This window comes from Durio zibethinus, chromosome 17 (assembly GCF_047325235.1).
Source record: "Durio zibethinus cultivar Kanyao isolate XHJ-2024 chromosome 17, ASM4732523v1, whole genome shotgun sequence".
NCBI lineage: Eukaryota > Viridiplantae > Streptophyta > Magnoliopsida > Malvales > Malvaceae > Durio > Durio zibethinus.
The window spans coordinates 401,070-545,248 of NC_143178.1; the positions used below are offsets into that span (position 1 = coordinate 401,070).

The window sequence follows — 144,179 nt, forward strand, 5'->3', positions numbered from 1 at the left end:
TCCTCTCTCATCCTCTCCAAACCCTAAACACTTCTCACCAAAAATTACTCCTTCCTAGCTCCATCTTTTACCAATTCTTCCACTCTAACTTGACCTCTTACCAAAATTCCTTCTTGAAACCCATCAATTTCACATTAAAATGGCTCCAAAAACCAAAGTTACTGTCGGACGAAGGAACCCCTCAAAGGAGGTTTCAAGCTCCATAATGAAACCCTCTTTCAATTAGAACTTCAACAATCCAAAGGCAAAAGACCTATACGATATGAACTTTGCCTATTGGGAAGTCAAGCACAAAAGGGTAATTTCTTTAGATTTTTTTCGATCCATAGACTTTCCTTACTTGCATATCTTTGGGGCATTTGGTTGGCTATATTCCTTATGTATGGAAGGCCTGTTATTTGAGAACTTAGTAAGAGTTTTCTATAGTAATTATATTCAAATTGAAGGAACAAATAGGCATTATCTTGATAGGTTTAGAACTTATGTGATGGGAAAGGAAATTTTAGTCACTAAACAAGTGCTAACTGAAGCCTTTAGGTTGGATAATGAGGGGAAAACAAACACTAGATGTGATGCAGTGCAACTTGCTCAAGACATCTTTAGCGATCATAATCTACAAGTAGCTCCCACTCAAGCCTCTAGGTTATTCATGCATGATTGGTTGTTGCACCTAATTGTTACTCATGTTCTAGCACCTTTTGGGACATAGTACTCCACCATTAGAAAGCAAGATTATTGGTGGATGTATAAGATCAAGAATGGATAGAAACCAAATTTGGTGCACTTCATTTTTCATGACATGATGAGGGTAGTGCAGAACAAAGATTACACTTTGGTATATGGGTATGCAATCAGTAATTTGTTAAGGCATTTGGAGGTAAATACTAGAGGAGACAAGCAAATGACCTTTAATAAACCCTTTAGTATTCTTGGAGCTCCTACACTGCATAGCTTAGGGTATATTCAAAATGTAGTTGGATTGTAGGTCAAAAAGGGTGACATTAGAGCTGCATAAAAAAAAATGGAAGAGTAAAAACCTATGGCTATGCCTGAACAAAAAGATGAACCCCCTACCCAACCATCCCACACTAAAAGAACCTTAGAAATGGTTTTGCTTCAGATAAATAGCTTGCATTCAATGGTTAGCAACATAAACACTAGATTAGAGACTATAGAGGAAACTCAACATGAGCTGGTAACACAAGTTCACCATCTTCGAGCTGATGTTAAGCACATGAGGTCTACAAATTCTCACATGAGGCAGCCATCTTCTCACTCTCCTTATCTTCATCAGTCTTCTCATTCTCCACCTCTACCACAATGAACTTCGCTAGTATCATCCCTTATGTTTTTCCCACATTATTATATTTTGTAAATCTAACTTTGCATTTTGGTTTGTAAATATTGGCACTTGATCTTCATATCAATAAAATTCATCTTTCATTCTATTATTGTGTGCTATTGTTGTATTGTTTAATGATTGATGATTAAGTGGCCTTCAATTGATTTCTCTCCTTTGGTTTCATTTTGCTTTATTTCATCCTTTTTGCTATGACAAAAAAAGGGAGAAATATTGTATGAAAAATTGTTTTGATGACTCTAATGATATTGGTTTGGTGATATTAAGTTTGCTTAGTTGGCTTATAACTAATGCCTAAATTCAGGGGGAGTTATATTCTTTAGGGGGAGTTAGTTTTTAAACAAATTTTTAAACAAATTTTTTCACTTGGTTTTGTCATATCAAAAGAGGGAGATTATTGGCCTTGAATTGATTAAGAGTTTTGATTTGATAAAATAAAATTTTGCCAAACTTGTTACAATCTTGTCTAAGCTTAAATTGAACATTTTTCCACCCTTCTATCTTGTTAAAATTCATTTGAGAACCAAAACAACTCAAATTCTTGAAACAAAACATGATTTATGCAAGTTTTGATAGAAGGGATTGATCCCCTACCAAAAGGGATCGATCCTGTTTTCAACTAGAATCGAAAGTTCTCAAGATTTGGCAAAAATTGATCGATCCCCTCCTTGTAAAGATCGATTGGTTGGGGTTTTAAAGCTGAACGGATTGATCCCCCCATTCAAGGGATCAATCACTTTTTCATACAGAATGTTTGTATCATGCAATTTTCCAAAAAATGGATCGATCCCATCACATAGAGGATCGATCACCTAAGGTAAGGGATCGATCGGTTGCTTAGACAGAATGTTTCCCAAGTTCAAAAACCTAGAAAAAGGATCGATCCCCTCTTCAAAAGGATCGATCAGTTGCTCAGACAAAATGTTCCCTAGTTTGAAAACCTAGAAAAGGGATCGATCCCCTCTTAAAGGGATTGATCGGGTAAGGCAAATCAGGCAAAAAATTGAGCCTTCTCCAATATGAACCAATCGATTCCCTATGACAAGGGATTGATCCCCTGAAGGCTAACAACTCCCGACGGCTATTTTTTGTCTGAATTTTGCATGTTTGAAGCATTAAATGCAATCCAACGGCTTTCAACTACTTCTTAACTATAAATCAAACATTCCACTGCAAAACCAAGAGTAACAAGAGCCAAGAAAACTTATTACCATTCACATACCAATTTGCTTAAGGATTCAAAGCTATTCCAAGTTAGAAAAGCACATAATTCATATCGGTTTTTCTCTATTTTGTTATCTATACCACTGTGTACTTTAAATTAGCAAACACTCAACCTTTGAGAGGTTCTTAGAGTTTGCAAAACACTTCATATCTCTGTATTGTGAGTTTGTGAGCTTAAGGGGGAGGATAACCCTTAAGAGTATATTGTGTTGAGTTTGTAAAGCTTAGAAAAGCTTGGTTGTAATCTTCAAAACTTATAGTGGATTGAACTCCTTGGCAATAGAGGCTAAGGGAGAGGACGTAGGTACCTAAGAAAGGACCGAATCTCTATAAATCTCGGTGTTATATTCCTTATCCATATCTCTCATTACTTTCAATTATTGTGTTTAATTGTTTAGCAAAATTTGTGCTTATTGAATATTGTTTTTCAAAAATTTATTAAAACCAATTCACCCCCTCTTGGTTTATTCCAAATCTTTAAGCTAACAATAAGTAAAACATTTAAAAATAAATTTGTTTACCGAGTGAGTTTAAATTGTTATGACTATTTTAAACAATTATTTATTTCAAATCATTATGCTGTTTTGTTTTGTCATAAAACAATTGTTTCTATTCATACAAGTTTATTCAGAATATAATAATACTAATTTATTAATGTTCTAAAAATTAGTAAGTTGAAGATTTAAAAAATTAATCTATTTACTAAACAAGTTCAAATAGTCATGTTTATTTGAACTATTATCTATTTGAAATTGTTATGATATTTTATTTTGTCATAAAACAATTATTTTTATTCATACAAAATTATTCATAAAAAAATAATACTAATTTATTACTATTTCAAAAGTTAATAAGAGATTTAAAAAATAAATCTCTTTACCGAATCAATCAAATAGTTATAACTATTTGAACAATTATTTATCTGAAATTGGTACGATCTTTGTTTTATTCTAAAACATTTATTTCTATTCATAGAAGCTTGTTCAAAGTAAAATACTACTAAATTAATAGTATTCTAAAAATTAATAAGGATTTAAAAAATAGATGTGTCTGCTAAACAGTTCAAATAGTTAAGACTATTAGAATAGTTATCTGTTTCAAATCGTTCTGAACTTTTGTTTAGTTATAAAATAATTATTTCAGTTCATATATGCTTATTCAAAATAAAATAATACCATCTAATTAATATTCAAAAAATTAATAAGCAAGAAATTAAAAAAATAAATCTATTTATCAAACAAGTTCAAATAGTTATGACTATATGAACAATTATCTATTTAAAACTGTTATGACCTTTTATTTTATCATAAAATAATTGTTTTAGCTTATAAAAGCTTATCCAAAATAAAATAATATTACTTTATTAATATTTTAAAAATTGATAAGTTGGAGATTTAAAAAATAAATCAATTTATCGAATCAATTCAAATAATTATGACTATTTGAATAATTATCTATTTTAAATGTTATGAACTTTTATTTTGTCATAAAACAATTGTTTTCCATCATACAAACCTATTCCAAATAAAATAATAGTAATTTATTAATATTTCAAAAATTAATAAGTAAGAGATTTTAAAATAAATTTGTTTACCAAATCAGTTCAAAAGATTATGACTATTTGAGCAATTATATATTTCAAATTGTTATAACCTTGTGTTCTGTCATAAAACAATTATTTCTGTTCGTACAAGCTTATTCAGAATAAAATAATACTAATGTAATAATATTATGAAAATTAATAACTAAGAGATTTCAATAAATTTATTTGAACCAGTTCAAATAGTTAAGGTTATATGAATAATTCTTTATTTCAAATCGTTATGACCTTTTGTTTTATCGTAAAATAATTTTTTCAATTCTTAGTAACTTATTCAAAATAAAATAAAACAAATCTATTAATATTTCAAAAATAATCAGCAAGAGATTTAAAAAATAATTTTGTTTGTCGAATTAGTTCAAAAAATTATGACTATTTAAATAATTATCGATTTCATATCATTATGACCTTTTGTTTTGTCATAAAACAAATATATTTTTTTCAAATAACTTTGTTCAAAATAAAATAATATTAATTTATTAATATTTTGACAATTAATAAGTATAAGAGTTAAAAAAATAAATTTGTTTATTAAACCAGTTCAATTAGTTTAACTATTTGAACAATTATTTATTTCAAATTATTATGACCATTTGTTTTATCATAAAACAATTGTTTCTAGTCATACAATCTTATTCAAAATAAAATAATGCTAATTTATTAATATTCTAAAAATTAATAACTAATGAATTTCAAAAATGAATTTGTTAGCTTGCCCAGTGCAAATATTTATGATTGTTTGAATAATTATCTATTTCAAATCATTATAATCTTTTGTGTTATCACAAATCAATTATTTCTACTCATACAAGTTTATTTGAAATAACATAATTCTAGCTTATTAATATTCCAAAAATTAATAAGTAAGAGATTTAAAAAATGAATCTATTTGTTGAACAAGTTAAAATAGTTATGACTATTTATCAATTATCTATTTCAAATCACTATAATCTTTTGTTTTGTCATAAAAAAATTTTTGCTATTCATAAAAGCTTATTTCAAATAAAATAACACAAATTAATTAATATTTAACAATTAAAAAAAATAAAAGATTTAAAAAATAAATCTATTTATTGAATAAGTTTAAATAGTTATAATTATTTGAATAATTATTTATTTTAAATCATTACGGCTTTTTTTTATAAAAAATTAATTTTATTCATACAAGCTTATTCATATTAAAATAATATTAATTTATTAATATTTCCTCAAATAATAAGTAAAAGATTTTGAAAATAAATATGTTTACCCAAAAAGTCCAAATAGCCATAACTATTTGACTAATTATCTATTTCAAATTGTTATGACCTTTTTTTTATTTTAAAATAATTGCATCAGTTCATATAGGCTTATTCGAAATAAAATAATACTAATTTATTAATATTCCTAAAATTAATGAGTAAGAGATTTAAAAAATGAATTAGTTTACCAAACAAGTTTAAATAGTTCTTAGTATTTGAACAATTATCTATTTCAAATTGTTTTGACCTTTTGTTTTGTCATAAAACAATTGTTTCTATTCATACACGGTTATTCCAAATAAAATAATATAAATTTATTAATATTTCAAAATTAATAAGTAGAAATTTAAAAAATAAATCTATTTTCTAAACACGTTCAAATAGTTATGACTATTTGAACAATTATTTATTTCAAATAGTTATGACCTTTTGTTTTGTCATAAACCAATTGTTTCTGTTCATACAAGCTTATTCAAAACAAAATAATACTAATTTATTAGTATTCCAAAAATTAATAAGTAAAAGATTTAAAAAATAAATCTGTTTATTGAGCAAACTCAAATAGTTATAACTGTTTGAATAATTATTTATTTCAAATAGTTATGATATTTTGTTTTGTCATAAAATAATTGTTTCTATTCATACAATTTTATTTGCAATAAAATAATACTAATTTATTAATATTCTAAAAATTAATAGGTTGGAGATTTAAAAAATAAATCTATTTACCAAACAAGTTCAAATAGTTATGTCCTTTTTAATAATTATCTATTTCAAATCATTATGAGATTTTGTTTTGTCATAAAACAATTGTTTCTCTTCATACAAAATTATTTAGAATAAAATAATACTAATTTATTAATGTTTTAAAAATTAATTAGAGATTTAAAAACTAAATTTGTTTACTGAATCAGGTCAAAAAGTTATGACTACTTGAACAATTATCTATCTCAAATCGTTATGATCTTTATTTTGTCATAAAACAATTGTTTCTTTTCATATAAGCTTATTCTGATTAAGATAATACTAATTTAATAATAAAAAATAAATATGCTTTGCCGATCTAGTTCAAATAGTTAAGACTATTAGAACAATTATATATTTCAAATCATTATGATATTTTGTTTAGTCATAAAACAATTATTTCAGTTCATACAAGCTTATTTGAAATAAAAGAATACTAATTTATTAATATTCAAAAAATTAATAAGCAAGAGATTTAAAAAAAATTAATATGTTTACCTAACAAGTTCAAATAGATATAACCATTTGAACAATTATCTATTTAAAATTGTTATGTCCTTTTGTTTTGTCATAAAATAATTGTTTCATTTCATAAAAATTTATCCGAAATAAAATAATACTACTTCATTAATATTTCAAAAATTATTAAGCAAGAGATTTAAAAACTAAAGCTATTTTCCAAACCAGTTCAAATAGTTATGATCATTTGAACAAATATCAATCTCAAATCGCTATGATGTTTGTTTTGTCATAAAAAACTATTTCTTATCATATAAGCTTATTCGGATTAAAATAATACTAATTTAATAATATTTCAAAAATTAATAAGTAAAAGATTTAAAAAATAAATGTGTTTGCTAAATCATTTCAAGTGGTTAAGACTATTAGAATAATTATCTATTTCAAATCATTCTAACCTTTTATTTAGTCATAAAATAATTGTTTTAGTTCATACAAGCTTATTTAGAATAAAATAATACTAATTTATTAACATTCAAAAAATTAATAAGCAAGAGATTTGAAAAAATAAATATGTTTACCAAACAAGCTCAAATAGTTATTATTATTTGAACAATTATCTACTTAAAATTATTATCAACTTTTGTTTTGTCATAAAATAATTATTTCAGTTCATAAAAGCTTATCCAAAATAAAATAATTCTACTTTATTAATATTTCAAAAATTAATAAGTAAGAGGTTTAAAAAATAAATTAGTTTATCGAATCAGTTCAAATAATTATGGCCATTTGAACAATTATAAATTATAAATTGTTATTACCTTTTGTTTTATCATAAAACAATTATTTTTCAACTTACAAGCTTATTTGAAATAAAATAATACTAATTTATTAATATTTCAAGAATTACTAAGAGATCTAAAAATAAATAGTTATGACTATTTGAACAACTATGTATTTCAAATTGTTATAACCATTTGTTTTGTCATAAAACAATTATTTTTGTTCATACAAGTTTATTTAGAATAAAATAATACTAATTTAATAATATTCTAAAAATTCATAACTAAGAGATTTAAAAAATAAATCCATTTGTGAAACCAATTCAAACAGTTAAGACTATATAAACAATTATCTATTTCAAATCATTATGACATTTTGTTTTGTTATAAAATAATTATTTCAGCTCATACAAGTTTATTTAGAATAAAATAAAACTAATTTGTTAATATTTCAAAATTTTATAAGTAAGAGATTTAAAAAATAAAACTATTTACCGACTCAGTTAAAATAATTATAACTATTTGAACAATTATTTATTTCAAATCGTTATTACTTTTTGTTTTGTCATAAAACAATTGTTTTTGTTCATATAAGTTTGTTCAAAATAAAATAATACTAATTTATTAATATTTAGAAAATTAATCAATAAGAGATTTAAAAAATAAATTTGTTTACTAAACCATTTCAAATAGTTTTGACTATATGAATAATTATCTATTTCAAATCATTATAACTTTTTGTTTTGTCATCAAACAATTGGTTCTATTCATACTATTTTATTTGGAATAAAATAATACTAATTTAATAATATTTTGAAACTTAATAACCAAGAAAATTAAAAGATAAATCTAATTGTCGAACGAGTTCAAATAGTTAAGACTATATGAATGATTATCTATTTCAAATAGTTATCACCATTTGTTTTGTCATAAAACAATTTTTTGTTCGTACAAGCTTATTCAAATTAAAATAATACAAATTTAATAATATTTCAAAATTAATAAGTAAGAGATAAAAAAAAATTGTTTATCGAACCAATTTATATGATTAATACTATTAGAACAATTATCTATTTCAATTTGTTTTGATCTTTTGTTTTGTCATAAAAGCAATTGTTTCAGTTTATACAAGCTTACTCGAAATAAATTAATACTAATTTATTAACATTCAAAAAATTAAGAAGAAAGAGATTTAAGAAAATAAATCTATTTACCGAAAAAGTTCAAATAGTTATAACTATTTCAACAATTGTCTATTTAAAATTGCTATGACCTTTTGTTTTTTCATAAAACAATTGTTTCAGTTAATACAAGTTTACACGAAATAAAATAATACAAATTTATTAATAAGTAAGAGATTTAAAAAATAAATTTGTTTATCGAATTAGTTAAATAATTATGGCAATTTGAACAATTATCTATTTCAAATTGCTATAGCCATTTATTTTGTTATAAAACAATTGTTTTTTTATCATACAAGCTTATTCAAAACAAAATAATACTAATTTATTAATATTTCAAAAATTAAAAAGTAAGAGATTTAAAAAATAAATGTGTTTGTCAAACCAGTTCAAATAGTTAAAATTATAAGAATAATTATCTATTTTACATTGTTCTAACCTATTTTTAGTCATAAAATATTTGTTTCATATCATACAAGCTTATTATTTAGAACAAAATAATCCTAATATATTAACATTTGAAAAATTAATAAGCAAGAGATTTGAAAAATAAATTTGTTTACCGAATAAGCTCAAGTAGTTATGACTATTTGAAAGATTAATATTTAAAATCATTATAATCTTTTGTTTTGTCATAAAGCAATTGTTTCAGTTCATAAAAGGATATCCAAAGTAAAATAATATCAATTTTTTAATATTTCAAAAATTAATAAGCAAGAGATTTAAAAAAATAAATGTGTTTTCTGAATAAATTCAAATAGTTGTGACTATTTGAACAATTATATATTTAAAATCATTATGATATTTTGTTTTATCATAAAAAAATTGTTTCAATTCATTAAAGCTTATTCGAAATAAAATAATAATAATTTATTAATATTTCAAAAATTAATAAGTAAGTGATTTAAAAAGTGAATCTGTTTACTAAATCAATTTAAATAATTATGGCTATTTCAACAATTATCTATTTTAAATCATTATGAACATTGTTTTGTTATAAAACAATTGTTTTTCATCATACAAGCCTGTTTGGAATAAAATAATACTAATTTATTAATATTTCAAAAATTAATAAGTAAAAGATTTAAAAAATAAATCTATTTTTTGAAGCAGTTCTTATTTGAATAATTACCTATTTCAAATCATTATAACTTTTTATTCTATTCTAAATAATTGTTTAAGTTCATAAAATAATACTAATTTAATAATATTATGAAAATTAATAACTAAGGGATTTAAAAAATAAATTTGTTTGTCGAAACAGTTTAAATAGTTAAGACAATATGAATAATTATCTATTTCAAATTGTTATGAAATTTTGTTTTGTCATAAAACAATTGTTTTACTTCATACAAGGTTATTTGAAATAAAATAATATAAATTTATTAACATTCCAAAAATTAATCAGTATTTAAAAAGGGAATCTATTTACTGAATCATTTCAAATAATTATGGCCATTGCAACATTTATCTATTTCAAACCATTATTACCTTTTGTTTGGTCATATAACAAGTGTTTTTGATCATTCAAGCGTATTTAGAATACAATAATACTAATTTATTAATCTTTCAAAAATTAATAAGTAAATGATTTAAAATATAAATCTGTTCATCAAACTAGTTTAATAATTATGACTATTTGAACAATTGTATATTCAAATCGTTATAACCTTTTGTTTTGTCACAAAAAAATTATTTCTGTTCATACAAGCTTATTTGGAATAAAATAATACAAATATAATAATAGTCTAAAAATTAATAACTAAGAGAATTAAAAATAAATTTGTTTGACAAACCAGTTCAAATATTTAAGACTATATGAACAATTATCTATTTCAAAATGTTATGACCTTTTTCTTTGTCATAAAACAAATTTTCAGTTCATATTAGCTGATTTGAAATAAAATAAATTGAATTTATTAATATTGCAAAAATAAATAAGTAAGATATTTAAAAAAAAATTTTGTTTGCATAACCAATTCAAATAATTATGACTATTTGAACAATTATCTATTTCAAATCATTATAACATTTTGTTTTGTCATAAAACAAATGTTTTTGTTCATATAACTTTGTTCATAATAAAGTAATACTAATCTACTAATATTTCAAAAATTAATAAGAGATTTAAAAAATAAATCTATTTATCAAACCAGTTTAAATAGTTATGACTATTTGATAAATTATTTATTTCAAATCATTATGACTTTTTGTCCTGTTATAAAACATTTGTTTCTATTCATACATGCTTATTCAGATTAAAATAATATTAATTTATTAATATTTCAACAAGTAATAAGTAAAAATTTTAAAAAATAAATATGTTTATCGAACTAGATCAAATGGTCATGATTATTTGAATAATTATCTATTTCAAATCGTTATGACCCTTTCTTTTGTCATAAAAGATTTGTTTCGGTTCATATAAGTTTATTCGAAATAAAATAATACTAGTTTATTAATATTCCAAAAATTAATAATTAAGAGATTTTTTAAAAAATCTGTTTATCGAATAACTTTAAATTATTATAACTATTTGAACAATTATTTATTTGAAATCGCTATAACATTTTGTTTTGACATAAAATAATTTTTTCTATTCATACAAGCTTATTTCGAATAATATAAATCAAAATTATTAATATTAAGACAATTAACAAGTAAAAGATTTAAAAAATAAATCTGTTTATCAAACAAGTTCAAATGTTATGACTATTTGAACAATTATTTATTTCAAATTGTTATGACTCTTTGTTTTGTCATAAAACAATTGTTTATGTTCATACAAGGTTATTCATATTAAAATAATACTAATTATTAATATTTTGATAATTAATAAGTAAAAGATTTTAAAAAATAAATATGTTTACCGAACAAATTGAAATAATCATGATTTTTTGAATAATTAACTATTTCAAATCATTATGATCTTTTGTTTTGTAATAAAACAACAGTTTCAATTCAAATAAGCTTATTTGAAATAAAATAATACTAATTTATTAATATTACTTAAATTAATGAGTAAGAGACTTAAAAAATAAATTTGTTTACCGAATAAGCTCAAATAGCTATGACTATCTAAATAGTTATCTATTTTAAAATATTATGAACTTTTGTTTTGTCATAAAACAATTGGTTCTGTTCATGCAAGCTTATTTCAAATAAAATAATATAAATTGATTAATATTACAAAAATTAATAAGTAAAAATTTAAAAAATAAATTTGTTTTCTACACACGTTCAAATAATTATATCTATTTGAATAATTATCCATTTTAAATTGTTATGATTTTTTGTTCTGTCATAAACCAATTGTTTTTGTCCATAAAAGCTTATTTGCTATAAAATAATACTAATTTAATAAAATTTCAAAAATTAATAAGTAAAAGATTTTAAAAAATAAAATATGTTTACTGAGTGGGTTTAAATAGTTAAGACTATTTGAACAATTATTTATTTCAAATCGTTATGATCTTTTGTCTTCTTATAAAACAATTGTTTCTACTTATACAAATTTATTCAAAATAGAATAATACTAATTTATTAATATTCTAAAAATTAATACGTTGGAGATTTAAAAAATAAATCTGTTTACTAAACAAGTTCAAATAGTCAAGTTTATTCGAACTATTAGCTATTTCAAATCATTATTTTATTTTATTTTGTTGTAAAACAATTGTTTCTATTCATACAAAATTATTCAAAATAAAGTAGTACCAATTTATTAATATTTCAAAAATTAAGAAAAGATTTAAAAAACTAAATTTATTTATCAAACCAGTTCAAATAGTTATGACTATTTGAACAATTATCTATCTAAAATTGTTATGATCTTTTTTTTCTCATAAAGTAATTGTTTCTATTCATACAAGCTTATTCAGAGTAACATATTGCTAAATTAATAATATTCTAAAAATTAATAAGTAAGAGACTTAAAAAATAAATATGTTTACTGAACCAGTTCAAATAGTTAAGACTATTAGAATAATTAGTTATTTCAAATCATTTTGACCATTTGTTTAGTCATAAAATAATTGTTTCAACTATACAATTATCTATTTAAAATTGTTATGACATTTTATTTTAACATAAAATAATTGTTTCAATTCATAAAATCTTATCCAAAATAAAATAATGTTACTTTATTAATATTTCAAAAATTGAGAAGTTGGAGATTTAAAAAAATAAATTAGTTTATCGAATCAGTTATGACTATTTAAACAATTACTTATTCCAAATCATTATGACTTTTTATTTTGTCATAAAACAATTGATTTTGTTCACACAAGTTTATTTGGATTAAAATAATATTAATTTATTAATATTTTGACAATTAAAAAGTAAAAGGTTTTCAAAATTAATATGTTTACTGAACATGTTCAAATAGTCATAACTATTTGAATAATTATCTATTTCAAATCTCATAACTATTTGAATAATTATCTATTTAAAATTGCTATGACCTTTTGTTTCATTATAAAACAACTGTATTAGTTCACATAAGCTTATTTGAAATAAAAAAATACTAATTTATTAATATTCCAAAAATTAATGAGTAAGAGATTTAAAATATGAATATGTTTATCGGACAAGTTCAAATGGTTATGACTATTTGAACAATTATCTATTTCGAATGTTATGACCTTTTGTTGTATCATAAAATAATTGTTTATGTTCATATAAGCTTATTTCAAATAAAATAATATAAATTTATTAATATTCCAAAAATTAATAAGCAAAAATTTTAAAAATAAATTTGTTTTCTAAACATATTCAAATAGTTATGACTATTTGAACAATTGAAATAGTTATGACCTTTGTCATAAACCAATTATTTCTATTCATACAAGTGTATTTGAAATAAAATAATAATATTTTATTAATATTCCAAAAATTAATAAGTAAAAATTTAAAAAAATAAATCTGTTTACTAAGCAAGTTCATATCATTATGACTATTTGAACAATTATTTATTTCAAATAGTTATGATTTTTTTTTGTCATAAAACAATTCTTTCTATTCATACAAGTTTATTCGAATTAAAATAATACTATTTTATTAATATTTTGAAAATTAATAGGTAGGAGATTTAAAAAAATAAATCTATTTACGAAACAAGTTTAAATAGATTTGACTATTTGAATAATTATCTATTTAAAGTTGTTATGACCTTTGGTTTTGTCACAAATCAATTGTTTCAGTTCATAAAAATTTATCTGAAATAAAATAATAATACTTTTTTAATATTTCAAAAATTAATAAGTAAGAGATTTAAAAACTAAAGTTGTTTTTCAAACCAGTTCAAATAGTTATGACTATTTGAAGAAATATCAATCTCAAATCATTATGATCTTTGTTTTCTCATAAAACAACTATTTTTGATCATATAAGCTTATTCGGATAAAAATAATACTAATTTAATAATATTTCAAAAATTAATAATAGATTTAAAAAATTAATGTGTTTACTGAACTAGTTCAAATAGTTAAAACTATTAGAATAATTATCTATTTCAAATTGCTTTGGCCTTTCGTTTAGTTATACAATAATTGTTTCAATTCATACAAGCTTATTTGGAATAAAATAATACTAATTTATTAACATTCAAAAAATTAATAAACATGAGATTTGAAACTATAAATCTATTTACCGAACAAGTTCAAATAGTTATGACTATTTAAACAGTTATTTATTTAAAATCATTTGACCATTTGTTTTATCATAAAATAGTTGTTTTAGTTCATAAAATCATATCCAAATAAAATAATACTACTTTATTAATATTTCAAAACTTAATAAGTAAAAGATTTTAAAAATAAATTAGTTTACCGAATTAATTCAAATAATTATGACCATTTGAACAAATATCTATTTCAAATCATTATTACCTTTTGTTTTGTCATAAAACAATTGTTTCCAACATACAAGTTTATTTGAAATAAAATAACACTAATTCATTAATATTTCAAGAATTAATAAGAGATTTAAAAAATATATTTGTTTACCAAACCAATTCAAACAGTTATGACTATATGAATAATTACCCATTTTAAATTGTTATAACCTTTTGTTCTATCATAAAACAATTGTTTCTATCCATACAAGCTTATTCAGAATAAAATAATACTAATTTAACAATATTTTGAAAATTAATAACTAAGGTATTTAAAAAATAAATCAGTTTGCTGAACTAGTTTAAATAGTTAAGACTATATGAATAATTATTTATTTCAAATTGTTATGACCATTTGTTTTGTCATAAAATAATTATTTTAGCTCATACAAGCTTATTCGAAATAGAATAAAACTAATTTTTAATATTTCAAAAATTTATAAGTAAGGGATTTAGAAAATAATTTTGTTTACCAAATTAGTTTGAATACTTATAATTATTTGAATAATTATTTATTTCAAATCGTTATTACTTTATGTTTTGTCATAAAATAATTGTTTTTGTTAATATAAGTTTATTTGAAAGAAAATAACACTAATTTATTAATATTTAGAAAATTAATCAGTAAGAGAATTAAAAAGTAAATTTGCTTATCAAACCATTTCAAATAGTTTTGACTATTTGAATAATTATCTATTTCTAATCGTTATAACATTTTAGTTTGTCATCAAACAATTGGTTCTATTCATACTATTTTACTTAGAATAAAATAATATTAATTTAATAATATCTCGAAACTTAATAACCAACAAAATTAAAAAATAAATCTAATTGCCAAACTAGCTCAAATAGTTAAGACTACATGAATGATTATCTATGTCAAATTGTTATAACCTTTTGTTTTGTAGTAAAACAATTGTTTTATTCATACAAGCTTATTAGGATTTAAATAATACTAATTCAATAATGTTTTACAAATTAATAAGTAAGATTTAAAAAATAAATTTGTTTATCAAATAAGTTCAAATGGTTAAGAGTATTAGAATAATTATCTATTTCAAATCGTTCTAACCTTTTGTTTAGTTATAAAACAATTGTTTCAGCTCATACAAGCTTATTCAAAATAAATTAATACTAATTTATTAACATTCAAAAAATTAATTACAAAAAGAGATTCAAAAAAATAAATCTATTTACCAAACAAGTTCAAATAGTAATTACTATTTGAGTAATTGTCTATTTAAAATCGTTATAACCACTTGATTTGTCATAAAACAATTGTTTCAGTTAGTACAAATTTAAATAGAATAAAATAATATTAATTTAATAATATTTTTGAAATTAATAAGTAAGAAATTTAAAAAATAAATTTGTTTACTAAATCAGTAAAAATAATTAAGGCCATTTGAATGATTATCTATTTGAAATCGTTATGAGCTTTTGTTTTGTCATAAAACAATTGTTTTAATCATACAAGCTTATTTGAAATAAAATAACAATAATTTATTAATATTTGAAAAATTAATAAGTAAGAGATTTAAAAAGTAAATTTGTTTACCGAACCAATTCAAATAGTTACGACTATTTGAATAATTTTCAATCTCAAATTGTTAAGATCTTTGTTTTGTCATTAAACAATTGTTTTTGATCATAGAAGCTTATTCAATTAAAAATAATAGAAATTTAATAATATTCCAAAAATTAATAAGAGATTTAAAATTAAATGTGCTTGTGGCACCAGTTCAAATAATTAAAACCATTAGAATAATTATCTATTACAGATTGTTTTGATATTTTGTTAAGTCAAAAAATATTTATTTCATATCTTACAAGCTTAATCGAAATAACATAATCCAAATTTATTAACATTTGAAAAATTAAAAAGTAAAAGATTTGAAAAAATAAATCTGTTTACTGAATAAGTTCAAATAATTATAATTATTTAAACAATTATTTATTTAAAATTGTTATGACCTTTCGTTTTGACATATAACAATTGTTTCAATTCATAAAAGCATATCCAAAATAAAATAATAATATTTTCTTAATATTTTAAAAATTAATAAGTAAGAGTTTAAAAAAATAAATTTGTTTACCGAACAAATTCAAATAGTTATGACTATTTAAACAATTATCTATTTAAAATCGTTACGACCTTTTGTTTTGTCATAAAACAATTGCTTCAGTTCTTATAAGCTTATTCGAAATAAAATAATACTAATTTATTAATATTCCAAACATTAATAAGTGAATTTGTTTACCAAATTAGTTCAAATAATTATCATCATTTCAATAATTTCTATTTCAAATCGTTGTTACCTTTTGTTTGGTCATATAACAATTGTTTTATATCATACAACCTTATTTAGAATAAGATAATACTAATTTGTTAATCTTTCAAAAATTAATAAGTAAGAGATTTAAAAAAAATTTATTTACTGAATCAGTTCAAATAGTTATGACTATTGGAAGAATTGTATACTTCAAATCAATTATTTACAAAATAAACCTTTTGTTCTATTATAAAATAATTATTTATGTTCATACATGCTTATTCAAAATAAAATAATACTAGTCTAATAATATTTCAAAAATTAATAACTAAGAGATTTAAAAATTAAATTTGTTTGTCAAACTAGTTCAATTTGTTAAGACTATATAAATAATTATCTATTTCAAATTGTTACAACTTTTTGTTTTGTTATAAAAAAAATTTTCAATTCATACTAGCTTATTTGAAATAAAATAAAATGAATTTACTAATATTGCAAAAATTAATAAGAGATTTAAAAAAAAATTATGTTTACCTAACCAGTTCTAATAATTATGACTATTTGAATAATTATCTATTTCAAAATGTTATAACCTTTTGTTTTGTCATAAAATATGTTTTTGTTCATAAAAGTTTGTTTAGAATAAAATAATACAAATCTATTAATATTACAAAAATTCATAAGAGATTTTAAAAATTAATCTTTTTATCAAACTAGTTCAAATAGTTATAACTATTTGAGCAATTAATTATTTCAAATCATTTTAACTTTTTGTTCCGTTATAAAACAATAGTTTATATTCATACAAGCTTATTTAGATTAAAATAATACTAATTTATTATTATTTTGACAATTAATAATTAAAAAATTTAAAACATAAATATGTTTACCAAACTAGATCAAATAGTCATGACTATTTGAATAATTATCTATTTCAAATTATTATGACTTTTGTTTTGTCATAAGAAAATAATTTCAGCTCATATAAGGTTATTTGAAATAAAATAATACTAAGTTGTTAATATTCAAAAAATTAATAATTAAGAGATTTAAAAAATAAAACTTTTTACCGAACAAGTTTAAATAATTATGACTATTTAAACAATTATCTATTTGAAATTGCTATAACCTTTTGTTTTGTCATAAAAAGATTTCATCTGTTTATACAAGCCTATTTCAGATAAAATAATTCAAATTTATAACTAACAAGATAATTAATAAGTAAAAGATTTAAAAAATAAATCTGTTCACCACACAAGTTCAAATCGTTATGACTATTTGAACAACAAATTATTATAACTTTTTGTTTTGTAATAAAATAATTATTTCTCTTCATAAAAGCTTATTCAAATTAAAATAATATTAATTTATTAATATTTTGAAAATTAATAAAAAAAAGATTTAAAACATAAATATGTTTACCAAACAATTTCAAATAGTCATGACTATTTGAATAATTATTCATTTCAAATCATTGTGACCTTTTGTTTTGTAACAAAATAATCGTTTCAGTTAACATAAGCTTATTTGAAGTAAAATAATACTAATTTATTAATATTGCAAAAATTAATGAGTAAGAGAACTAGAAAAATGAATCTGTTTACTAAACAAGTTCAAAGAGTTATGACTATTTGAACAGTTATCTATTTAAAAATATTATGACCTTTTGTTTTGTCAGAAAAAATTTGGTTTTGTTCATCCAAGCTTATTTCGAATAAAATAATATAAATTAATTAATATTTCAAAAGTTAATAAGCAAAAATTTGAAAAATGAATTTTTTTACTAAACACTTTCAAATAGTTATGACTATTTGAACAATTATTTATTTCAAATTATTATGACCATTTGTTTTGTCATAAACCAATTGTTTCTATTCATGCAAGCTTATTTGGAATAAAATAATATAATTTATTAAAATTCTAAAAATTAATAAGCAAAAGATTTAAAAAATAAATCTTTTTACCAAGTAAGTTCAAATAGTTATGACTATTTGAATAATTATTTATTTCAAATCATTATGATCTTTTGTTTTATCATAAAACAATTGTTTCTATTCATAAAATTATATTTGGAATAAAATAATATTAATTTATTAATATTGTAAAAATTAATAAGTTAGAGATTTAAAGAATAAATTTGTTTACCAAACAAGTTCAAATAGTCATGTCTATTTGAACTATCATCTATTTCTAACTGCTATGACATTTTGTTTTATCGTAAAATAATACCAATTATTCAAAATAATTGGTAGTCATACAAAATTATTTAGAATAAATAATACCAATTTATTACTATTTCAAAAATTAATAAAGATTTAAAAAATAAATGTGTTTACTGAACTAGTTCAAATAATTAAGCCTATGAGAATAATTATCTATTTCAAATCGTTCTGACCTTTTGTTTAGTCATAAAATAATTATTTCCATGTATACATGCTTATTCAAAATCAAATAATACTAATTTATTAACATTTAGAAAATTAATAAGCAAGAAATTAAAAAAATAAATCTGTTTACCAAAAAGTTGAAATAGTTATGACTACTTGAACAATTATCTATTTAAAATTGTTATGACCTTTTTATTTTTATTGTAAAACAATTGTTTCAGTACATAAAAGCTTATCTAAAATAAAATAATATTACTTATTTATATTTCAAAATTTGATAAGTTAGAAATTTAAAAAATAAATCAGTTTATCGAATCAATTCAAATAATTTTGGCCAATTGAATAATTATCTATTTTAAATCATTATGAATTTTTGTTTTATCATAAAATAATTATTTTTTACCATACAAGCCTATTCGGTATAAAATAATACTAATTTACTAATATGTTTAAAATTAATAAGTAGGAGATGTAAAAGATTGATCTGTTTACTGAACCAGTTCAAATAGTTATGACTATTTGAACAATTATATATTTCAAATTGTTATATGCTTTTGTTATATCATAAAACAATTATTTTTGTTCATAAAAGTTTATTCAAAATAAAATAATACTAATGTAACAATATTCTACAAATTAATAACTAAGAGATTTAAAAAATAAATGTATTTAACAAACCAGTTCAAATAGTTAAGACTATATGGACAATTCTGTATTTTAAATCATTAGGACTTTTTGTTTTATCGTAAAACAATTTTTTTATTTTTTAGTAACTTATTCAAAGTAAAAAAAAATAAATTTATTAATATTTCAAAAATTAGTAAGAGATTTAAAAAATAATTATGTTTGCCAAATCAATTCAAATAATTATGACTATTTGAACAATTATCTATTTCAAATCATTATTACCTTTTGTTTTGCCATAAAACAAATGCTTTTGTTCATATAAGTTTATTTGGAATAAAATAATATTAATTTATTAATATTTTAAAAATTAAGAAGTAAGAAGTAAGAGATTTAAAAAATAAATTTGTTTACTAAACCAGTTCAATTAGTTATAACTATTTGAACCATTATTTACTTCAAATCATGATGACTATTTGTTTTGTCATAAAAGAATTGTTTCTATTCATACAGTCTTATTCAGAATTAAGTAATGCTAATTTATTAACATTCTAAAAATTAATAAGTAATGGATTTAAAAAATGAATTTGTTAGCCTGACAGTGCAAATAGTTGTGACTGTTTGAACAATTATCTATTTCAAATTGTTATGACCATTTGTTTTATTGCAAAACAATTGTTCTATTCGTACAAGCTTATCTAAAATAAGATAATTCTAATTTATTAATATTCTAAAAATTAATAAGCAAGAGATTTAAAAAATGAATTTGTTTACTGAACATGTTTAAATAGTTATCATTGTTTGAACAATTATCTATATCAAATTGCTATAACTTTTTGTTCTATTATAAAACAATTTTTTTATTCACACATGCTTATTTTAAATAAAATAATATAAATTTTTTAATATTCCAAAATTAATGAGTAAAAATAAAAAAAAAGGTTTTTTGAACACATTCAAATAGATATGACTATTTGATCAATTATCTATTTCAAATAGTTATGACCATTTATTTTGTCAGAAACCAATTGTTTCTGTTCATACAAGCCTATTTGAAATAAAATAATACTAGTTTATTAATATTCCAAAATTTGATAAGTAAAAGATTTAAAAAATAAATTTGTTTATCGAGCAACTTTAAATAGTTATGACTGTTTGAACAATTGTTTATTTAAAATAGTTATAATCTTTTGTTTTATCATAAAACAATTGCTTCTATTTATACAAGTTTATTGGCAATAAAAAAATACTAATTTATTAATATTCTAAAAATTAATAGGTAGGAGATTTAAAAAATAAATCTGTTTACTACACAAGTTCAAATAGTTATGTCCATTTGAACAATTATCTGTTTGAAATCGTTATGGTCTTTTGTTTTGTCATAAAACAATTGTTTCTATTTGTGCAAAATTATTTAGAATAACATAATACTAATCTATTAATATTTTGAAAATTAATAAGAGATTTAAAAACTAAATTTGTTTATGGAAACAGTTCAAACAATTATGATTATTTAAACAATTAATTATCTCAAATAATTATGATCTTTATTTTGTCATAAAATAATTGTTTCTTTTTATACAAGCTTATTCGGATTAAAATAATATTAATTTAATAATATTCCAAAAATTAATAAAAGATTTAAAAAATAAATTTGTTAGACGAACCAATTTAAATAGTTAAGACTATTAGAGCAATTATTTATTTCAAATTGTTCTGACCTTTTGTTTAGTCATAAAATAATTATTTCAGTTCTTACAAGCTTATTCAAAATAAAATAATAGCAATTTATTAACATTTGAAAAATTAATGAGTAAGAGATTAAAAAAATGTTTATCAAACAAGTTGAAATAGATTTGACTATTTAAACAATTATCTATTTAAAGTCATTATGACCTTTTGTTTTGTCATAAAACATTTGTTTCAGTTCAAAAAAACTTATTCGAAATCAAATAATTCTACTTCACTAATATTTTGAAAATTAGTAAGCAAGAGATTTAAAAACTAAAGCTATTTTTTGCACCAATTCAAATAGTTATGACTATTTGAAGAAATATCAATCTTAAATAGTTATGATCCTTATTTTCTCATAAAACAATTGTTTCTAATCATACAAAGTTTTTAGATAAAAATAATATTAATTTAATAATATTCCAAAAATTAATAAGAGATTTAAAAAAAAATATGTTTGTCAAACCAGTTCAAATAGTTAAGACTACTAGAATAATTGTCTATTTCAAATCATTTTGGCCTTTGGTTTAGTCATATAATAATTGCTTCAATTTATACAAGCCTAATCGAAATAAAATAATACTAATTTATTAATATTAAAAAAAATAAGCAAAAGATTTGAAAAATTAAATTTGTTTACTAAACAAGTTTAAATAGTTATGACTATTTAAATAATTATCTATTTAAAATTGTTATGACCTTTTATTTTGTCATAAAACCATTGTTTTAGTTCATAAAAGCATATCCAAAATAAAATAACACTATTTTATTAATATTTAAAAAGTTAGTAAGAGATTTAAAAAATAAATCAATTTACCAAAATAGTTCAAATAATTATGGCCATTTGAACATCTACCTATTTCAAATCGTTATTGCTTTTTGTTTTGTCTTAAAACAATTGTTTTTTAATATACAATCTTATTTGAAATAAAATAATACTAATTTATTAATATTTCATTAATTAATAAGAGATTTAAAAAATAAATATATTTACTGAACTAGTTTAAATAGTTATGACTATTTGAACAATTATTTATTTCAAATTGTTATAACCTATTATTCTATCATAAAATAATTATTTCTGTTTATTAAGACTTATTTAGAATAAAATAATACTAATTTAGTAATATTCATAAAATTAATAAGTAAGAGATTTAAAAATAAATCTGTTTACCCAATTAGTTCAAACAGTTAAGACTATATAAACAATTATTTATTTCAAATTGTTATGACCTTTTGCTTTGTTAGAAAATAATTATTTCAGCTCATATAAGCTTATCCCAAAAAACTAAATATTACTTTATTAATATTTCAAAAGTTAATAAGGGATTTAAAAAATAAATTAGTTTACCGAAATAGTTCAAATAAGTATGGCCATTTGAACAATTACCTATTTCAAATCGTTATTACTTTTTGTTTTATCTTAAAACAATTGTTTTTCAACATTCAAGCTTATTCGGAATAAAATAAAACTAATTTATTAATATTTCAAAAGTTAATAAGAGATTTAAAAAGTAAATCTATTTATCAAACAAGTTCAAATAGTTTTGACTATTTGAATAATTATCTATTTCAAATTGTTATAACCTTTTGTTCTATCATAAAACAATTATTTCTATTCCTACAGGCTTCTTTGAAATAAAATAATACTAATTTAGTAGTATTCTAAAAATTAATAACTAAGATTTAAAAAAAAAAATTTATTTGCCAAACTAGTTCAAACAGTTAAGACTATATATACAATTATTTATTTCAAATTTTTATGACCTTTTGTTTTGTCATAAAGCAATTATTTTAGCTCATACAAGCTTATTTGAAATAGAATAAAACTAATTTATTAATTGTTCAAAAAGTTGTAAGAGATTTAGAAAATAATTTTATTTACTGAACTAGTTCAAATGATTATGACTATTTGAACAATTATCAATTTCAAATCATTATTACTAATTTATTAATATTTAGAAAATTAATCAATAAGAGATTTAAAAAGTAAATCTATTTACCAAACCATTATAAATAGGTTTAACTATTTGAATAATTATCTATTCCAAATCATTATAACCTTTTATTTTGTCATTAAACAATTGCTTTTGTTGATACTATTTTATTTGAAATAAAATAATACTAATTTAATAGTATTTTGAAACTTAATAACCAAGAAAATTAAAAAATAAATCTAATAGCCAAACAAGTTCAAATAGTTAAGACTAAATGAGTGATTATTTATTTCAAATCATTATGACCTTTGGGTTTCTCGTAAAATAATTATTTTGTTTGTACAAGCTTATTTGGATTAAAATAATACTAATTTAATAATAGTTCAAAAATAAATAAGAGATTTAAAAAATAAATTTGTTTACCAAATCAGCTTAAATGGTTAAGACTATTAGAATAATTATCTATTTCAAATTGTTTTGACCTTTTGTTTAGTCATAAAACAATTGTTACAGTGAATATAAGCTTATTGAGAATAAATTAATACTAATTTATTAACGTTCAAAAAATTAATAAGAAAGAGATTTAAAAAAATAAATCTGTTTATCAAACAAGTTTAAATAGTTATTACAATTTGAACAATTGCCTATTTAGAAGCTTTAAAACTTTTTGACTTGCCACAAAACAATTTTTTAGTTAATACAAGCTTATTTCGAATAAAATAATATAAATTTATTAATATTAAGATAATTAATTAGTAAAAGATTTAAAAAATAAATATGTTTACCGAAGAAGTTCAAATTGTTATGACTATTTAAGCAATTATTTATTTCAACTTATTATGACTTTTTGCTTTATCATAAAATAATTGTTTCTATTCATTCAAACTTATTTAGATTAAAATAATTTTAATTTATTAATATTTTGACAATTAATAAGTAAAAGATTTAAAAAATAAATATGTTTATCGAACAAGTTTAAATAGTCTTGACTATTTGAATAATTATCTATTTCAAATCATTATGACCTTTTCTTTTGTAATAAAATAATTGTTTTAGTTCATATGACCTTATTTGAAGTAAAATAATACTAATATATTAATATTTTAAAAATTAATGAGTAAGAAAATTGTAAAAGGAATTTGTTTATCAAATAAGTTCAAATAGTTATGACTATCTAAACAATTACCTATTTCAAAACATTATGGGCTTTTATTTTATCTTAAAACAATTGGTTCTGTTCATGTAAGCTTATTTCGAATAAAACAATATAAATTTATTAATATTTTAGAAATTAATAAGTTAAAATTAAAAAAATAAATCTGTTTTCTTAACTTGTTTAAAAATTTATGACTATTTGAACAATTATTTATTTCAAATTGTTATGACCCTTTGTTTTGTCATAAACCAATTGTTTCTATTCATACAAGCTTATTCATAATAAAATAATATTAATTTATTAAAATTTCAAAAGTTAATAAGTAAAAAATTTAAAAAATAAATTTGTTTACCATACGAGTTTAAATAGTTATAACTATTTGAACAGTTATTTAGTTCAAATCATTATAAACTTTTTTTATCATAAAATAATTGTTTCTATTCATACAAGTTTATTCGGAATAAAATAATACTATTTTATTAATATAATAAAATTAATGAGTTGGAGACTTAAAAAATTAATCTGTTTACCAAATAAGTTCAAATAGTCCTATCCATTTGAACTATTATCTATTTCAAATCATTATGACACTTTGTTTGGTCGTAAAACAATTGTTTTTATTCATACAATATTATTCAGAATAAAATAATACTAATTTATTAATATTTCAAAAATTAATAAGAGATTTAAAAACTAAATCTGCTGACCAAAGTAGTTTAAATTATTATGACTATTTGAACAATTATTTATCTCAAATCATTATGATCTTTGTTTTGTTATAAAAGAATTGTTTCTATCCATACAAGTTTGTTCGAAGTAAAATATTGTTAAACTAATAATATTCTAAAATTTATAAGCAATAGATTTAAAAAGTAAATGTGTTTACCAAACCAGGTCAAATAGTTTAGAATATTAGAACAATTATCTATTTCAAATCGTTCTGACCTTTTGTTTAGTCATAAAATAATTGTTTTAGTTCATACATGCTTATTTGAAATAAAATAATATTATTTTATTAACATTCAAAAAATTAATAAGCAAGAAATTTAAAAAAATAAATATGTTTATCGAACAAATTCAAATAGTTATGACTATTTGAACAATTACCAATTTAAAATCATTATGACCTTTTGTTTTATAATAAAATAATTGTTTCAATTCATAAAAGCTTATCCAAAATAAAATAATATTACTTTATTAATATTTTAAAAATTGAGAAGTTGGAGATTTAAAAAATGAATCAATTTATCGAATTAATTCAAATAATTGTGGCCATTTGAACAATTATCTATTTCAAATTGTTATGAACTTTTGTTTTGTCATAAAACAATTTTTTTTCATCACATAAGCCTATTCGGAATGAAATAATACTAATTTATTAATATTTCAAAAATTAATGAGCAGGAGATTTAAAAAATAAATCTATTTAGTGAACTAGTTCAAATAGTTATAACTATTTGAACAATTATATATTTCAAATCATGATAACCTTTTCTTTTGTTATATAACAATTATTTATGTTCATACAAGCTTATTCAAAATAAAATAATACTAATCTAATAATATTATGAAAATTAATAACTAAGAGATTTAAAAAAAAAATTGTTTGCCAAACTAGTTCAAATAGTAAAGGCTATATGAATAATTATCTATTTCGAATCATTATGACCTTTTGTTTTGTCATAAAACAAATGCTTTTGTTCATATAAGTTTGTTTGTAATATTTTGAAAATATAATTTATTAATATTTTAAAAATTATTATGAGATTTAAAATATAAATCTGTTTACCAAACTAGTTCAATTAGTTACAACAATTTGAATAATTATTTATTTTAAATCATTATGACCATTTTGTTTTGTCATAAAACAATTATTTCTATTGATACAATTTTATTTGGAATAAAATAATGCTAATTTATTAATATTCTAAAAATTAATAAGTAACGGATTTAAAAAATGAATCTGTTGGCTTGACCAATGCAAATAGTTATATCTGTTTGAACAATTATCTATTTCAAATCGTTATGACCTTCTATTTTGTCACAAAACAAATGTTTCTATTCATACAAGCTTATTCGGAATAGCATAATTCTAATTTATTAATATTTCAAAAATTAATAAGTAAAAGATTTAAAAACTAAATCTGTTTATCGAACAAGTTCAAACAGTTACGATTATTTGAACAATTACCTATTTCAAATCACTATAACCTTTTCTTTTGTCATAAAATAATTTTTTCTATTCATTCAACCTTATTTCAATTAAAATAATACAAATTTATTAATATTTAGGTAATTAATAAATAAAAGATTTAAAAAATACCTATGTTTACCGAATAAATTCAAATAGTTATGACTATTTGAACAATTATTTCTTTCAAATCATTATGACTTTTTGTTTTGTCATAAAATAATTTTTTTTGTTTATACAAGCTTATTTGAATTAAAATAATATTAATTTATTAATATTTTGACAATTAATAAGTAACAGATTTTAAAAACAAATATGTTTATTGAACAAGTCTCGATAGTCATAACTATTTGAATAATTATCTATTTCAAATTGTTATGACCTTTTATTTCATCATAAAACAATTATATCAATTCATATAGGCTAATTCGAAATAAAATAATACTAATTTATTAATATTTCAAAAATTAATGAGTAAGAGATTTAAAAAATAAATTTATTTACCAAACAAGTTCCCATAGTTATGGCTATACAAATAATTTTCTATTTCAAATCATTATGATATTTTGTTTTATCATAAAATAATTATTTCTGCTCATATAAGCTTATTTCAAATAAAATAATATAAATTTAGTAATATTCCAAAAATTAATAAGTAAAATTTTAAAAAATAAATATGTTTTTTGAATACGTTCAAATAGTTATGATTATCTGAATAATTAATTATTTTAAATATTATAACCTTTTGTTTTGTCATAAACCAATTGTTTCTATTCATACAAGCGTATTCAAAATAAGTAATGCTAGTTTATTAATATTCCAAAAATTAATAAGTAAAAGATTTAAAAATAAATCTATTTACCAAGCAAGTTCAAAAAGTTATGCTTGTTTGAACAATTATTTATTTCAAATAGTTATGATCTTTTGTTTTATCATAAGACAATTGTTTCTATTCATGCAAGTTTATTCAAAATAAAATAATACTAATTTATTAATATTTTGAAAATTAATAGGTAAGAGATTTAAAAAATAAATCTGTTTACCGAATAAGTTTAAATAGTCATATCTATATTAATAATTATCTATTTCAAAACGTTATGACCTTTTGTTTTGTCATAAAATAATTATTTCTATTCATGAAAAATTACTCAAAACAAAATAATACTAATTTATTAATATTTTGAAAATTAATAAGAGATTTAAATACTAAATCTATTTACCGAAACAGTTTACATAGTTATTACTATTTGAATGATTGTCTATCTCAAATCGTTATGATGTTTATTTTGTCATAAAATAATTGTTTCTTTTCATACAAGCTTATTCAGATTAAAATAATACTAATTTAATAATATTTGAAAAATTAATAAGAGCTTTGAAAAATAAATGTGTTTGTTGAACCAGTTTAAATAGTTAAGACTATTATAACAATTATCTATTTCAAATCGTTATGACCTTTTGTTTATTTATAAAACACTTATTTCAGTTCATACAAACTTATTCAGAATAAAATAATTGTAATTTATTAACATTTGAAAAATTAATGAGCAAGAGATTTAAAAAATATAAATTTATTTATCAAACAAGTTCAAATAGATTTGACTATTTGAACAATTATCTATTTAAAGTCGTTATGACCTTTTGTTTTGTCATAAAACAATTGTTTCATTTCATAAAACTTATTCGAAATAAAATAATACTACTTTATTAATATTTAAAAAATTAATAAACAAAAGATTTAAAACTAAAGTTGTTTTTTTGAACTAGTTCAAATAGTTATGACTATTTGAACAAATATCAATCTCAAATCATTATGATCTTTGTTTACTCATAAAACAATCTTTTTTTTATCATACAAGCTTATTTGGACAAAATAATACTAATTTAATAATATTCCAAAAATTAGTGAGAGATTTAAAAAATAAATATATTTGCTGAACTAGTTTAAATAATTAAGACTTTTAGAATAATTATCTATTTCAAATCATTCTAACCTTTTATTTAGTCCTATAATAATTGTTTCAGTTTATACAGGCTTATTTGAAATAAAATAATACTAATTTATTAACATTCCAAAAATTAATAAGCAAGAGATTCAAAAAGATAAATGTGTTTATCGAATAAGTTCAAAGAGTTATGACTATTTGAACAATTATCAATTTAAAATCATTATGACCTTTTGTTTTATCATAAACAATTGTTTTAGTTCATAAAAGCTTATCCAAAAGAAAATAATACTACTTTATTATTATTTCAAAAGTTAATAACTAAGAGATTTAAAAAATAAATTAGTTGACTAAATAAGTTCAAATAATTATGGCCATTTAAACAACTATTTATTTCAAATTATTATTACCTTTTGTCTGTCATAAAATAATTGTTTTTAAAAAATAAATCTTTTTACTAAACCAGTTCAAATAGTTATAACTATTTGAACAATTATCTATTTCATATTGTTATAACATTTTATTCTATAATAAAACAATTGTTTCTATTCATACAAGCTTATTCGAAATAAAATAATACTAATTTAGTAATATTATGAAAATTAATAGCTAAGAAATTTAAAAAATAAATATGTTTGCTAAACCAATTCAAACAGTTAAGACTATATGAACAATTATTTAACTCAAATTGCTATGATTTTTTGTTTTGTCATAAAATAATTATTTTAGCTTGTAGAAATTTATTTAGAATAGAGTAAAACTAATTTATTAATATTTCAAAAATTTATAAGAGATTTAGAAAATAATTCTATTTACAGAACCAGTTCAAATAATTATAACTATTTAAACAATTATCTATTTCAATTCATTATTACTTTTTATTTTGTAATAAAACAATATTTTTTTGTTAATATAAGTTTGTTCAAAATAAAATAATACTAATTTATTAATATTTATCAAACTAGTTCAAATAGTTATGACTAGTTAAGCATTTATTTATTTCAAATTGTTATGACTTTTTGTTGTATTATAAAACAATAGTTTCTGTTCATACAAGCTTATTTGGATTAAAATAATACCAATTTATTAATATTTCAACAATTAATAACTAAAAAATTTAAAACATAAATATTCTTACCGAACTAGATCAAATAGTCATGACTATTTGAATAATTATCTATTTCAAATCATTATGACATTTTCTTTTGTCATAAAAAAATCATTTCGGTTCATATAAGCTTATTCAAAATAAAATAATATTAATTTATCAATATTCTGAAATTTAATAATTAAGAGATTTAAAAAATGATTTTGTTTAACGAACAAGTTTAAATAATTATGACTGTTTGAACAATTATCTATTTGAAATCGTTATAACCTTTTGTTTTGTCATAAAATGATTTTTTTCTATTCATACAAACTTATTTTGAATAAAATAATACAAATTTGTTAATATTAAGACAATTAATAAGTAAAAAATCTAATAAATCTACCTGACCAAGTTCAAATCTTTATGACTATTTGAACAATTATTTATTTCAAATTGTTATGATCTTTTGTTTTGTCATAAAACAATTGTTTCTGTTCATACAAGCTTATTCGTAATAAAAAATATTAATTTATTAATATTTTGACAAGTAATAAGTAAAAGATTTAAAAAATAAATATGTTTATCGATCAAGTTCAAATGGTCATGAGTATTCAAATAATTAATTATTTCAAATCATTGTGACCTTTTGTTTTGTAATAAAATAATTGTTTCAGTTTATATAAGCTTATTTGAAATAAAATAATACTAGTTTATTAATATTCTAAAAATTAATGAGTAAGAGAATTAAAAAATTAATCTATTTACCAATCTTATTCAAATAGTTATAACTATCTAAACAATTATCTATTTCAAAACATTTTGACCTTTTGTTTTGTCATAAAACAATTGGTTCTGTTCATGAAAGCTTATTTGAATAAAATAATATAAATTTCTTAATATTCTAAAAATTAATAAGTAAAAATTTAAAAAATAAATATGTTTTTTGAACACGTTCAAATAGTTATGATTGTTTGAACAATTATCTATTTCAAATTGTTATGACCTTTAGTTTTGTCATAAGCCAATTGTTTCATTCATAAAAGCTTATTCAGAATAAAATAATACTAATTTATTAAAATTCTAAAAATTAATAAGTAAAAGATTTAAAAAATAAATTTGTTTACTGAGCGAGTTCGAATAGTTATGACCATTCAAATAATTATTTATTTCAAATAATTTTGATCTTTAGTTTTGTCATAAAACAATTGTTTCTATTCATACAATTTTATTTAAAATAAAATAATACTAATTTATTAATATTCTAAAATTAATAAGTTGGAGATTTAAAAAATAAATATGCTTACTGAACAAGTTCAAATAGTCATGTCTATTTGAATTATTATCTATTTCAAATCTTTATGACATTTTGTTTTGTCATAAAATGAATGTTTCTATTCATACAAAATTATTCAAAATAAAATAATATTAGTTTATTAATAAAAGATTTAAGAATTAAATCTATTTATTGAACCAATTCAAATACTTATGGCTGTTTGAACAAGTATCTATCTCAAATTATTATGATATTTGTTTTCGAATAAAACAAATGCTTCTGTTCATACAAACTTATTATGAGTAAAATATTGCTAAATTAATAATATTCCAAAAATTAATAAGAGCTTTGAAAAATAAATGTGTTAATTGCACTAATTCAAATAGTTAAGACTATTAGAACAATTATCTATTTCAAATCATTCTTACCTTTTGTTTATTCATAAAATAATTATTTCAGTTCATACAAGCTTATTCAGAATAAAATAATTGTAATTTATTAATATTCGAAAAATTAATGAGCAAGAGATTTAATTAAAATAAATCTATTTATCAAACAAGTTCAAACAGATTTGACTATTTAAACAATTATCTATTTAAAGTTGTTATAACCTTTTGTTTTGTCATAAAACAATTGTTTCATTTCATAAAAACTTATTCGAAATAAAATAATACTACTTTATTAATATTTCAAAAATTAATAAGCAAGAGATTTAAAACTAAAGTTATTTTTTGAACTAGTTCAAATAGTTATAACTATTTGAACAAATATCATTCTCAAATCTTTATGATTTTTGTTTTCTCATAAAACAATTGTGTCTTATCATACAAGCTTATTTGAATAAAAATAATATTAATTTAATAATATTTCAAAAATTAGTGAAAGATTTAAAAAATAAATGTATTTGCCGAACGAGTTCAAATAGTTAAGACCATTAAAATAATTATCTATTTGAAATCATTCTAACCTTTTATTAATATTTAGAAAATTAATTAGTAAGAGATTTTAAAAGTAAAATTGTTTACCAAACCCTTTCAAATAGTTTTGACTATTTGAATAATTATCTATTCCAATTCATTATAACCTTTTATTTTGTCATCAAACAATTGGTTCTATTCATACTATTTTATTCAAAATAAAATAATACTAATTTAAAAATATTTTGACACTTAATAACCAAGAAAATTAAAAAATAAATCAAATTGCTAAACCATTTCAAATAGTAAGACTATATGAACAATTATTTATTTCAAATCGTTATGACCTTTTGTTTTGTCATAAAACAATTGTTTTTTATCATACAAGCTTATTCGAAATAAAATAATACTAATTTATTAATATTTCAAAAATTAATAAGTAAGAGATTTAAAAAATAAATCTATTTACCGAATTAGTTCAAATAATTATGACTATTTGAGCAATTATCAATCCAAATCATTAAGATCTTTGTTTTGTCATAAAACAATTGTTTCTGATCATAAAGCTTATTTAGTTAAAAATGATACTAATTTAATAATATTTCAGAAATTAATAAGTAAGAGATTTAAAAAATAAATGTGTTTGCCCAACCAATTCAAATAGTTAAAACTATTAGAATAATTATATATTTTAAATCATTCTAACCTTTTGTTTAGTTAGAAAATATTTGTTTCATATCTTACAATCTTATTTGAAATAAAATAATCGAAATTTATTAACATTTGAAAAATTAATAAGGAAAAGTTTGAAAAAATAAATCTATTTATCGAACAAGTTCAAATAGTGATTACTATTTGAACAGTTATTTATTTAAAATCATTATGACCTTTTGTTTTGATATAAAACAATTGTTTTAGTTTATAAAAGCTTATCCAAAATAAAAGAATACTAATTTCTTAGTATTTCAAAAATTAATAAGCAATAGTTTAAAAAAATAAATTAGTTTACCAAACAAATTCAAATAGTTATGCTTATTTGAACAGTTGTCTATTTAAAATCATTATGAGCTTTTGTTTTGTCATAAAACAATTGTTTCAATTCATAAAAGCTTATTCAAAATAAAATAATACTAATTTACTAATATTTCAAAAATTAATAAGTAAGCGATTTAAAAAGTAAATTGGTTTACCAAATCAATTCAAATAATTGTGGCCATTTCAACAATTATCTATTTTAAATCATTATAACCTTTTGTTTGGTTATATAACAATTCTTTTTTATTATACAAAGTTTATTCAAAATAAAATAATAGTAATTTATTAATCTCTCAAAAATTAATAAGAGATTTAAAAAAAAAAATTTACTTATCAAACCAATTTAAATAGTTATGACTATTTGAATAATTGTATACTTCAAATAGTTATAACCTTTTGTTTTGCCATAAAACAATTATTTCTATTTATACAAGCTTATTCAAAATAAAATAATACTAATATAAAAATATTCCAAAAATTAATAACTGAGAGATTTAAAAAATAAATTTGTTTGCTAAACTAGTTCAAATAATTAAGACTATATGAACCTTTATCTATTTTAAATCATTTTTATTTTGTCATAAAACAATTTTTTCAATTCACACTAACTTATTTGGAACAAAATAAAATGAATTTATTCATACTAAAAAATTAATATGTAAGAGATTTAAAAAGTAATTCTATTTACCTAATCAGTTTAAATAATTATGACTATTTAAACAATTATCTTTTCAAATAGCTATGACCTTTTTTTCTATCATATAACAAATGTTTTTGTTCATGTAAGTTTGCTCGAAATAAAAGAATATTAATCTATTAATATTTCAAAAATTAATAAGGGTTTTAAAAAATAAATATGTTTATCAAACTAATTCAAATAGTTATGATTATTTAAGCAATTATTTATTTCAAATTGTTATGACTTTTTGTTCTATTATAAAACAATAGTTTTTGTTCATACAAGCTTATTTGGATTAAAATAATACCATTTATTAATATTTCAACAATTAATAAGTAAAAAATTTTAAAAATAAATATGCTTATTGAACTAGATCAAATAGTCATGACTATTTGAATAATTATCTATTTTAAATCGTTATGGCCTTTTGTTTTGTCATAAAAAAATCATTTCGGTTCATATAAGCTTATTTGAAATAAAATAATACTAAGCTATTAATATTCTAAAAATTAATAATTAAGAGATTTAAAAAATGAATCTATTTAAGAAATAATTTTAAATAATTATGACTATTTGAACAATTATCTATTTGAAATTCCTATAACCTTTTGTTTTGTCATAAAATGATTTTTTTCTATTTGTACAAACTTATTTCGAATAAAATAATACAAATTTATTAATATTAAGACAATTAAGAAGTAAAAAATTTAAAAAATAAATTTGTTTACCAACCAAGTTCAAATCGTTATGACTATTTGTGCAATTATTTATTTTAATCTGTTATGACCTTTTTTTTTTGTTATAAGAAATAGTTTTTGTTCATATAAGCTTATTCGGACTAAAATAATACCAATTTATTAATATTTCAACAATTAATAAGTAAAAAATTTTAACAATAAATATGCTTACCGAACTAGATCAAATAGTCATGACCATTTGACTAATTATCTATTTCAAATGGTTATGACATTTTCTTTTGTAATAAAAAAATTATTTCAATTCATACAAGCTTATTTGAAATAAAATAATACTAAGTTATTAATATTATGAAAATTAATAATTAAGAGATTAAAAAAATGAATCTGTTTGTCGAACAAGTTTAAATAATTTTGACTATTTTGACAATTATCTATTTGAAATTTGTTTTGTCATAAAATGATTTTTTCTGTTCATACAAGCTTATTTTGAATAAAATAATATAAATCTATTTATTGAACAATATCAAATCTTTATGACTATTTGAAAAATTATTTATTTCAAATTGGTATGACTTTTGTTTTATCATAAAATAATTGTTTCTGTCATACATGTTTATTTCGATTAACAAAATATTAATTTATTAATATTTTGACAATTAACAAGTAGAATATTTAAAAAATAAATATGTTTTTCGACAAGTTCAACTAGTCATAATTATTTGAATAATTATCTATTTCAAATCATTGTGACCTTTTGTTTTGTAATAAAACAATTATTTTAGTTCATATAAGCTTATTTGAAATAAAATAATACTAATTTTTTAATATTCCAAAAATTAATGAGAAAGAGAATTAAAAAAGGAATCTTGTTACCTAACATGTTCAAATAGTTATGACTATCTAAATTATTATCTATTTCAAATAATTGTGACCTTTTGTTTTGTAATAAAACAATTGTTTTAGTTCATATACGCTTATTTGAAATAAAATGTACTAATTTATTAATATTCTAGAAATTAATGAGAAAGAGAATTAAAAAATAAAGCTTGTTACCAAACATGTTTAAATAGTTATGACTATCTGAACAATTATCTATTTTAAAATATTATGACATTTTGTTTTGTCATAAAACATTTGGTTCTATTCATGCAAGCATATTTTGAATAAAATAATAAAAATTTATTAATATTTCAAAAATTAATAAGTAAAAATTTAAAAATAAATATATTTTCTAAACATTTTCAAATAGTTCTGACTATTTAAATAATTATCTATTTCAAATTGTTATGACATTTTGTTTTGTCATAAACCAATTGTTTCTGTTCATAAAAGCTTATTCAAAATGAAATAATACTAACTTATTAAAATTCCAAAAATTAATAAGTAAAAGATTTAAAAATAAATTTATTTATCAAGCAAGTTCAAATAGTTATGACTATTTGAATAATTATTTATTTCAAATCATTATGATCTTTTGTTTTATCATAAAACAATTGTTTCTTTTCATACAAGTTTATTCAAAATAAAATATTACTAATTTATTAATATTTTAAAAATTAATAAGTTGAGAATTTTAAAAATAAATTTGTTCACCAAACAAGCTTAAATAGTCATGTCCATTTGAACTATTATCTATGTCAAATTGTTATTATATTTTGTTTTGTCATAAAATAATTGTTTCTATTCATACAAAATTATTCAAAATAAAATGATACTAATTTATTAATATTTCAAAAATTAATAAAAGATTTAAAAACTAAATCTTTGTATTGAACCAATTCAAATAATTATGATTTTTTGAACAATTATCTATCTCAAATCATTATGATATTTTTTTGTCATAAGGCAATGGTTTTTGTTCATACAAGCTTATTTGGAGTAAAATATTGATAAATTAATAATATTCTAAAAATAGATAAAAGATTTAAAAAATAAATGTGTTTGCCAAACTAATTCAAATAGATAAGAAAATTAGAACAATTATCTATTTCAAATCGTTTTGACCTTTTGCTTGTCATAAAATAGTATTTTAAATTCATACATGCTTATTTAAAATAAAATAATACTAATTTATTAGCATTCAAAAAATTAATAAATAAAAAATTTTAAAAAATAAATTTATTTATCAAACAAGTTCAAATAGTTATGACTATTTGAATAATTATCTATTTAAAATAAATATGACCTTTTGTTTTATCATAAAAAATTTTTTCAATTTATAAAAGCTTATCTGAAATAAAATAATATTACTTTATTAACACTTCAAAAATTGATATATTAGAGATTTAAAAAATACATCGAACTAGTTCAAATAATTATGGCCATTTGAACAATTATATATTTCAAGTCATTACAAACTTTTGTTTTTTTATAAAATAATTGTTTTTCATCATACAAGCCTATTTGGAACAAAATAATATTAATTTATTAAAATTTCAAAACTTAATAGGAAGAAGATTTAAAAAATATATCTATTTACTGAATTAGTTCCTATTTAAGCAATTATCTATTTTAAATTGTTGTAACCTTTTGTTCTATCATAAATAATTGTTTCAATTCATATAAGCTTATTTGGAATAAAATAATACTAATTTAATAATATTCCCAAAATTAATAACTAAGAGATTTAAAAATAAATCTATTTGCTGAAGTAGCTCAAACAGTTAAGACTATATGAACAATTATCTATTTGAAATCATTATGACCATTTGTTTTATCATAAAACAATTGTTTCAGGTCATAGAAGCTTATTCAAAATAAAATAATACTAATTTATTAATATTCCAAAAATTAATAAGTAAGTTATTAAAAAAGTGAATCTATTTATCGAATCAATTCAAATAATTATGATTATGTTATTAATTATCTATTTCAAGTTGTTATTACCTTTTGTTTTGTAACATAACAATTGTATTTGAGCATTCAATTTTATTCGGAATACAATAATACTATTTATTAATCTTTTAAAAATTAATAAGTAAAAGATTTAAAAAATAAATCTATTTACCGAACTAGTTCAAACAGCAATGACTATTTGAACAATTGTAAACTTCAAATTGTTATAACCTTTTGTTTTGTCATAAAACAATTATTTTTCTTCATACAATCTTATTCGAAATAAAATAATACTAATATAATAATATTATGAAAATTAAAAGCTAAGAGAATTAAAAAATAAATTTATTTGTCGAATAAGTTCCAATATTTAAGACTACATGAACAGTTATCTATTTCAAATCATTATGACCTTTTGTTTTGTCATAAAATAAGTTTTTTTAAATTCATAATAGCTTACTTCGAATAAAATAAAATGAATTTATTAATATTTCAAAAATAAATAAGTAAGAGATTTTAAAAATAATTCTATTTACCTATCCAGTTTAAATAATTATGATTATTTGAATAATTATCTATTTTAAATCATTATGACCTTTTGTTTTGTCAAAAAACAAATACTTTTGTTCATATAAGTTTGTGCGGAATAAAATAATACTAATCTATTAATATTTCAAATATTAATAAGAGATTTAAAAAATAAATCTATTTATCAAACTAGTTCAAATAGTTTTGACTATTTGAACAATTATTTATTTTAAATCTTATGACTTTTTGTTCTGTTATAAAATAATTGTTTTTGTTCATACATGCTTATTTGGACTAAAATAATACTAATTTATTAATATTTTAGCAATTTATATGTAAAATTTAAAAAATAAATATGTTTACTGAACTAGATCAAATAATCATGATTTTTTGAATAATTATCTATTTCAAATTGTTATGACCTTTTGTTTTGCCATAAAAGAAATGTTTTAGTTCATATAAGCTTATTTGAAATAAAATAATACTAATTTATTAGTAATTCAAAAATTAATAATAAAGAAATTTAAAAAGATGAATCTATTTACTGAAAAAATTTAAATAATTATGACTGTTTGAACAATTATCTATTTGAAATCGCTATAACCTTTTATTTTGTCACAAAAGAATTTTATCTATTCATACAATCTTATTTCAAATAATATAAATCAAATTTATTAATATTAAGACAATTAAAAATGTAAAAGATTTAAAAAATAAATTTGTTTACCAAACAAGTTTAAATCGTTATGACTATTTGTGGAATTATTTATTTCAACTTGTTATGGCTTTTTGTTGTATCATAAAACAATTGTTTCTGTTCATACAAGTTTATTTAAATTAAAATAATATTAATTTATTAATATTTCGATAATTAATAAGTAAAAGATTTTAAAAAATAAATATGTTTGCCAAATAAGTTCAAATAGTCATGATTATTTAAATAATTATCTATTTCAAATCATTATAACTTTTTCTTTTGTAATAAAACAATTGTTTCAGTTCATATAAGTTTATTTGAAGTAAAATAATACTAATTTATTAATATTCCCAAAATTAATAAGTAAGAGAACAAAAAAAAGAATCTATTTACCAAATAAGTTCAAATAGTTATGACTATATGAACAATTATCTATTTTTAAAACATTATGATCTTTCGTTTTGCCACAAAATATTTGGCTTTATTCATGCAAGCTTATTTTGAATAAAATAATTTAAATTTATTAATATTCCAAAAATTAATAAGAAAAAAAGGTTTTCTAAACACATTCGAATAGTTATGACTATTTGAACAATTATCTATTTCAAATCTTATGATCTTTTGTTTCATCATAAACTAATTATTTTTGCTCATAAAAACTTATTAGGAATAGAAATAATACTAATATATTAAAATTCTAAAAATTAATAATTAAAAGATTTAAAAAATAAATCTGTTTAACGAGTGAGTTCAAATAGTTATGACTATTTGAACAATTATTTATTTCAAATAATTATGATATTTTATTTTGTCATAAAACAATTGTTTATATTCATACAAGTTTATTTGAAATAAAATAATACTAATTTATTAATATTCTAAAAATTAATAAGTTAGAGATTTAAAAAATAAATATGTTTGCTAAACAAATTGAAATAGTCATATCCATTTGAACTATTATTTATTTCAAATCCTTATGGCATTTTGTTTTGTTGTAAAACAATTGTTTTGTTCATACAAAATTATTTAGAATCAAGTAATACTAATTTGTTAATATTTCAAAAATTAATAAGACATTTAAAAGCTAAATCTGTTTACCAAATCAATTTAAATAGTTATGACTATTTCAACAATTACCTATCTCAAATAGTATGATCTTTGTTTTGTCATAAAACAAATTGTTTCTGTTCATGCAAGCTTGTTTTGAATAAAATAATGCTAAACTAATAATGCTCTAAAAATTAATAAGTAAGAGATTTAAAAAATATATGTGCTTGCTGAACTAGTTATAATAGTTAAGACTATTAGAATAATTGTCTATTTCAAATCATTCTGATCTTTTGTTTTGTCAGAAATTTTTTCTTTTTAGTTCATACAAGCTAATTTGAAATAAAATAATATAATTTTATTGACATTTATAAAACTAATAAGCAAGAAATTTAAAAAAATAAATCTGTTTACTGAATAAGTTTAAATAGTTATGACTTTTTGAACAATTAACTATTTAAAATTGTTATAAACTTTTGTTTTATCATAAAACTATTACTTTATTAATATTTCAAACATTGAGAAGTTGGAGATTTAAAAAATAAATCAGTTTATTAAATTAGTTCAAATAATTATGGCCATTTGAACAATTAACTATTTCAAATCGTTATGAACTTTTTATTTTGTTATAAAACAATTGTTTTTCATCATGCAAGTTTATTTGAAATAAAATAATATTAATTTATTAATATTTCAAAAACTAATAAGTAGGAGAATTAAAAAATAAATATACTTACTGGACCAGTTTAAATAGTTATTACTATTTAAATAATTATATATTTCAAATCATAAAATAATTATTTATGTTCACAAAAGCTTATTTAGAATAAAATAATACTTATCTAATAATATTATGAAAACCAATAACTAAGAGATTTAAAAAATAAATTTATTTGTCGAACTAATTCAAATAATTAAGGCTATATGAATAATTATCTATTTCAAATCGTTATGACCTTTTGTTTTATTGTAAAACAAATATTTTTGTTCATATAAGTTTGTTTTGAATAAAATAACATTTATTTTTTAATATTTTGAAAATTAATAAGAGATTTAAAATAATAAATCTATTTGCCAAACCAATTCAAGTAGTTATAACAATTTGAACGATTATTTATTTCAAATCATTATAACCATTTGTTTTATCATTAAACAATTGTTTCTATTGATATAGTCTTATTTAGAATAAAGTATGCTAGTTTATTGATATTCTAAAAATTAATAAATAACGGATTTAAAAAATGAATCTATTGGCTTGACCGGTACAAATAGTTAAACAAATTTATTTTTTAAATCTCTTAGTTATTAATTGTCAAAATATTATTAGATTAGTATTATTTTATTTTGAATAAGCTTGTATGAATAGAAATAATTATTTTATGAGAAAACAAAAGGTTATAACAAATTAAAATATATAATTGTTCAAATAGGTATAATTATTTTGAAGTGGTTCCATAAATAACATTATTTTTTAAATCTCTTATAAAATTTTAAAATATTAATAAATTAGTTTTATTTTATTATGAATAAACTTGGATGAGTTGAAATAATTGTTTTATAACAAAACAAAGGTTATAACAATTTAAAATAATAGATAATTATTCATATAGTCATAACTATTTGAACTTGTTTGACAAACAAATTTATTTTTTAAATCTCTTAGTTATGAATTTTTAGAATATTATTAATTTAGTATTATTTTATTCTAAATAAATTTATATGACAGAAATAATTATTTTATGACAGAACAAAAGGTTGTAATAATTTGAAATAGATAATTGTTTAAATAGTCATAACTATTTGAATTTATTCAGTAAATAGATTTATTTTTTTGAATCTCATACTAATTCTTGAAATATTAATAAATTAGTATTATTTTATTTCAAATAAACTTGTATGTTCAAAAATTATTGTTTTATGACAAAACGAAAAGTACTAACAATTTTATTTCAAACAAGCTTGTATGTTCAAAAACAATTGTTTTATGACAAAATGAAAGATAATAATGATTTGAAATAAATAATTATTTAAATATTCGTAATTATTTAAACTGATTCAGTAAACTGATTTATTTTTTAAATCTCTTATTAATTTTTAAAATATTAATAAACTAGTATTATTTTATTTTGAATAAACTTTTATGAACTAAAACAATTGTTTTATTATAAAACAAAAGTTCATATCAATTTTAAATATATAATTATTTAAATAGTTATAGCTATTTGAACTTGTTCAGTAAACAGATTTATTTTTCAAATCTCTTGCTTATTAATTTTTTGAAAGTTAATAACTTAGTATTATTTTCTTTCGAATAAGCTTGTTTGAACTAAAACAATTATTTTATGACTAAACAAAAAGGTCAGAATGATTTGAAATACATAATTATTCTAATAATCTTAACTATTTGAATTGATTCAATAAACACATTTATTTTTTAAATTATTTATTAATTTTGAAAATATTATTAAATTAGTATTATTTTTATCTGAATTAACTTGTATGATCAGAAACAATTGTTTTATGACAAAATAAAGATCATAATGATTTGAGATTGATATTTGTCCAAATAGTCATAACTATTAGAATTGCTTTAAAAAATAGCTTTAGTTTTTAAATCTCTTGCTTAATAATTTTTAAAATATTAATAAAGTAGTATTATTTTATTTCGGATACGTTTATTAATTGAAACAATTGTTTTATGACAAGACAAAATGTTAAAACAATTTTAAATAGATAATTGTTCAAATAGTCATATCTAATTAAAATTATTCAGTAAATAGATTTATTTTTTTAAATCTCTTGCTTATTAATTTTTTGAATATTAATACATTAGTATTATTTTATTCCGAATAAGTTTGTATGAACTAAAATAATAGTTTTATGACTAAACAAAAGGTTAGAACGATTTGAAATAGATAATTGTTCAAATAGTCTTAACTATTTAAACTGGTTCAACAAACATATTTATTTTTTAAATCTCTTACTTATTAATTTTCAGAATATTATTAAATTAGTATCATTTTAATCGAATAAGCTTATGTGAAAAGAAACAATTGTTGTATGACAAAATAAAGATCATTATGATTTGAGATAGATAATTGTTCAAATAGTTATAACTATTTAAACTGGTTTAGTAAATAGATTTAGTTTTTAAATCTTTTATTAATTTTCAAAATATTAATAAATTTGTATTATTTTATTTTTAATAATTCTGTATGAGTAGAAACAATTGTTTTACCACAAAACAAAATGTCATAATAATTTAAAATAGCTAATTGTTCAAATGGACATAACTATTTGAATTTGTTCAATAAACAGATATATTTTTTAAATCTACTACCTATTAACTTGCAAAATATTAATAAAGTAGTATTATTTTATTCTGAATAAACTTGTATGAATGGAAACAACTGTTTTATGACAAAACAAAATATCCTAACTATTTGAAATAAAAAATTGCTCAAACAGTCATAACAATTTGAGCTTACTCAGTAAACAGATTCATTTTATAAATCTTTTACTTATTAAGTTTTGAAATATTAATAAACTAGTATTATTTTATTTCAAATAAGCTTGTATGGACATAAACAATTTGTTTATCACAAAACAAAAGGTCATAACTATTTGAAATAAATAGCAAATATTCAAATGAGAACTTTGAAGGCTGAAGGGGGGAAAGGTTCCATGTGAACAGCACTTGAACATGGATTAGTCGATCCTAAGATATGGGGGGAGTTAGCCCAACAGCGCATCGAGTGCAAGCTTTGAAAGGGAATCGGGTTAAAATTCATAAGCCAGAACGTGGAGGCTAATGGCAAAGTTAGGGAGTTTGGAGTCATCAGCAGGGGCTTCAAGAAGAGTTATCTTTTCTGTTTAACTGCCTACCCACCCTAGAAATGACTCAGCTAGAGATAGGGTCTAGTGGTCGAAAGAGCACCACACATCACATGGTGTTTGGTGCACCCTCAATAACCCTTAAAAATCTAAAGGATCATGTTATCCTTGCCTAGTTATACTCATAACCACATCAGGTTTCCAAGGTGAATAGCTTCTAGTTGATGGAACAATGTAGGCAAGGGAAATTGACAAAATGGATATATAACCTCGAGAAAAAGATTGGTTCTAAGGGCTAGGCACTGGGCTCCTAGTGTCAAACCTATCAGCTACTGGAGCATTATTCGAGTTGCTTCCATGGAGAGAGTAGGTCATCGCATGCCGACTAAGGGATGGATGGGAAAGGCTCCCTCAAGGGCTTTTCTCGGGTGATGAACAGTTGACTTAGAACTGATATAGACAAGGGGAATCTGATTGTTTAATTAAAACAAAAGGATTATGATGGTTATTAAGGATGTTCACATAATGCGATTTCTATCCAGTGCTTTGAGTGTCAATGTGAAGAAATTCAACCAAGCATGGGTAAATGGCGAAAATAACTATAACTCTCTTAAGGCAGCCAAATGCCTTGTCATCTAATTAGTGATGCATATTAATGGATTAATGAGATTCCCATTGTCCCTATCTATAATCTAGCGAAACCATAACCAAGGGAATGGGCTTGGTAGAATCAACAGAAAGAGAAGACCTTATTAAGTTGACTTTAGTCTAACTTTGTGAAATGACTTGAGAGGTGTAGGATAAGTGGGAGACCTCAGATGAAATTGAAATACCACTACTTTTAACATTATTTTACTTATTCTGTGAATCAAAAGCGAGGCACAACCCTTTTTTTTAAACCCAAGGTGGACCTCAATTAGTCAATCTAGGCAAAAAACATTCCTAGTTGAGAGTTTGGCTGGGAAGGCAAATTTGATAAAAGATAATGCAGGTGTCCTAAGATGAGCTCTATGAGAACAGAAAACATATGTGGAACAAAAAGGTAAAAGTTCATTTGATTTTGATTTCCAGTACGAATATGAATTATGAAAGCATGGCCTATCAATTCTTTATACCTTTGGAATTTGAAGCTAGGGGTGTCAGAAAAGTTACCACAGGGATAACTGGCTAGTGGTAGCTAAGCATGCATAGCAACATTGCTTTTTGATCCTTCGATGCCAACTTTTCCTATTATTGTGAAGTCGAATTCACCAAGTGTTGGATTGTTCACCCATTAATAGAGAACATGAGCTGGGTTTAGACCATTATGACATAGGTTAGTTTTACCTTATTAATGGCAGTGTCGCAATAGTAATTCAACCTAGTAGAGAAAAACTGTTGATTCACACAATTGGTCATCGTGCTTGGTTCAAAAGTCAATGGTGCAAAGCTACCATGCGCTAGATTATGATGAACACCTCTAAGTTAGAATCTGGGCTAGAAGCGCACATGCGCTCGTCACTCGACAGTAGAAGCCTATGGCCCTCAAAGGTGCATGTTGTAGGTGCAACCTCTGAAGTGAACAAATTATGCGAGCCTTCTTAGAGCTTAATTCTCACAAAGTGACAGGTAGAATCCTTTGCAGATGACTTAATTATGTGATGGAGTACTGTAAGTGGTAGAGTGCCCTTGCTGCCACTCAACCATGATCCACTAAGATTTAGCCCTTTGTTGCTTCGATTCATCCCTTCCCCTCACACCCATTGAAGTTTATTCACTTTATTTTTTTAAACTATACCTTTTTGGGGTAAGGGATGAATGGTGTTCTCCATTACAATTGATTGGGCTGGTGGATGACATCTCTACCTCAAGCATCCAAGTAAATGACAACCAAATGCCTTTGGTATTTGTTATAGGAACAGACTCACCCTTGGTGCGACTGGCCCTTGGATCAGTTATGCCTGCACACCATTGACAGCACTTGGCCTTTGGTTTGTGTGGGCAATCACATCCAACACCATTGGCAGATGTTGGCCTATTATTTTCTCGAATACCATCAGCAAATGCTGGCCCCTTAGTTCAGGATGCTACCTCAAACACCATTGCTAGATGCTAGCATTTGTAAAAAATTATCAACCTACGAAACTCAAGGGCTTAGCATAATTCTAGCTTGTCAAAGATTGTGCTATAGTATTAGACGTTCTAGAAACCCATAGATCTGATCTTCCCAGGACTATGTTTAGGCAATCTTACACATGGGTTTGATCGTGTGCTCGCACCCACTTTGATCATCAGTACCTGCACTTGGGTCTGACTGTGTGACTGCACATTGCTCACAAATGCATGCACCCGGACCTAGCTTAATTTTACCAAACCTGAAAATCTTGCTTGTGTCTTTGAAGTTTTGATTACTGCCCATACCACTGTTTTGGGTAGTTCCTTATGACCTAGGACTCTAGTAAGCCTTATGGCTTGGTTTGCTTAGTAGTCGAACCTTACCATACTAAAATTGAGACTATTCCTCAACTTAGAGAGAACCCTTAGGCTTGGACCAGCTTGCGAACCATGACACATACACATGCCTCAATTTATCTAAGTGTTCACCAGTGTCTAGACCTGAGCCTGACTCAATTTTATAAAACTTAAACACTGTGCCTAAGCCTCTAAAGTCTTGATCACTATCCATACCACTATTCTAGGCTAGTACCTCGTAACCTGGGCCTTCAGTAGGCCTTAAGGCTTGGTCCCCTTAGCAATCAAACCCTTTCCTATTAGAACTAGAACTGTTCCTCGACTCGGAGAGAACATTTGGGCCTGGACTAGTGTTTAGACCATGACATATGCACTTGCCTCGACCACCATTGAGACATGTTGGCCCTTAGTCTTTGCACATGCTTTGACCTCTATCGGCACATGCTAGCCTTTTGTATAAGTAGTTCCCTTAAACACTACTAGCATATGATGGGCCACACATCGAGCGTGGTATCCTGGGCCTAGACCACATCCCATGCACACTACCATCGACCAATTGGTGGGTTCAGGCACATCTTTACATTTTTGCCATGGGAATGCCATTTTAATGGCTTGTCAATTCATCTAAGCGCTCATTAGCGCCTGCACCTAGGGCTGGTTCAATTTCATGGAACCCGAACACCGCGCTTGAGCCTTTAAAATTTTGGTCACTACCCATACTACTATTTTTTGCTAGTGCCTTGCAACCTGGGTCTCCAGTAGGTCTCAAAGCCTAGTCCTCCTAGTAGTCGGACCCTTTTCTGTTAGAATTGGAATTGTTCCTCAACTTAAAAAAAACCCTTGGGCCTGAAGTAGCTTGTAAACCATGACACAAATACATGCCTTGACCACCATTAGGATATGTTAGCCCTTGGTCTTGGCACATACTTTGACCACTAATAGCACATGTTGGCCCTTTGTGTGAGCAGTTCCCTTGAACATCATCAACACATGCTAGGCCTTGCATTACACATGAGTATCCTGGGCTTGAGCCTCGCACAATGCATACCATGATTAGGCAGTCGGTGGGTTTTAGCACATCTTCACATTTTTGCCATGCCAATGCCATTTTTATGGCCTATAAACTCACATAAGCACTCACTAGTGCCCGCACTTAGGCTTGGCTCAATTTTACCAAACCTGAACACCGTGTTAAGCCTCTAGAGTCTTGATCACTGCTTATACCACTATTTTGGGCTAGTTCCTTATGACCTGGGCCTCTAGTAGGCTTCAAGGCCTAGTCCCCCTTATAATCGAACCCTTTCCTATTAGAACTAGAATTGCTCTTTGACTCAAAGAGAACCCTAGGCCTGGATCAACTTATGAATTATGAAGCATGCATATGCCTTGACCACCATTAAAAGATGCTGGCCCTTGGCCTTCGTGCATGCTTCGACCACCATTGGCACATGCTGGCCCTTTGTGCAATCAGTTCCCTTGAACATCAATGGCACCTGCTAGGCCACACACCAAGCATAGGTATCCTGAGCTTAGGTCACATACTATGCGTACCATGATCGAGTAGTAGATGGGTTCAGGCATATCTTTATATTTTTGCCATGCTAATGCCATTTTTATGGCTTGTAAATTCATATAATGCTTACTAGCTCCTGCACCTTGGTTTGGCTCATTTCCACTAAACTTGAACATCGTGCTTGAGCCGTTAGAGTCTTGATCACTGCCCTTACCACTATTTTAGGCTACTTCCCTATGACCTAAACTTTCAGTATGCCTTAAGGCCTGGTCTTTCTTGCTATCAGACTCTGTCTCACTAGAATTGGAATTGTTGCTCGACTAAAAAAGAGCCTCTAAGCCTAGACTAGCTTGCAAACCATGGCATATGCACATGAATCGACCACCATCGAAACATGTTAGCCCTTGGTCTTAGCACATGCTTCGACCATCATTGGCATATACTGGCCCTTTGTGTAAATAGTTCCCTCAAACACCCATCGACATATGCTAGGCCGTGCACCAAGTGCAGGTATCCTAGGCCATAGCCATGCACCATGTGCACCACAACCAAGTAGTAAGTGGGTTCAAGTGTCATGGTTCATAAGCTAGTACAGGCCAAAGGGTTCTCTTCAAGTTGAATAGTAGTTCAAGTTCTAGCGAGATAGAGTTTGACATCCAAGAGGAATAGGCCCTGAGGTTCACTAGATGTCTAAGTCATGGGGAACTAGCCTAAAACAATAGGGTAGGTAGTGATAAAGACTCTAGAGGCCTAGGGAAGGTGTTCAGGTTTAGTAGGATTGAGCTAAGCCCAAGGGTAGTTGTTGGTGAGCATTACACGAGCATCTAATCAAACCCAGGTAAGAGCATTAATGGTCAAAGAGTAGGTACACGATTGAGCCCAGGTGTGGGCACACCTGAACACAATCCTAGGAGGATCAATTTTTAGGGCTTCTAGAAGGTCGGATAATTAGCACAATTTTAGCAAGTCAAAGATTGTGTAGCAACACCAATCCCTTAGAATCAAGAATTGTATCTTATCTCCTAAAATCATAAGATTCAAGCCAGTGTAATCCCTAGAGTTTAAAAATGTATCTTGGCATTAATTGTAAGGTGACTCAGTTATAAATAGAGAGATTTTGACCCTTATTGTACGCACACTAGAACCATTAAGTAATAACATCCTTACTTTTGCCTTAAACTTTGTTTTATTCTTTTGTTAGCCTTTCTACAAGCACTTGTTGTAGCCTTTCATTTCACAACATACTAGGTGGCCAAGCCTTGTAGTCTAAAGTGTCCATACACCGTTCTTATGTTAGGCTAATTTGAGATGCGAAAAAGTCCATTCTTATGTCTTGGAGCTGTGCGAGCTTGAAGCTTGAGTCTCGACCAGTGATACAAGCACATCTTCATATTTTTGCCATGTAAATGCCATTTTTATGGCTTGTAAATTCATAAAACGCTAACCAACATCCACATGTAGGCTTGGCTTAATTCTGCCAAACCTGAACATCAGGCCTAATCCTCTAGAGTCTTGATCACTGCCTGTAAATTCATAAAATGCTAACCAACACACACACACCCCTTAGGCTTAGCTCAATTCTATCAAACCTGAACACAAGGCCTAAGCCTTTAGAGTCTTGATCACTACATGTTCCATTATTCTAGGCTAGTTCCCCATGACCTGGACCTTTAGTACACTTCAAGGCTTGATCCCCTTAACTTTCAGACCTTGTCCTACTAGAATTGCAACTGTTTCTCTACTCAAAAAGAACTTTTAGGCTTGGACCAACTTGCAGACTATGACATATGCACATGCCTCAACTGCCATCAAGACATGTTGGCCCTTGGTCTTGGCACATGCTTTAATTACCATTGACACATGTTGGCCCTTGGTGTAGGTAATTCCCTCAAATATTATTGGCACATGCTGGGCCGTGCATCATGCATACCATAACTGGGCAATAGTTAGGTTCAAGCACATCTTCATATTTTTGCCATGCCAATAGCATTTTTATGGCTTGTAAATTCATATAATAGTCCCCTATGCCTTCATGTGAAGTTTCATGGCAAGATGACTTATTTTTTATTTTTCATGATTTTTAAAATTTTTCATGGTTTGGGATTTTTTAAAATTCTTTTAAAAGGAGTTTTAGCCCTAAATTTAGTATACCTGATCCTTATATTTTTATAGGCATCCATAAAAAAATTCAGCTAAGAGCTCGAAGTGTAGAAGATCTTATGGCCATTTGAAGAAAGCATCCCTATTTTAGACACTTAAATGGCTATTGGTTGTAAACCTGTAAAAGCTCTTATGCTTTTTTAAGGGGTTGTGAGTTATTGAGGTTCCTTGGGGGACAAGGGGCCAATATAAGGGCTAAGGACTAGCACCCATTATACATTATGTGCACACACCCCTTGGCCCCATTCCCCAATTATTGGAACCCTCAATGCCATTGACTAGGTTCTCCAATGCTTTTTTAAGGGGTTGTGAGTTTTTGAGGTTCCTTAGGGGATAAGGGGCCAATATAAAGGCTAAGGACTAGTACCCATTATACATCATGTGCACACACCCCCTGGCCCCTTTCCCCAACTGTTGGAATCCTCAATGCCATTGACTAGGTTCTTCAACAATCCTCAAGGCCTAGAATCAAACTTTAGCCAATGCCTTGACCATCATCAGCACATGCTAGTACATGGTACAGGCACATGCCTTGACCATCATCAGCACAAGCTGGCTTTTGGTAAGGGCACCTACTTGACCACTACTGGCACTAGCTAGCTTTGGTGTGGGCAATTGCCTTGACCACTATGGGTACATACTGGCCCTTAGTGAAGGCACATGCCTCAATCAGTATCGGTAGAAAATAGCCTTTGGTATAGGTAGTTACCTCAAACACCATTGGCATATGCTGGCCCTTACTACAAGCACTTGCCTCAAACACCATCAACACATGCTGGGCCTTAGTAAGGGCATATGCCTCAACCACTATCAACACCTATAAACCCTCGTGCAATATATGCCTATTTGGAAGAAGTTCCCCATTATAGACACTTTAATATCTACTGTTAACATATTTGTAAAATCTATCATGCCTTTTAGGGGTGGTTGTCTGGTCTCCCTTTTTCCCCCATAAGGGAGTAGGTGTGCATGATAGGCTTGTTGTTGCAAACATCCATGGCAATGTCCCTAGCATAAAATCCAGGCCATGCATGCCTTCTGGTCATGTTGTCAAGCAACTAGTTGCTTTGGTGACCTATAGAAGCTTATGGCCTTAACTGGTTGGTGTGCATATGGAAAAAAGGCTCAGTTATGTCGAGCTCAAACCTATACCTATGATTAATGCTACCCTAAACCCCAGATCAAGTCCCTAAATCGGGCAACAGCTCTTTAAAGTGGTGTAAGCAAAAGTTGCAGTCATTGGCTTAGTCTAGCCAAGTCTCTTGAGTATTTGGTAGTCCTGTGGTCTTTTATTGTCGACCATAAAAATGCCTTGGCTTGGCCAAGCGTGCATGTAGCCCATGCTACCAAAGACCCTAGGAAAAAATCCCTAAATCAAGCAACAGCCCCTTAGGGTAGTGGTTACGGAGGTTTCATGTGCAGTCTTGGCTAGACCAAGCATTGGTGGTGTCATGCCATTATTGCCTATTGGATGGCAAGGGTAGTCTTATGGCCCATGCTCGTGTTTTTCCCATGCCAAGCGACTGTGGCATGGCCTCGTACATCATTTTTTCCTCTCGCTCATCAAGTAATTGATTGGGTGGGTTGTGGACTAGTGTGCATTGATGCTGCCATTTGTATGTAATAGGCATATAAGTGATGTTATGATTATGCATATTGGCAGGCTCCATACTCGATGCATCAAATTGTCAGCCCATCATCCTCTTTAATCTCCCCCCATATGGTCATCATCCTTGGGGGTGCAATCAGGATCCTATGCTACATACCTAAATTGATGGTAATTGGATGTCTGGCAATCCATCATTCTTCTTGTATCCTTAAGGGCTATGGGTCGAACCTCAATCATGTGTTGTATCCTAAGTGTGCCACCCAAACCTCTATAGCCACATTAGTGCACTAGTGTTTGATCATGCTATTGGATGTGGAATGTTTTATAGGTGCAAGCTCTCAACCCTTGCACATCTATTACTATGCATTTTACGAGCTTGACATGTACAATGCTTGTGTTTTGTGTTAGCTATCTCCATCACTCAGTGCATTGAGGCCCATGCAGTGCCAACATCCTGAAGGAATGCTACTTGGTTGATCCTGCCAAATAGCCATATTCTTGTCTCGAAGATTAAGCCATGCTTATGTAAGTTTGAACTAATTCAGATAGTGAAACTATGAATGGCTTATTAAATCAATTATCGATTATTTGATGGTATATACTACTCAGATAATTATAGTAATTCTAGAGCTAATATGTGCAACAAACCCCAACTTTTGGAAGGGATGCATTCATTAGATAAAAGTCTACATAAGCTTTGCCCATTACTCTGATGATTCATGATAACTCGATAGATCACATAGCCTATGTGCCAGAGACGCATCATTCAAAATTTTGCCCTATCAACTTTTGATAGTAGGACAATGGCTTACTATGATGGTGATGGATGATGGAGAATTAGGGTTTGATTCCAAAGAGGGAGCCTGAAAAATATTTACCACTTCCAAGGAAGGTAACAGGTGCACAAATTATCGAATCCTAACATAGGGAGGTAGTGAAAATAAATAAAAATACCAAGCTTTATGAGTCTAGTAATTGGAATAAGTACAATCTAAATCCCTTAATGGGGATCCATTGGAAGGTAAGTCTAGTGCTAGCAACTACGGCAATTCTAGCTCCAATAGCATATATTTAAGTTGTTGCAGTTAAAAAGCTTATAGTTAAAACTAGGATTGGGTCATTCGGTCCACCTCATAGTGAACACCAAGCTACTCTTCCATACTATTGGTGAGGCTCTCTTAGCCTTAATTGGCTAAGTCGTTCCTCGAACATTGTTACTTTGAAGAAATTAGAGTGCTCAAAGTAGACTTGTGCTTGTATACATTGGCATGGGATAACATCATAGGATTTCAGTCTTAATGTGTTGGCTTTCGAGATAGGAGTAATGATTAATAGAGACAATTAGGGGCATTCAAATTTCATAGTTAGAGGTGAAATTTTTGGATTTATGAAAGGTGAACAACTGCAAAAGCATTTGCCAAGGATGTTTTCATTAATCAATAATGAAAGTTAGGGCTAAAAGATGATCAAATACCATCCTAGTCTCAACTATAAATGATGTTGGCCAGGGATCGATGGATATTACTTTTAGAACTCCACCAGCACCTTATGAGAAATCAAAGTCTTTGGGTTCTGGGGGAGTATGGTTGCAAGGTTGAAACTTAAAGGAATTGGCAAAAGGACATTACCAAGAGTAGAGCCTATAGCTTAATTTAACTTAAGAAAGGGAAACTTACTAGGTCTAGACATAGTAAGGATTGACAGATTAAGAGCTTTTTTTTTATTCTATGGGTGGTGGTGCATGGCCGTTCTTAGTTGGTGAAGTGATTTGTCTAGTTAACTTCATGAAAGAACAAGATCTTAGCCTACTAACTAGGTACACAGAGGTGATCCTTGATGGTTAGCTTCTTAGAGGGACTATGGCCATTTAGGCCAAAGAAGTTTGAGGCAATAATAGGTTTGTGATACCCTTAGATGTTCTTGGCCACACACTTGCTACATTGATGTATTCAAAGAGTCTATAGCCTTGGCTGACAAGCCTGAGTAATCTTTGAAATTTGATCATGATGGGGATAGATCATTGTAATTATTGGTCTTTAACATGGAATTCCTAGAAAGCATAAGTCATCAACTCATGTTGAGTATGTCCCTACCCTTTGTACACCACCCATTGCTCTTACCGATTGAATGGTTTGATGAAGTGTTCAAATCATGGTGACATGGACAATTCCTTGTGACATCATGGGAAGTCCACTGAACCTTATCATTTAGAGGAAGGAGAAGTTGTAACAAGGTTTCAGTAGATGAACATATAGAAGGAACATCATCCAAAGGATCATTATCGAAACCCACTTAATGAATGACTCATAAACACATTAACAAAACATCGAAAGGGTGATGGTGCCTTCATGCCCTGAGCCCCTTTTAGCCTCAGGCAGGTGTGACACTTCATTCTACCTCTCGGAGGGGTGAAATGATTGGTATCGCTACCTGCGACTGAATAACAAAGCCATAGTGTGAATTGTACCAAAGAACCAGAATGAAAAAAAAATGCATGTGCCATCACCATCTTGTTCATGATGTGTGCATAGTCGGCATTATGACTCTTTTCGTCATGAAAAACTAAAAACGACTCTCGACAATGGATATCTCAACTCTTACATTAAAGAAGAATGTAGTGAAATGCAATACTTGGTGTGAATTGTAAAATCCTGTGAACCATCGAGTCTTTGAATGCAAGTTATGCCCCAAGCCATTAGGCTAAGGGCACGCTTGCCTAGGTGTCATGCACTGTCACCCCCTTTAAACCCCTGCCAATTGAGCTTTTGGTGAAAGGGGTAGAAGATGGCTTTTTGTGATCTTATCGATCATGGTTGGCCTAAAAGTGAGTCCTTGGCAATGATAGCACTGTGACCATTAGTGGTAAAGCCCCTAATGTGCCTCATCTTTGATGACATGTACTTGTTGTCCACCTAGACCCTATTAGATCCCCCGTATGACTTGGTCGATGCTCCTATCATGAGTTTAGGTTAGGCGGGATTATCCACTAAGTTTAAGCATATCAATAAGTGAAAGAAATGAAATTTACCAAGATTCCTCTAGTAATGACGAGCAAACTGAGAATAGCCTAGCCTGAGAATTGGACACCTTCGGTGTCTAAATTATAGTCTCGAGATGCATCCTCAATGGTAGACTGGGTTCAAGTACCCTAAAAAGGGGTGCCAAGAGGGTGAGCGCCCTATTGTGCCTAGACCATTTTGTAGCACTAGGCATTGTCTGTGAGTTGGGTTGTTTGGGAATACAGCCTTAATCGAGGGTTAAATTCTATCTAAGGCTAAAAATGGGTGAGATACTGATAGCAAACAAGTACCATGAGCGAAAGATGAAAAAGACTTTGAAAAAAGAGTTAAAAAGTGCTTAAAATTATTGAAAGGGAAGTAGATAGGGGTCGACAATACACCTTGATAAGATGTGGAACAGTGAGAGTCGATTCACTGATCAGCTCAAGGCATGGATCGACATGGGCCATGATGGTGGCCCAAGCCCAGGCTTTTGATATGCCTATAGAGATGTTATCGCTGTGATCATGGAATGCAACACACATCATCTCGGCGTGCCTCGACACTGGCATGCTTTAGGCATTAGCCTGTGGCTCACCATCTAACCCATTTTGAAACACAGACCAAGGAGTCTAACATGTGTGCTAGTCAATGAGCTAAAAAACCCATAAGGTGCAAGGAAGTTGATTGGTGGGATCTCTCACAGGTGCACCACCGACTAACCTTGAACTTTTTTACAAAGGGTTTGAGTGTGAGTTTGTTAGAGCCTAAAAAATGGTGAATTATGCCTAAACTAGGCAAAGCCAGATGAAACTTTGGTGAAAGCCTGTAGTGATAATGATATGCAAATCATTTGTATGACTTGGGTATAGGGGTGAAAGACTAATCGAACCATCTATAGCTGGTTCCCTCTAAAGTTTCCCTTAGGATAGTTAGAGCCCTTGCCATGTTTTATAGGGTAAAGCTAATAATTAGAGGCATTGGATGCACAACGCCCTTGATCTATTCTCAAACTTTAAATAGACAAGATGGCATGTGTCACTAGCTAAGCTTTCTCTTAATGAAGTAATAGACCATGTGGCATTTGGATGGATGCTTCCCCATAAATAGCAAAGGATAGTTTGATATGTAAATAGGCAACCAACAAGCCACAAATTAATCTCAAGAATATATAACAATATATTAGGCCATATTAGAAGCACATCAAGGCAACCTTCGATGTTCCCATAAGAAAAAAAACTATTTTATTAATATCAAGAAAGTATAACAAGTACAAAAAGAGCATTGAGTCTTCCCACCATCGTTGGGGCTAGAGAGGTAGCCCTAGATGGGTGGTCTAACATGTACCTTAGTCAGTGAGGTAGCCCAATAATATGTCAATTGCTCAACCCCTCTAAAGAGATTAAGAGATTTATACCGATGCTACTAAAAACCATTACAAAGTTTGAAATGGGGACATTTTTTCCAAGCCAATGAGATCTACCCTCTTTTTTGGCACCTTTACTTAGTCATGGCCCTACACATGGGTGGCTCATTACATCCTATGCCCGATTGTGGCCCTATACAAGGTTGGCTCATGACATCCTCCCCTACCTATTTTGTCGATGACTTCATTGACTTGTTGGCATAGAATTCTTCAATCTTTTGCTTGAATACTTAGAGGACATGATCTCTCTCCCAACTAGTTTCTTCTAGTCCTAAGCTCTCCCACTTCACTAAATATTCATGAACTATTCTTTGAGATACTCAAGATACCTTGTCAACTAAAATCTCTTTAACTCGATGTTCTGATGGTGGCTTCATGGTAATGGCAACTTTAGTTGATTCACCTCAACTTGTATCTCTGGGGTTTGCATGATAGGGCTTTAAGTTGTTCACATGGAACATTGGGTGCAGCTTCATCCATTTTGGTTGATTTTATAAGAGGCATTCCTAACTTTGGAAAGGATCTTCACTGCTTATGCTCCAACCTATGATCTTACTTCTTTAGGAACCTGGTTTGTTCGGGCACTAATCTGACAAGAACAAGATCACCAACTTTCAATTGCTGTGCTTTTTGGCCTTTATTTGCCCATTTCTTCATGTAGTTCGATGCCTTCTCTAAGTCTGCTTGCACAATTTCTATGTTTTGTATTGATTTTTTACTAAGATTGAAGGCTCATGGATTTTTCCCTCGATATTGCTCAAGGGATGTATGTAGTGGTCTTCATAGTTATTCAGTGGCCACTTCAAATGGACTTTTGTTTATGGAAGAACACTTGTTGGAATTAAAACAAAGCTGAGCTACATCCAACAATAAAGGCTAATTCTTCTGATTAGCTTGAACAAAGTGTTTTAAGTACTTCTCTAATAACCCATTAAATCATATAGTTTGACCATTAGCTTGCAAGTGATACTTGAAAAGATATTGAGCTGAGATACCAAGATCTTGAAAAATTCTCTCAAGAATGACCTAGTGAATCTTGGATCCCTGTCACTAACAATGTTTTAAGAAAGGCCCTAATACTTGATTACATGTTTAAATATTATTCAGGCCATATCTTCCATGATGTAATACTTTTGGGCGAGAATCAATGTAGCATTTTTAGAGAAACGGTCAATCACTACTAGAATAGACACAAGATCACCAACCTTAAAAAGGCCCAATATGAAGTAAAGGGAGAAGCTTGCCCAAGGTCTTGTGGGCATAAGTAATGGTTCAAGTATGCTTGTTGATTTCTTCTTTTCAACTTTGTCCTGTTGGCAAATGAGTCTTTGTATAGTCCATCACATCTTCCCATATGTGAGGCCAACAATAGCATTGTTTCAATAAAGCCAAAGTATGTTGCCAACCAGGGTGACTAGCATCTATCTTAGACCTCTTACTTTTGGCATAAACAACCAAGGACCTTTTGTCAATAAGACCTTATTTTCTTGCCAAAAATACTTGGACTTCCCTTCTTCTACTAGCTCCAGGATGGCATTGGCCTATGGGTCTTTCTTCAAATTATCTTTAATTAGCTTACGAATATCTGTTGTGACTTTACTAGCTACCATCGAGGCAATCTCCTCAGGGCAGCTAGCTTTGCCTATCTATTCAGTGCATCTACCATTTAATTGGTTATTCTAGTTGTGTGCTCAAAACAAAATTCAAATTCGGCTAGAAACTCTACCATCTAGCTTGCTTAACCATGAGCCTTAGTTGGGTGAAAAAATGACTAACCGCCGCATTGTCTATCTTAACTACAAATTGTGAACCTAAAAAATAATGATGCCATGGTTTCAAACAATGGATTACTATTAGAAGTTCTTTCTTTTGAGCCATATATCACTTTTTAGCTTTGCTTAACTTTTGACTTTCAAATGCTATAGGGTGCCATTTTTGTAAAAGCACTCCCCCAATAGCAAAATTAGATACATTTGTTTGAACTTTAAAAGGCTTCCTAATGTAAGGTAGAGTTAAGACAAGGTCCTTCATCATGGCTTGAAGAAAGCCCTCAAAAGCCTCTTGACATTCACTTGTCCATCTCTATTTATGCTCTTTTTTCAATAGCTTTATGAGAACAATGATTCTACGAGAGTATCCTTCTATAAATCTCTTATAATAGTTAGCTAACCCCAAAAATGAGTTGAGTTCTCCTAACATTCTTTGATGTTACCCAATCCTTGATAGCCCTAACTTTTTCCATGTCCATTCAAATGTGGCCTTATTCAACATTATAGCTTAAGAAGTGAATTCATGTTTGAGCAAATGCGCTTTTCTATCTTTTAACTTACAACTGATGGTCTTATAGTATTTGAAACACAAGATGTGGGTGCTTTTGGTACTCTTCCAAGATAGAACTATAGACCACTATGTCATCTAAATGATGACCACAAACTTGTCAAGATAGTCATGGAACATCTAATTCATCAAGGTACAAAATGTGGCTGGGGCATTAGTCAATCCATAAAGCATAAGAAGAAATTCAAATGCACCATACTGCATTACACAAGTGGTTTTTGGCTTATCTCTTTTAGCAATTCTAACTTGATGATAGCTAGATCTCAAGTCTAATTTGGAGAAACACTTGGCCTAGCTTAGTTGATCAAACAAATCTGTAATAAGAGGAATAAGATATTTGTTTCTCACAGTGACTTTGTTCAATGCCCTACAGTCCATACATAACCACGAACTCTCATTAATCCCATCTTTGTAAATTGGCATAGCCACATAAGAAGGCTCCCTTCTCTTTACTCATTTCTTGAATTGTAATGTTGAAATCATTTTCTTCCTACTCTTATGGAGGATTGTGGCTAACACAATACATAAGTTTTCCCCCAAGAACAATAAATAACAAGCAGTAGGGATTGGGATCGCCTGAGCCAACATCATGAAGCCTAATTCTAGGACAACATCAAAGTCATCCATGAGGGAAATCATGAAGTCTACATTTCCATCCCATGGCCCTAACTTGGTCATCACACTCTTGGAGCTTCCACTGATCACAAAGGCTAACGAGTTAACCGCTTTCATTTACCCATAGTCTTTATTAACCTAGAGACCACACTTTTTTTCTTTCTCTAGTATGATGAAGGTATCAATTGCACCTATATCTACCATGGCTTTTATGGTTTTACCATTGAGTACTAGGTCCACATACATTGAACCTCTCACAGATTCTTTCTTTATCATGTTTAGTTGGGTACAAAAGGCATTAAGGAACCATATTGAGCCCATCCATGATGGCTTCTATTTAACTTCTTCAATAGTTTTGACTACTTTGGAGGATTCTTGAAAGGAGACTCTCAAAGCATTAAAGGCACTTCTACGTGGGCATTTGGCTACCTGATACAACCCCTTGCATATAAAACAAGCTAGTAGTTGCTTCAAATTCAAAATTTGATACATTGTTTACCTTGGGTTAGGTATTGTCTCAACCAGAAGGCCTCTTATCTAATCCTTCATTGAAGGGTCTATCTACTTTGACCATCTTTCTGCCATTCCCGAAGTTAAAGTTATTACCACCTGATAAAGGGCTCTTTCATTTTGAGGGGGCATTGTTATAGTCATTAAGACATTTGGTGGCAGCCATGGTCATGGCCATATCTTGCACCTTTTATCTTTGTAATTCCATCATAGCCCAAGGTTTAAGGCCTTCAAGGAATTAGAACATCTTGTATTTTTTAGACTTATCTCTAATGTCCAACATCGAGGTAGAAAAGCTCCTTACAAACTCTCACATTGTTCTTGTTTACACCAATTCTGGAAGCATCATTCGGGCCATATACTCCACATTCTCAGGGAAGAACTCATTTTTCAACTCTTGCTTAAGATTTGGCCAAGTTTTAATAAGGCATTCATTACTTACAAATTTTGAACACCACCATAGTTTGGCATCTTTGGCAAGGTATATTGAAGCCATTGCAACCTTATCCTCCTCTGATTATGTGTGCATAGCTTAAAAGAATTGTTCTATGTCAAACAGGAAGTTCTCAAGCTTTTTAACATCTTTTACCCCATCATTACATCGAGGCTCTAGCATTTTGGCCCTTTTCCCTTTCTCTATGAGCTAAAACTTGACCTAGCCATAGCCATTTGTAGCATACTCACTTGGGCCTTAAGCTCCTCAAACTCTCTCTAGAGGATGCTCAAGGCATTTTTGGTCTCCTCACCCAAGCTATGTAGAGTATCAGATAACTCCTATTGGGATATCTTGATCCCCTTTACTGGATCATGAGTTACCATATGAACTTTTAGGGTAGCGACCATGGCCTCAAGCTCTTCGATCCTTTGTTGATCATTAAATCCACCACTCATAGCCATTTTATCAATTGTCTAGCACTTCTCAATTGTGCTCTAATACTATATGTCATAGGCTAAGCTTTCTCTTAATGAAGTAATAGACTATGTGGCACTTGGATAAATATTTCCATACAAGTTAGCTGAGGATAGTTTGATATATAGGCAACCAACAAGCCACAAGTTAATCTCAAGAATACACAACAATATATCGACGTCTAATGGGAGCCAACTAAGGTAACCCCCGATGTTCTCATAAGAAAAAAATATTTTATTAATATCAAGAATAGTACAATAAATACAAAAAAAGCATTGAGTCTTCCCACCATCATTGAGTTCAGAGGGGTAGCCCTAAATGGGTGGTCTAGCACATACCTTAGCTAGTGAGATAGCCTAACAATATGTCGACTGCTCACCCCTTTAAAGAGCTTAAGAGATTTTACACCTATGCTACCATGAACCATTACAAAGTTTGAAATGGGGACACTTTTTCCTAGCCCATGAGATCTACCCTCCACCTTGGCACCTCTACTCAATCATGGCCTTATACATGGGTGGCTCATGATAGCCTATGCCCAGTCATGGCTTTATACAATGTTGGCTCATGACAGCATGGTTGCTTTGTTTAGCCGTGCCACAGAATCGAGAGCTCTAAGTAGGCCATTTTTGGTAAGTAGAATTGGTGATACGAGATGAACTAGAAGCCAAGTTATGGTGCCCAATTGTGCTATAACCTAGAACCCATAAGGGGTGTTGGTTGATTAAAACAGTAGGATGGTGGTCATAGAAGTCAAAATCCACTAAAGAAATATGAAACAAGTCACTTGCAGAATCAACTAACCCAAAAAATGGATGGCACTTAAGCACGTGACCTATACCTAGCTGTTGGGGCAAGGGCCAAGCCTCGATGAGTAGGACAACACAACAGTCGTGGCAAAACCCAGGGTGTGAACCTAGGTGGAGTGACCATCGGTACAGATCTTGGTGGTAGTAGCCAATATTCAAATGAGAACTTTAAAGGTCGAAGAGGGGAAAGGTTTCATGTGAATGGCACTTGTACATGGGTTAGTCGATCTTAAGAGAAAGGGAAAGCTCATCTGATAGCATGTCTAGCATGAGTTTCAAAAGGGATTTAAGTTAAAATTCCTTATTCAGGATGCAATAGCTAACGACAATATTAGGGAGTTTGGAGAAGTCGACGGGGGCCTTAGGAATAGTTTTCTTTTTTGTTTAATGGCTTGCCTACCCTGGAAATGGCTTTGCTAGAGGTAGGGTCCAACAACCAAAAGAGCACCACATGTCTTATGGTGTCAAGTGTGCCCTTGGTGGCCTTTAAAAATCTAAAGGACCAAGTGCCATCCATGCCTAGTCATACTTATAACTGCATCAGGTCTCTAAGGTGAATAGCTTCTAGTCGATGGAACAATATAGGCAAGGGAAGTCACAAAATCGATCCATAACCTTGGGAAAAGGATTGGCTCTAAGGGTTGGGCATGGGGGTCCCAATCTTAAACCCGTTGTATCGATGCATTGCTCAATCTACTCTCATGATGAGAGCAGATTGCCATGTGCTAGTCAAAGGGACTAGCAATTGCTCCCTTAAGGGCCTTCCCTAGGTGAGAGCGATCAAATTAGAATTGGTATAGACAAAGGGAATCCAACTATTTAATTAAAACAAATCAATGCAATGGTTTCTGCATATGCTCACATAATGTGATTTCTACCCAGTGCTTTAAATGTCAAAGTGAAGAAATTCAAACAAGCATGGGTAAATGACAAGAGTAACTATGACCCCTTTAATGTAGCCAAATGCCTCATCATCTGATTAGTGTTTCACATGAATAGATTAATGAGATTCCCACTATCCCTGTCTGCTATCCATCAAAACCATAGCCAAGGGAATAGGCTTGGAAGAATCAACAGGGAAAGAAAACCTTGTTGAGCTTGACTATAGTCTGACTTTAGGAAATGACTTAAGAGGTGTAGGATAAATGGAAGGCCTCAAGTGAAATTGAAATACCACTACTTTTAATGTTATTTTACTTATTCCATGAATTGGAAGTGAGGCATGACCCCTTATTTTGGACCCAAGGCTGGCCTTGGTCAATCAATCTGGGCATAAGACATGTCAAGTAGGGATTTTGGCTGAGATAGCACATCTGTTAAAAGATAACATAAGTGTCCCAAGATAAGCTCAACAAGAACAAAATCTCACATGGAATAAAAGGGTAAAGGCTCATTTGATTTTGATTTCTAGTACAAAAAATGAACCATGAAAGTGTGGATTATAGATCCTTTAGACCTTCAGAATTTGAAGCTAGAGGTGTTAGAAAAGTTACCATAAGGACAACTAGCTTGTGGCAGCCAAGCATTCATAGCGATGTTGTTTTTTGATCCTTTGATGTCAGCTCTTCCTATCATTGTGAAGCAAAATTCACCAAGTGTTAGATTGTTCACCCACCACTAGGGAATGTGAGCTAGGTTTAGACTGTCATGAAGCAAGTTAATTTTACCCTACTAATGGCAACATCGTGATAGTAATTCAACCTAGTATGAGAGAAACCAATGATTTACACAATTGGTCATTGTGCTTGGTTGAATAGCTAGTGGCACAAAGCTACCATGCGTTGGATTATGACTAAATGACTTTAAGTCAAAATCCAAGCTAGAAGTGACACACGTGCCCATCACTTGATTGTCGACTTGTCATAAGGGCTAGCCCTTTGTGTAAGTAGTTACCTTGAACACCATCAACACATGCTGGGTTACACACTATACACCCCATGACCTGGTAAGGTGGGTTCAGGCACATTTACTATGCCAATGCCATTTTTATGGCTTCTAAATTCATATAAGCACTCACTAGCACTTGCACCTGAGCCTGGCTTAATTTTATTAAACCTAAACAATGTGCCTAAGACTTTGGAGTCTTGATCACTATCGTACCATTATTTTAGGCTATTTCCCCATGACTTGGGCCTCCAGTAGGCCATAAGTTTTGGTCCTTTTGGTAGTTGGACCCTATCTTACTAGAATGCTCCCTTACTTTGAGAGAACCCCTAGGCTTAGACCAGCTAGTGGACTGTGACACATGCACATGCCTTGACCACTTTTGGGACATGTTGGCCCTTAGTCTTGGAACATGCTTTGACAACCATCGACACATACTAGTCCTTTATGTAGGTAGTTCCCTCAAACACCATTGGCATATGCCAAGCCGTACACCATGTATAGGTATCCTAGGTCAAGCTGCTCACTTTGCACACCATGATTGAAAAGTAGAAGGGTTATAGCACATCGTAATTTTTCTTTCATGCCAATGCCATTTTTATGGCTTGTCAATTCATCTAAGTGCTCACTAGCACCCATACCTGGGCTTAGCTTAATTCCACTGAACTTGAACACTATTCCTAAGCCTCTGAAGTCTTAATCATTGCTCATACCATTATTTTAGGGTAGTGCATTGTGACTTAGGCCTCCAATAGGCCTCAAGGCCTAGTCCCCCTAGCAATCGAACCCTTTCCTACTAGAATAGGAACTGTTCCTTAACTTAGAGAGAACCCATAGGCTTGGACCAGCTTATAAATTGTGACACAAGCATATGCCTCAATCACCATCAAGGCATGTTGCCCTTGGTCTCTATCCATGCTTCAACCACCATCAACACATGCCAGCCCTTTGTGTGGGTAGTTTTCTCAAACACCATCAACACATGCTAGGCCATGCACCACATGCGAGTATCCTGGCCTTGGGCTACGCACAATGCGCACCATGACCAGGCAATAGGTGGGTTTAGCCCCATCTTCATATTTTTGCAATGCGAATGCCATTTTTATGTTTTGTAAATTCACATAAGCGCTCACTAGGGCCTACACCTAGGCCTGACTTAATTCTATCAAACTTGAACATCGTGCTTAAGCCTTTTGAGTTTTGATCACATCTCGTACCACTATTTTAGGCTAATTCCCTATGGCTTGGGCCTCTAGTAGGCTTCAAGGCTTGGTCCACCTAGTAATCAAACCATTTTCCACTAGAACTAATACCATTCTTTAACTTAGAGAAAACTCTTAAGCTTAAATAGCTTGTGGGTGACACATGTACATGCCTCGACCACCATTGGGACATGTTGAACCATGGTCTTCTCACATGATTCGACCACCATCGGCATATACTAGCCCTTTGTGTAGGTAGCTCCCTTGAACACCATTGGCACATGCTAGAATGCACACCAAGCATAGATATCCTAGGCTTGAACCATACACTATGCGTACCATGATCAAACAGTAGGTAAGTTTAGGCACATCTTCATATTTTTACTTTGTCAATGCCATTTTTATGGCTTGTAAATTCATATAATGCTCACCAGTGCCCGTACCTAGGTTTGGCTCAATTCTGCCAAACCTAAACATCGTGCTTGAGACGTTGAAGTCTTGATCATTGCCTGTACCACTATTTTAGGCTAGTTCCCCATGACCTGGACCTCTAATATGCCTCAAGGCATGGTCCCCTAAGCTATCAAACTATGTCCCACTTGAACTGGAATAGCTCTTTGACTTAGAAAAAACCTATAGACCTAGACCAATTTGTCAACCATGGAACATACACATACCTTGAATGCCATTGAAACATGTTAGCCTTTGGTCTCGGCACATGTTTCAACCATTATTGGCACATGTTAGGCCATACACCAAGCACGGGTATCCTGGGCTCGAGCCATGCACCATGCACACCATGACTGGGTAATAGGTGGGTTTAGGCACATCTTCATATTTCTACCATGTTAATGCCATTTTTATGGCTTATAAATTCATATAAGGCCTCACTAGTGCCAGCACCTAGGCCTGGCTTAATTGTGCCAAACCTAAACACCATACCTAAGCCTCTGGAGTCTTGATCACTACTCATAACACTATTTTAGGCTAGTTTCCCATAGCTTGGGCCCTAAGTAGGCCTTAAGGCCCGATCTCTTTGCCATTTAGGCCCTATCTTGCTAGAACTAGAACTGTTCCTTGACTCAAAAAGAACCTTAGGGCTTAGACCAGCTTGTGAACTCTGATGCAAGCCCATCCTTGATAACCATCATGACATGTTGGCCCTTAGTCTTAGCACATGCTTCAATCACCATCGGCACATGCTTACCTTTTGTGCAAGCAGTTCTATTAATCACCATTGATATATGCTAGGTTGTACACCATATTCGAGTATCCTGGGCTTGAGCTATGCATAATGTACACCATAATTGGGTAGTAGGTGGGTTTAGGCACATCATATTTCTGCCATGCCAATGCCATTTTTATAGCCTATAAATTCACATAAATGTTTACCAATGCCCGCACTTATGCCTAGTTCAATTCTGCCAAAGCTGAACGTCGTGCTTGAGCCTCTGAAGTCTTTATCATTGCCCATACCATAATTTTAAGCTAGTTTCCCATGACCTGGGCCTCCATTAGGCCTTAAGGCCTAGCCCCCTAGCAATCAAACCCTTTCCCACTTGAACTAGAACTACTTATTGACTCAAATAGAACCTTTGGGCATGGACTAGTTTATGGACTATGACACATGCACATGCCTCGACCACTATCGAGACATGTTGGCCTTGGTCTCCACATAAGGTTCAACTGCCATTGGCACATGCTAGCCTTTTTTATGGGCAGTTTCCTCAAACACCATTAGCATATGTTGGGTTGCATACCAAGCATGGGCTCGGACTACGCACCATGTACACCTAGACCAGACAGTAGGTGGGTTCAAGCACATCTTTATATTTCTGCCATGCCAATGCCATTTTTATGGCTTGTAAATTTATATAATGCTCACTAGCGCCTGCACTTGGGCTTGGCTTAATTCCGTCGAACTTGAACATTATACCTGAGCTACTAAAGTCTTGATCACTACCCATACTACTATTTTAGGCTAGTTTCCCATGACCTAAACCTCTAGTATGCCTTAAGGCTTAGTCCCTTTGGCTATCGACTCTATCCTGCTAGAACTAAAACTGATCTTTAACATAAAAAGACCCTTAGGCCTAGACAGCTTGTTGTCCATGGCATATACACATACCTAAAATACCATCAGGGGATGTTAGCCCTTGGTTTTGGCATATGCTTTAACCACCATCCATACATGTTGGCCCTTTGGGTAGGTAGTTCCATCGAACACCATCAGTAAATGCTAAGTCGTACACCAAGCACAGTTATCCTAGGCCTGACATGACTGGGTAATAGGTGGGTTCAAGCACATTTTCATATTTCTACCATGCCAATGCCATTTTTATGGTTTGTAAATTCATATAATGCTCACCAGCACTCATAGCTAGGCTTGGCTCAATTCTATCAAACCTAAACACTAGGCTTGAGCCACTAGAGTCTTGATCATTGCCTGTACCACTATTCTAGGCTAGTTACCGATGACTTGGACCTTTAGTATGCCTTCAAGCCTAGTCTCCCTGGTTGTTAGACCCTGTTCTACTAGAGCTGGAACTACTTTTTGACTCAAAGAGAACCTCTGCACCTAGACTAGTATATGGGCCATGACATATGCACATGTCATGATCGTAAATAGGACCTGTTGGCCCTTGGTCTCGACACATGCTTTGACCACTATCAACACATGGTTTGACTACCATTGACACATGCTAGCCCCTAGAATGGATAGTTCCCTTGAGCACCAACTACACATGTTGCATTATGCACCATGCGTAGGTACCTTGGTCTCGGGCTATGCACTTTGTGCACGTCTGAGTAGTAAGTAGGTTCATGCGTATCTTCATATTTTTGCCATGCCAATGCCATTTTTACAGCTTGTAAATTCATATAACGATCCCCTAAGCCTTCTTGTGAAGTTTCATGGCACGATGACTTGCTTTCTATTTTTCATGATTTTTAGAATTTTCACAGTTTAAGATTTTTCAAAAATTTTTTTAGAAAAAGTTTTAGACCGATGTGTATGGATGCTACCACTTGTACATAATGGGCATATGAGTGGTGCTATGGTTGTGCTTATTGGTAGGCTTCATGCTTGATGCATAAAATTGTTGACCCATCATCCTCTTCAATCTCCTTCCATATGGTCATCATACCTTGGGGGCACAATTAGGATCTTATGCTACATACCTAAATCAATAGAAATAGGATGTCTTTCAATCCTGCATCCATCTTATGTCCTTAAGGGCTATGGGTCAAACCTTAATTATGCCCCATGTCCTAATTGTGCCTCTTAAACCTTTGTGGCCATACTGGTGCACTGGTGTTCAATCGTGCTCTTAGATATGGAACATTTTGTGGGCATAGGCTCTTGGCCCTTATTCATCCGATGCTATGCATTTTACATGCTCAACATGTATGATGCTTGTGCTTTGTGTTGGCTCTTTCCACTATTCAGTTAGTGTGTTGAGGTCTATGCAGTGCCAACATCTTGAAAGAACACTACTTAGTTGATTTGGCTAGTAGTAATACGCTTGTCTCAAAGATTAAGCCATGCATGTGAAACTACGAACTAATTCAGATTGTGTAATTATGAATGGCTCATTAAATCAATTATAGTTTGTTTGATGGTATCTATTACTCGGATAACCATAGCAAAGAGCTAATATGTGCAACAAACCTTAACTTTTGAAAAAGATGCATTTATTAGAAGAAAGGTCGAAGCGAGCTTTGCCTATTGCTTTGATAATTCATGATAACTTGACAAATCGCACAGCCTTTGTGCCAATGACGCATCATTCAACATTTTCCCTATCAACTTTCAATGGTTGGATAGTGGCCTACTATAGTGGTGATGGGTGATAGAGAATCAGGGTTCAATTCTAGAGAGGGAGCCTAAGAAATGGCTACCACATCCAAAAAAGGCAACAGGTGCATAAATTACCCAATTCTAACATGGAGAGGTAGTGACAACAAATAACAATATTAAGATTTATGAGTCTGGTAACTAGAATAAGTACAATCTAAATCCCTTAACAATGATCAATTAAAAGGTAAGTCTGATGCTAGCAGCTGCAGTAATTCTATCTCTAATAGCGTTTATTTAAGTTGTTGCAGTTAAAAAGCTAGTAGTTAAAACTAGGGTTAGGTCATTTGGTCTGCCTCACAGTGAGCACTAATATACTTATCCTTACTATCGATGATGCACTCCTAACCTTAATTGGCTAGGTTATTCATCTGGCACTATTACTTTGAAGAAATTAGAGTGCTTAAAGTAGGCCTACACTTATATACATTAGCATGGGATAACATCATAGGATTTTGATCCTATTGTGTTGACTTTCGGGAACAGAGTAATGATTAATAAAGACAATCAAGGGCATTCATATTTTATAGTCAGAGGTGAAATTATTAAATTTAAGAAAGATGAATAATTATAAAAGCATTTGCCAAGGATGTTTTCATTAATCAAGAAAGAAAGTTGGGGGCTTAAAGATGATCAGATACTATCCTAATCTTAACCATAAATGATGCTGACCAGGGATTGGTAGATATTACTTTTAAGACTCTGCCAGCACCTTATAAGAATCAAACTCTTTAGGTTCTGGAGAAAGTATGGTCGTGAGTTTGAAACTTAAAGGGATTGATGGAAGGATACCACCAAAAGTGAAGCTTGCAGCTTAATTTGACTCAACATAGGGAAACTTGCCAAGTCTAGCCATACTAAGGATTGATGGACTAAGAGCTCTTTCTTGACTCTATTAGTGGTGGTGCATGGCCATTCTTAGTTGGTAGAGCGATTTGTCTAGTTAATTCCACTAACAAATGAGATCATAGCTTGCTAACTAGCTATGCAGAGTTGATCCTTCAAGGCTAGCTTATTAGAGGGACTATGGTCACTTAGGCCAAGGAAGTTTGAGGCAATAATAGGTCTACAATGCCCTTAGATGTTCCAAGCCACATGTGTGCTACACTGATGTATTCAACGAGTCCATATTATTGGCCAACAAGCTAGGTGATCCTTAAAATTTAATCATGATGGGGATAGATCATTGCAAATATTGATCTTCAATGAGGAATTCCTAGTGAGCACGAGTCATCAACTTACATTGACTACATCCCTACCCTTTGTACACATCGCTCGTTGCTCCTACCAATTGAATGTTTTGGCAAAATGTTCAAAAATAGAGAGGTAGTGACAATAAATAACAATATTAGGCTTTATGAGTTTGGCAATTAGAATGAGTATAATCTAAATCCCTTAATGAGGATCCGTTGGAAGGCAAGTCTAGTGCCAATAGCTATGGTAATTCTAGCTCCAATAGTGTATATTTAAGTTGTTGTAAATAAAAAGCTCATAGTTGGAACTAGGGTTGGGTCATCTTGCTCACCTTATGATGAGCAACAATTTACTTGTCCCTAGTATCAATAATGTGATCTTGGCCTTATTTGATCGAGTCATTCCATTGGCATTACTTTGAAAAAATCAAAGTGCTTAGGTAAGCCTACACTTGATACATTAGCATAAGGTAACATCATAGGATTTCAATCCTAATGTGTTGGCCTTTGAGATCGGAGTAATGATTAATAAGAACAGTAAGGGCATTCATATTTCACAGTCAGAGGTGAAATTCTTGGATTTATGAAAGATGAACAACTATGAAAGCATTTGCCAAGGATGTTTTCATTAATCAAGAATGAAAGTTAGGAGCTTGAAGATGATCAAATATTGTCCTAGTGTCAACCATAAATGATGCTGACTATGGATTGATGTATGTTACTTTTAGGACTCTATCAACACCTTATGAAAAATCAAAGTCTTTAGGTTTCGAAGGGAGTATGGTCGTAAGGCTAAAACTTAAAGGAATTGATGGAAGAGCACCACCAAGAGTGGAGCTTACAGCTTAATTTGACTCAAAACAAGGAAACTTACCAGGTCCAGACATAGTAAGGATTGATAGATCGAAAGATCTTTCTTAATTTTATGGGTGGTGTTGCATGGCCTTTCTTAGTTGGTGGAGTGATTTGTCTTGTTAATTCCATTAACAAACGAGACCTCAGCTTGCTAACTAGCTACACAAAGGTAATCCTTTGTGGATAGCTTCTTAGATTGACTATGGCCACTTAGGCCAAGGAAGTTTGAGGTAATAATAGGTTTGTGATGCCTTTAGATGTTTTGGGTTGCATGCACGCTAGACTGATGTATTCAACGAGAGGTAATCTTTAAAACTATCATCATGATGGGGATAGATCTTTGTAATTGTTGGTCTTGAATGAGGAATTCCTAGTAAGTGTGAGTCACTAGCTCATGTTGACTATGTCCTTACCCTTTGTACACATCACCCATCGCTCTTACTAATGTAATGGTTAGGTGAAGTGTTTAAATCATGGCAATATAGATGGTTCATTACTCATGATGTTATAAGAAGTCTACTGAACCTTATCATTTAGAGGAAGGAGAAGTCATAACAAGGTTTCTTTTGGTGAACCTACGGAAAGCTCATTGTATAAACTTGCTCAATGAACAACCCACAAATGCGTTAACAAAACACTGAGGGGATGAGGGTGCCTTTGTGCCTTGAGCCCCTTGTGACCCAGGGTGTGCATAACGATCAGTTTGTTTCACCTCTTAGGTAGGTGAAATGATTGATATCATCACTTATAGCTAAATAACAAACCCCTAGCATGAATCGCACCATGAAAGTGAAACAAAAAAGAGAGCATGTGCCATCAACATCCCTTCATAGTGTGTGTGCAAGTGACATCGTGACTCTTTTTATCCTAAAAAATCAAAATAACTCTCAGCAATGGATATATTAGCTTTTACAATGATGAAGAATGTAGCAAAATGTGATACTTGGTGTTAATTACAGAATCTTGTAAACCATCAAGTCTTTGAACACAAGTTGCACCCAAGCCATTAGGCTGAGGGCATGTTTGGTTGGGTGTCATGCATTGTCTCCCCTTCCAGCCCCTCGCCCATCAAGCTTTGGTGAGAGGGGTTGAAGATAGCATTCTGTGATCTCATCGATCATAATTGGCCCAAAAGTAAGTCCCTAACAATGATAGCACTGTGACCATCGATGGTAAAGCTCTTTAGGTGCCTCGTCTATGGTGACGTGCGATTATTGTCCATCTGACCCCATCGGACCCCCTACATCACTCGATCAATGCTGGTATCATGACTCTAGGTCAAGCAGGATTACACAGTAAGTTTAAGCATATCAATAAGCTAAGGAAAAGAAACCTACCAAGATTCTCCTAGAAATGATGAGCAAATCGAGAAGAGATCAGCTTAAGAATTAGGCACTCATGACATCCGAATTATAGTCTAAAGAAGTATCCTCACTAGTGGACTAGGCCCAACTCCCTTAAAAAGGGATGTTAGAGAGGGTGAAAGCCCCGTTGTGCCTAGACCTTTTCACACCACATGGCACTATCAATGAGTTGGGTTATTTAGGAATGCAACCCCAATCAGGCAATAAATTCTATGCAAGGCTAAATATTGGTGAAAGATCGATAGCAAACAAGTACCATTAGGGAAAGATGAAAAGGACTTTGAAAAAAGAGTCAAAGAGTGCTTGAAATTTTTAGAAGGGAAATGGATGAGAGCCAATGATACACCCCAATCAGATGTGGAAAGGTAAGAGCTAGTCCACTGATCGGCTCTAAGTGTGGACTAATGTAGGTCGCGATGGTGGCCTAAGCTCAGAGTTTTGATATGCCCACAAAGACATTGTCACTATGGTCATGGAATGCAACATGCACTATCTTGACATGCCACATCACCTATGTGCTCTTGACATTAGCCTACGAGCTACCCATTCAGCCTATCTTGAAACACAAGCCAAAGAGTCTGATATGTGTGTGAGTCAATGGGCTAGAAAACCCATAAGGCAAAGGAAGCTAATTGCAGGATCCCTCACGTGTGCACTACCAATAGACCTTGATCTTCAGAGAAAGGCTTGAGTGTGAACATGCCTGTCAGGACGCAAAAGATGGTGAACTATGCTAAAGCAGGGCAAAGCCAAAGGAAACTCTAATGGTGGCCCATAGTGATACTAACGTGTAAATTGTTCACCTAACTTGAGTATAGGGACAAAAGAGGAATCAAACTGTCTAGTAGTTGTTTCCCTCTAAAGTTTCCTTTAGGATAGCTGGAGCCCTTGGTGAATTCTATTAGGAAAAGCCAATGATTAGAGGCATCGGGGGCATAATGCCATTGGCATATTCTCAAACTTTAAATAGGTAGAATAGCATAGCTGCTTTGTTGAGCCATGCCACGAAATCGAGAGCTCAAAGGGAGCCAATTTTGGTAAGCAAAATTGACAATGTAGGATGAATCAAAAGCCATGTTATGGTGCCTAAATGCATGATAACCTAGAACCCACAAAGGGTGTTGATTGATTAAGACAGTAGAACTATCACAAAACCCAAGGTGTGAGTACAGATGGAGTGGCCATCAGTGTAGATCTTGGTGGTAGTAGTAAATATTCAAATGAGAACTTTGAAGGCTAAAAAAGAGAAAGGTTCCAAGTGAACGACACTTGCACATGGGTTAGTCAAACCTAAAAGATGGGGGAAGCCCATTTGATAGCGTGTGTAGTGTGAGCTTCAAAAGGAAATTAGGTTAAAATTCTTGAATTGGGACACAACGGCTTACAACAACGTTAAGAAGTCCGAAGATGTTGGCAGAGGCCTTAGTAAGAGTTATCTTTTTTATTTAACGACCTACCCACCCTGAAAATAGCTCAACCAAAGGTAAGGTCTAGTAGCTGAAAAAGTACTGCACATCATACGGTGTCTAGTACACCATTGGTGGCCCATGAAAATTTAGAGGAGTAAGTGCCATCCATGCCCTATTATACTCATAACAGCATCAGGTCTCCAAAATGAATAACCTTTGGTAGTTAGAACAATATAGGCAAAGAAAGTTAGCAAAATGGATTCGTAACCTTGGGAAAAAGATTGGGTCTGAGGGCTAGGCATAGGGGTCCCAGTCCCGAACCCACCGACTACTGGTGCACTACTTGAGCTGCTCATCGAGTGACAAATAATCGATTCAAAACTTCTACAAATAGGGGGAATCTAACTATTTAATTAAAACAAAGCATTATGATGGTCCTTGCAGATGCTCATATAATGTAATTTCTGCCCAATGCTCTGAATGTTAAAGTAAAGAAATTCAACCAAACGCGGCTAAATGGTGGGAGTAACTATGACTTTCTTAAGGTAGCCAAATGCCTTGTCATCTAATTAGTGACGTACATGAATGGATTAACAAGATTTCCACTGTCCTTGTCTACTATCCAGTGAAACCACAGCCAAGGGAATGGGCTTGGCAAAATCTATTGGAAGAAAAGACCATGTTAAGGTTGACTCTAATCTAACTTTTTGAATGACTTAAGAGGTGTAGTATAAGTGGGATCCCTTAGGAAAAATTGAAATACAACTACTTTTAATGTTATTTTACATATTTCATGAATCGAAGGCTGGGCACAACCTTTTCTTTTAGACCCAAGGTCAGCTTCAACTGATTAATTCGGGTAAAATACATTGTCAGGTGAGGAGTTTGGCTAGGGTGGCACATTTGTTAAAAGATAACACAAGTGCCCTAAGATGAGCTCAACTAGAATAGAAAGTGTGGTCTCTGCAAATGACTTAAATATGTGATAAGGTGTTGTAAGCAACCAAGTGGCCTTGCAAACACAATCCATTGAGATTCAGCCCTTTGTCACTTTGATTCATCCATTCCCCCATGACACCCATTGAAGTCCTCTCACTTGATTTTTTTACACCACACCCCTCTAAGGTTAGGGATGAATAGTGTTCTCCATTGCAACTGATTTAGTTAGGTGATGACATCCCTTCCTTGAGCATCTAAGAACATGACAACTAAATGCCCTTAGTATCTGTTACAGTGGTGGGCTTGCCCTTGGTGCAAGCACTTGCCTTGAACTCCATCGGCGCACCCTAGCCCTTAGTCCAGGTTGTTCCCTTAAGCACCATCGATAGCATTTGGCCTTTTGTTAGTGCAGGCAATTGTATCCAACACCATTAACAAATGCTGGCCTATTATTGCCTCGAACACCATCAGTAAATGTTGGCCCTTTGTTATGGGATGTTGCCTTAGACACCATTACTAGATGCCAGCACTTGCCTCTATAACTATTAACGTAAGTAGGCCCTTGGTACGAATTGTTGCCTCAGACACCTTTTGGTAGATGCTAGCATTTGGTGCAGTATGTGTACCATGAACCTCTCACCCAAGGCACTTGTCTACCCCTCGATCATCATCAGCACCCAATGACGCTCGGTGCATGTGTCCGGGCTTTGGTCTTAAGTCAAACTTTATACGACCTTAGATATGAAATTGATTTCATCTACGAAACTCAACCTACAAAACTCAATTGCTTAGCATAATTCTAGCTTGTGAAAAATTATGCTATAGTACTAGGCCTTCAAGAAGCCCACAACTTTGATCCTCCCAGAACTGTGTTTAGGTGTGCATACATTTAGGTCTAATTGTGCACCTATAACTTGGTCATCAGTGCTTGTATTTAGGGTTCACCATGCACTCGCATCTTGATCATTAGTACCAACACCTGAGTCTGATTATGTGCCCACGTATCCCTCACCAGTGCCCATACCTAGTTCTGGCTCAATTATGCCAAACCTAAACATCATGCCTGAGCCTTTAGAGTCTTGATCACTACCCATACCATTGTTCTGGGCTAGTCCCTTGAAACCTGAGCCTTTAATAGGCCTCAAAGCCTGGTCCTTATAGCTGTTAAACCTTGACCCACTAGAGCTAGAACTACTCTTTGACTTGGAGAAAACCCTTTGGCTTGGACCAGGTTGTAGACTGTGACACATGCACATACCTCAACCACCATCGAGACATGTTGGCCCTTGGTCTTGGCATATGCTTAGACCACCATCAGCACATGTTGGGCCATGCATCATGCACGGGTATCCTAGACTCGGGCAACACACCATGTGCACCACAACTAGGCAATGAGTGGGTTTAAGCATATCTTCTTATTTTTGCAATGCCAATGCTATTTTTATGACTTGTAAATTCATATAAGCGCTCACCAGCACCTGCAACTACACTTGCACCTAGGCTTAGCTCAATTATGCCAAACATGATCACCATGCCTAAGCCTCTGGAGTCTTGATCACTACCCATACCACTATTCTGGGCTAGTTTCCCATGACTTGTGCCTCTACTAGGCCTCAAGGCCTGATCTTTTTGGTTGTCAGACCCTATCTTGCTAGAACTGGAACTGCTCATTGACTTAGGGAGAACCTTAAGGCTTGGACCAACTTATGGACCATGACACATACACATGCCCCGAGTACTATTGGGACATGTTGGCCCTTGGTCTCGGCACATGTTTCAACCACCATCAGCACATGATAGGCTGTGCACCACCACAAGTATCCTAGGCCTGGGCTGTAGGTGGGTTTAGGTCATATTTTTACCATGCTAATGCCATTTTTATGGTTTGTAAATTCATATAAGCACTCACCAGTGCTCGAACTTGGGCCTGACTTAATTCTACTAAACATGAATATCATGTCAAAGCCTTTAGAGTCTTGATTGCTGCCCATACCACTATTTTATGCTAGTTCCCCATGACTTGGGCCTCTAGTAGGCCTTAAAGCCTGGTTTGTCTGGCTGTTGGACATTGTCCTGCTAGAACTAGAACTACTCTTTAACTCGAAGAAAACCTCTGGGCCTAGACTAGTGTGTAGACTATGACACATGCATATGCCTCAACCACCATTAAGACCTGTTGGCCCTAGGTCTTGACACATGCTTTGACCACCATTATTACATGTTGGCACTTTGTGTGGGTAGTTCCCTCGAACACCTTCGGCACATGCTGGGCCATGCACTATGAATAGGTATCCTAGCCCCTTACTATCTACCACGATTGAGCAATAGGTGGGAACAAGTGCATTTTCATATTTTTACAAAGCTAGTGCCTTTTTTATGGCTTGTAAATTCATATCAGAGCTCACTAGCATCTGCACATGGGCTTGGCTCATTTTTGCCAAACTTGAACACTGTGCCTGAGCCTATAGAGTCTTGATCACTGCTCGTATGTTATGAGTCAACCTTGTAGAGGGCCATAACCAGGCATAGGATGTCATGAGTCACCTAAATATAGGGCCATGACTAGGCATAAGATATGCCAAATAAGAGGATAGATGTCATATACTAGAAAAAAATGTCCCCATTTCAAACATTGTAATGGTTCTAGGTAGCATAGCTATAAAATCTCTTAAGCTCTTTAAAGAGGGTGAGCAGTTGGCATAATACTAGGCTACCTCATTGGCTAGGATATTGAACTATCCTTGGTTGACTTATATGGAAACATCCATCCAAGTGTCGCATGGTCTATTGCTTCATTGAGAGAAAGCTTAGTCCATGACATATGGTATTAGAGCACTATCAAAAAGTGCTAGAGATGGCTATAAGTGGTGGATTTAATGACTGACAGAGGATCGATGAGCTTAAAGCCACAATGGTTGCCTTTAAACCTTATGTGGTAACTTATGGTTAACTGAGGTAGATTGAGATATCCCAGTGAGAGTTGTCTGATACTCTACATAGCATAGGTGAGAAGACCAGAGATGCTTTGAGTGTCGTTTAGAGAGAATTTGATAAGCTTAGGGCCCAAGTGAGTGTGCTATAAATGGCTATGGCCAGGTCAAGTTCTAGCTCAATAGAGAAAAAGAAAAGGGCCAAAGTGTTGGAGCCTTGATGTTACGAGGGGGCAAGAGATGCCAAAGAGCTTGCAAAATTCTTATTTGACATAGAAAAATAATTTTGAGATGTACACATAAAATCAAAGGAGGATAAGGTTACAATGGCTTTAATGTACCTTCATAGGGATGCCAAGCTCTAGTGGCATTCAAAATTTGTAAATGATGAATGCCTTATCAAAACTTAGGTGGATCTTAAGCAAGAGTTGAAAAACCAATTCTTTCTTGAGAATGTGAAGTATATGGCCCAAAGGAAGCTTTAAGAATTTGTGCAAATGGGAATGATACAAGAGTTTATGAGGAGCTTTCCTACCCTAATGTTGGACACTAAAGACATCTTTATAAAAGACAAGATGTTTTATTTCCTTGAAGGCCTCAAACCTTGGGCTAAGATAGAATTGCAAAGACAAAAGGTGCAAGATGTGGCCACAGTGATGGCTGCCATTAAACATCTTAATAACTGTAACAATGGGCCCTAAAAAAGAAAGAACCTTCAATCAAGTGGTAGTAACTCTAACTTTGGGAATAAGAGAAAGATGGTTAGAATATACTGACCCTTTTATAGGGGATCAGATAAAAGGCCTCCTAGTTGAGACGATACCCAACCCAAGGTAAACAACACATTGAATTTCAAGTTAAAGCAACTGCTAGCTTGCTTCTTATGCCAAAGGCCACATTGGGTGACTAAATGCCCACATAGAGATGCCCTTAATGCTTTAAGATCCTCTCTCAAAAGTCTTTCAAAGTGCCTGAAACTATCAAAGAAGTTGAAGACGAGCTTGTGAGGATGGGCTCATTATGGTTTCTTAGTGCTTGTTGTACCTAACTAAACATGATAAAAAAAAAAACCTGGGAGAAGTCTGATATATGTGAACTTAGTACTTAGTGGTAAAACCACAAAGGCCATGATAGATACAGGTGCAACTAATACCTTCATCACATCAGAGGATGCAAAAAGGTGTGGTTTCAAGGTTAATAAGGACTGTTGGTAAATGAAAATGGTTAACTCACCAACCTTTGCAATTAGTGGAAGCTCCAAGAGTGTGATGACCAAGTTTAAGCCATAGGAAGGAAATGTAGACTTCACAGTATCCCTCATGGATGACTTTGATGTTGTCCTAGGATTGGACTTCATGATGTTGGCTCAAGCAATCCTAATTCCCACTACTAGTTTTTTATTGTTCTTTGGGGAGTGCTCGCATATTGTGCTAGCCATAATCCTCTCTAAGGGTAGGAAGAAAATGATTTTAGCATTACAATTCAAGAAAGAGGTAAAGAGAGAAAAGCCTTTCTATGTGGCCATGCCAATTTACAAAGATTAGATTGAGCTAGAATTGATACCTGATGAGGTGTAGAAAGTATTGAAAGAGTTTGAAAATGTGATGCCAGAGCAATTTCCCAAGGTCTTATCTCTTCGAAGATTAATAGACCATGAGATTAAACTTCTCTCATGAGTTAAGCTACTAGCTTAGGCCTATATTGCATGGCTCTATTAGAGTTGGCTGAATTGAGAAAACAATTAGATGAGCCCTTACAAGCCGAATTCATTAGGCCATCGAAAGCACTATTTAGGGTACCCACACTATTTTAGAGAAAACATGATGGGAGTTTGTGGTTATGTATGGACTACAAGGCCTTGAACAAAGTCATTGTGAGAAACAAATATCCTATTCCTTTTATTATGAATTTGTTTGGTCAACTAAGCTAGGCCAAGTACTTCTCCAAATTAGACTTGAGATTGGCTATCATCAAGTCATAATTGTTGACGAAGATGAGCTAAAAACCACTTGTGTAATGCAGTATAGTGCATTTTAATTTCTTGTATGCCTTTTGGATTGACTAATGCCTCTGCCACATTTTGTACCTTGATGAATCAGGTGGACCATGACTAACTTGACAAGTTTATGGTCATCTATTTAGATGGCATAGTGTTTTATAGTTCTACAATGGAAGAGCACCAAAAGCACCAAGGGCACCTGTGTCTTGCATTTTAAAGACTACAAGACCATCAACTATATATTAAAGGGGAGAAATGTGCATTTGCTCAGACCAAGATTCACTTTTTGAGCCAAATTCAAATGGACATGGAAAAAGCTAATGCTATTAAGGAGTGGGCAACACCAAGTGAACTCCTATCATTTTTGGGATTTGCTAACAATTATAGGAGATTTATGGATAGGTACTCTCATACAATCACAACCCTTATTGAGCTATTGAAAAAAGAGTATAAATGGTGTTGGACAAGTGAATGTCAAGAGGCTTTTGAGGGCTTGGAAAAAACCATGATGAAGGACCTTATCATGGCTCTCCATGACATTGGGAAGCTTTTTGAAGTTTTAAATAGATGCATTTGATTTTGCTTTTAGGGGAGTGCTTTTGCAAGAACAGTACTCGATAGCATTTGAAAGTTGAAAGTTGAGCAAAGCTAAAAGAATATATACGTTTTAAGATAAAGAACTCTTGGTAGTAATCCATGGTGACATTATTTATTGGGTTCACAATTTGTAGTTAAGATAGATAATGCAACGGTTAGTCATTTTCTCACCCAGCCTAGGCTCATGGCTAAGCAAGCTAGATGGTAGGAGTTTCTAGCCAAATTTAAATTTTGTTTTGAACACACAACTAAAAGAACCAATCAAGTGGTAGATGCATTAAGTAGATGGGCAGAGTTGGCTACCCTTAGGAGAGTCACCTCCATGGTGGATAGTAAAATCACAATAGATATTTGTAAACTAATTAAAGATAATCTGAATAAAGACCATAAGCTATTGCCATCTTGAAGCTAGTAGAAGAAAGGAAGTCCAAGTACTTTTAGTAAGAAAATGGGGTCTTCTTGACCAAGGGTCCTTGGTTGTTTATGTCAAAAGCAGGAGGTCTACGATGGATGGTAATGAGGGAATGTTATGACACACCATAGGTAGGTTACCTTGGTTTGCAACATATTTTGGCTTTACTAAAATAAGGCTATTATAGGCCTCACATGCGATAAGATATGATAGACTATATGAAAAGTTACTTCATTTGCTAATAGAACAAAATTGAAAAGAAAAAACTAGCAGGTATGCTCGAACCATTATCTGTGCCTACAAAACCATGGGAAAATATCTCCATTGACTTACTTTCCTAAAGTTGTTGATCTTGGGTCTATCCCAATGGTGATTGATTGTTTCTCAAAATATGCTATGTTCATTACCACCTAAAAATATTACATCGCGGAAGATATTGCTCAGCTAATATTTAAACATGTAATCAAGATTTGGGGCCTCCCTTAAACCATTATTAGTGACAGGGATCTAACATTCACTAGGCTATTCTGGAGAGAGCTTTACAAGATCTTGGGATCTTAACTCAACATCTTTTAAAGTTATCACCCTCAAACTAATGGTCAAACCGAACAATTTAATAGGTTGTCAGAAGAGACTTAAGATATTTGTTCAAGCTAATAAGAAGAATTAGCTTTTATTGTTGGATGTAGCTCGGCTTTATTTTAATTCCAATAAGTGTTCGTCTGCAAACAAGAGTCCATTTGAAGTGGTCACTAGATAACTACCAGGACTACTGTATATATCCCTTGAGCTATATTGAGGAAAAAATCTAGGAGCCTTCAACTTTAGCCAAGAATGGAGACAAAACACAAAAATTGCACAAGCATACTTAGAGAAGACATTAAATTACATGAAAAAATGGGTAGATAAGGGCCGAAGGGCACAACAATTCAAAGTTAGTGATCTTGTTCTTGCCAAACTAGTGTTCTAACAAACCAAGTTCCTAAGGAAATAGGATTATAGGTTGGTGCATAAATATGATGGTCCATTTAAGATTCTTTCCAAAGTGGGGAATGCCTCTAACAAAATCAACCCACCAAAATGGGTAAAGGTGTATCCAATGTTCCATGTGAGCAACTTAAAGCCCTAACATATAAACCCTATAGATGCAAGTCATGGTGAATCAACCAGGGCTGCCAGGACCATGAAGCCACCATCAAAACATCAAGTTGAAGAGATTTTAGCTAACAGGGTACCCCGAGTATCTCAAAGAATAGTTCATAAATATTTAGTGAAGTGGGAGGACTTAGGATCGAAAAAAACTAGTTAGGAGAGACACCATGACCTCTGAGCATTACAGCTAAATATTGAAGAATTTTAGGTGAATAAGTCAATGAAGGCATTGATAGAATAGGTGGGGGAAAATGTCATGAGCCAACCTTGTATAGGGCCATGATTGGGCATAGGATGTTATTAGCCACCCATGTATGGGGCCATGATTGAGTAGAGGTGCTAAGAGGGATGATAGATCTCATGTGCTAGAAAAAAGTGTCCCTATTTCAAACATTGCAATGGTTTAGGTAGCATAGCTATAAATTCTCTTAAGCTCTTTAGAGAGAGTGAGCAATCAGTGTATTGTTAGGCTGCCACATTGGCTAAGATATCAAACTAAGCTAACTTATGTGAAAGTGTCCATCCAAGTGCCACACGGTCTATTACTTCATTTTGGCTCTCTCTACCACTCAGTCAATGTGTTAAGGCCCATGCGGTGCCAACGTCCCAAAGGAATGTGACTTGGTTAATCATGTTAATAGTCATATGCTTGTCTCAAAGATTAAGTCATGCATGTCTAAGTATGAACTAATTTAGGTTGTGTAATTATGAATGGCTCATTAAATCAATCATAGGTTGTTTGATGGATCTACTACTCGAATAACCATAGTAATTCTAGAGCTAATATGTGCAACAAACCCTAACTTCTAGAGGGATGCATTTATTAGATAAAAGGTCGATGAGGGCTTTGCCCATTGCTCTGATGATTCATGATAACTTAACAAATCGCATGGCCATTGTGCCAGCGATGCATCATTTAAAATTTTGCCCTATCAACTTTTGATGGTAGGATAGTGGCTTACATGGTGGTGATGGGTGATGGAAAATTAGGGTTCAATTCTATAAAGGGAGCTTAAAAAATAGCTACCACATCCGAGGAAGGCAGTAGGTGCATAAATTACCCCATCCTAACATGGGGAGGTAGTGACAATAAATAACAATACTAGGCTCTGTGAGTTTGGTAATTGAAATGAGTATAAACTAAATCCCTTAACAAAGATCCATATAAGGGCAAGTCTTATGCCAACAACCATAGTAATTCTAGATCTAATAGCATATATTTCAGTTGTTACAGTAAAAAAGCTCATAGTTGAAACTCAGGTTGGGTCATCAGTCCATCTCACAGTGAGCACTAATCTACTTATCCTTATTATAGATGATGCCCTCATGGCCTTAACTGGCCAGGTTATTCCTCCAGTGTTGTTTTTTTGAAGAAATTAGAGTGCTTAAAGCAAGCCTACACTTGTATACATTAGCATGGGATAACATTATAGCATTTCGGTCCTATTATGTTGGCTTTCGGGATCGAAGTAATGATTTACATGGACAATTGAGGGCATTCATTTTTCATAGTAAGAGGTGGAATTCTTTCATTTATGAAAGATGAACAACTATGAAAGCATTTACCAAGGATGTTTTCATTAATCAAGAATGAATGTTAAGGGCTTGAAAACGATTAGATGCCATTCTAGTCTTTACCATAAATGATGTTGACCAAGAATCAAAGGATGTTACTTTTAGGACTCCACTAGCACCTTATGAGAAATCAAAGTCTTTGGGTTTCAAGGGGAGTATGATCCCAAGGTTAAAACTTAAAGAAATTGACTAAAGGGCACCACCAAGAGTGGAGCAAGCAGCTTAATTTGACTCAACATGAGGAAACTTACTAGGTCCAGACATAATAAGTATTGACTGATTGAGAGCTTTTTCTTGATTCTATGGGTGGTGGTGCATGGCCATTTTTAATTGGTGAAGTGATTTGTCTAGTTAATTCTGTTAATGAACAAGACCTCAGCCTACTAACTAGCTATAAGAAGGTGATCCTTCATGGATAACTTTTTAGAGGGACTATGGCCACTCAGGCTAAGGAAGTTTGAGGTAATAATAGGTCTATTATGCCCTTAGATGTTTTGGGCCACAAGCATGCTACACTAATGTATTCAACTAGTCTAGAGCCTTGGCTGACAAGTTTAGGTAATCTTTGAAATTTCATCATAATGGGGATAGATCATTGCAATTATTAGTTTTCAACGAGGAATTCCCAGCAAGTGCAAGTCATTAGCTTATGTTGATTAAGTCCTTGCCTTTTGTACACACTGCTTGTCACTTCTACCGATTGAATGGTCTAATGAAGTGTTTGGATCATAATGATGTGGATAATTTACTGCTTGCGACATTGCAAAAAGTCCACTAAACCTTATCATTTAGAGGAAAGAGAAGTCGTAACAAGGTTTTTATAAGTGACTTTAAAGAATGATCATTGTTGAAACCTATTTAATGAACAACTTGTGCATGCGTAAATGAAACATCAAGGGGGTGAGGGTGACTCTATGCTTGGAGTCCCTTTTAGCCCTAGGCGTGCATGATGGTCAATTTGTTTTGCCTCCTGGGTAAGTGAAATGATCGATATCATCCTTCATGATGGAATAATGAACCCTCGACATGAATCGTGCAGAGGAACCAAATGAAAAAGAGTGTATGTGCCATGACCATCCTATTTACAATGTGTTCATAGGCGTTACCATGACTCTTTTTTCATAAAAAACCAAAATGACTCTCGACAAATGATATCTTGGCTCTTGCATCAATGAAGAACATAGCAAAATGTGATACTTAGAGTGAATTTCAAAATCTCATGAACCATCGCATCTTTGAATGCAAGTTAGACCCCAAGCCATTAAGCCGTGGGCATGTCTGCCTAGGTGTCATGCATCATCACCCCCTCCAACCCCCCACCCATCAGGCTTTGGGTGAGAAAGCAAAAGATGGCCTCCTATGATCTCATCAGTTGTGGTTGGCCCAAAAATGAGTCCTCGACAATGATAATGCCATGATTATTGGTGGTAAAGCTTTCGATATGCCTCATCTTTAGTGATGCACATTCATCATCCATCTAGACCTCATCAGACCCTCTGCATTGCTTGGTTGATGCTTGCATCATGACCCTAGTCAGGTGGGATTACCTATTGAGTTTAAGCACATTGATAAGCAGAGAAAAAGAAACTTACCAAGATTTTTTTAGTAACAATAAACGAACTGAGTAGAGCCTAGCTTGAGAATCGAGCACCCATGGTAGTTTGGAAAAGCATCCTTAATAGTAGACTAGGCCAAACTCCCTTGGAAGGGGCACCAAGAGGGTGAGAGCCCCATTATGCCGAGACTTTGTCACACCAAAGGCATTATCTATGAGTCAGGTTGTTTAAAAATGCAGCCCCAATTGGGCTATAAATTTTGTGTGGGGCTAAATACACTCGAGAGATCGATAGCGAACAAGTACCATAAGTGAAAGATGAAAAGGACTTTGAAAAGGACTTTGAAAAGACAGTCAAAGAGTGTTTAAAATTATTGAGAAAAAAGTAGATGGGGCTAGTGATGCACCCTAATCGAATGTAAAATGGTAAAAGATCAATCGATCGATCTGTCGATCAGCTCGAGGAGTGGACCAACTTAGGTCATAGTAACAGCCCAAGCCCAAGCTCTTGATATGCCTTTAGAGATATTGTCACCATGATTGTGGAATGCAACACACACCACCTTGGTGTAACTTGGTACCCACATGCTCCTAACATCAACCTGTAGGCTCCCAATCTAGCCCATCTTAAAACATGAACTAAAGAGTCTGACATATGTGTAAGTCAATAGGCTAGAAAACCCATAAGGCATAAGGAAGTTGATTGGTGGGATACCTCATGGGTGCACTGGCTACTAACCTTGATCTTTTAAGAAGGGTTTAAGTGTGAGCATGCATGTCAAGACCTAAAAAATGGTGAACCATACCTGAGCAAGGTGAAGCCAAAAGAAACTCTAATGGAGGCCCATAGTGATATTGATGTTGAAATCGTTCATCTAACTTGGGTATAGGGGCAAAAAACTAATCAAACCATCTAGTAGCTAGTTCCTTTTGAAGTTTCCCTTAGGATAGCTGTACCATTAGTGAGTTCTATAAGGTAAAAACTACTGATTAAAGGCATTAGGGTTGCAATGCCCTTGACCTATTCTCAAACTTTAAATTGGTAGGATGACGCTGCTACTTCATTGAGCCATGCCATGGAATCAATAGCTCTAAGGGGGCCATTTTTGGTAAGCAAAATTAGCAAGGTGGGTTGAACTAAAAATCGAGTTACAGTGCCCAACTACATGCTAACTTAGAACCCACAAAGGGGTTGGTCAATTAAGATAGTAAGATGGTGGTCATGAAAGTCAAAATCTACTAAAGAGTATGTAGCAACTCACCTACCAATCAACTAGACCTAAAAATGGATGGTGCTTAAGTGTGTGACCTATACCTAGCTGTCGGGGAAAAGATTGAGCCCTGATGAGCAAGAAGGCAAGGTGATCATTGCAAAACCCAGAGTATAAGCCTAAGCAGAGCAACCGTCGGTGCAGATGTTGGTAGTGGTAGCAAATATTCAAATAAGAATTTTAAAGGTTGAAGAAGGGAAAGGTTCCATGTGAACTAAACTTGCACACGGGTTAGTTGATCCTATGAGATAGGGAAAATTCATCTGATAGCACATCAGTGTTAGCTTTAAAAAGGAATTAGGTTAAAATTCCTAAACTAGAATGTGGTAGCTAATAACAACATTAAGGAGTCTAGAGACATTGGTGATGGCTTAAGAAAGAGTTATCTTTTTTGTGTAATGGCTTGCCCACCCTAAAAACAGCTTAGCTAGAGGTAGGGTCTAGCAGCTAGAAGAGCACCGCACATCATGCAATGTCTAGTGCACCATTGATGGTCCTTAAAAATCTAGAGGATTGAATGCCATCTGTGCTTGGTTATACTCATAATCGTATCAGGTCTTTTAGGTGAATAGTCTCTAGTAGATGGAATAATATAGGTAGGGGAAGTTAGCAAAATAGATCTATAAGCTCAAGAAAAAGATTGGCTTTGAAGGCTAGGTATGGGGGTCCCAGTCTTGAGCCCATTGACTGTCATTGCACTACTCTAGCTATTCCTATGGTGTGAGTAGGCCATAGCTTACTAGCTGAGGGATGGACTAGGAATGCCTCCCTTGTGGGCCTTCCTCGAATGATGAACAATCAACTCAAAACTAGTATAGGCAAAGGGAATTTGACTATTTAATTTAAACATAGCATTATGACGATCCTTGTAAATGCTCACACAATATGATTTTTTCCCAGTGCTCTGATTGTCAAAGTGAAAAAATTCAACCAAGCATGGGTAAATGGTTGGAGGAACTATGACTCTCTTAAAGTAGCCATATGCCTTGTCATCTAATTAGTAATAGGCATGAATGGATTAAAAAGATTCCCACTATCTCTGTCTACTATCTAGTGAAACCATAGCCAAAGGAATGGGCTTGGTAGATTCTGTGGGGAAAAAAGACCCTGTTGAGCTTAACTTTAGTTCGACTTTGTGAAATGACTTAATAAGTGTAGGATAAGTGACAGCCCTAAGGTGAAATTGAAATACCATAACTTTTAATGTTATTTTACTTATTCCATGTATCAGAGGTGGGGTATGACTTTTGGACCTAAGGCCAACCTCAATTGGTTGATCTTGGTAAAAACATTGTTAGGTGGGGAGTTTAGCTGGGGTAGCATATCTGTTAAAAGATAATTAAATGTCCTAAGATGAGCTCAATAAAAATAGAAATATCATGTGAAATAAAAGGGTAAAAGCTCATTTGATTATGATTTATAGTATGAATATGAATCATGAAAGGATGGCCTATCGATCCATTAAACCTTCAAAATTTCTAGCTAAAGGTGTCAAAAACGTTACCTCAAGGATAACTGGCTTGCGGCAGCCAATCTTTCATAGTGACATTGCTTTTTCATCCTTTGATGTTAGTTTTTCTTGTATTATGAAGTAAAATTCATCATGTGTTTAATTTTTCACCCACCAATAGGGAATGTGAGCTTGGTTTAGACCATCATGAGATAGGCTAGTTTTGCCCTACTGATGGCAGCATCGCAATAGTAATTCAACCTAGTATGAGAGGAACCATTGATTCTCGCAATTGGTAATCGCACTTGGTTGAAAAGTTGGTGGCGTGAAGCTACAATGTGCTAAATTATGACTAAATGCCTCTAATTTAGAATCTAGGCTAGAAATGATGCATGCACCTATTGCCTAATTGCTAACCTATAATAGAGGCCGATGCCCTCTAAGGGCATATGTCATAGGTGTAGGCCCTGCAATAGACAAGCCACACAGGCCTCCTTAGAGCTCAATTCCCACTAAGTGATGGGTAGAATCCTTTGTAGATGACTTAAATATGTGATGGGTATTGTAAGTGGCAGAGTGACCTTGCTGCCATGATCCACTAGGATTCAACCCTTTGTAGCTTTGATTCATCCCCCCCTACTACTCCCACTAAAGTCCTTTCACTTCATTTTTTTTACACTACACGTTTCTAGGGTTAGGGATGAATGGTGTTATCCCTTACAACCAATTTGGCCTGGTGATGACATTCCACCCTTGAGTGTCCAAGCAAACGAGAATTGAATGCCATTGGTATTTTTACAAAAATGGACTCACCCTTGGTGTAGGCACACCTTTGGTGTGGACACTTACCTCAAACTCTATTGGCACATGTTGGCCCCTGGTGTAGGTTGTTGCCTCAAACACCATCACAATATCTAGCACTTGGTTGGTATGCGCAATTGCATCCAACACCATTGGTAGATGTTGGCCTATTGTTGCCTTAGATGCCATCAGCAGATGCTAGCCCCTTGGTATGGGATGTTGCCTTAGACACCATTGCTAAATGCTGGCACTTGGTGTAGGCACTTGCCTCAACCATTATTAGCACAACTAGGCCCTTGGTATGGGTTTTTACCTTGGACATCTTTTTGGTAGATGCTGGCACTCAGTACATACTCCATGAACCTCCCACTAAAGATACTTGTCTGCCTCTTGATCGCCATAGGCACCAAATGACACTCAATGCATGTGTCATGGGCTTCAATCTTGAGCCAAACTTTGTACGACCTTGGATGGGGGATTGACTTTGTCTACCTAAGTCAGCCTACAAAACTCAAGTGCCTAACACAATTCTAGCTTGTCAAAGATTGTGTTGTAATACTAGGCCTTCCATAAGCCCATAAATCTAATCCTCTCAAGACTGTGTTTAAGCATACTGACACTTGGGTTTGATCATGTACTTACACATTGATCATTAGTGCCTGCACATAGGTCTGTCTATATGCCAACACCTCCACCATCAATGCCTACACTTTGGTTTGATTGTGTGCTTGAGCATCACTCATCAGGGCCAGACCTAGGCCTAGCTCAATTTCACTAAACCTGAACACCATGCCTGAACCTCTAGAGTCTTGATCACTTCCCATACCATTATTCTAGGCTAGTTCCCTATGATTTGGGCCTCTAGTAGGGCTTAAGGCCCAGTCACCCTAGCTAACCTTATCCTACTAAAACTAGAACTGTTTCTCAACTTGGAGAGAACCCATGTGCTAGGACCTACTTGCAGACTATGATCATCCACATGCCTTGATCATTATCGAGATATGTTGGCCCTTGGTCTTGACACATGGTTCAACCACCATCACCACATGCTAGCCCTTTGTGCAGATAGTTCTTTTGAACATCATTGGCACATGCTAGGCTACATACCATGTGTGGGTATAAATAAGGGCCCTTCCCCACATTTGTAGTTAACAGGAGATGCAACAAGAGAAAGGTAAGAGGAACCAAGTCATAGACTTAGCCATATTAGAGACTTAAGGTAGACATTGGAGTCATTATATGGTCATTAGGCAATTGTACATAGCATCAAGTAAATAGAAATACAATTGCCTTAACTCTCTTTTTTAGATTTCTACCAAGCTCCTTGGAAGCCAATGGAATGCACAACATAAGTGTTTAGAAAAGAGGCTGACTTATGTCCATGAATGGTAGTTTCTAGCCTAAGGTTGCATAGGTGCTAGGCTTAAGCCCCTGGCCCATGACAATTGATATCAAAGCAAGTTTTGACCAAGGGGGATTAGAACCTTTGTTATGACCAGTGTTGATGCTGGTTTGAGTTGTACAAGCAATATGTGTGCTAATGTGCTACTTGTGATGATTGCTTACATGTGGGGTTGCATAGTGTGGGCATTATTGGTTGTTGGTGCCAAAAGTAGGGCACAAAGACACTTGAGTGCTCATAAGGATGTGTGAAAGATCCTTAATTCTAGCTTCACAATTATGGTTAAGTGAACGGGTTATGTGTATTAGGGCCATCCACCTATGTGTAAAGAAAGAAAGGCTAGTTCAAAGGAGAGGCTGTCATCCATGAAAACCTACTTGAGGACACCAAGGATCATATGCAAGTGCTAGACTTAAAGTGTGAGGAGTCTAAAAAAGGGTAAACGCCATGGGTAAAAGGTAAGTAAAGTGGTAGGGTATGGAACTTAAAGTAAGAGTATTGCCATTACTGAGTTAGTGGTCGAGGCTAAGTGCACTAAGTCTGCACAGCCCAACGGTAAGTGTTAAGCCCAAAGACAAGGGCTTGAGTTGGAAAGATAAGAGTAATGATTCCTCAAGGGAAGAAAAGGCCAATGAAAAACAACAGCATCGAAAGGCAAAGACTAAGGGTTCGGTTTAGGATAAAGGTATAGTGACCATGTCTTTTAACTGCTTCTTGTGCTTAGGACTATATACGGCCAATGAACACCTAGAGTGGAAGAAGCTTGGAGCCATTATGAAGACTTAGGGAGAGTCCAATGGCAAGAGTTGCAATGGTGATTAAGCCAAAAAGAGGAGATCTCTTAGGCTCCTAATGAAGGTAAGGTACATGTGGTTGTGGAGAGCCACTGGCCTAAAAAATGGATAGTTTGTCAAAGAAAGTGTAATGGCTTAGCCATGAGCATTACACACCCAGCACCGGTGTGCCCTGCACATCTCGAAGGGTCTATTAAGTGTGGGAAAAAGGTAAAGACCCTATGGTGCAGAGGAAAGGGTAATGGCACATCGAACATAGAAGTGCTACACTTTTCAACATACCAGGATTTGTGGAAGCCTACAAGACATGAGTGCTACATACCCTAAAAGGTCCATTAAGTGTGGGGAGAGGGTAATGACATGTCACTAGCTAAGGCATTGCATGCTTTGACAAGCATGGTTTTATAGGAACCACATTAGGATCATGATCAGACCAAAAGATGACTGTGAAGGTGTACCGAGAACCATCATGTAGTAATAACCATAATATGCAAAAGACCATCAAAATAAGAGTGGGACATCGATCCACCATGTACATATAGTGAAGGAATAAGATCCCCTAGTAATGAGGGTATTGCTAGAATGAGTAGGAGAGAATGTCATGGTCTGTATGCAAGTCCTAAGCTAAAACGGTTAAGAGACGCAGCTTATTCAAGTTGGTATGGGTGAAAGACTGAGAAGTATCAAGACCAAGGTCTTTAAGGCATATATGAGGCCCGAGTGTGTGGACCAGGACCTAAGCTAAGGTACAAGAGCATGGCAAAGTGAGTTGCCTAGTGCCAAGAATGGGGATTTCTCATTGTAAGGATCTAAAATGGCCCAGAAGAATGGCATTGGCAAACAAGCACAGCAGGCTCTAGATTAGCTTAGAGACAAGCCATGTTCATAGGACAAAAGATCCTGGAGAAGCCTAGAGGCTAGCCAACTGTATAGGCACTAAGGGTTCCAAAATAGCCTAGCATGGGAATAGTTACGAGTACTGTAGCCCAGATAAGAAAGGCTCTGAAGGCCTTAGCTACGTATAGAGTAGTGACTAGATGGGGAAAGTTCTGGCAAAGCACTTAGTGAGAGTGCTTGGACTCTACCAAACCCAAGGCTTAACAGGGAGCTTGGAATAAGCTTGACTCTACAAAGGCCTTAGTTGACCTAAGAAGTGTCTAATGGCCATGGAAGGCTCTAGAAGGCCTATAAAGGTAATACACTTGGATCAATAAGGGCCATATGTGCTGGGGAGGCCTAGGTATAAATAAAGGCTTCCCCCTTATTTGTAGTTAACAAGAGAACCAACAAGAGAAAAGTAAGAGGAACCAAGGCATAGACTTGGCCATATTAAAGACTTAAGGATAGACATAAGAGTCATTACAAGGTCATTGAGCAATTGTACATAGCATCAAGTAAATAAAAATTACAATTACTTTAACTCTTCTTCCTAACTTTCTCCCAAGCTCTTTGAGAGCTAGTGGAATACACAGCATAAGTGTTTAGCACAGAGTTGGAAAAAAGGCTAACTTAAGCACATGGATGGTAGTTTGTAGCCTAAGGCCGAATGCATACTAGGCTTAAGCCCCTAGCCTTTGATAATTGGTATTAGACCAGGTTTCAATCGATGGGGATTAGAACCTTCATTATGAGCAGTGTTGATGTCAGTTTGAGTTGTACGGGTAACTTGCATGCTAGTGTGCTACTTGTGATGATAGCTTGCATATGGCATTGCATGGTGTGGGCATTATTGATTGTTGGTGCTGAGAGTAGGGCACAAGGATGCTTGAATGCTCATAAGGATACGTGGGAGATCCATAGTTTGAGCTTCACATTTATGGTTGGGTGCACGGGTGATGTGCATAATGGCTGCCCACCCATGTGTAAGGGGATGAAGGCTAGCTCGAAGGAGTGGTTGTCATCTATGAAAGTTAGTTTAAGGACACTAAGGATCATATATGAGTGATAGACTCTATGTCAGAATAGTGCATAAAAGGGTTAAAACCATGGGTAAGAGCTAAGTGAAGCGATAGTGTATGAGACTTGAAGCAAGAGTATTTCCATTGCTAAGTCGATGGTTGAGGCTGAGTGCACTAAGTCTCCATAGCCCAAGGGTAACAACTGAGCCTAAAGGTAAAGGCTTGAGTGAGAGAGATAAGAGTAATAATTCTTCAGAAGAAAAAGAGACCAATAAAGAGATACAGCATCGAAAGGCATGAAACATGGGTTCGATCTAAGACAAGCACGATGACTATATCCTTTAACTACTTCTTGTGCTTAAGACTACATAAGGCCAGGGAACACCCATAGCAGAAGAAGCCTGGAGCCATTGAGAGGATTTAGAGAGAGTTTAATGGCAAGAGTAGCAATAGTGGTTGAGCCAAGAAGAGAGGATCTCTCAGGCTATTAATGAGGGCAGGATGAGTTAGCTGCAAAAAGCCATTGGCCCTGTAGATGAAGGGTTTGTTAAAAAAAGGGTAATGGCCTAGATGTGAGTGCTGCATGCCTTGCACGTGTGTGCACTGTACACCTCAAAGGGGCCATTAAGTGTGGGAAAGGTTAAAGAATGCATGGTGTAGAGGAAAAGGTAATGGCACATCAGACATAGAGGTGTTGAACACTTCGACAAGCCCGGATTCATGGAAGCTTATGTGACATGAGTGCTATATGCCCTGAAGAGCCCATTATGCGTAGGGAGAAGGTAATCGCACATCACCAACTAAGGCACTACATGCTTTGAAAGGCATGGTTTTGTGGGAATCACATTGGGATCATGACCGAAGCAAGGGATGACTATGAAGGTGTACTGAGGAGTATCATGTACTAAAAACCATCATGTGCTAAGGACCATTGGGACAAGATAGGACATTAATCTAGTATGCATGTGTAGTGAAGGAATTACATCCCCTAGCAATAATGGTGTTGCTAGAACAAGTGAGGGAAAATATCATGATCCATGCGCAAGTCCTAAGTTTAAAGGATTATAAGACACAGCTTGTTTAAGTTGGTGTAGTCAAAGGACCAAGAAGGATCAAGACTAAGGTCTTAAAGGCACATATGAGGCCTGAGTATGCAGGTTAAGGCCTAGGCTAAGGTTTGATAGAATGGCAAGGTCAGCAACCTGGTGTCAAGAATGGGGACAGCTCATTAGAAAGATGGCTCTAGATTAGCCATGAGATAAGCTAGGTGCATTGGCATAAAAGAGTTTAGAGAAGCTTGGATGCTAGCCTAGTGTGCAAGCACTAAAAGTTCTAGAATGGCTTGGAGTAGGAACAATAGTAGGTATTGTAGTGCCCAGATAAGGAAGGCTTAGAAAGGCCCTAGTTATGGGAAGAGCAGTGACTAGACGGGGAAGGTTCTAGAACTCATTAGGCATAGGCACTTAGCAGGAGTGCCCAGACTCTTCTAGACCTGAGGCTCAGCAGGGAGCTTAGAACAAGCTGGATTCTACAAAGGCCTTAGCCAAACTAGGACGTGTCTAGGGGTCATGGAAGGGTCTAAAAGGCTTACAAGAGCTACACACTTAGATAAATAAAGGCCATATATGTTAAGAAGGCTCAGGTATAAATAGAGGCCTTCCCTCTCATTTGTAATGCATAAAAGAAGCAACAAGAGAAAAGTAAAAGGAACCAAGTCATAGACTTTGTTATTAGAGACTTGGGGATAGACATAAGAGTCAATGTAAAAGTAATTGTACATAGCATCAAGTAAATAGAAATACAATTCCTTTAACTCTCTTTCCTAGCTTTCTTCCAAGCTCTTAAGGAGCCAATGGAGTCCATAGCACAAGTGTTTAGCATAGAGTCAGAAAAGAGGCTAGCTTAGGCACATGCATAGTAGTTTCTAGACTAAAGCCACATGGGTGCTAGATTTAAGCCCTCAGCCTATGACACCTACTGCTGATGCTACCCCAAACCCCTAACCTCTGACTAAGTCCCTGAATCGAGCAATGGCTCCCTAGAATGGTGCAAGCAGAAGCTACGATCATAGGCTTGATCTAGCAAAGTCTTTTAGGTATTTGGTAGTCTCATGGGCCTTTCTCATTGACCATAAAAATGCCTTTGTCTAGCCAAGCTCGTGCATGTGTCATGGGCTAAGGCTTAAGCCTAAGAGTGGAAAGGTCCTATGTGAATAACATTTGCACATGGGTTAGTCGATCCTAAGAGATGAGGGAAGCCCATCTGATAGTGCATCCAACATGAGCTTCGAAAGGGAATCAACTAGGACATGATAGTTGATGGCAATGTTAGGTAGTCTAAAGACATTAGTAGGGGCCTTGGGAAGAGTTATCTTTTTTGTTTAACAACCTGCCCACCCTAGAAATGGCTCAATCAGATGTAGGGTCCAATGGCTAGAAAAAGCACTGCATGTTGCATAGTGTTCAGTATGCCCCAACAGGTTTTGAAAATCTAGAGGATTGAGTGCTATCTGCACTCGATGGTACTCATAATTGCATCAGGTCTCTAAAGTGAATAGCTTCTTGTCAATGGAATAGTGTTGGCAAAGAAAGTCAACAAAATGGATCTATAACCTCGATAAAAGGATTAGCTTTGAGGGCTAGGCATAGAGGTCCCAGTCCCAAACCCATTCGGTGTTGGTGAACTACTTAAACTACTCCCATGGTTAGAGTGGGTCACTACGTATCAGTTGGGGGATGGTTGGGAATGGCACCCTCAAGGGCCTTTTTTAAATGACAAATAGTTTACTTAAAACTGGTATAGACAAGGGGAATTTGACTATTTAATTAAAACAAAGCATTGCAATGGTCCCTACAGATGCTCACGTAATGTGATTTCTACCAAGTGCTTTGAATGTCAAAGTGAAAAAATTCAACCATGCACAGGTAAATGGTAGGAGTAACTATGACTCTTTAAAGGTAGCCAAATGCCTCGTCAACTAATTAGTGATGTACATGAATGGATTAATAAGATTACCACTATCCCTGTCTACTATCTAGAGAAACCATAGCCAATGGAATGGCTTGGTAGAATCAATAGGAAAGAAGACCTTGTTGAGCTTGACTCTAATCCAACTTTGTGAAATGACTTGAGAGGTGTAGGATAAGTGGGAGCCCTCAAGCAAAATTGAAATACCACTACTTTTAACATTATTTTACCTATTTGATGAATCAAGGGCAAGGCATGACCCCTTATTTTGGGCCCAAAGCTAGCCTTGCTCGATTGATCAGGGTAAAAGACAATGTCAGGTGGGTAGATTGGCTGGGGCAGCACATTTATTAAAAGATAATGCAAGTGTCCTAAAATGAACTTAACGAGAATAGAAATCTCATGTGGAACAAAAGGGTAAAAGCTTGTTTGATTCTAATTTCTAGTATGAATATGAACTATGAAAACATGGCCTATCAATCATTCGAAATTTGAAGCTAGAGGTGTCAAAAAAGTTAACACAAGGATAACTAGCTTGTGGTAGCCAAGTGTTCATAGCGACATTGCTTTTTGATCCTTCGATGTTTGCTTTTCCTATCATTGTGAAGCATAATTCACCAAATGTTGGATTGTTCACGCAGCAATAGGGAACATAAGTTGGGTTTAGACTGTCATGAGATAGGTTAGTTTTACCTTACTGATGGCAGTGTCACAATAGTAATTTAACCTAGTATGAGAAGAACTATTGATTCGCACAATTGGTCATCGCACTCAGTTAAAAAGCTAATGGCATGAAGCTACCAAGCTTTGTATTATGACTAAATGCATCTAAGTAAGAATCTAGGCTAGAAGCAATGCACATGCCCATCACTCAATTGCCAACCTATAGTAAGGGCCCCATGGACCATAAGAGCAAATGTTGTAGGTATAGCCCTCATGGCAGACAGGCCATGCAAGCCTCTTGGAGCTTAATTCCCATCGAGCAATGGGTAGAATCCTTTGCAAATGACTTAAATACGTAATGGGGTATTGTAAAGGGTAGAGTGACCTTGCTACCACAATCCACTAAGATTCAGCCCTTTGTCACTTCAATTCATCCCTCCCCCCACCACACGCATTAAAGTCCTCTCACTTGATTTTTTTACACCACACCCTTTTAGGGTTAAAGATGAATGGTGTTCTCCATTGCAACCGATTTAGCCAAGTGATGAAATCCTTAGTAGACCTAACAGAGCATAGGCTAAGACAAACATAACAGATAGGACTTTCTAAAAGGATTTGGAAACTACTAAGGATAGTATAGTTCCCTATACAATTTGAACTGTTGATATATATCTCATGTAATCTCTTTTTACTTTTGGGCTTTATAATAGCCATTGGATTGAGTCAATCCTAGCCATTGATTCATAGGGCCTTCAATTATAAATAGAGGGCCTTCCCATCCTCATTTGATGTACACATCATAACTTGAATAATACAAGTTTTCTTTTTCCTATCTCTATTGTTCTCTTTAGCTTTCCATTAAACACCTTATGTGTAGCCTTGTTTAGCAACAACTTGGGTGGTTGGCCTTGGAGTACTGAGTTTTTGTGCACTAGTTCAACTAAAGGCTGATCTAAGACACCGAATGAGTCCATTCTCTAGTCTTGGAGTTGCACGAGTCGAAGCTTGAATCTTAACCCATGATAGTTGTTATTAGAGCAGGATTTACTTCATGGTTGTGTTTAGTTCACACTCAAAGTGTTCAAGAAAATGGTATCTCAAAGAAATGTTGGTAGCTAACAACTAGAGATCTAGGAGCCAACCTAAGGAAAAGGGAAAAAGGCTACCTTAAAAGACATGATGTCAACCATGACTAGCCATTTAGCCAAGTTAAAAGTGATAGTGTCAGACCTTAGGGAGAGGTTCGAGGAAACTAAAGAGGAGATCAAGGAAGGATTTCATGGTGCATTGAACAAAACCATCAACATGTTTACCCACAAGAATGAATCCTTAGAGTTCATGGTTAATGTGATGTGCAAAGAGAAGAATGAGCTTAAAGGGGAGCTCATAACATGTAAGGCAGCCTGTGTTAGCTATAACAACTAAGGCTTAAGTGGTAATTCCCAAGCCAAAGGAGTGTAAGGGAGCTAGGTCCACAAAAGATGTGGAAAACATTCTATAGGGAATGAAGCAATACTTTCAAGCCATGGGCATTGATGAGGATGCCACTAAGGTAAGTATACCTCTGTGTATTTGGTTGACATTGTATTGTTGTGGTGGAGATGTAGGTGTAATGATGCAAGCTATAAAGATGCTATTGTCTAGACTTGGGAAGAGTTCAAGGCGAAGTTTAAGTAGTAGTTCTACCCTAAGTATGCTAATGATGAGTCAAGGGTGAAAATTCATAAGCTTAGTCAAAGAGGCAATGTATGGGAGTATGTTTGAGAGTTTTTAGAACTAATGCTTCAAATTTCAAACCTTGGAGAAGAGAAAGGTCTCTTTTGTTCCATGGATGGACTCAAATCATGGGCCAAGAATGAGTTACAGTGAAAAGGAGTCAAAGATCTGGCCAAAGCCATGATAGCTATTAAATCTTTGGTAAAGATTTGGCCATAAAAAAGGTTTGAGTCATTCAAGCCAAAATGTAATGGCAGAGACTGATAGTCCAAGGAGGGAGACAAAGACCAATAGTCCAAAGATGGGGAGAAAGGTCGATAGGCCAAGAATGGTCAAGGCAAGCCACCAAATGGAAAGTGGAAGCCAAGGCAGACTTGACACCATACCCATCCCACCTCAAAGAACTCACATGTGCTACCCTCTTATAGTACACCTCTACCCATTGGCCATAAAGGTCTGGCAGCGTGCCTGTCTGCTAGCCCACTCATCTATTAGGCTCGATGGTGCCCCTCCTATGCAAACACCATCACATGATCTTTCCAGCCCATTGAGGGAAAATTGAAAAGCATAATGAATGCTACCAGCAAACCCTATAGTTTAACATAATAGTGTGATACAAGGCCCGTCAACCTTAAACATCCCTAAGTTTACCATGACCTAAAGAGACACCATGCCACACTCGTGACTTGATGATGCCTGTCCACCTAGACACCACATGTGCCTAGGAGTTGCTCACTTCAAACTAGCTAGACCCCCAATTGCATGCTAGCCAATAGGGTGGTGGAGAGTTGACACCAGTCATCCCCTATAAAGAGTGTAAGAGATTTCCTAACCATCATACTAGGAACCATAAGACTATCTAAAATGGAGATACTTTTCCATAGCCACCTCAAGGCTTTTTTTTCAACCAACTTAGTGCAAGGTGACCTATCTCTTAGCTACCATAATTCCATCATTTCACTTGTTGTTCCACTAACCCCCTTAAGGGTGCCTATATTTGGCTTCGATCGATAACACTTGATTGGCTACTTGGCACAAAGGTGCCTACCCATTGGCTTGCACTTACCCATGCATCTTGGGGCCTAGGGCTTACACCACCTGTACACACTATCACCAACATGTTTCAAGGCTTACATTGCCTGTGCATAGCTCTTGAACCACTGTCCTGACCACAAGGCCTTATCTATCGATTAGCTCAAGGTCAGTCAGGGTAGGACTGAGGCACACCATGGCCTAACCATGACACCAAGCACATGGGCATAAAACCTTATAGAAGAGCTAGATATAAAAATAAGTATGATTACTGTAGCACCAAGCAAAAAAGCTTCTAGAAGGTTTGAGGCATAGGCATTCTACAAATGAGCCTAGAACCTTATGGACTCGATGAGCCACAAAGTGTCTAAAACCAACTTCTTTCTTGAAATTCCCTAATCAACCTTATATGTATCTAGGGGCCTTGGAACCTTCTAGAATATATATAAGAGCCATACACTTGGCTCCTTAGTTTGGCTCTTTAGTGACCACATAAGCCATGGAGGCCCAAATATAAATAAGGGTGCCATCTTTCCCCTAAGACCAACTTATGAACTTGTGAACTTTTGAACCAACAAGCTATTCAAGCACATTTGTACATAGCCACATTGTTCTAGCAATAGAAATGATCTTGTGTTCTTTCACCAATACCTTCTTAGTGTGCTATAGTGTTCGATTGTCTAGGGTCTGACTAGTCCTGGGTGAGTGGCACACTCACTTTACTAGGTTAAAGGCTGATTTAGGCATATATGAATAGTAGTTTCTTATCTAAGGCCACATAGTTGCAAGGATTGATGCCCCTGATAGTTGGTATCAAAGCATAGTTTGGCGTACGACCCTAATCCAAGACAATGTCTACTTCCAAGATGAGCCACCAACACATTGAAGGGCAAAAAGCTTGTAAGACATGCACTATTGGAAAGGGTAAGAAAGGCACCAAAAGGGACATGATCTCAGCATTTGATGCTCAATTGGCCAAGGTTGAGTTAGCCATGGCTGAAATGCGAGACAAGTATGAAAACCAAATGTAGGAATTGGTCTTAGAAGAGATCATGGAAAAATTAAGGCAAACTCTTTCTAAAGAGATTGAAAGCCTTACCCATAAGAACTTTACCCTATAAGTCTTGGTGGAGGCCATGAAAAAAGAGATGAAATAGCTCAAGAGAAGGCTCTCCACATGCAAAGCAGCCATAGGGGGAAGCATACTCATAATAGCTACTAAAACTAGGGTTAAAGTTCTTAAGCAGAAGGAGTTCAAGGGAACATGGTTCATAAATGATGTAGATAACTTTTTATGGGGCATGGAGTAATATTTCCATGTAATGGGCATCAAGGAAGATGTTATTAAGATAAGCACCACCTCTATGTATCGTGTAGACATTGCACCTCTATTGTGGCATTGCAGGTTTGATGATGCCAAACACAAGGGTGCTACCATTAGTCTTGGTAGTTGCTTCGACCACTATCGACATATGCTTCAACCATCATTGGCATATGATAGTTGTTTGTGAGGGTAGTTCCATTAAACACCATTGACACATGTTGGGCCACATACCACGTACGGGTATCCTAGGTCAAGGTCGTGTACCATACATACCATGACTAAGTAGTTGGTGGGTTCAAGCACATCTTCATATTTCTACCAAACCAATGCTATTTTTATGGCTTGTAAATTCATATAAGTGCTCACTAGTCCCTGCATCTTGGCCTTGCTCAATGTTACCAAACATGAACACCAGGCTTAAGCATCGAAAGTCTTGATCACTACTTGTACTACTATTCTAGGCTAGCTTTCCATGACCTAAGCCTTCATTACACCTCAAGTCCTAGTCCCCCTAGCTGTTAGACCTTATCCTACTAGAATTGAAACTACTTCTTGACTCAAAATGAACCTTTAGTCCTAGACCAGCTTGTAGATCATGACAGATGCACATGCTTTAACCACCATCGACTCTCAATGACCCTTTCGACCACCATCAAAACATGTTAGCTCTTGGTCTCAGTGCATGCATAAACCATCATCAGTATATGGTAGCCTTTGGTATAGGTTATTACCTCAAACACCATCACCAAATACTGGCACTTGGTGTGGCATGTGTACCATAACCCTCCTATCACTCTTCTATCCCTTCCAAGGCACTTATCCACCCCTCAAGCTCTATTGACACCAAATGATGCTTGGTGCATGTGTTACAAGCTTTAGTCTTAAGCCAAACTTTTTATGTCCTTAGATAGGGAATTAACTCAATATGCTTGAGTCAGCCTATGAAACTCAAGTGTTTAACATAATTTTGTCTTATCAAAAGTTGTGTTGTAATATTAAGACTTCTAGAAACCCTCAAATTTGATCCTTCCAAGATTGTGTTTAGGCGTCTTCCATTTGGGTCTAATTATGTACTCGCACCTTAATCATTAGTGCCCTTGTGTCATGGTTAGGCCCTAGTTTACCTTGGTCCTACCATGATTGACCCTGAGCTGAGCAGCGAATGAGGCTTTATGGTCAAGATAGTGTTCCTAAAGCTATGCGTGGGTAGTGTAAGCCCCATAACATGTTGATGATAGTGGTGTTAGCCCTAGGCCCCAAGATGCATGGGTAAGTGTGAGCCAATAGGTAGGTGTCTTAAAGCTCGGTAGCTAATCGGGGCCTATTGGTCAAAGCCATGTATAGGCATCCTTAAATGAGTTAGTGGAGTAACAAGCGGAATGCCAGAATTATGGTGGCTAAGAGATAGGTCACTAGGCCTTGGGTTGGTTGAAGAAAGGCCTTAAGGTGGCTAGGGAGAAAAATATCCCCATTTCAGAAAATCTTATGGCTTTTGGCTAGATGGTTATGAAATCTCTTATGCTCTTTATAGGTAAACATTGGTGTTGGCTCTCTACCACTTTTGGCTAGGATGCAAATGAGGGCTTGGCTAGTCTAAAGTGAGCTATTAAGCACATGTGGTGTATAGTTGGAAGGGCGTTATCAGGTCATGAGTGTGGCATAATGTTTTTTCAAATCATTGTAAACCTGAAAAAAGTTGGGGCTAGTAGGCCTCGTATTTTGCCATTACATTAAACCATGAGTTAGATGTTAACATTTACTATGCCTTCAATTTTTCCTCAAGCTAATTTGATGAGTAACCAAGGATCATGAGTTGGTGTTTGTGTAAAGGGCACCATTGATCCTAAGGGATGAGTGGGCTATTAGGTAGGCACACTACTAGACCTTTAAGGCCAATTAATAAATGTGTGATGCAACTAAGATAGCACACTTGATTCCCTTAAAGTGGGATGAGCATGATGTAAAGTGCCCAACATATGGGCAGGTAGCCTAGAATGAGGTTAAAGGCTAAGGCCTTAAGATATAAGTTTCATGGGATGAGATGAGCCTAGTGTGGCTTTCAGTCGACTGCTGACCAGCATTTATGTTATGCCTTTGGGTTCAAAGTATGAAAGCTTTTGTACGATATGGGCTAGCATGGTGTTGGGTTCTTACCAGGCTATAATGAGATAAAATTATAAGAATAGGACTGTGTGCCCTTATGAGCAAGATGGGTCACTGCTCTGGATCTTAATGCATATAGACAAAGATAGGTGCATAGGGCCACCATAAAATTCATGGACTAAGAATTATAATGAGAGTTAGGTTCTTCCCTATTAAGTTTAGGAATGTGCATGTGACCTTATGGGGTTTGAGGCAAGAAGGGTTCACAAGTATGCACTTGAAGGATTAAAAAATGATTTGTCCATGGAGAAAAGGATTCATAAGAGGTTAACCTCAACTAAAAGTAGTCTTTATGCCATATAGACATGTGGTTTCTATCTAAAGAACACGTGGCCCATGACACATTGTATCAATGCCTAGTTTGGCTTGGCTATGGGACTAAAATGGCTTTAGATGCAAGCATGTTAACGATATATTAAAATGGTACAAAGCTTAAATAAAGCTATCAAGTTGAAAATGTGATATAGTGGCTATGTGAGCTCAAGAAAGAGCCATCAATATGTCCTATAAAAAACTTGGCCTTAGCACAAGGCCATCAAGTAGGCTTTTGGATGCCAAGTGAAAGAGCATGAGAGTTTAGCTTCACCTAGTGAACGACGTTGGCTCGTGCAGGTATGCAATGCCCATTGAGTGATGGAGAATAGATAACACCAAAATGTGAAAGAGGCATAGACCATAGAATGGTGTTAAGTAAGGCATTGTCGGCCAAGATGTGTCTAGTCTTAAGGGATTTAAGATGAGCTTATTAAGATTAATTACTAAAATAAGTGCACTTTTTATGTGGTGCAGGTGTCCTAACAAGGGTATAAGCCAAGTATTTAGGTCCAAGCATGGAGCCATTCTATAAAGGTTAGGGAATTTAAGTTGGCTGAGGATTGAAGCCTTGAGTTTGTGATGGTCAGTAGACCATGCTTATGTTGGCTGAGAGAGAAGGCTTTATGGGTGAGGTGGATAGCTAACCATGATTGTGTTTAGTTTGTGAAGCAAACTAGTAGGAGTCAGTCAATTGACAAGGCCTTACAACTTATCTAGGTCAGAGGACCTAATCGAGTTGAGTAAACCAATGGTACTAGCAATCAAGTTGCATTCGATTAGTAGACTGGATGAGTTTAAGCAAGTCAAAGGACTTAGTGTTTAGAGTAGTAAAACGAATCTTGGAGTTTTGTGTGGGCCTTAAGTTGGCCCTTTGAGGATGAGTTATGGAACCATCATGAAGACATGGTTGTATGTAGAGTTGAGCTAAGTTCAAGTAAAAGTTGGAAAGATGTGTGATTTCTTGTAAAACTGAGACAAGGTGGTGAAGCCTACGAGATATATGAGTATAAGTTTGAGTTCAAGATAACGAGCATTAAGGTGCCACTACAAAGGTGGTTGGCCAGAGGGCCACACCTAAAAGAGTGAACATAGAGAGGCCAAAAGACTTAAGTTGCAAGATGACCAAATTGTTCAAATGCCACCATGCTAAGGTCTATCATGGGTGGTGCCATATGAGTTTGGTTGACCTAAACACCATATTTAGAGGGGGTGCATTGAAAAATTGCTACCATAGGTATACAGTTGGTGTGATGGGTCACATTTAGCAGGGCACATCGATGTGTGGCAAAATAGGTGGTCATTCATTCTACTGAGGGTTATGCTTGACAAGGGTGCCTCAAGGTCAAAACATGATGTGATCATAGGTAAAGTAGTACAGTGGCACCAATGACTTAAAACAACTGTAGACTAGAGGTGGAATCAATACAAAGATGCATTGGAGCTATGACGATCCCTTTACATTGGCAATGGATGAGTACAGTAAGTGGTGCCTCATATGATGAGATCTTAAATCAATCCTTAAGGGCATAAGGGAGGGACATATGAGAAAATGTCAACTATGTGCAATAAAAAAGTTGGGTGTGGTCTTGTCGTCAATGAGAGCATCGACATAGTAAATAGGGGAGAGCATCATGGTCAAACCTTATTATTCCTTGGTCCTACCATGATTGACCCTAAGTTGTGTAACAGATGAAGCCTTATGGTCAAGATAGTGGTCTTAGAGCTATGTACAAGTAGTGTAAGCCCTAGAACATGTTCTGGATAATGTGTACAGTCAGTTTGAGCCACAAGCCCAAGATGCATGGGCAAGTGTGAGCTAATAAGCAAGTGCCTTATAGTTGGGTAGCCAATAAGATGTTATCGGTTGAAGCCATGCACGAGCACCTTTGAGTGGGTTAGTGGAGCAATGAGTGGAATGCCAGAATTATGGTGGCCAAGTGACAGGTTATTGGGCCCTGAGTTGGTTGAAGAAAGGTCTTAAGATGGCTAAAGAGAAAAGTGTCCCCAATTTAGACAGTTTTATAGTTTTTAGTATGATGGCTAAGAAATCTTTTATGCTCTTAGTGGGTAGGTGAGGGCTTGGCTAGGGCTTGGCTAGTTTGAAATGAGTTATTCCTAGGCACATATGGTGTCTAGGTGGATGGGTATCGTCGAGTCATGAGTGTGGCATGAAGTTTCCTTGAGTCATGGTAAAATCAGGGACGATCAAGGCTCTCAAGGAACTATGGGGATAGATGTTAGCATTTGTTATTCCCCTTAGTTTCCCCTCATTGAATGAGTTCAATAAGCAACCAAGGATCATAAGATGGTGTTATGTAGGAAGGGCACCATCGAGCCTGAGGGATGAGTAGGCTAGCAGGTAGGCACACTGCTAGACCCTTTTAGCCAATTAGTAGAGGTGTCCTGCAGTTAGGGTAGCACACCTGAGTCCCTTGAGGTGGGATGGGCATGATGTAAAGGGTTCATCATGCATGCAGGTAGCCTAGAATAAGGTTAAAGGCTAAGGCTCAAAAATATGAGTTTCATAAGATGAGAGCCTAGTGTAGCTTTAGGCTCACTGCTAACCAGCATTTGTGTTGTGCCTTTGGGTTCAAGGCATGAGATCTTGTATATATACGGGCAAGTATGGTGTTGGGTTCTCACTAGGCTAGAATGAGATAAAATCATAAGAACTGAGGCTATACACCCTTATGAGCAATGAGGGTCGCTACTTAGGATCTTGATGCCTATAGGTAAAAATGGGTGCTTGGGGCCACCTTGAGATTCATGGACAAAGAATTATGATGGGAGTTAGGTTCCTCCCTATAGAGTTTGGGAATGTGCATGTGACCTTATGGGTTCAAGCCAAGAAAGGCTAATGAGTATGTAGCTTGAAGGATTAGAAAATGATTTGTCCATAGAGAATAGGACTTACCAAAAGGCTAACCTAGACTAAGAGTAGTCTTGGTGCCACATAGACATATGGTTTCAGACTAAGGAATATGCAACCTGTGACACCTCACTTGTGTCTGATTATATGCCTGCACATTACTCACTAGTGCCTATACGTGGGCTTGGTTCAATTCTATCAAACCTAAACACCTTACTTAAACCTTTGGAGCCTTGATCACAGCCTATAACACTATTTTTTGCTAGTTCCCTATGACGTAGGCCTCAAGTAGGCCTTAAGGCCTAGTCTTGTTGGCTATTAGCCCTGTCCCGCTAGAACTAGAACTGCTCCTTAACTCAAAGAGAACCTTTGGGCCTGGAATAGTTTGTGGATCATGACACATGTACATGCCTTGACCACCATCGACACCAAATGACCCTAGATGCATGCACATGCCTTTACCACCATCAGGACATGTTGGCCCTTTGTCTTGGCACATATTTCAACTAGTATCAGGGCATGCTGGCCCTTGGTACAGACAATTCCCTCGAACACCATAGGCACATGTTGGGCCATGCACCATGCACGGGTATCTTGGGCTCAAGCTATACACCATGCATTTCATGATCGCGTAGTAGGTGGGTTCAGGCACATCTTCATATTTTTGCCATGCCAATGCCATTTTTATGGCTTGTAAATTCATATAATGGTCCTTTAAGCCTTTATGTGAAGTTTCATGGCAAGATGACTTATTTTTTATTTTTCACAATTTTCATAATTTTTAGTAGTTAGGGATTTTTTGAAATTATTTTAAAAGGTGTTTTGGCCTTAAATTTAGTATACATGATCCTTGTATTTTTTTTGGCATCTACAAGAAAATTTAGCTAAAAAAATTAAAGTGTAGAAGATTTTGTGGCCATTTCAAAAAGGCATTCTTACTTTAAGCACTTGAATGGCTACTAGCTGGAAACTTGTAAAAGTTCTTATGCTCTTTAAGGGGGTGCTAGTCATCGAGGTTCCTTGGAGGATAAGGTGCCACTATAAGGGCCAACAATGAACACCTATCACACATCATGTGCACATTGCCCCCTACCCCCCACTTCCAATCATCAAAACCCTCAATGCCACTGGTCAGGTTCTTTATTAACGTTCCAATGATGGTACCTTAAGTAAAAAAATGCAATCTAGCACATGCTTGAGCCTAGCATGTCCACAATGGCCTAAAATCAAACTTTGATTGGCATGTCCACATACCTTGATCAGTAATAATAGAATATGGCCCTTGGTGTAGGAAGTTGCCTCAAACACCATCGGCATATATTGACCCTTGGTGTAGGCACTCGCCTTGAACACCATTGGCACATGTTGGGCCTTGGTATGGGCATCGGTGTGGGCACATACCTCAACCACCATTAGCACTTGCAGACCCTTGATGCAGGATATGTCTATTTGAAAAAAGTGTTCCTATTTTAGACACTTTAATGTCTACTACTAGCATATCATAAACTCTCTCATGCTCTTTAGTGGGTGTTGTTTGGGCCCTCCTCTCACCCTCACTAGGGGAATAGGTGTGCGTGGTGGGCCTATCATTATGTACATCCATGACAATGTACATGGAGCAAAATCTAGGTCGTGCATGCCTTCTAGCCATGTTATCTAGCAGTTGGTTTCTCTGGTGACCCATAAGCACCCATGGCCTCGACTGATTATCATGCATATGGAAAAATGGCTCGACTGTGCTGTGCTTCAGCTCATGCACATGGCTGATGTTGCCCCAAACCATAAACCAAATCCCTATGTCATAGCCAAGACTCAAGCACCAAGCTTATGTGACTCCAGGACATGGGAATGGACTCTTCCACATCCTAGATCAACCTAAGATAAGAAATAATGCATAGATACTCTAGACTATAGGGCTTGGCTACCTAGTATGCTGGAAAATGAAAGGACATAACATGTGCCAGAAGAAAGGCTAACAAAAAAACAACAAAAAGTTTTAAAGTAAAAGTAAGGATATTATTACTTAATGGTTCTAGTTTGTGTACAATAAGGGTGGGGGACTTTTATTTATAACCGTGTCCCCCTTACAATCCCTTGATTCTATGAGCTAAGATACAATCCTTGATTCAAGGGGATTCAATGTTACTACATAATCCTTGACTTGTTAAAATCTTGCTAGGCACCAAGCTTTATAGAAGCTTTTAAATTTGATCCTCTCAAGACTGTGTTCAGGCTTGCCTGCACTTGTGCCTGATCGTGCACCCACACCTCGATCATTAGCACCTGTCACTAGGCCTAGCTTAATTTTGCTAAACCTAAACACCTTTTTGGAGCTTCTAAAGTCTTAAACATTGCCCGCCCTATTATTCTAGGCTAGTTCCCTGTGACTTAGACTTCTAATGTGCTTTAAAGCTTGGTTCACTTGGCTGTCAGACTTTGTCATATTAGAACTTGAACTGTCACTGACTTGGTGAAAACCCCTAGGCCTAGACCATTTTGTAGACCATGACAAATTCCCCCACTCATTCCAGCAATGCCTTATTGCTAGGGGATGATGCACCTACCTGGTATGCCAATTCTGACCCTACCCCATTAACTAGTTTTCTAACATTTTGATCCCATACTCAAATATGTACTCTACTAGCTTTTGTTGTTCTTAATCTTTTGTTCCTCAGCACTTTGCTATAATGGTCTTTTTTACATGCACTACAATGTTTTTAGAGCTTCTTCTAAGTTACCTATGGCATACTCTTTTATGAGGAATCTGGCTGCACTATAGCATTCATGCTATGGCACTCAACTACCACTGGTTTCCTTTTATTGGCTTCCAACCCCTCAATAGTCATGACTAGCACTTGATTGCTCCTCCTTAGGCTCCTTCTAGTGCTATTTACCATTACCACTCTTACCTTCAGATATCCTCTTTGCCCATTTGATTGTTAAAAGCTTTAGGCATTCCCTGACCTAATGTGGACTAGCATAAAAATAGCAACTCAAGGGCCCCTTGCTCTTGCTGATGGCTCTATTGGTCTTGAGAAATTTGGGCTTTTTTGTAGCATTTTTGACCCTTGAGGAACAAACATCGATGTCTCCCCCACTCTGGCCTTTTCCCTTTTACCTTGGAGACTTGGTGCACTCAACCAAAGTAATCAATTTTGTAGTAATTCTAGCCTGACTCAACTCATGCACACCTCTTCATTACAGCTTGGCCATTACCCATGGCTTTACTCTATCAATGAAATGCTTAGACACCTCCACTTTAGGTCCTAAGCCCACACTAGTAACCATAGTAGCTCGTAATACAGCATGGTCAACCTTGAGCTTGGCTAGCTCCTCTTGCAAGGTTGTCACCATAAACTCCAATGCCTTATTATGCTACATAAGCTTCTTCATTACCTTATTTGAGGATCCTTCAATGTCCTTGAACCAATTTGTTCTTTGAAGAATGGCCTCCTCACACTTTACTAATTGAGTGCTTGTTGACACATATCTTGCTAATGCTTTCCCCCACTTGTCTATAGGTGGGTGTTCTTCGAGCACCTTGCTTTAGCCATTTGTTTGGCTTTCCCTAGCCATGCCATAGCCTAAAACACACAAACTATTATACCATAAATGACAAACTAATGGATTACCTCATCTCTAGTAGGCATTCAAGCAATTTGGTTTTGGTTCTCGTAAACTAGCACATTAATCTATCAGCATGGTACATTAGCATAGCATGCCTAGCACACCCATAGCACATATGAACAATTTATCGAGCACCTATCCTACACTTTAGCATGCATACACCTGCCACACTAGAAGTGTTTCACTAGTACATAAGTATAATAACCCTTCTAAGATGCCTGTAGTAACTAGTAACCTGCCTATACCATATAGTCAAATGTCTACACACACAGCAGGATGCCTACATAACTCACCATAATGCCCACGCACCACACCAGGATGCCCTCATGCAAGTCCCCCAATAAGCACCGACACTAACTCTAGCTCCCCATACTCTGAACCAAGGCTCTAGTCACCATATTTGGTTTGATCTAGGCTCTGATACACCATAGTATTTGGTTCAACTACCTACTCTAAAAGCTCCCTTAAACTAGCCTCTAATACCACTTGTCACAGGCCAAGACCTAAGCTCCTGGCTTATGTAGCTCCAAGACATGGGAATGAACTCTTTCATATCCCAAATTAGCCTAACACAAGAAACCATGCATGGACACTCTAGACTGTGGGGCTTGGTTGCCCAATACATTGCACAACAAAAGGGCACAGCAAGTTCTGAAAGAAAGGCTAACAAAAGAACAATAAAAAGGTTTAAGGTAAGAGAAAGATATTATTACTTAATGGTTTTAGTGTGAGTACAATAAGGGTAAAAGACTTCATTTATATGAGTCCTCTTTACAATCAGTGCTTGAGATTCATTCCTAAACTTTAGAGATTACAATGGTTTAAATCCCTTGATTCTAGGAGCTAAGTTACAATCTTTAATTTTAAGGGATTTGGTGCTGCTGGTTAATCTTTGACTTGCTAAAATCATGCTAAGCATCAGGCCTTCTAGAGGCCTTTAAATCAGATCTTTCTAGGATTGTGTTTAGGCGTACCTACACCTAGGGCCAACCATGCACTGCACCTTGATCATCAATGCTTTTTTAGGTCTAACTGGGTGGCCATGCATTAATCACCAATGCTGCCCCTATGCCTGGCTTAATCTTGTCAAACTTCAACACTATCCTTGAGCCTTTGGAGTCTTGATCACTATTCACCCTACTATTTTAGGCTTGTTCTCCATGACCTAGATTTCCAATGCACCTTAAGGCCTGGTCGCCTTAGCTGTTAGACTTTGTCCCACTAAAACTTGAATTGTCACTCGACTTGGAAAGAACCTCTAGGTTTAGACTAGCTTGCAGATCACGATACTTAAATTAGGTAATGGCTCTTCGAAATGGTATAAGTAAAAGCTATAGTTGTAGGCTAGGTTTGGCCAAGTCTTTTAATTATTTGGCAATTTTATGATCCCTTTTCATTAACCATAAAAAATGCCTTAGCCTGGCCAAGCCCATTCACATGCCTAGCCAAACCCGTTCATGTGTCATAGGCCGTGTGCTTAAGCCTAGCACCCGTGTGGCCTTAGGCTGAAAACTACTATCCATGTGCCTAAGTCATCATTTTTTCACACTCTATGCTAAACACTTGTGCTGTGCACTCCATTGGCTTCCTAGGAGCTTGGGAGAAAGCTAAGAAAGAGAGTTAAAGCAATTGTAAATTCTATTTACTTGATGTTATATATAATTGCTCAATGGCCAAGTCTATGACTTGGTTCTTCTTACTTATGGTTACAATGAATGTAAGTGTATGGCCATTAAAGGCCTTCTAGAAAATTCGATGGTGCCTAGGCTCTAACAAGGTTGGCTAAGGCCTTTTTAGAGATATTCTAGTTTCAAGCTTCCTATTAAGCCCTTGGTTTTGAAAGAGTATGGGTACTCCTACTAAGTGCCCATATCTAGCAGGTTCTAAAACCTTCTCCATCTAGGTGCCTATAGCTAGGGTATTTTAGAAGCTTTTTCATTTGGGTGCTACTATGCCCATCACTCTGCTTGTGTCGCAAGCTCCAAACTTAAGCCTAAATCCATGTAGCCTTAGGGCTTGGAATTAACTCTGTATGCCTAAGTTTAGCCTTAGCAACTAGCGTACGGGCAAACAAGAACAAGAAATGGTGGAATATGCAAGTTAGAGAACATAACAAAATGCTAGAATATGCTCTGTGTATTACTAAAATAGAATGTGAAGGTGTATGTACAATTAAGGGTAGGGTGACCTTTTATTTATAATTGAGGCCCCCAACTCTACTTGCAGCTATCTTCTAAAATAAAGAGATTTACAAGATTCTTAAAAATTAGAGATTACACAGATTACATAGATTACATGAGGCTCATCTTGATTTTCAAGGTCAATTAGATCCTCCTACTGAATACTGCTGATCTTGGATGCCTCTAGAAGATTTTGGATTAGCATAGTTTTCTTAGGTCCACCTGGCTGAGGTGTAGGCATGTTGTGAGCCTGGTCCTAGCTGTGCAGGTAGGCCTGCATGTTGTACAGGCGGTTTGGACATTTTTCCTATGCTTATTGTGCCAACCTCCACAACTGTCCTTAGTGCTCGAGCCTTGGTCCATAGTGCTTGGGCCTGTGTGCTTGGTGTACCCGTTCAAGGCATAACATTCTCCCTTACCTGATTGCGTAATACCCTTATCGCATCTTTTTTGTGAAATTGCCTGATCTGGTCTTAAAACTACCATAAGTCTTCTACTGGCTCCCAACTTACCTTACTATCTAGAAGTCTCTTCTAGCACATCAAGCACTCCTATCTTGGCTAGTAGTTTTTTTGTCTCACCTCTCGATCAGTAATGATGCTGTGGACCTCCATCTCATATGAGGCCTTGGCTCTTAATGGTGCATGTTTCAACTCTACTCATCTTGGATCTCTCTCTTCTTCATGGAAGGGCTTGAGTATGATAACATGGAACACCAAGTGTACCTTCAACTTGGGTGGCATATCCAGTTTGTAGACAACTTTGCCTACCCTCTTAAGAACTCTGAAAGGTCCCTCATACCATCATACTAAGCCTTTGTGCAGCCTTTTGTGGTGCATAATAAAGTGTAGCTGCACCAAAACCAAGTCCCCTACTTGGAGCTGCACATCTTGCCTATTTTGGTATGTCCATTTCTTTAACCTCTTTGTGGCTTCGTGTAGACAGACTCTGGTCAAGTTGGCTTATTCCTGCCAAACCTTGGCAAACTTGTATGTTGCTAGATTAGGCCCTGTATAACCTGCAGTAATTGAACCAAGTGTTAGCAATTGCTGACCTGTCATAATTTCAAATGGACTCTAGTTCATTACTTCATTCCTCTACGAGTTGTAGGAAAACTAGGTGACATCTAACAGCTTTGGCCAATCCCTTTACATGGCACTCACATAGTCCATGAGGTAGACCTCTAATAGTCCATTCACTTGCTTAATCTGTCCATTGATTTATAGATGCATACTAGTGGAAAAGTTCAAGTCTGACCCTAAGAGCTTGAACAACTTAGTCAAGAACTACCTTGTAAAATGTAGTCTCAGTCACTAACAATGGTTCTTGGTACTTCTTAATACTTCACCACATTTTTCAAGAATAAACGGGCTGCCTCCTTAGTTAGGCACTCCTTAGTTGCTAGAATGAAAGTCCCATACTTGAAAAACCTATCCACCACTACCATGATGCTTCGAAACCCTTTTGCTTTTGCAGATTGACTATGAAGTCTACAGTGATGCTCTCCTATGGTCACTTTGGTATTGACAATGGCTCCAAGAGATCGCCTAGTTTTTTAAGCTCCATTTTGTCCTATTGGCACATAAGATAAGTCTTCACATAGGCCTCCACATCGTCCTTCATATGTGGCCAGTTGTATTAGCCCTCTAGCAAGGCTAAGGTGTAGCTTATTCCTAGGTGACCAGCCCACCTTGAATCATGGCACTCTTGCAAAACTTCCCTGCAAAGTTTCCCATGTTGTGACACAAACAACCTGCTACCCTTAGTGTACAACAAATCATCTTGCAACCAAAACAAACCTAGTCTTACCTTGCTAGGCGTAACTAATGAGAGCCTTGGCTATAGGATCACGCACGAGCCTTTTTTTGATGTGCAACACTAAAGACCCCTCTAGTTGGTGAATGCAACAAGGTTCGTTTTCTTGCTTAGGGCATCGGCTACTATATTCGCCTACCTTGGCTTATACTCTAACTTGAAATTAAATTTTATAAGAAAATCTTACTAATAGGCTTACTTGGGGGATAGCTTCTTTTGTATCTAGAACTAGCTGGTTGCCACGTTGTCTATTCTGACCATGAACCTTGACCTTAATAGGTAATGCCACTAAGTGTGCAAGTAATGCACCACTATTATCATCTCCTTCTCCTGGACCATGTACTTATGCTCACTCTCATTGAGCATCCGACTTTCAAAAATAACTAGATGGTTTTCTTACATCAGCACTCCCTCTATCGCAAAGTTTGATGTGTTCGTATGCACTTCATATGGCTTGGCATAGTCTAGCAAAGCCAACACTAGGTTTTTGGTCATTGCCCATTTTAACCTATCAAAGGTATCTTGGCACTCAGTGCTCTACTCCCACACTCTTCTTTTCTTAAACAATTCTATCAATGATGTGGCTATGGTTGATTGGCCTTTAATGAAGCATCAATAGTAGTTAACCAACCCAAAGAATGACCTCAACTTAGTAACCTTGGCTAGAGGCTCCCACCTTAAAATGGTACAAACCTTGCCTGTATCCATATGTATCTTACCATCTCCCACTATATGGCCTAGAAATGGTACCTCTCATTAGGTAAATGAGCACTTCTTTTTCTTGACATATAGTTGATGCACTTGCAACACCTCGAACACCTATCTCAAGTGGTCTGCATGCTTTCCTAATGTCTGGCAATAGATCACAATATCATTAAGATAAACCATAACAAAGCAATCAAGGAACAATTGAAGTACCTTGTTCATAAGACTAAGAACTCATATGAACTATACGAAGTGACACACGCTATCTTAGGCTCATCTGTATCTGCAATCTTAACCTAGTAGTAAACTGACCTCAAATCCAACTTAGTGAACCACCTTGTGCTTCAAAGTTGGTTGAACAAGTCTGCAATGAGTGGGATAGGATACTTGTTCTTAATAGTTAGCTTGTTCAGTGCCCTATAATCTTTACACAACTACAAGGACCCATCATGCTTGTGTTAGAACAACATTGGGGCACCATATGGGCTCTTCGAAGGCCTAATATAGCCTGCATCAATCAACTTTCTTAGCTACTTCCTTAGTTTCTCTAACTTTAGTGATCTTGTAAAAGGCCTTGACTGGTGGCTTGGCCTTGGGCACTAGCTTGATCTTATGGTCTACCTCTCTCTTTAGTGATAGCCTACTTAGGAGCTGTATAAACATTACATTGCTAAAGGTCTCCAGCACCTTTAGCCCTTCCAATGAGGTGTTGGTCTCTTTCCTTCTTAATTCTTTATACTTCAGAGTAGCCACGAAGGTGTCTTCATTTTTGCTCACTGCCTTGGCAAATTAAATGGCTGACAGCACCGTAGACCTAACCTGGACCCTTGCCTTAATGGTACAAAGCATTGGCACCATGTATCCAAAATGCATATACAATTGGCAAATGGCATAATGAGGGCATCAATTTGAACAGGGAAATCTAACCTAATCACAAACTCATAATCATCAAAGGGTATTACTTCGATGGTTTTCTTACCTTCCAAGCTCCAAGCTGTATCTCCACTCCCTACACTACTTCAAAAGCTGGAACCTCCTTTAAGTTCACTATCTTGATGGTACTAGTCCTTTTTTACACCTTCAGATTGAGTTTCTAGGCTTCATCACCTAAAATAAATAAATATGAGGCACTTGTGTCCACTATTGTGCTCACTTTCTTACGTACAACCATCAAATCTGCAAACATCAAGCCCTTTGGCTTGTGGTTCCCCTTAATATGAATAGCATTAAGCAATAGTGACCCAAGCTATGCTATCCCAACCTCTAGCTCCTCATCTAACTCCTTGTCTATGGCAGCCAGCTTGCCTTTCTAGGGGTAATTTGACACTATATGGCCTCTTTCATATATGTAGCATGAGATCAGCTCTCAGTCACCTTTAGCCTTTTATTTTCTTGTTAGTGGTTTGCCTTGGATGCCCTTATCCGAATGTTTTTGGTCTCCATCCTTGGACTACTAGTCACGATCTTTTCTTTTAGACTATTTCTCTTGATCCCTCTTGTCCTTACTTTTCTTATTGGTCTTGGTAGACTTTGACTTGCTCTACAGCTTGAAATCCACTAGGGACTCAATGATGGTCATGGCCTTGGCTAGCTCATGAACTCCCTTCTTTTATAACTCGTGCTTCACCCATAGCTTGAGCCTATCCGTGAAGGTAAACAAACCTTTGGTGTCATTCAAATTTGAAATCTAAAGCATCAATTCAGAGAAGTTCTAGATATACTCTTTTATGCCCCCTTACTGAGTAAATCGGCTTAACTTCACTCACATCTCATTATTGGGGTACTCCAGGTAGAACTGTTCTCTGAACTCTTTTTAAAATGCATCCTAGGTTCCAATCATGGTGCCCTAATGCCTCACATCATCACACCTGTGCCTCTACCACAATAAGGTGACATCAATAAGATACATAAAAGTAGTGCTTACCTTACAAGCATCGTCCTACATACCTATGGCTTGAAAGTACTACTTTATCCCCCATAAAAAGTTGTCCACTTCTTTTATAGCTCTAGTCCTCTTGAACTCTTTGGACATGGGGATCTTCATATGAGACTTAGACATTCTAATGAACATGCCATTCCCAAGGGTAGTCTTATAAGTAGTGAGCTACTTTTCAAACCCCTTGTGCACGGTTTCCATCATGGCCTCCAAGGCTTCATTCTTCTAGGCGAGCATGTCAATTGTCTCATTTAGGAAAGCCTGTATCTCACCTTTGAGCTCTTCCTCCTTTGAGTCCATATCCTCAAAGTGAGCCTCTATCACTTTAAGCTTGTCCCTTACATCAACTACTGTTACCTTCACCTTGGCTAGCCTCTCATCCATGGCAGAGTAAATGTCTCTCAAACTAGCTTTCTTCCCCCTTCCATGACCTTACTCCTAGCCCTTTGGTTGTTGGTTAGCAACATTGCTTTGGGATGCCATCTCTTTGACTGTGATCTAGCAACCTATATACAAAACATGCAAGTAAAACCTACCTGATACCAACTATCATATGCTCTAGACTTAAGCCTGAATTTGTGCGATTTTATGGCTTGAAATTAACTCTATATGCCTAAGTTTAGCCTTTGCAACTAGCATGTAGGTAAACAAGAACAAGAAAGGGTAGAATACATAAGTTAGTGAACATAACAGAATGCTAGAATATGCTCTATGTATTACTGAAACAGAATGTAAAGATATGTGTATAACTAAAGGTGGGGTAACCTTCTATTTATAGTTGAGGCCCCTAGCTCTACTTTTGGCTATCTCCTAAAATAATGGGATTTACAAGTAAAAATCAGAGATTACATAGATTACACAGATTATATGAGGCTCTTTTTGATTTTTGAGGTCAACTAGATCTTTCTACTAAATGTTGCTGATCTTGGATGCCTCTAGAAGATTCTAGATTGGCCTAGCTCCTCTAGGTCCACTTGGGTGTAGTGCGGGCATATTGTGGGCTTAGTCTTGGCTATGCGGGCAAGCCTGCATGCTGTGTAGGTGGTCTGGACACTTCTTCAGTGCTTATTGTACCAACCCCTACAACTATCCCTGGTGCTCGAGTCTTGGTCCTTGGTGCTTGGGCCTGTGCACTTGACGCACCCACCCAAGGCGTGACACCTGCACTTGACCCTTTTAGAACCTACGGTGCTTGCACACCTAGCTTGCCTTTAGGCACCTTTACACCCTTTGATGCCTGCCCATCTAACCTAGCTCTAGGCTGATCTATAAGCTTACATGCTAATGTGCTTGGCTTATGTCTAGGCAGTTTTAGGCCCTTTTATGCTTGACTACCTATGCCACATCCTAGGGCTTTTTAGAGCCTTCCAATGAGCAATCCTCATCCCTGGCACTATGCAGCTAACTTTAAGTGTACTCTTACACTCTGGCCTTGGCCTTTATCCTCATACTTGGGTAAAGTATGTGCCTTCAGGACCTTGGTTTCAATCCTTCCTAGTGCTTCACTAGCTCTATCTTAAACAAGTCTCATCAATGACCCTTTTGGTCTAAGACTCATGCGTAGTCCATGACATTTTCTCTACTCATTCTAGCAATGCCTGTACATGCACGTTGGATCGATATCCCACTATCATCCCATCATCCTCTTCAATCACCCTCATGTGGTCATGGTACCTTGGGGGCACAATTGAGATCCTATGCTGCATACCTAAATTAATGAAAACTAGATGCCTTGCCATCCCTCATCTATCTTGTGCCCTTATGGGCTATGGGTTGAACCTCAATCATGCCCTATGTCCCAAGTGTGCCACCTAAACCTTTATGGCCATATTGGTGCACTAGTGTTCGCTCATGCTCTTGGATACGAAATGTTTTGTAGGCATAGGCTCTTGGCTCTTGTTCATCCGATGCCATGCATTTTACGTGCTTGATATGCACGATGCTTGTGCTCCATGTTGGCTCTCTCTGTTGCTCAATTAGTACATTGAGGCCCATGCAATGCCAAGGTCTGAAAGGAATGCTACTTGGTTTTTCTTGCAAGTAGTTATATGCTTGTCTCAAAGATTATGCCATGCATGTGTAAGTATGAACTAATTTAGACTATGAAATTGCCAATGGCTCATTAAATCAGCTATTGTTTGTTTGATGGTATCTACTACTTGAATAATCATAGTAATTCTAAAGCTAATACGTGTAACAAATCTTGATTTCTAGAAGGGATGCTTTTGTTAGATAAAAGGTCGATGTGGACTTTGCCGGTTACTTTGATGATTCATTATACTTGACGGATTGCATAACCTTTGTGTTTATGATGCATCATTCAAATTTTTACCCTATCAACTTTTGATGGTAGGATAGTGGCCTACTATGGTGGTGACGGGTGACAGAGAATTAAGGTTCAATTTCAAAAAAAAAGCTAGAGAAATAACTACCGCATCCAAAAAAGGAAGTAGGCATGCAAATTACCTAATCCTGACATAAGGAAGTAGTGACAATAAATAACAATACCAGGCTCTATAAGTTTGGTAATTGGAATGAGTACAATCTAAATCCCTTAACAAGAATCCATTGGAAGGCAAGTTTGGTACCAATAGTTGCAGTAATTCTAGCTCCAATAGCATTTATTTAAGTTGTTGCAGTTAAAAAGCTCATAGTTGGAACTAGGTTTAGGTTGTCCAATTTGCTTATGGTGAGCATCGATCTACTAGTTCCTACTACTAGCAATGCACTCCTAGCTTTAACCGGCTAGGTCATTCCTCTAACACTATTACTTTGAAGAAATTACAGTGCTCAGAGTAGGCCCACGCTTGTATACATTAGCATGTGATAACATCATAGGATTTCGATCCTATTTTGTTGGCCTTTGGGATTGGAGTAATGATTAATAGGGACTATCATAACGATTTTTCATCCGAGGGGACTCAATTGCTAAACTTGGTGAAAATTTTTGGATTCGCCACCAATCCTTTTATAGGGTGTGATTGGCCACCCAAAATATCATCTTTCAGTAAAAAAATTTTAAAATTAATTAAAACTTACTAAAAGAAATTTAGGTCTACGAAATCAAGACTAGGTCTGGGAGTACGGTTACGTGTGAGGAAGGTATTAGTACCCTCACATCGCCCGTTCGAAGACCGGTATCATTTAAACATGCATAATCCTATAATTTTGATAAAGGGGCCTTTTATATTTAAGTTTAATTTCCTAAAATTTATTTTAAAACATTTTTCTCTGGTTCAAAATTAACATTATTATTATTATTTTGTATTCTATAAATTCTCCAACGCTTTGGTGGAATTTACAGAAAATCACTATTTAGAAAATATTTTGAGAAAATTGACCATTCACAAAATTCTCGAAACTTCATCATAAGATATTTTAATTATTTATTTAAAAAAAATTTTAAGAACATCCCGACTCTTTGGTGAGTTTCCAAAATTTTGAACAAATTTTAAGATTATCCCGACTCTTCGGTGAAATCTAAATATTATGGTTATTTTAAAATTTTGTATCATTTATTCTCTAATTATTTTTTATAAGAAAAAATTTAGATTATCCCGACTCATTGGTGAAATCTAAATATTAATCTCTTGTTTGTATTGAAGAAAATCGAACTTTTTCAATTTTCTATATTTTTAAGTATTCAAAATATCAATTATTATTAATTTCATTTTTTATTATTTTTTATTATTGTTTTACATTGTTTAAATCAATTTTTATTTTAGTAAAAATAATTTTGGATTATCCAAACTCTATGGTGAAATTCAAAAAATTATTTTTACTTGCAATAATTAAAGAAAACTAAACTCTTTTAACGTTCTCTAAAAATTATATTTAAAAGATTCGTTTAAATAATTTATTTTTTTATTTATCAATATTTATTTATTTTTAACAAAAATTATTTTTTAAAATTATCTCAACACTTTGGTGAAATTTAAATAATATTTTTGCTTGTAATAAAATTTATTTCCTTTAAGTAGTTATTATTATTAAAATTTTTATTTATATTTTTTAGGTATTTATTTTATTTCAGTTTCATATTTTATTCTATTTATTTATTTATTTTTTAAAAAATTATTACCAGTAATAGTATAAAATAACAATAATAAAAATTAACATAAAAATTAACATAAAAATCAAAATCAAAATCAAAACGAAAAATAAAAGAAAAAGAAAAAGAAAAACTTGCGAAACAAGTTGGGTTGGCGCGCGGATCCTATGTGGGTCGAGTTTTGTCTAGACATCCAAAACGACATCATTTTGAAAGGCCTATAAAAGGCCTCTTTCTAGTTTTTTTTCTTTATTTTCTCCTTTCCCCTTTCTTTCTCTACCCGGAGCTCCTCTCTCTAGAAAACCCAGCCCCTATGCCGACCACCGTGGAGCCTAGTTTCCTGTCGTTTGCCATCATGCACCGATGGCCGAAAACTTTAACAGTGCCAAAAATTTCAAAGATTCCCAGATTTTAATGGCCAAAAAATTCAACGGTCACCGAAAAATTCAAACTTTTTTAGATTCCAGTGCCGAAAAATTCAACGATCGTCAAAAAATTTAAACTTTTCCAATTTGTTGCGACCCAAAAAATTTTTCAAAAATTCCCCCAATGATCCTTTTTGCTTTCTAAACACCTTTCCAAGCCTAGATTTTTCAAAAAAAATCTACAACTTCCTGGATCAAGAATTTCATTCTCAAAATTTTTTTTTGTATGTTTGCTGTCTTTTTTTTTATTGTATGTGTTCCCTCTTATTGTTCTTTTTTTTTTTTTTTTTGTTCGTTCCTAGCAGAGATTAGCTCTATTTATAAAGCTTTTGAGATTTAAGATCTCAAATCTTTTGGGATCTTTTTATGGAAATTTTGGGTGTCTATGCGGTGACTTTTGGTCATTGAATTTCATGCTGCCATGTTAGGCAATGTCAGGAAGAAATTTGGACCATTCTGGTAGCTTGATTTTGACTACCAGAGTTGAAATCAAAGACTTTTTTTTTTACTTTTTTTTCCTTTTGTTTTAAAGATTAATAATAATAATAATGAACAAAATTATATAATAATAATAAAAAAGAAGAACAAAATTGGTGCCTACAGCTACCCCTCTTTGTTTATTTCTAAGAATCAGGAATAAAGCAAAGACAAAAAGACACCAATTTTGTTCAAATAAACACATACAAAAAATGAAACATTCAACATAAAGTTTTTTTTGTTTGAAAGAAAATTTGAAAGGCTTTTCTAAACAGAGGCTATAAAACTTTAAATTCAAAAGGTTTTTCTCACTAGAGGCAACGAACTTTAAATTCAAAAGCTCTTTTAACCAAAGGCAACAAACTTTAAATTTAAAAGGCTCTTCTCATTAGAAGCAACAAACTTTAAATTCAAAAGGCTCCTCTCACCAGAGGCAACAAACTTTAAATCCAAAAGCTCCTTTAACTAAAGACAATGAACTTTAAATTCAAAAAGCTCCTTTAACCAAAGGCAACAAACTTTAAATGTTAAAAGGCTCCTCTTATCAGAGGCAACAAACTTTAAATTCAAAAGCTCCTTTAACCAAAGGTAACAAACTTTAAATTCCAAAGCTCCTTTAACCAAAGGCAACAAACTTTAAATTAAAGATCTGACTTTTGACTTTTTCTTTTGTTGGTCTTGGATTGTCCTAGACCTATACATCTGTCGTGTGACATGAATGCATGAATGACATTTTCATGTTTTTGCAATGCCATGCAAGAAATGATGATCATGATGCAAATCCACTTATTATGCAAATGAAAAGACTATTTTCTCTCTTTTTTTTCGTTGTCATTTTCCTTTAATCCTCAAAATTTCTCAAAATTTGTTTCTTTTCTTCTTCTCTTGAATCCTAAGCATTCCAGCAGTTGATTAAGCTCAGATAAAAAAAGATTTCTCTTCATATCCCATATTCCATGTCAACCACTTTATGACCTGTAAGACACTTTTCTCATTAACCTTTGTTTCCTACTATTTTGCTTATCATTTTAAATCTCCTTCAAAATAATATGTGTGTCTTTTATGGTCATTGTTATTCCTTTATCACCTTTTGAATTTCAAACATTATAACACATTGCACATTTCTCTTTTAATGAAAGAGACAAAAGAAAGTATAAACAAAATGGTATTTTATTTTGGTAAAAGGGAGAAGTGTTTCATGCATTATAAAAAAAGATAAAACAAGGACAACAAGTAATCACATAACAAATATTTAGATCATCATGAACTAATTCATCATGGATTCTTTTCTGAAGACTCTTAACTGGTGCCCTTGACTTTTCAAAAATGTAGTAAACCAAACTAGCCCAAAACCACTGAAATCTTTTGGCACATATTGAAAATTGAGCCACTCCATTCACTATCCCCTTTTTATTTTTATCTAAGCTGCCCTTTCATGTTTTCAACTCAGATATCTTTCAAATTCATTTTACTTTTTTTTATTTTTTTAAACATAATACTTTTTTACTATATTGACATTGACTGGATTTGACAAATCATCTCTATCCATTCTTGCCAAGATCAGTGCCCCACCAGAAAAAGCTTTTTTCACCATATATCCTTCCTAATTAAAAGTCCATTTTCCTCGAGGATCCTGTTGGTTAGGAAGAATCTTCTTTAATACTAATTCTTCCTCTTAAAATTATCGTGGGTGAACTTTCTCATCATAAGCTTGCATCATTCTTCTTTGATACAGTTGGCCATGGCAAAGTGCAGCTAATCTCTTTTCTTTAATGAGATTTAATTGTTCATATCGAATGTGAACCCACTCAGATTCTTTTAACTCAACCTCTATGATAACGCGTAAAGAAGAAATTTCAACTTTGATGGGTAACACTACCTCTATCTCATATACCAATGAAAATGGTTTAGCTTATGCAGATGTGTGTATCAAAGTTTGATAAGCATGTAATGCAAATGGTAGCCTTTCATGCCAATCTTTATACACATCTATCATCTTTTCAATAATTCTCTTTATGTTTTTATTGGCTGCTTCAACTGCCCCATTCATCTTTGGATGATAAGGTACTGATTTATGGTGTTTGATTTTAAACTGAGCACAGACCTCAGTCATCATTTTATTATTCAAATTAAGAGCATTATCTGAAACAATCCTTTTTAGAAGGCCATATCGACATATGATCTCTTTTTTGATGAACTTGTAGACCAACATTCTTGTCACATTGGCATATCAAACTGCCTTTACCCACTTTGTGAAGTAATCAATTACCATTAAAATGAATCGATGTCTATTTGAGGCTTGTGGTGTAATGGGCCTTATCATATCCATTCCCCACATAGAGAAAGGCTAAGGTGTTGACATAACATGCAAAGACATTAGAGGAACTTGAATCTTGTTTGTATAAATTTGACATTTGTGGCATTTTCTAGCATACTCAATTTAATCTTTTTTCATTGTCAACCAATAGTATTTTGCTCTTATTATTTGTTTAGTCATCATATGACCGTTTGTATGAGTTTCACAAACACCTCCATGAATTTTTTCTAGTAACTCTTTTGCTTCAGTAGCATTCACACATCTTAATAGTGTTTGGTCTCGACTTCTCTTATATAAAATTTCTCCATCTAGAAAGAAACTCATTGCCAACCTTCTCAATGTTTTCTTATCATTCTCTGATATATGCTCTGGGTACTGTTAATATTTAACATATTGTAATATGTCAAAATGCTATGGTTTTCCATCAACTCATTCTTCAACATTTGAACAGTGAGCTGGTTTCTCTCATAAGCTTAATTTGATGGGTTGGATTTCAGCATTTTCATTTAATTTGAACATTGCTGCCAATGTAAATAATGCATTAGCCATTTGATTCTCTTCTCGAGGTAAATGATGAAACCAAATATTCTCAAATTCTTTGATCAATTCTGATATGTACTTTTGGTATAAAATTAATTTTGAGTCTCTGGTTTTCCATTCTCCTCGTAATTGGTATATGACTAAGGCAGAGTCTCCATAAACTTTTAAAGTATGGGCCTTTCTTTCAAGAGCAACTTGAAGACCTAGAACACATGCTTCATATTCTACCACATTATTGATGCAATCAAAATTTAGTTTCGCAGTGATTGGGTAGTAATCCCCTTCTGGAGATATCAAAACTACTCAAATACCATGCCTCAAAGCATTTGATGCACCATTAAAATACATCTTCCATATTTCTTCATTATGCTCTTCTTTATCTATGTGCAGTACAGACAATAAGTCTTCATCTGGAAAATCAAATGTCACAGGCACATAATCTTCATGAGCACGTTCTACAAGAAATTCAGCAATAGCACTTCTTTTGATTACCTTTTGGGACACATATACAATGTCATATACAGAATGTAACACTTGCCATCTTGCTATTCTTCCCGACAATAAAGGTTTTTCAAAGATGTACTTGATTGGGTCTAATTTCACAGTGAGCCAAGTAGTATGATACAACATGTATTATTTGAGTCAACGAGCTATTCAAGCTAATGCACAACACATCTTTTCCAATGGTGAATACTTTGACTGGTAATCAGTAAATTTTTTGCTCAGGTAATAAATGGCTTGTTCTTTCCTTCCTGTTTCATCTTGTTACCCCAAAACACATCCTATTGATTTTTCATGCATCATTAAATACAAGATAAGAGTTCTTCTAGGGACAGACGCCATTAATACGGGTGGATTTGATAAGTATTCTTTAACTTTTTCAAACACCATTTGACAATCTTCATCCCATTCTCTTGACCCGTGTTTTTGAAGAATCTTAAATATGGGATCACATTTAACTGTAAGTTGGGAAATGAAATGAGCAATATAATTCAATCTCCCTAAAAATCCCTTTATTTCTTTTGTGTGCGTGGAGGTGGTAGCTCTTGGATGGCACGTATCTTATTTGGATCCACTCAATTCCTTTTTTACTGACAATAAATCCAAGTAATTTTCTTAAGGTTACGCCAAAAATGCATTTAGCTGGATTGAGCTTGAGCTAAAACTTTTTTAATCTCTTAAATAACTTTTTGAGATTAGTCACATGATTTTCTTTTTCATGGGATTTGGCAATCATGTCATCCACATACACCTTTATTTCTTTGTGCAGCATATCATGGAATAGAGTTACCATGGCTCTTTGATAAGTTGCCCCAGCATTTTTCAAACCAAAGGGCATGACTTTATAGTAAAATGTTCCCTATACTATTAGAAAAGTAATCTTTTCCTTATCTTCTTGTGCCATCTTAATTTGATTATAGCCTGAAAATCCATCCATGAATGAAAATAGAGAATGCTTAGCGGTATTGTCCACTAGAGTGTCAATATGAGGCAATGAAAAATTATCCTTTGGACTTGCTCTATTCAAATCCCTATAATCAACACACATTCTCACTTTACTATCTTTCTTGGGTACTGGGATTATTTTCACCACCCATTCGGGATATTTTGTCACTTTTAAGAATCCTGCATTAAATTGCTTTTTCACTTCTTCATTTATTTTCAACAATTTTCAAGTTTCATTCTTCATAGCTTCTATTTAATTGGTTTGCACTCAAGCTTCAATGGTAGCTTATGCACTACAATTTTAGTATCCAGCCCTAGCATATCTTGATATGACCAAGCAAATACATCTACATATTCATGTAGTAACTTTATCAACTCCTGCTTTATTGGTGATGACATTGAAGTACCAATTTTAACTTCCCTTTTAGTTTCTTCGTCCCTCAAATTAACAACTTCAGTGGCTTCTTAACAAGGCATGATTTGCTTCTCTTCTTGTTCCATTAATCTCAATAATTCTAGGGATATTGCATGCTCTTCCACATTCTCTTCATCATCGAGTTCACCAGAATTATTGTCATGAAAATCAAATAATGTCATGATGATTTTCATATTCATTATTTAGATACCTGAAAATAAGTGAAATGGACAAAATGTAGAAGGATGTATAGTAATGCAAGGAATTGAAATGAAAGAGGTAAAAAAAATAAACAAATGTGCTACACTTATCATTTATTCAATTGAAAATTAGGAAACAAACACACATAAGACATTTATTTAGATTTGGTTCAACACATTACTTTGGAAGAAATTTAAAAACAACAAGTAGCTCCCCAGCAAGCCAATTTTTCAATTCTACACCATGAGGTGTAAGATAAACCCATGGATAACTTGGATCTTCACTTTCCTTTTTGTTACCCACCATTTGTATTGAAAATTCAGTGAAGATATTTTTCAACAATGGTGTAAACTCTTTCTCTATGTTTCTTGCTACATTTGGATAGATATAGCCAGCTAAGATGAAAGTCCTATAAAGGGGAGAAAAGATAGGCCTTCAGTCTCTACTTTTTACCCTAAAAAATGAGCCAACTTTTTTTTTTCCTCTATGAACTTCATTTTTCCTTTTCGAGTTGGCTTATACCTCAGCCTAAACTGATCGTCCTTCTTAGGCATCCATGGTTTATTGTATTCCCTGCAAGTTAGCCCACACTTGTTGTCCTTTCCCTACCACTTCTTTAAGTACCATTTTGGAAGCTTTGGATAGATATGGAATAGGCACTTTTGATCCTTTACCCACATAGGTTGCATTAACAAATTTAAAAGATCTGAAAGAACATTTTGGAACTTTCTCAACTGCTTCAATATATAATAAGGTAAAGGGTTTAGTCACCAATAGGTCTTTTTCACCAGTAACAATGACCACCTTTTCATCAATTATGAATTTTACTTTCTGATGTAGAGTGGAAGGAACAGCTCTTGCCATGTGAATCCATGGTCTTCCCAAAAGATAACTATAAAAAGAAGCGATATCCCTGACTTAAAAGATTATATCAAAAGTACATGGTCCAATTTGGATTGGTAGCTCAATATTGCTTATCACTTCACAATGAGTCCCATCAAAAGCCCTCACTATCATATGACTCATCTAGATAATGTAGTCATAGGCATGCCATTCAAAGAAGATCCACTATCAATGAACACCTTTGCCAATGTATAATCATTGTATCTTATGGAGATATGTAAGGCCTTAGCATCACCTCTACCACCAAGTGGAATTTCATTATCACTAAGTGATATATAATTTCCCACTATGATATTTCCCACTATATGATCAAGTTTCTCCACAGATATATTATGAGCTACATAAGCCTCGTTGAGTACTTTGAGTAAAGCATTTCTATGAGGCTTAGAATTTAACAATAACGAGAGCATAAAAATCTGAGCTGGTAAGTGATTTAATTACTCCACCATACTATATTCATTGTGCTTAATAAGCTTCAAAAACTCACAAGCCTCTGTTTTTGTAACTAAATTTTTACATTGTCGATCTAATACTAGGGTTGGGTGAATCTCTTGATCATTGGGTAATTTATCTTCTTTTTTTAAACTTATTTCCCTTTCCTTTGCTTTTTCTTTTTGTGCTCTCTCAAGTGCTTTTGGGTTATAGCACCGTCTACTTCGAGTTATGCCCTCAACACCAGTTATATTTGCTATACTTGTATCACATGAGCCATATTAAAGAGAACCATTATCCAAACCTTGTGATATGATATTACAATCATATTTCCAAGGGACTACCTTATCTGATTTATACGAGAATAAGCTAGGGACCTCAATTATCACCTTTGGCATAGTTGTACAAACTGGTTTGTTAATCTTAGCACTCAATTTTTCATCATAAAAGATCGTGATAGGCTTAAAATTCATATGAACTGGCTTATTAACCTTAACACTTGGTTTATCTTCATAGAAGATGGTAATAGGCTCAAAATTCATTTGGTGAGGCCTATTTTTAATGAGTCTTTTGTTATAACATTTACTGAACTTTCTTCTTGTTCTTCATAAAATTCAACTAAGAAAGAATCCATCATTCTCTGCAACTCCTATCGAAATGCTTTACAATCTTAAAGCGAATGACCAACCATCCCCATATGGATTTCACAAATGTGATCGGAATTATATAAAAAATTTCCATCATCTAAGTTTTTAGGTATTGGATGAATCATATTTACTTCCACAAGGGTAACAAATATTTCATCGATAGGGGTTCTGATCTCGCTTACTTCTCTTTTAATATTCTGAGTTGTCTCACTATTTAAAGCATTTATTGATCTTCCACCATGATTAGGTAACGGATTGAAATTTAAAATTTCATTATCAATCAAGCTTTGCACCCTATTTTTGAAAGTCATACAATTTTCTAGGAAGTGGCCCTGAATTCCATAATGATAGTTGCAGGAAGCTTCAGGATCATACCACTTCGGATACAAAGGTTTCAAAGGCTCTATGGGCTGTCGAGCCATCAAGTGTTTTAGAATAACTAAGGGAACGATTTCATGTATGTCATAGGAATTGAATCAAATCATTATAGCTCTTGATTATTTTGAGGTTCCCTTCAATTAAAATCTATGGTATTAGCCTAAGGGGAAGGTCGTGGTAAAGGTGCTCAAGGGTGAACATTGGCTTGGAAAGTAAGTGTCTGGGTTTGCATTGGTTGGTAATGGCATGGGTTTTGGGAAATATTAGAAATGATTGGGTAAGAAGGTTGGTATACAGGATATGAATGGTATGGGATAAAAAGTCTTGGTTTTGGTTTTTCAGCAATGACAGCTTGCACTTCTGCTTCTTTTTTCTTGGATAGTCCTCCTTTCTTTGATCCAAAAACATCACCTACATCAATCTTTCCATTGTAATGGCATTTTCTATTATCGCTTCCATAGTCACCATATCAGCAAAGTTTTTCATGGCATAACCAATGAGCCTGTCATAAGATGGTGCTCGAAGAGTATTGATGAACAGAATAGTCATTTCTTTCTCAGTGAAAGGAGGTTGAACCTAAGCGGTAACATCTCACCATTTCTGGGCATATTCTTTAAAATTTTCATTAACTTTCTTTTCCATGTTTTGCTAGGACAATCTATCTGGAGCCAAGTCTATGACATGCTTGTATTGAGTAATAAATTCTTTAACCAGATATTTCCATGAATGAATACAACTTCTATCTAATTGAATATACCATCTAGCAACAGATCCAGTAAGATTATCCTAAAAATAATGGATAAGCAACTTGTCATTATTTATATGCCCAATCATTTTTTGACAAAACATAGTGATATGTGCCTGAAGGCATTTGGTTCCATCATATTTTTCAAATTTTGATACTTTAAACTTTGGTGGGATTACCAAATGTGAAACCAAATTGAGTTCATTGGCATCAATTGTATAAAAATATTTACACTTTCAACAGCTCATAGTCTTTCTTCCAAGAGATCTAACTTTTGTTGTGCCTTTATATTCTCAGATTGTTCGAGCATGCTTTTTTTTAGTTTCCCCTATTCTTTTGGGTCATCTAAATCTAGGACCATAATGGGTTCAACATGACTTGCCCCAATATTTAAACCAACATTTCCTTGACTACGTGGTTGAACCATGAAATGAGATAAATTAAGCTGAGCATGTGGCTGCCTTTCAGGCTATGTCATTTGTGGATGCATTTGATGAGATGTTTGTGCATAGGGTTGAGTAAACCCTAGTAGATACAATGGATCTTCCCTATCACTAGTATTTTTTTGGGTTTGAGGCTTTTTCTCAATAGTTACTTCTTCAGCAACCCCTTTTCCTTTGGTTATTTTCCTCATCATGTCCGTCATTGTAGCCATTTCTTTTCGAGTCTTTTCTTAAGTCCTAGTCATTTGTTCTATCAATTCTTATTAAGACCTAATCATTTGCTTCTGCATATCAAATTGAGCTTTTTCTATCCTTTCTATTCTAGATGTTTGCTTGCTTTCCATGATTTTGACTTATGAGTGAATGTTGTAATGATGACAAGTGGTTTGATCTATGTTTTCTTGATGGCCTAACTATCCTAGCACCTGATTGAGTTAAAGGAAACTCTTTGAGATTTGTTATTTTGAAGGTTTTTTCTTTTAGTCATGATGCATTTCTTTTTTAAATGAAACACACATATAATGCATGAATGCATGAATACAAAAGGATGTGCTTATTATATATCCAATATTTGCAAAAGATTTTAAATCTAAACTTGAACCACCATATCATAACTTCATATTATCCTTACTAAAATCTTTTTTCATTACAATATTAAAATTTTTAAAAGAAGCGCCCTACATGGTTGTACTGCTCATAAGCATTCTCTAGAAAATTGGTCAAGCATTGGCTATGCTGTCCTAGGTAAACCTCTTCTTTCATTTGTTTAGTTTATTGGGCCATGTCTCTTACTTTGAAGCTAACTTCTTTTATTTGTTCTATTAAAATTCTTTCAACTAATATTCTTCCTTCCAATACTGTGCTCTATGTTTAAATTGATCTCGTTCCTCTCACAAAACTTGAATGGCTTCATGTCGATAATGCATTTGCTGTTTCAAGTCATCTACGAGACCTTATAGTATCTTCTTTTTTTCCATAGATTGACTAAGCTCTTTTTCCTTATATAATAAATTGGATTGAAGCTGTTTTGCATTTTTTCTGGATCTTTCAAGCTTTGTAGTTATTATGGCGATGGATTTATGCCAGCTTTCAGAGATAATTTCTTGTTCTCTTTCAAGCCTTCGAAATTTTGCTTCACTCATATTAGTCTTGTCTTTCCACTCATTAATCTTATGCTGAAGCCTTTTCTTTTCAAGCTCCCATAATATTTTTCTTCTTTAAATTTACGCTTCATAAATTTCATATCCTTAAAAATCTTTTCACAATAGGTGTCTTTTTGATGGCATAGTCTGTTTTTTTTAGGACCAACTTTGCTTGTGACCCGTTGACTTCTTCATATCAAATATTCAGATGTGGCTTTGTCTGTATATCCCCCACGATCTACTCTTCAAGTTTTCTTCCACTCTTTGATAATCTCTTTTATCTTTCCTAGAAATCCTAATTCCTCAAAAGAGAATTCCAATTCTTGAAGCCCATGAGTCATTGGGACAAATTACTTAGACCCTAATTATCAACAAACTAGTGTCGGAGCATAACTTATATGTCCCCATGGTCCTAAGAGTGGAACCCATGGCTTGTCACCACACCTGTATAACATGGCTTCTTGTGGCATCCATAAGGCTCTCCATATAACCTGAACACTAGTAAGATCTTGCAAAATCGATACCCACTCTTCCTTGGTCTTTGATTCTGGCCACTCAACATTATAGCATGCTTTAACTGGCCTACTTTTATTACTATAACTAGGATGAAATTTACCCATAGGATGTTGAAGATGACTTTTTGCCCAAATGTAGAGTAACTGTACACACCCTATGAAGCATCCTCCTTTTCTTCAGCAATGATTTAATGATCTAAAGGTTTCTGCCAGTATAGAAGGAATGGGACTGATTTTATTGTCCACCTGCTCGAGAAAGTCAATCACTGATACCTTAATGTGCCCCAAGACTTTTAGAAAAATGATCAAGGCATAAATTGCTAAAGCTATCATTCTTATGCGTCATTCACCCTCTAAGTGTTTGATGATGTAATCACATAAGATTTCTCACGGGATGCAATCACTTTTGCCTTTTGTTTAGATATACGAGTTCACATTCTGAGTAGGGACCTCCATCATATAGGCAAGTTTCTTTCAAGATCCAAGTTTTTGACCTCGCCAATAGATTTTGTTTGGATTGGAAAGATGCAACCATAACAATGTAGTATACTCTTCGATCGTCGGAGTCATATCTATTTCATTGAATATGAAACATCTATATGCAAGATCCCAAGACTGAACTGAAGCTCTTATCAATTGATTTTTCATAGGCACCTTAAGCAGTAAAGCAATATGACCATATTTTTCCTCGAAAGCCATCTTCTTAGAAGTTGTTACACAGTGCCAGATCTCGACCAACTCAAAAATGTCATTTTGTTGAAGTCCCAACTTGATTTCTTTAGGCAAATTTTCTTGTTCAAATTCTTTCAAATAATTTCCCATTCTACTTTGGGCTTCTAATGATAAAGTTATCACCACATTAGTCTCTCCACATATGGTGAGCTTCAAAGCTGAAAACATCATAATGCTGTTTTCGAAGCAAGATTGAAAATCTTCTTACTGATATTGTCATATTGATAAGCACATCCCATATGCAAGTGTTTATAATGATGCATGATCATGAAACAAAAGGAGATCAAAACAAAATAGGGTTAGCAATCACATTAAAATGAATATTCCCTTATATGTCCTAATTTACGGTATGGCCCTATCTAAGGTTGGTTTCTTAAGGTTCACTATATGCATCGTTTGGTAATTAACATAGGCTAAAAGGGTTCCCAAATTGATACTCACTGTCATCCACGCTGGACTAGTAAGGCCCTTGATCCTCACCCATAATGGGATACCGATGGAAAGGGTTTAACTTGAGTGGAAGTATTTCATTAGCCCAAGCGGAGGCATTATAACCTCATGAAAGCGTAGGTATTCTACTCCCTCCTAAAAAAGGATAGATTTAGGAGCCCAAGTATATAGTGCATGCATGATTGCAAATGTGTATGTGTGTAAGGGAATGTAACAAATAAAATTAACAATATAATTAGCAATAATATAAAATAATAACATATCAAAACCAAATGAAACAAAAAAAATTTAATATTCGGAGATAAGAAATTAAAATTAAATATCGAAAAGACCATAAAATCAAAATTTGGATGATGCATGTTTAATTTTTGGCTTGACTCTCATTTGTCCCTAGTGGAGTCGCCAAGCTATTATAACAATTTTTTGTCTGGGGGGACTCAATCACCAAACTTGGTGAAAATTTTCGAAGCCACCACCAATCTTTTTATAGGGTGTGATTGGACATCTAAAATATCATCTTTTAGTAAAAAATTTTTAAAATTAATTGAAACTTACTAAAAGAAATTAAGGTCTGTGGAATCAAGACTAGGTCCATTAGTACGGTTATGAGTGAAGAAGGTATTAGCACCCTCACGCCGCCCGTTCAAAGAACGGTACCATTTAAACATGCGAATCCTATAATTTTGATAATGAGGTCTTTTTTATTTAAGTTTAATTTCTTAAAATTTATTTTAAAACATTTTTCTCTGTTTCGAAATTAACATTATTATTATTATTTCTTATTCTATAAAGTCTCCAACGCTTTGGTGAAATTTATAGAAAATCACTACTTAGAAAATATTTCGAGAAAATTGACCATTCACAAAATTCTCGAAACTTCGTCATAAGATATTTTAATTATTTATTTAAAAAAGATTTTAAGAACATCCTGACTCTTTGGTGAGTTTCCAAAATTTTGAACAAATTTTAAGATTATCCCGACTCTTCGGTGAAATTAAAATATTATGGTTATTTTAAAATTTTGTATTATTTATTCTTTAATTACTTTTTTATAAGAAGAATTTTAGATTATCCTAACTCACCGGTAAAATTTAAATATTAATCTCTTGTTTATATTGAAGAAAATCGAACTCTTTCAATTTTCTATATTTTTAAATATTCAAAATATCAATTATTATTGTTTTCATTTTTTATTATTGTTTTACATTGTTTAAATCAATCTTTATTTTAGTGAAAATAATTTTGGATTATTCCAACTCTATGAGGAAATTCGAAAAATTATTTTTACTTGCAATAATTAAAGAAAACTAAACTCTTTTAACTTTCTCTAAAAATTACATTTAAAAGATTCATTTAAACAATTTATTTTTTTATTTATCAATTTTTATTTATTTTTTAGCAAAAATTATTTTTTTAAATTATCCCAACACTTTGGTAAAATTTAAATAATATTTTTGCTTGTAATAAAATTTATTTCCTTTAAGTAGTCATTATTATTAAATTATTTATTTATATTTTTTAAGTCTTTATTTTATTTCAGTTTCATTTTTTATTCTATTTATTTATTTGTTTTTTAAAAAATTATTACCAGTAAAATATAAAATAACAATAATAATAAAAAAACATAAAAATCAACATAAAAAATAAAAATAAAAATCAAAATGGAAAATAAAAAGAAAAAGAAAAACCTACGAAATGGGTCAAGTTAGCGCGGGTCGAGTTCGGTCCAGATGTCAAAAATGACATCGTTTTGAAGGGCCTATAAAAGGCTTGTTTTTGGTTTTTTTCTTTATTTTCTCTTTTCCCCTTTCTCTCTCTACCCAGAGCTCCTCTCTCTAGAAAACCTAACCCCTTCGCTGACCACCATGGAGCCAATTTTCGATCAGTTGCTGTCGTGCACTGATGGCCGAAAACTTCAAAGTGCCGAAAAATTCAAAGATTCCCAAATTTCATGGTTAAAAAATTCAACGGTCACCAAAAAATTCAAACTTTTTCCAGATTTCGATGCGAAAAATTTCAACGGTTGTCGAAAAATTCAAACTTTTCCAATTTCTAACGACCCAAAAAATTTTTCAAAAATTCCCAAAAATTCCCCCAATGATCCTTTTTTCTTTCTAAACACCTTTCCAAGCCCAAATTTTTCAAAAAAAAATCTACAACTTTCTGGATTGAGAATTTCATTCTTGAAAATTATTTTTTTGTATTTGCTGTTGTTTTTTTTTATTGTGTGTTTTCCCTCTTATTGTTCTTCTTTTTTTTTTTGTCCATTCCTTATAGAGATTAGCTCTATTTATAGAGCTTTTGAGATTCAAGATCCCAGGTCTTCTGGATACTTTTGTGGAAAATTTGGCTATCATCCGGTGACTTTTGGTCACCGGATTTCATTCTACCATGTTAGGCAGTGTCAAGAAGAAATTTGGACCACTCTAGCAGCTTGATTTCAACTGCTAGAGTTGAAATCAAAGATTTTTTTTTTTATTTTTTTCCTTTTATTTTAAAGATTGATAATAACAATAATAATAATGATAAACAAAATTATATAATGATAAAAAAATAGAAAAATTATATAATAATAATAAAAAAAGTAAAACAAAATTGGTGCCTATAGGGACGATTAGGGGCATCATATTTAATAGTCAGAAGTGAAATTCATGGATTTATGAATGATGAACAATTGCAAAAGCATTTGCCAAGGATGTTTTCATTAATCAAGAATGAAATTTGGGGGCTCAAAGACAATCAGATACCATCCTAGTCTCAACCATTAATGATGCCAACCAGGGATCAATGGATGTTATTTTAGGACTCCGTCAACACTTTATGAGAAATCAAAGTCTTTGGGTTTCGAGTGAGTATGGTCTCAAGGCTAAAACTTAAAAGAATTGATAGAAGGGCACCATCAAGAGTGGAGCTTGCAGCTTAATTTGACTTAACATAAGGAAACTTACTAAGTCTAGACATAGTAAGGATTCATAGACTTAGAGCTTATTCTTGATTTTATGGGTGATGGTGCATGGCTAATCTTAGTTGGTGGAGTGATTTTTCTAGTTAATTTCATTAATGAATGAGAGCTCAGCTTGTGATGTCATAAGAAGTCCACTAAACCTTATCATTTAGAGGAAAGAAAAGTATAAAAAGGTTTTAATAGGTGGACCTACGAAAGGATCATTGTTGAAACCCACTTAACGAAGGACCTACAAATGTTTTAATGAAACACCGAGAGGGCAAGGATGCCTCCGTGCCCTGAGCCTCATGCTTCTTCTGGCCTTAGACATGTATGACAGTCACTTCATTCTGGCTCCCGAGCAAGTGAAACAATTAGTATCATCACTCAAGGCTAAATAACAAATCCCCAACACAAATCCCACTAAGAAACCATAATGAAAAAGAGTGTGTGTGCTATCGCCATCCCATTTGTAGTGCATGCACGGGTGGCACTATGACTCTTTTTGTCATGAAAAACCAAAATGAGTCTCGACAATGGATTTCTCAACTCTCACATTGATGAAAAATGCAATGAAATATGATACTTGGTGTGAATTATGGAATCCTATGAACCATTAATTCTTTGAATGCAAGTTGCACCTTTAACCATTATGCCAAGGGCATGCCTGCTAAGCTACCATGCATCATCACCCTTTCTAACCTCCCACCCATTGGGTTTCTAGTAATAGGGTAAAAAATGGCCTCCAGTGATCTCATCTATAGTGGTTGGCCTAAAAACAAGTCCCTGGCAATCAAAGCCCCATGACCATCAGTGCTAAAGCTCCTAGTGTGAATCATCTCCGGTGACATGCACTCATCCAACTGAACCTATTGAACACTTCACATCACTCAGTCAATGTTCACATCGTGACCCTAGGTCAGGTAGGATTACCTGTTGAGTTTAAGCATATGAATGAGCAAAGGAAAAGAAACTTACCAGGATTCTCCTAGTAACAATGAACAAACTACGAAAAGCCCAGCTTGAAAATTGGTAACTTTTGGAGTCTAAATTATAGTCTGGTGAAGCATCCTTAGTGATGGACTAGGCCTAAGTCCCATAGAAAAAGGTGTTAGAGAGAGTGAGAGTCCAGTTGTGCTTGGATCCTATTACACCATGAGACTCTATCTACGAGTTAGGTTGTTTAGGACTACAGCCCTAATCAGGTGGTAAATTTCATCCATGGTTGAATATGAGTGAGAGACCAATAGTGAAGAAGTACTACAAGGGAAAGATGAAAAGGACTTTAAAAAGAGAGTCAAAGAGTGCTTGAAATTATCGAAATGGAAATGAATAGAGGATGATGATGCATCCCAGTTAGATGTGGAATGGTGAGAGCCAGACCATTAATTGGCTTAGGGCATGGACCAACATGTGTCCCAGTGGTTGTCCAACCTTGGGCTTTCGATATGCCCACGGAGACATTGTCGCTATGATCATGGAACATAACACACATCATCTCAACATGCCTCGACACTCATGCGCTCATGGCATCAGCCTGCGAGCTCCCTATCTAACTTGTCTTGAAACGTAGACCAAGAAGTGTGACATCTGTGCAAGTTAACGTGCTAGATAACCTATAAAGTGCAAGGAAGTTGGTTAATGGGATCCCTCACAGGTGTACCACCGACCAACCTTGATCTTTTGAGAAAAGTTTGAGTGTGAGCTTACCTGTTAAAGTGAACTATGCCTGAGTGGGGCTAAGCCCACAATGATACTGATATGTAAATTATTCATCTAACTTGGGTATAAGGGTGAAAGAATAATTGAACTATCTAGTAGCTAGTTCCCTCTAAAGTTTCCTTTAGGATAGATGGAGCCCTTAGCGAGTTCTATTGGGTAAAGCCATGGTTAGAGGCATTGGGGCACAATGCCCTTAACCTATTCTCAAACTTTAAATAAGTAGGATGATGCAGCTACTTCATTGAGATGCTCCATGGAATTGAGACCTCTAAAGGGGCCATTTTGGGTAAGTAGAACTGGTGACATAGGATGAACAAAAAGTTAGGTTACAGTGCCTAATTGTGCGCTAACCTAGAACCCTCGAAGGTGTTAGTCGATTAAGATAGTAAGACGGTGATCATGGAAGTCAAAATCTTATAAGGAGTATGTAACAACCCACCTGTCAAATCAACTAGCCTAAAAAATAAATGGTGCTTAAGCACGTGACCTATACTAGATCATCAAGGCAAGGGCCAAGCCTTGATGAGTAGGAGGGTATGATGGTTGCTGTAAAACTCAGTGCACAAGCTTGTGCAAAGAGACTATTGGTGCAGATCTTGGTGGTAGTAGCAAATATTTAAATTAGAACTTTGAAGGTCAAAGAAGTGAAAGGTTCCATGTGAACAACACTTGCACATAGGTTAGTCGATCCTTAGAGATGGGTCAAATGTGAGTTTGAAAGGAAATTGAGTTAAAATTTCTAAACTGGGACACAATGGCTAACAGCAACATTAGGGATTCCAAAGACATCGATGGGTGCTTCAAGAAGAATTATCTTTTCTATTTAATGACCTGCCTACCCTAGAAACAACTTAATTGGAGGTAGGTTCCATTGGCTAAAAGAGCAACGCATGTCACATTATGTCCTGTTTGTCCTAACAGCCTTTGAAAATATAGAGGAGTGAGTGCTATTCATGCCCAGTTGTACTCATAATTGCATGGGTTTCCAAATTGAACAAGCTCTAATCGATGGAACAATGTAGGTAAGGGAAGTCAGCAAAATGGATCTCTAACCTTGAGAAAAGGATTGGCTCAGAGGGTTAGGCATGGGGGTCCTAGTCTTGAACTTTTGGCTACCAATGCATTACTCAAGCTGCCCCCATGATGAGAGTAATTCAATGCATGTAGGCTTAGGGATGCACTAGGAATGGCTCCTTCGGGGGCCTTCCCCAACTGATGAATAGTCAATTCAAAACTAGTATGGACTAGGGGAATTTGACTGTTTAATTAAAATAAAGCATTGCGATGGTCCCTAGGGATGCTCACTCAATGTGATTTTTGCCCAGTGCTCTAAATGTCAAAGTGAAGAATTTAAACCAATCGTGGGTAAACGGTGGGAGTAATATGACTTTTTTTAGGTAGCCAAATGCCTATACATCTAATTAGTGACACACATGAGTGGATTAACAAGATTCCCATTATCCTTGTTGACTATCCAGTAAAACCACAACCAAGGGAAATGGTTTAACAGAACCAGCAGGAAAAAAGACCTAATTGAGCTTGACTCTAGTCTAACTTTGTGAAATGACTTAAGAGGTGTAGGATAAGTGGGAGCCCTCTGATGAAATTGAAATACCATTTCTTTTAATGTTATTTTACTTATTTCATGAATCAGAGACGGGGCACAACCCTTTTTTTTAGACATAAGGCCAGCCTCGGTTAGTCAATCTAGGTAGAAGACGTTGTTAGGTGGAGAGTTTACTGGGGCAGCACATCTATTAAAAGATAACATAGGTGTCTTATGATAATCTCAACGAGAACAAGAATCTCATGTGGAACAAAAGGGAAAAGGCTCATTTCATTCTGATTTTTCTTTACAAATATGAACCATGAAAGCATGGCTTATCGATTTTTTAGACCTTTAAAATTTGAAGCTAGAGGCATTAAAAAAGTTACCATAGGGATAATTAGCTTGTGGCAATGAAGTATTCATTAGCAACATTGCTTTTTGATCTTTCGATTTAGCTCTTCCCATCATTGTGAAGCAAAATTCTTTAAGTGTTGGATTGTTCACCCACCAATATGAGATGTGAGATAGTTAGTTTTACCTTACTGATAGCAATGTTGCAATAGTAATTCAACCTAGAATGAGAAAAACTGTTGATTCGTGCAATTAGTCATCGTGCTTGGTTGAAAAGCTAGGGGCAAGAAGCTATCATGCATTGGATTATGATTGAATGCCTCTAAGTCAAAATCTAGGCTAGAAGTGATGCATGTGCCCATCAACCAATTGTCGACCTATAGCATAGATGCATGGCCTTCAAGGGCATGTGTCATAGGTGTAGCCCCTACTGCAAACAAGCTACGTAGGCCTCATTGGAGCTTAATTCATACTGAACGACGAGTAGAATCCTTTGCAGATGACTTAAATATGCATGGGGTATTATAAGTGGCAGAGTAGCCTTGCTGCCATGATCCACTAAAATTCAATCCTTTGTCACTTCGATTCATCCCTCCCCCTACACACCCACCAAAGTCCTCTCACTTTATTTTCTTACACTGCATCCCTCTGAGGTTAGAGATGAATGATGTTCTCCATTGCAATTGATTCAGTCAGGTGATGAAATCCTTCATTCGAGCTTCCAAGTAAATGAGGTTCGAATGCCTTTGGTATTTGTTATAAGGATGGGCTTGCCCTTGGTAAGGGCACTTGCCTCAAACTCTCTATCGGTATACATTGTCCCCTAGCATAAGTGTCACGCCATGGGTGGGCTCACCAGCATGCTCACCTGAGGTTGAGGCCCACACACCAGGCACACTGACGGGAGTTAGCGTGCAAGGCCTTGGAGGGAAGGCCAAAATGCTCGCACAGCCTGTAAGCCAGCTCGCAAGGCCAACGCCTGGCCTGTCTGATGCTCGTAACATAACCAGCAGGGCCTAAGATGGGAGATATGTAAGGGGATCTTTTAGAAGATCACAGGATCAGCAAGAGCCTTCTAACAAATTTGGTTGACCCTTAGAATCAAGAGATAGAATCCTGATTGATTGTAATCTTTGTAATTCCTTGATTTTATCCTTGATTTTAGCCTTGATTCTAGGGATTTAGCCATAAGTGTAGCTAAAAGCCTTAACTATAACTAGAGGGCTGCTCCACCCTCATTTGTACATCATCATACACTTCTGTTTCAGTGAATACAAAGTATATTCCAACAAGCTATCTTATTTTCCTGTTTTTCTCAAACTTGCACAATCAGCCCTTCCCATTGTTCTAGTGCCTGCACGCTGGTGTTTTAGGCTGACTTAGGCAAAAATGAGGTGATTCCAAGCCTAAGGCCGCATGGATTCTGAGTTTAAGGTCAAAGCCCGTGACAGTTGGTATCAGAGCAATTTAGTTTTGTGTGTTTATGTGTTTGTGTTGTGCAGGTCAGATATTAGTCAAAGAGATGGCATCTCAGAGTGATGTGACTAGCCAACAACCAAAGGTCTAAGAGTAAGGGTGTGGAAGAGGCAAGAAGGCCAATTCGAGAGACATTTGGTCTACCATAGATGATAGGCTGGCCAAGGTGGAGGTAAGCATAGGTGACATGCAAGAGAAGCTTGAGGATGTGAAAACTCATGTTGAAGCATTAGACTCCATGAAAGAAGAGCTTAGTGGTGAGTTGCAAGCTGCTTTCAATAAAGGCATGGACATGATCACCTAAAGAAACGAGACATTGGAGGCTGTGGTGGAGACCATGAGTGATGGCATGGAGGCCATGAACATGAGGATAGAGGAGCTCACCAACGAGCTCATTGCTTACAAGACTGCCATTAGGAATGGCATGTTTATTAGAGCATCTAAGTCCAAGATGGATGTCTCAAAGCCCAAAGAGTTCAAGGGGACTAGGTCAGCCAAAGAAGTAGACAACTACCTATGAGGTATGGAGTAGTACTTCCAAGCCATGGGCATGTAGGATGAGGTGATAAAGGTAAGCACCACTGCTATGTATCTTACTGGTGTAGCCTTATTATAGTGAAGGTGTAGGTGTGATGATGTCAGGTGTGCGAGCACCAAGATTAGAACTTAGGTAGAGTTTCAAAAGAAATTTTGAGAGCAGTTTTACCTAGAGTATGCCGATGATGAGGCACGGGCAAAGTTGTGCAAGCTGAGTGAGTAAGGGGACATAAGGGAGTATGTCCAAAGATTCTCTGAACTGATGTTACAGATCTTGGATCTAGGTAAAAATGATGCCTTATTTGCTTTCATGGATGGGCTGAAGCCATGGGTGAAGCATGAGCTACAATGAAGGGGAGTTCATGACTAGGCTAAGGCCATGACTACTACTGAGTCCTTGATAGAGTTTAAGCCTTTGAACAAGTTTAAGTCTTCCAAGCATAAGGGCAAGGGCAAGGATGAGAGGGACTGAAAGAAGCAATCCAAGGGAAAAGACTGTGACTTGGAGTCCAAGGATGGGGACCAGGACCATTCAACCAAGGATGGTGAGAATAAGCCACTAGCAAGCAAATGGAAAACAAAAGGGGAACGAGAGCCGTTCACATGCTACCTATGTGGAAGGAGCCACATAGTGCATAATTACCCACAAAAGGGCAAGCTAGCTATTATAAACAAGGAATCTGATGAGGAGCCAAAGACAGAGGCAACAAAGCTTGGGTCATTGGTACTTAATGCTGTCCAAAAAAAAGGGAGCCGCAAGCCAAAGGGCTTGATGTTTGCGGATCTTATGGTTACGGGTCAGAAAGTGAGCGCACTAGTGGACATAGGTGCCTCACATCTTTTTATTTCATGTGATAGAGCCCAGAAGCTTAGACTAAAGGTGTAGAAATGGATTGGTACCATTAAAATAGTGATCTCTAAGGAGGTTCCAACCATTGGAGTAACGTAGGGAGTGGAGTTGCAGCTTGGAAACTAGAAAGGTAAGGAGACCATAGAGGTAATACCCCTTGACGACTATGAGTTTGTGATTGGGTTGGATTTTTTGTTCAGATTAATGCCTTCTTTATGCCTTTTGCTAATTGTATTTGCATCTTGGATGCACAGTGCCAATGCCTAGTACCATTGAAGAGAAGGTCTGGAGTTAGGTCACGAGTAGTGTCAGCCATCCAATTTGCCAAGATGGTAAGTAGAGAGGAAGACACCTTCTTGATGGCCCTAAAGTATGAAGAACCAAGGGAGAAAGAGATCGAGTCACCCTTGGAGGTACTAAAGATGCTGAAGACCTTTAGTGGTGTGATGCCCATAAAGCTACCTAGCCAACTACCACCTAAGAGGGAGGTGGACCATAAGATCAAGCTTGTGTCCAAAGCCAAGCCACCAGCTAGAGCCTCTTACCGAATATCCCCACTAGAGTTGGAACAGTTAAAGAAGTAGCTCAAAGAGTTAGTTGATGCTGGGTTCATCAGGCCATCGAAGGCACCATATGGTGCACCGGTTCTATTCCAACCCAAGCATGATGGGTCATTATGGTTATGCATAGACTATCAGGCTTTGAATAAGCTGACCGTTAAGAACAAGTATCCTATCCCACTCATTGTAGACTTGTTCAGCCAACTTAGGAGTGCAAGGTGGTTTACCAAGTTGGATTTGAGGTTAGCCTACTACCAAGTCAGTATCACGGAGGGATATAAGCCAAAGACAGCATGTGTCACTCGGTATGGTTTGTATGAGTTCTTGGTGATGCCATTCGGATGCACAAATGCCCTAAAACATTTTGCACCCTTATGAACAAGGTACTTCAGTTGTTCTTTGATCAGTATATTGTAGTTTATTTGGATGACATTATGATCTACAGCTAGACATTGGGAGAGCATGTAGACCACTCGAGATAGGTGTTTGAGGTGTTACGGGTGCACAAGCTATTTGTCAAGAGGGAGAAGTGCTCATTTGCCCAGCAGGAGATCCCATTCCTAGGCCATATAATGTGAGGTGGCAGGATATGCATGGATGAAGGCAAGGTGCACAGCATCCTAGAGTGGGAACTGCCAGCCAAGGTCACTTAGTTGAGGTCATTCCTTGGGCTGGTCAACTACTACAGGCACTTCATCAAAGGTCACTCAGCAATATCCATGCCATTGACTGACTTGCTCAAGAAAAAGAGAACATGGGAGTAAAGCACAAGGTGCCAAGAAACCTTTAACAGGTTGAAACAGGCTGTGACTAAAAAGCCAGTCTTGGCCTTGCCAAACCATGCCAAGCAGTATGAGGTGCATAGGGCTGTATCAGACTTTGCCATGGGGGCATGTTGATGTAGGAGGGACATCCAGTGGCATTTGAAAGTAAAAAGCTGAATAAAACTGAGCACAAGTACACGGTCTAGGAGAAGGAGGTGACTATAGTGGTGCACTACTTACTCACTTAATGCCATTACTTGTTGGGGTCAAGGTTCATGGTTAAAATAGATAATGTGGTGACCAGCTACTTCCAGACGCAGAAGAAGCTATCCCTCAAGCAGGTGAGATGGTAAGATTTTCTTGTAGAATTTGATTTCCAGATGGAGTATAAGCCAGGGTGGGTGAACCTGGTGGCAAACACCTTAAGTAGGAAGGCTAACCTTGCTACCATTGGCCAACTAGAGGGGTCACTACTACCATGCATCAAGGAGGGACTTGCGCATGATCCTACAGCCAAAGCTCTTATGAAGTATGCCCAGCAAGGTAAGACTAAGAGGTTTTGGGTGCAGGATGGTTTATTATACACCAAGGGTAGTAGACTGTTTGTGTTGCAGCACGAAAAGCTTCGCAGGGAAGTTTTGCAATAGTACCAAGATTTAAGATGGGCTGGACATCCAGGGATAAGCTATAACTTGGAGTTGCTAGAGGACCGGTACTACTAGCCACACATGAGAGATGATGTAGAAGCCTATGTGAAGACTTGTCTTGTGTGCCAACAGGATAAGATGGAGCTAAAAAAACCAGGCGATCTCTTAAAACCATTGTCAGTGCCAGAATAACCATGGGAGAGTGTTTCACTAGACTTTATAGTCGGTCTACCCAAGGCAAAGAGGTTTAAAAGCATCATGGTAGTGGTGGAGAGGTTTTCCAAATATGGAGTTTTCATTCCAGCAACCAAGGAGTGCCTAGTCGAAGTGGTAGCTCGATTATTCCTAAAAAATGTGGTTAAGTACTAGGGAGTGTCGAGGACCATTGTTAGTGATTGGGATGGGCATTTCACAAGTAGGTTCTGGACTGAGTTGTTCAAGCTATTGGGGTCAGACTTGAACTTTTCCACCAGCATGCGTTTGTAGACCGATGGGCAGACTGAGCATGTGAATGGATTATTAGAGGTCTATTTTAGGCACTATGTGAGTGCCATACAAAGGGACTAGCCAAAGCTGCTAGATGTTGTCCAGTTTTCATACAACTTTTAAAGAAACGAGGTAACGAACCAGAGCCTATTCGAGGTTATGATAGGTCAACAACCACTAACACCCGGTTCAATTACTGCAGGTTATACAGGGTCAAATCTAGTAGCATACAAGTTTGCCGATGCTTGGTAAGAGCAAGTTGACTTGGCTAGAGTCTGTCTACACAAGACGACAAAGAGGTTGAAGAAGTGGGCAGACCAGAATAGGCAGGACGTGTAGTTCCAGGTTGCAGAATTGGTGTTAGTGAAGCTACATCCCATTATGTGCCACAGGGAGCTGGACAAAGGCCTAGTCTAGAGGTATGAAGGACCTTTCAAAGTAGTCAAGAGGGTAGGCAAGGTTGCCTACAAGCTGGATATGCCACCCAAGTCAAAGGTACAATCGATATTTCATGTAAGCATGCTTAAGCCATTCTATGAGGATGAGAGAGATCCAGGACAGGCAGAGTCAAAGCATGCACCATTAGGAGCAAAGGCCTCATATGAAAAGGAGGTCTATAGCATCATAGCTAATCGGGAGGTGAGATAAAAAAACTACCAACCAAGATAAGAGTAGTTGGTGCGCTGGAAGGGACTTCTAAATAGTGAGGTGAATTGGGAACTAGCAGAGGACTTATGGTAGTTTGGGGACCAGATCAGACAGTACCATACAAAAGAAATAATAAGGGCATTGCACTATCAGGTGGGGGAGAATGTCATGCCCTGAGCAGGCGCACCAGGCACATCAGGTGCACCAGCATACACACCTGAGGTTAAAGCCCCTGCATCAAGCACACTAGAGGGAGTTAGCATGCAAGGCCTTGAAAGGAGGGCCAGAATGCCTGCACAGCCTGCAAGCTAGCCTGCAAGGCCAACGTTTGGCCTACATGATGCTCATACCACATCTAGTAAGGCCCAAGATGGGAGATATGCAAGGGGATATTTTAGAAGATCATAGGATCAACAAGAGCCTTCTAGCAGATTTGGTTGACCCTTATAATCAAGAGATAGAATCCTGATTGATTGTAATCTTTGTAATTCCCTGATTTTAGCCTTTATTCTAAGGATTTAGCCATAAGTGTAGCTGAAAGCCCTAACTTTAAATAGAGGGTTGCTCTACCCTTATTTGTACACCATCATATACTTCTGTTTTAGTGAATACAAAGTATATTGTAGTAAGCTATCTCATTTTCCTATTTCTCTCAAACTTACGTAATCAGCCCTTCCCATTATTCTAGTGCCTGCACGCTGATGTTTTAGGCTGACTTAGGCAAGAAGGAGGTGATTCCAAGCCTAAGGCCACATGGATTCTGAGTCTAAGGTTAGAGCCCATGATATAGGTTTTTACCTTAAACACCATCGACAGCATCCACCCCTTGGTTGGT

General features: G+C 33.5%; 2 non-coding genes and 12 pseudogenes across 2 annotated transcripts; all 14 read left to right on the plus strand.

The window, feature by feature from the left end:
• The first annotated feature begins 42,638 nt into the window (after positions 1–42,638).
• LOC149513912 (25S ribosomal RNA) lies at positions 42,639–45,086 on the plus strand (annotated as a pseudogene).
• Positions 45,087–51,561: 6,475 nt separating this feature from the next.
• LOC149513913 (18S ribosomal RNA) lies at positions 51,562–53,361 on the plus strand (annotated as a pseudogene).
• Positions 53,362–53,665: 304 nt separating this feature from the next.
• Positions 53,666–53,821, plus strand: LOC149513914 (5.8S ribosomal RNA). The gene has a single exon (XR_016329447.1). It is a non-coding gene; the product is annotated as a 5.8S ribosomal RNA (ribosomal RNA).
• A 233-nt stretch (positions 53,822–54,054) lies between these two features.
• LOC149513915 (25S ribosomal RNA) lies at positions 54,055–62,685 on the plus strand (annotated as a pseudogene).
• A 4,598-nt stretch (positions 62,686–67,283) lies between these two features.
• LOC149513916 (18S ribosomal RNA) lies at positions 67,284–68,384 on the plus strand (annotated as a pseudogene).
• Positions 68,385–69,609: 1,225 nt separating this feature from the next.
• On the plus strand, positions 69,610–70,275 carry LOC149513917 (18S ribosomal RNA; annotated as a pseudogene; the record flags this gene model as incomplete).
• Positions 70,276–70,573: 298 nt separating this feature from the next.
• LOC149513918 (5.8S ribosomal RNA) lies at positions 70,574–70,728 on the plus strand. Its single transcript, XR_016329456.1, has one exon. It is a non-coding gene; the product is annotated as a 5.8S ribosomal RNA (ribosomal RNA).
• Positions 70,729–70,982: 254 nt separating this feature from the next.
• LOC149513919 (25S ribosomal RNA) lies at positions 70,983–72,686 on the plus strand (annotated as a pseudogene).
• Positions 72,687–81,111: 8,425 nt separating this feature from the next.
• Positions 81,112–82,915, plus strand: LOC149513920 (18S ribosomal RNA; annotated as a pseudogene).
• A 289-nt stretch (positions 82,916–83,204) lies between these two features.
• LOC149513921 (5.8S ribosomal RNA) lies at positions 83,205–83,360 on the plus strand (annotated as a pseudogene).
• Positions 83,361–83,591: 231 nt separating this feature from the next.
• On the plus strand, positions 83,592–86,974 carry LOC149513922 (25S ribosomal RNA; annotated as a pseudogene).
• A 6,832-nt stretch (positions 86,975–93,806) lies between these two features.
• LOC149513923 (25S ribosomal RNA) lies at positions 93,807–95,301 on the plus strand (annotated as a pseudogene).
• Positions 95,302–134,279: 38,978 nt separating this feature from the next.
• LOC149513924 (5.8S ribosomal RNA) lies at positions 134,280–134,434 on the plus strand (annotated as a pseudogene).
• A 229-nt stretch (positions 134,435–134,663) lies between these two features.
• Positions 134,664–137,966, plus strand: LOC149513925 (25S ribosomal RNA; annotated as a pseudogene).
• The last annotated feature ends 6,213 nt before the right edge of the window (positions 137,967–144,179 follow it).